At 51.5% G+C, this 141,586-nt stretch overlaps 1 protein-coding gene and 2 long non-coding RNA genes across 13 annotated transcripts; 2 read left to right on the top strand and 1 right to left on the bottom strand.

Moving 5' to 3' along the window:
- The first annotated feature begins 14,581 nt into the window (after window positions 1-14,581).
- On the top strand, window positions 14,582-32,404 carry LOC106997938 (uncharacterized). The gene is made up of 3 exons (XR_001444249.3): window positions 14,582-14,746; window positions 14,938-15,103; window positions 31,476-32,404. It is a non-coding gene; the product is annotated as an uncharacterized LOC106997938 (long non-coding RNA).
- A 3,603-nt stretch (window positions 32,405-36,007) lies between these two features.
- On the bottom strand, window positions 36,008-58,649 carry LOC106997941 (uncharacterized). Its single transcript, XR_003728980.2, has 3 exons — window positions 58,509-58,649; window positions 49,652-49,937; window positions 36,008-36,333 (listed from the first exon to the last, which is right to left on the bottom strand). It is a non-coding gene; the product is annotated as an uncharacterized LOC106997941 (long non-coding RNA).
- A 358-nt stretch (window positions 58,650-59,007) lies between these two features.
- Window positions 59,008-113,239, top strand: FOXP4 (forkhead box P4). 11 transcript variants are annotated; one of them, XM_077998340.1, is made up of 17 exons: window positions 59,008-59,280; window positions 78,218-78,437; window positions 90,373-90,468; window positions 97,091-97,213; window positions 97,760-97,840; window positions 99,338-99,485; window positions 99,628-99,841; window positions 100,126-100,230; window positions 100,973-101,060; window positions 102,104-102,187; window positions 102,332-102,503; window positions 102,603-102,679; window positions 103,569-103,670; window positions 107,446-107,567; window positions 109,779-109,845; window positions 110,371-110,540; window positions 111,384-113,239. In XM_077998340.1, the coding sequence occupies exons 2-17, from the start codon at window positions 78,234-78,236 to the stop codon at window positions 111,529-111,531; spliced, it is 2,001 nt and encodes a 666-aa protein (XP_077854466.1). In that variant the 5' UTR covers window positions 59,008-59,280; window positions 78,218-78,233; the 3' UTR covers window positions 111,532-113,239.
- The last annotated feature ends 28,347 nt before the right edge of the window (window positions 113,240-141,586 follow it).

The raw sequence follows: 141,586 nt of genomic DNA, 5'->3' as shown, positions 1-141,586 counted from the left end.
CCAAGGGGCCCCTCCACCATAAGGGCCAAGTCCCTCAGCAGCGGCTCCGCTGCCTGTGACAAGCTTATTACAGAACAGTCCGCTGCAAACAGGAACCTGATGGGAGGCTGGGACCCCGCTGGCCTTGGCTGGATTGGAGCAGAGGAGTTGGAAAGGAGGGCGGTCCAGGGGAAATATCTTGGTGACTAATGAGCGGGCAATTGAAAGCTGTAGTGTGTCAGTGGGGAGCAGATGGGGAAGGAGGGGAATTCCTGCAGCCTGGCCTCAGAGGTTGTGGCGGGGGCTGGGAGGGAGAAAGTGGGAGGAGGAGGGAGGGACGAAGGGAGTAGTGTGGGGTCAGCAGGTGGGGGAGGAGAGGGAGGGAGAGAGGCCTGGCCTGGCTGTCATCCACAGATGGACGCGGTTTCTGGGGCCCAGGTCCAGGGGACTCTGGCACAGCAGGAGCAGGGACCAGGTGGTGGGCTGAGGGCAAGGCCACTGGGGTTTTCTGGGTCACTCGGCTTGTTTTCTTCTCCTTTTCTGAGGTCTGTAGTTTTCTGCTGTTCCCCTTCTGCCACTTCCTTTCCCTTCTTGCCCTCTTGGTATCTCCTTGCTCATTCTTGCCTGCTTTCTTCCCTCTCTTCCTCCAGGTTCCCCTTCACCAACCCCCTTTCTCCTTTTTCCTCCAGCTTGCTGTGTCCTGGGACATCAGAAAGAGGCATTCTGCCCAGTCTTCAGTAGGTGTGGGTGACCCCAAAATAAACAAAATACTAAACAACACTAAATAAAAGACCCTGGCTGATTTGCTAAAAAACACACGTCTCCACTTATCCTAGACACACAAGTGTACACGCACAAAGGTGCACACATACCCTGGACATATGCACACACATTCACACTTGCCCACACTTCTATGTGCAAACACAGGCACGCTCACACACACACATATTTTCTTCATTACCTCCTCTAATACTGTCTTTTTTCCATCTTGAGTTCAATGTTGTTTTTTGTCTCTTTTCGACCCTCCCCCTCCACTTCCCGTCAATTTATTCCAGCTGTGAAAACCTTTTTCCCATCTCCTCTGTCACCCCAGCAGATAGGTGAGTGGCAGGCAGAGGAGTCCACTCCGCAGCCACCGTTGGTAATCGATCCCAGATGTTGCGCTGGCCCCCAGCCCAGCCCCAGGCAGGGCTCCTGCGCCCGCTCCTACATCTGAGTATGAAAGGTGAGCTGCAGCCAGGCCTGGGTCTCTGTGGGATCAGGACCCCGGGCTCAGGGGACACTGGTGGAGAGGGCTGGGTCCAGGTGCTGCAGGAGAGAGGAGGCTGGGGTGCAGAGGATAAGGATGTGGGAGTCCTTGGAGGGAGGCCTACAGGCATCCAACAGATTGTCTGGGTTATTAGACCAGACTGAAAGGGACCAGGGCAGCCCAGAGCTGAGATGCTGAGAGATAGGCCTTCCCTTAGCCCCTTGTCAGCCATTTTATAAAATTATTTTTATAGAGATGCGGTCTTCCTCTGTTGCCCGGACTGGTCTCAAACTCCTAAGTTCAAGTGATCCTCCCATTTCAGCCTCCCAAAGTGCTGGGACTGTAGGTATGAGCCACCATGACCAGCCTGCCATTTTATTTTCTTGGGAAAGAAAGGTTTCCTGCTGCTGTTTATAAATATATGTATTTGGTAAAACACAAAAAGCCAATTATACCACTCTAGAATTCTCCACATGTACCACTAATGGCAATGAAACCAGCTAACAGTTATTGAGTCTTTTAGGTACTTTCTGAGTCATTGTACGTCAATGCATTCTGTCAAGTAATTTTCACAACAATATTATGAGATGAGGACTAGAGTTGTCACCATTTTACAGATGCAACCACAGAGGTCTAGAGCATCTATTTGTCCCATCTAAAAATGGTGGTACTAGGATTTGAGCCCAGATAATCTGACTCCACTGATGACCACATTAGGCTCTCAGTTTCGGAAGACTTTTCTGGAAAAGGTCAGAGCTTGAAGGAACCTGGTTCAAACCTTTTCTTTTCTAAAGGAGGAATCGAAGACCAGAGGGAAGTAACTTGCCCAAGGACACGCAACAAGCTGGACCCACAGCAGGACTGAATCCTAGGGCTCTTGGTTCCTGTTCAGAGCCCTTCACAGCACCACACTCTGCCTCTGGTTCCCACAACCTTGACCAAGAGCTGGGCTTCCTGGGGGAGCTGTCTTTTGCAGGGCTTGGAACAAGATGAGAATCACAGACTAGCACACAGGCAGGAGGAAGTGCTTGTATTGTATTGTATTGTATTGTATTGTATTGTATTGTACTGTACTGTACTGTATTGTACTGTATTTTTTTGAGATGGAGTTTCACTCTTGCCCAGGCTGGAGTGCAGTGGCACCATCTCAGCTCACTGCAATCTCCACTTCCCAGGTTCAAGTCATTCTCCTGCCTCAGCCTCCTGAGTAGCTGGGATTACAGACGTGTGCCACCATGCCTGGCTAACTTTTGTATTTTTAGTAGAGAAAGCATTTCATCATGTTGGTCAGGCTGGTCTTGAACTTCTGACCTCATGATCCGCCCACCTTTGCCTCCCAAAGTGCTGGGATTACAGGTGTGAGCCACCGTGCCCGGCCACGAAGTGCTTTTAATGATGAGACTTCTATTCAAAGACCGGTGTGTGGGGAAGGCTACGCCACAGTGGGGCTAGCAGACAGCATGGACTGCATCTCTACTGAGTGCCCAGCCCTGGAATCCCAAAGGGGATAAACTCTGTCCTCAAGGAACAAACTAACAAAAAAGTGAAAAACAGCACAGGGGAATAGTGGGCGTCATGGGGGTGGGGGTGGGGTGGGCGTAGTATGAGCATCTGGGGTAAGAGTGTCAGCAGAGGGAATAGTGAGTGCAAAGGCCCTGAGACAGGAGTGTGCTTAGCCTGCTAATGTGTCCAGGGAACCTATGGCAGGGGAGAAAAACATAGGAGGCATGTTAGAGAAGGTAGGTGCAGATGATGTGGGACCCTACGGCTGTTGTAAGAGCCTGGCTCTTCCTCCCACTGCAATGGGGAAGCGGAGGTGGGGGTGCAGTTTAAGGAGAAGACTGGCACCATCCGAATTCTACAGCATCTTCCTGCCACTCAGTGGAAAGAGTACCCCATGGGGGAAGGGGATGCAGGAAGACCAGGAAGGAGGGCACCACAGTCCTCCCAGGGAGAGGGGGTGAAGACAGGAACCAGGGGCTCACCATAGAGGGGGTGAGAAGTGATCAGATTCTGGACGTATTTTGAAAGTAGAGCCAACAAGATGGTTTGAGAGTTGCGTGTGGGGTATGGGAGAAAGAGAACAGTCAAGTATGTCTCCGGTTTTAAGACTACAGAAGGCACAGGCTTGGGGACAGACCAGGTTCATCTGAACATCGAACCCGCTGAATTTGAGGGGGCAGTTATCAGTGCCTGATGAGTGATACTACAGGAACAATCCGGGAGACTGATCCGGTGTCTGTTTAAAATTATAGGGTTTTGCTCATCATTAATTTTTTGTTGCATTGTTTGATTTATTAAAATATTATATTCACATATGATTTATCTTGGTTACTGAAGTTTTGTTTCATCTCCCTTTAAATTTTGCACCCCAGTTGCAGTCCTGCCTGCTGCAGACAACCATGTGGAATGCGGGGGTTGGGCTGACCTCCCGATTCCTGGCCACTCCCTGTCCACCACGGGCCAGTGGTCTTCTGATCAGGATCCGTGACAGGGAGGGGAGCTGAAGAGTGGTCACAGCCAGGAGGTGCTGGACAAGAAGCAGGGTCTGTGTGGATGTGTGGCTGGCTGACCTAGAAGCAGCCAGAGGGGTGTGAGCCCATCAGCCCGCCTCGCCCCACCCGGCCCCGTGATGGATGGCATCTGTCTTCTGCTTTATTAAACTCACGCCGTGGTTCAGCCCTGGATTTGCAAACGGCTTAATAAGCATTTGGAAGGGATCGGGGGAGGGAGGCCGGGATTTCAGGGGGTTACCAAGACCCAGACAGGAAACAGCTTTCACCCTGAGTGGGCCTCAGGAGGGAGTCAGGTGTCCGGGTGGGCGAATAGGGGGAGTATTTGGTTTCACAGAAGGCACTTGGGGCCCCAAAGAAGAAGGGGGTACAGGTCTTTGGTGCCACGCCTCCCCCAGCACTGTTGTTACCACACACTGGGGGTTCACAGCACCTAGAGGGATGTTCTGGGCATTGCAGAGGGCAAGGGAGTGCAAAGACTGGCCAAGATCGGGGAGAAAGGATGGAGTCAGGGGAGAAGAGGCCACTCCTGTGTCTAGGAGTTCCCAACTGCAGAGGACACAGGGTTACACAAAACAGACACCAATCCCACCAGCCAGCCCCCAGCACTCTCTCCCACCTCTGAATTGCTACAGACTCCATGGCACGTGCCATTGGTCTGGAACCTTCTCTGCAGCCCCTGGCATCGGCACAAAATGCGGGTACCAGGTGCCCCTTCTATCTTGAATGAGGTTTGAAGCTCCCAGCAGTCAGGAAAGATGGGCACACTGAAGTCATCTCTCCACACAGGCAACTTGGGCCCTGCTTACTCAGGGCCGTGCGGGAGCCAGTTCACATGGGCTCACCAGAGCAGACTGCAGGCATCTTTTCCCAACTCCTGGCCCAGCGAATGCCACGTTAGTAGCTTGAAGTTGGCCATGATGGGAGTATTTACAGCATGGAAATTGGCAAATGCCTTTTTTTCCTCCTGAAGAGCCAGCTGTTGAACATTTACCAGCACACCACTGCCTCACCTGCTCTTCCACCCGTAAGAACTGCAAGCCCCTTCAGGTATATAAAAATCCACTTTTCCTCCCCAAAAGGCTGGGGAGCTCCTTCTGAATGGTGAAGACTGGGACTGTCTGTCTCTTATTAATAAGGGTAGTATCCAGTGTGAGAGGCAGTAGTGAGTAAGCTTCAACTATCCACATTCAAATCATAGCTCCACCATTTAACAGTTTGTGATTTACATTGTTCTTTAGTCTGTGATTGGAGGGATTGTTCTGAAATTTAAAAGAAATAATTCCTGAAAGATGCTTTGGAACAGGGTCTGCAAACGTAAGTAGCCAATAGATGTTCATCCTTACTGAGCCTCTGACAGTGCTAAATACTTTATTGTAATTTGAGTCTTACAGCCACCCATATGCAAGATACTTATGTTATTCCCATTTTATAGATAGGGAAAGTGGGATTAACATGTGTTAGGTCCCTTACCTGAAGTCACATAGTGGCAGAGCTGAGATTTGAACCCAGGAGTGTCTGGGTCTAACAGCCCAGCTCCCTCATGCCAGTGGTCCATGCCATTGGATCTCTCCACCAAGAGGATAGTGTTGGAAGTCATAATGATAGCGGAAGTGGCCTTTGGTATTCCTCCTCTCCATCTGGCCACCAGCAGAAGTGATGAAACTTCTTTCTATATTGCCCCCAAAAGAACCCTGTTCCCCAACACATCCCCTCCACACATGCCCATCAGACAGTCCCTTTAGAGGCTGGGACTGTCTTATCAGGGAAATCCACATTTCCCGTGGGCATTTTCTACTCACCTCTTGTCTAATACACTACCTTTGTCTCCAGGTCAGTCTCCCAGTCTGGAGACTGGGAGACTCCCAATCTCTTTCCTTCTCTCACCCCAAGCTCCATATAGCCACCCCTAGTCCTCCAAAGCTATGCAAATGCCCACTCTAGGGCGGCCTGATTCCTCAGGGTCCAAGGCCAGGATCAGCAGGGGCAGACTCAGGAAGGTCAAGGGCTCAGCAGCCTTCTTACAACTTTCCTCCTGGGTCTCCTTTTTTTCCCCTGCCTCTTGCCAATTTCACTTTCTCACTCCCTTCTTCTTCCGTTTCCTTTCTTCTCATCCTATTTGTCTCTTTGGTGTCTCCTTCTTTATGTCTTATGTCCCCTCAACTCTCTCTCTGCCTTTGTCTCTTTCTGGGTCAGTCTGTTTGGTGGCAAGAGTGCATGTATGTGTGTTTCTCTGTCCCTTTGTTCTTTGTGGATGTCTGTGTGTCTGTCTGTCTCTCCGCGTGTGTCTCTCCCTGCTTATTCCAACATCCTGAAGAGTGTGTGCATGTGTGCCTCTGTGTGTGTGTGTGTGTGTGTGTGTGTCCCCGTATCTAAGAATCTAACTCTACCTCGATGCCTCCCTGCTCTGTGTCTGTCTGTCTGTCTGCTGCTGACTCTGTGTGTCTGTCTTCGTGGCTGTCTCTCAGGGTCTCTCTCCGGCAGCATTCGTTCATCAGGGCTGCACTCCGGAGGCTCCCGGAGGAGACCCCCACTCACCCCTCCCAAAGTTCACTGCCTTGTCAAACGGAGCTAATCTCCTGCGGGAGGAAAAAGCCTCATTCAAACTGGGCGGGGGGAGGCAGAGGGGGAAGGGGAGGTCTCCTTGGCTGCAGCCTGAAAACACCCCGGCCCATAATACCCCTTTTGTTCTAGGCTGGTGGGAGGGGGTGGGCGGTGGAATGAAAGAAGGGGGATATTAAAGGAGCAGGTGAAAGACATGTGTCTTCAGCAGCCATAGATAAGCGCTTACCCCCTTCTCATCTGACTGAGGCCTATTATCTTCCCGCCACAGTCATTACTATTAATATTAAACACCCCCAATCCCGCTTGAAAACAACCTGAAGGGGCTGCTTCTGTCTCTAGCCAGTTCCAAGGGGAAGCTGCTGCCCTGACACCTCCCCCCACAGTACTTGACCACCAACCCAGTTTCCCCAGACCCAAAGTCTCCTTGAACTTCCCCGTGACCTTCAGCCCCGAAAGTCCCCCTCCACTTTCCCCCCAAGCCCCACCCTGAATCCTCTCTGATCACCAAGACTTTCTGCCTCTAGTGGATTCCCCATTTCAGCTTTATTCCTAAAGATTTCTCTATACCCCAGCTCTCTTCTCTCCACCCCTCCGTATAACCTGAAATAGAAGACAGAAGCACATAGATGTTTGGTTCCCTGGCTTTGACATCTAACAGAAGTGGACTCGCATTCCGATGCTGCCACATTCAGGCCGGGTGACCATGGTCAATTTCCTTAACCTTTTTGGGCCTCAGGTTCTCACCTCTAAAATGGGGGCAGGGCACTGCCAGGCACAATAGCTTACGCCTGTAATCCCAGCACTTTGGGAGGCCTAGGAGGGTGGATCATCTGAGGTCAGGAGTTCAAGACCAGCCTGGCCAACATGGTGAAACCTCGTCTCTACTAACTACCCAAAAATTAGTTGGGCGTAGTGGTGTATGCTTGTAATCCCAGCTACTCTGGAGGCAGAAGTAGGAGCATCGCTTGAACCTGGGAAGCAGAGGTTGCAGTGAGCCGAGATCGTGCCACTGCACTCCAGCCTGGGTGACGGAGAGAGACTCCATCTTAAATAAATAAATAAATAAATAAATAAATAAATAAATAAAATCGAGGCAAATTATAGTTCCTAAGACATAGGGTTGTTTTAAGGATTATTGTTTAAAAATGAAAGAGTTCCCAGGACATACCCGATATATTGTAATGGCTCAACAAACAGTGGTAGCAACTGTTGTTACCTGGACAAAAAGCATCCCAGGGCAGCAGGTGTGTCCACTCATTCCTTCTTTAGTCCATCACTGGGCCCCTACTCCATGCCAACTTCTATGTTGAGCACCAGAGAAACAGAGGTAGAGAAAACAATTCCTGCCTCCAAGAATTCACAAACTGGTGGCAGCAAGAGACTTATAAACAGGTAAACGCATCACCGTGGTGCTGGGTAATATATACCACAAAAGAAGTTATTATAGGAGCTCTGGGGAAATGGGACAATGAACTGCTCCTCGTTGGCTAATGTTACACCAGTAAAGCACTAATTGCCTATTCAGTATCTACAAGGTGGCAAGGCCAGCTATCACCATGCCCATATCTACAGTTATAGCTCTCAAGAGGAGTAACTCAAGTCTTCTTCCAAGACAGGTAGAGGTTTACCTGGGGCCATGTGAGGGGCCCCCTTCCCCGGCTTCTAGGGCTCTGGACTGCTAGGGCTGGCCTGCAGAACCCGCAGACACAGGAAGGAGGGAAATGAGAGCTCACATTTACAAAGTGTCTCCTTCAAGCCAGGCACCGGGCTGTGTGTTTCAGCAGTAGGTCACATACTCCTTCTCACCACTTCTCTACCAACCAAGCATCATCGTACTCATTTTACAGGGAAGCAAATAGGCTCAGAGAGAGGATGTGACTTTCCTAGGATCACACTGCTAGAAACTGGTGGAGCAAGATTCTAAGCTTCATCTCTCTGGCACCAAAATCCATGTTATTTCCATTTCTAGTGCATCTCCAACTTTCCAGCCCCAGCTCCATCGCTGCCCAAGTATCCTTAACATCAGGGGAGCTTGAACAAATACACAGGGAGGACGAGAGGCAGATTCTATAAGAAAAACAGCCTCCTACAAGTCCAAAACTTTTTTGACATCTTGTGTCTTATCTTAAAAGCCTATGAGCTTTGAATTTTACTCCATAGTATAACTATGTGTATTATAAATTAAAACAATGTTTTAAATGTCATTTTAAAATGTTTCCCCAAAATCTTCAGATAAAATGGAAGCTCCAAGAAGGTGTGTTAAGTTTATTTATTATACTGCTTTCTCTGTCCTCTGGGGTAGGAGGCAGGGAGGGAGTGAGAGGGTGTTGTCGTGGGCAGCCTTGTCTACTTTTGGTGACTACACCCTTTCTTCACTGAACCCCTGCTCCTCTCTTCCATGCAATTCTGTGGGGCTGCCAATTACAACTCCCCAGCTCCTCTGGCCTCAGGGTGGGTCCATGAGCCAGGTCTAGCCAATTGTCAAACATAACTTTCTTAGACACCTGACTTGTCCAAAAGGTGGGCACATGACCCAAGTTAGGCCAATAGGAGCTCTTCGCTAAAATGTTATAGCTGGAGGGTGCTGGGAATAGCAAATCCTCTCTTTCTTCTGAGATGTGAGCATGAAATTGCTGCCATGCTCTTCTACCCACCTCTCCCTGCCCTCCAACGGATGAGAGAAGTCTCGACCTCCCTCTCCCTCTTCACGCCCCCACTGCAGTTAGAGAGAAAGATCAATTGCAATAGGAAAAACTAAACAATACAGAAAGATGAGGCTGTCACACACCAAAAAACATAGCCACCATACGAATGAGATCAAGAAAGAATGCAAGAGGCGGGGCGCGGTGGCTCACGCCTATAATCCCAGCACTTTGGGAGGCTGAGGCGGGCAGATCACGAGGTCAGGAGATCGAGACCATCCTGGCTAACACAGTGAAACCCTGTCTCTACTAATAAAAAAATACAAAAAAAAAAAATTAACCGGGCGCGGTGGCGGGTGCCTGTAGTCCCAGCTACTTGGGAGGCTGAGGGAGGAGAATGGTGTGAACCCGGGAGGCGGAGGTTGCAGTGAGCCGAGATCGCATCACTGCACTGCAGCCTGGGCGACAGAGCAAGACTCCATCTCAAAAAAAAAAAAAAAAAAAAAAAAGAAAGAAAGAAAGAAAGAGAAAGAAAAGAAAGAATGCAAGAGAAAGAGAAAAAGCTGAAGATCTCTTTTGAGGCATGGCAGTCCCTAAACTTTGCCCCCTGCCCCAATGCATGTGCACGTATGCGTGCACACACACACACACACACACACACACTCCTATCCTTCCCGGTTATTTAAGCCAATAAATCCCTTCCTTTTGCTTGAACCAGTTGGAGGTGAATTTCCATCACTTGGTCCCTGAGCAATATCTCCTGGCACACTCAGTCCTACTTAATAACTCCCAGCTCCCAGCACACTACAGCCCAGAGAAGGAGCAAGGGCCCAATGGGGTTTGGAATTGGGGAACTCAAGTTGTATGTGGAGTAGGTGTCACATTCTCCTACCAGGAACCTCCCAAAGTTCTCCCTCACAGAGCGTTGGGCTGGAAGGGACCTCGAGCAGAGGGCTGGCAGGGAATCTATCCCAACTAGCTCTCTGTTGCCTTCAAAGAAGCTTGACTCAGCCTCCTGCCTTGGAAACCCATCCCAGGACCTCCTGTTTGAGACACTGCAAATCTGTCCAGCTTAGTCAAACCTGTTTCATCTTCTCCTGCTCTAGTGGAAGCTGGAAATAGCCAATCCCTCCTCTCCTTTTCCATTTCTTCGGAGGCTCAGCCCACTCTTTACTATTCTTTTGCCCTTGTTAGTGTAGGTTCATGCATGTCGTGTGTACTAGGTACTGGCTAAGAGCGCAGACTCTAGACAGATTGCCTGGGGTCAGTCCTGGTTCTGTTCCTTCCTAGCTGTGAGACTTTCGGCAAGTTGCTTACCTTCTCTGTGCTTTGGTTTCCTCATCTTCAAAATGAAAATGATTATATGAATTAATATAGAGAGAGTGATTAGAACCATTCCTGGCACATAGTAAGTGCTCAATAAATATTCATTATTATTATATGTTAATGCTGTGTGTATGGATGTTCAGCCCCTCTCCCATCTGATTACGAGTTCTCTGAGGACAAGAAACATACCTTATTCATCTTCAAAGGTCCAGGGCATCAAAGGGCTTGACATAAGAGAGGAAGCTCAAAAAAAAAAATGTATGTTGACTGAATGAATGGTGAATTGGCTGAACACTTAGAGAATTTAAGTCCTGATTCCTGTCCTTAAGTTTCTCAATAGTCCCACGTGGGTAGCCATCAATTCTGCCTACATCTGAACCCAGATGGGAGGTTTGTCAGGCAAAAAGGATCTTGCAGCAGAGTAACAACAGAAGCAAGACCAACCAGCTCTGCCCTGTGTACACCCCTTAACAACATCCAAGGCTGTGTCCCAATGCCACACATCACTGTGAAGTAGACAGAGCAAGGGTAATCCTTATCCCATCTTACAGATGAGTAAACTGAGGGTTAGAGCAGTGATGTGATTTTCCTAAAGACAGACACAGCTAGCTAGTGGCCCAGCTGAGGCCACAGCCCCATCACCAGACTTGATCAGATCTCTGTCAACCACATCCCAGCAGTCAAATGCTCCCTCCTTTTGCCCTCCTGCGGGGCCATGCAGCACCCACCACAACCCCTTGGCCCACTGTGGTCTAGGCAAGAGCAGAAGAGTCCAAAAGCAGATGACTATCACCTTCCATTTATCTTGGTATCTATGACCACATCTTCCATATGTCTCAATATTTGTATAGCCCAGTGGGAGGGTTGTAGAGAGTCCAGAAGTGAAGGCAACTCCAGAGCACACAATGGTCCATTGTGCCCCTGTATCCCCCTTCCTTTCACCACACCCAGCACACAGCGTCCTGTTTACCTGCCTCCAGGGCCTGGCTCCATCTCAGGTGCCACTCCAGCTGGGCCCACGCACAGGCATTGCCAAACCCTCTGCCCACAAGCCCTCGGCTTGGCAGTGATGCCTTTCTTGGGGATTCCCCCCAGCTTTTGTCCCACCCCCAGTCCCTTCTACCCCAACACAGACTCCTCCTCTTGGCTCATAGCACAGTACATGGCACACAGTAGGTTCTCTGGAAATGGTTCCCGACAATAAGTTGCTCCTTAATGACGATCATAATCTCAGGCCCATCTGTCAAGGGGTTCTCCCAGCTTCGGAGGTGGGCGATGGCATTGTGAAGGAGGTGGGTTCCAGCGCTGAGTGTCAGCTAGACTTAGAAAAAGCTTCCTGTCCCTTTCCCTGAGCCTGGGACTTTGGGGGGAGGGCAGCGTGGGAATACAGAGCCTGTCCATCTCTAGGGACAGAAGACCCATATTAGGCGCTGTCTTGGTCCAGCTGGGATGCCATTCTCCCATTCTCTCAGAAGTCAGAAGTCAAGGGTCAGGGCACCAGCAAGGTCTTCAGGGACAGAAGTCCAGGCAAGAGGACAGATGGAGAGGTCTGTTCCTTGGGCCCAGATTGTGTTTGGGGGTCAAGAAGCCGGGTAGAGGTGGGAGGGGAAAGCTGCCCGGGAGAAAGTTAAGCATCAGTTCATCCACATACTTTTCACACCCTGGGACAGAAGAAGAAGAGGAGTGAGAAAGAGAGGAAGATAGCTGAGGGGAGCAAGAAGGGAGAAAGATAGGGACACCACAGAGAAAAGCCAAGAGGCAAGGCCAGGGGCAGTGGCTCAAGCCTGTAATCCCAGCATTTTGGGAGGCCAAGGTGGGCAGACCACTGGAGGTCAGGAGTTCAACACCAGCCTGGCCAACATGGCAAAACCTTGTCTCTACTAAAAATACAAAAAATTAGCTGGGTGTGGAGGCATGTGCCTATAAACCCAGCTACTCGGGAGACTGAGGCAGGAGAATCACTTGAACTCAGGAAGCAGAGGTTGCAGGGAGCTGAGATCATGCAACTGTACTCCAGCCTGGGCGACAGAGTGAGACTCCATCTCAAAAAAAAAAAAAAAAAAAAAAAAAAAAACAAAGAAAAGCCAGGAGGCAGATTCTGGAAGAGCAGAAAATCACACCTCCTCATAAGCAGGCTCTAGGAAGGAAGATGAGGTTCCCCCAGCTGAAAGAAGAAGCAGACATCAACCACAAACACTGCAGAGGAGCTTGGAGAGCATGCAGTCCAACCTACTCATTTTATCTATAAGGAGTCCAAGGCCCAGAGAGGGACGTGTCTTGCCTGGGGACACACAGCAAGTCAAGATTCAACCCAAACCAGAGTCACAGAATGATGGCTCTGGGCTAGAAGACATTTATTGACTTTCTACTGAGCAGAGAAAATGAGGCTTCAGAGGGTCATACTCTGCTTGACTTTTGGAAATGTGGGAGCAAGAAGAACAGCTATCAAGGCCCACCCAGCCTATGGCCAGGTATCAGAAAAAAGAAATGGAACATTCAAGCCCACTGCCCACAGCCTTGTCTACCTAGTGGCACTTGAGCCAAGGTTTGATGGGTTTTCTGTTGCACCCATTGATTTATTCCACCACTTACTCTATGTGCCCAACACTGTGCCAGGCCCTCAAGTTGAGGAGGAGGAGGACAAGAAGAGGGTGGCAAGGAGGCTACAAGCTAGTCTATTCGAATGCTTTGAAAGAAAGATAATTAAGTGGACAGTCATTCAGAGATTGCTGTATGCCAGCTGCTTGCCCCATATTACTATGTCAGAGACTCACAAGGCAGTTCCTATTGTTAGTCTTACTTTTCCAGATGATGACACTGAGGCTCAGAGAGACTAAGAGGCCCTCGATCCTACAACTGATGTGGCAGAGCAAGAAGTTAAACCACACTGTTTGCTCTTAACCATTACGCTGTAGGGTCCCCCGGGATGGGCTTTAAGAGCTAGAGTGCGGCCGGGCGCGGTGGCTCAAGCCCGTAATCCCAGCACTTTGGGAGGCCGAGGCGGGCAGATCATGAGGTCAGGAAATCAAGACCATCCTGGCTAACACGGTGAAACCCCGTCTCTACTAAAAAATACAAAAAACTAGCCGGGCAAGGTGGCAGGCGCCTGTAGTCCCAGCTACTCGGGAGGCTGAGGCAGGAGAATGGTGTGAACCCGGGGGACGGAGCTTGCAGTGAGCCAAGATCTCGCCATTGCACTCCAGCCTGGGGCAAAGAGCAAGACTCCGTCTCAAAAAAAAAAAAAAAAAAAAAAAAAAAAAAAAAGAGCTAGACTGATGAGGTTACCCCCACCACCCTGTGATCCATCACATCCTATTTATTTATTTATTTATTTATTTATTTATTTATTTATTTATTTTTGAGACAGAGTCTCACTCTGTCATGCAGGCTGGAGTGCAGTGGCATGAGCTCGGTTCACTGCAACCTCCTCCTCCTGGGTTCAAGCAACTCTCTGCCTCAGCCTCCGGAGTGGCCCGGATTATAGGCACCCGCCACCACACTCGGCTAATTTTTGTATTTTTAGTAGAGATGGGGTTTCACCATCTTGGGCGGGCTGGTCTTGAACGCCTGACCTCGTGATCTGCCCACCTCGGCCTCCCAGAGTGTTGGGATTACAGGTGTGAGCCACTGTACCCAGCCCACACCCCTCCTTCTATCCCAGCCAAGGTGAGTCAGTCCCTCCTCTGAGGCTTTTATAAATGCCTTCCATGGCCCCTGATTTTTGGCCTTGTCTTGGAATTAATTGTTGGCATGTCTGTTTCCCTGGCAAGTTGGAGGGCAGAAATGACCTTTGCTCAGCCCTGAACCCCCAGTGCCTAGAACAGTATCTGGCATATGGTAGGTGCTCAATGACTGGTTATGGAAAGAATATAGCTGGGTAATATAGTATCCCCATATGAACAGAAAATAAAGCCCAGTAGAGGCTTAGGCCCACGGGAGGGGCAGGAAGAGAGTTTTATTAGTCTCCAAATGTCCTGAGTCTAGCACACTGCCTGGAATATACTAAGTACTCGTAAGTGCCCTTTGGAGTGAGTATGGAGAGTGCTCCAGATATGAGGCTTCCATGGGCCTGGGGGATGGACTCAGGAGGTTTGAGACTGCATTTGGATTGTGGCCAGAACTCAGGGCCCCTCCTCAAGAAGTTTGAGGCCCAGCCAGACCACCATGAGAGTCTGCAGAGGCCTGGGGTTCAGGGTACTGGGGGCCTCTTTTAGGAGTGCAGGCTGTTCCTGTGGACTCTGCCAGGGCTTGGAGCTGGGAACTGGGGGGTGGGCTGGATCAGAGTGAACAGGAGCAGGCAGGCTGGAGTTGGGACACATTCTCCAGCCTCTTCTGCTTGCAGGTGCCTGAGGACACCTTCAAACGTCCGCTCCCTAGTAAAACTTTTCCCAGCAAGAGGTAGAGGTAGGACAAAAGGCTGTGCCTTGGTCTCCAAAGTTTAGGAGAGGAGCCATGGAGATGGACAGAGAGAGGTGAGGAGAGAGAGACCCAGGAGGCCTCTGGGAAGGGAAGGGAAGGTTGCTGAGGAAGGAAGTCTGCACTTGGGGCCAGCTCTGCCTCTGGCACCAGCCCCACTGGGCCAGGGTCCCAGGGATTTATTGACTAATCCTCAAGTGATACACTTTCGGTGATTTATTCTCTCTCCCGCTTGCAATCTCACAAGATCCCATTGTCTCCGGACACTGCTGGCCAAGGGCCTCCACCTCGGGAGCTGCTGCCTCTCATCCACTTCCGGGGGGAATGGACGCTACCTACCACCAAGCACCACGACCCTCCCCTGCCCTCTCCAGGCCTAAGAGTCAAGCTGCCAGGCCACCAGGCAGTGCCAGGTACGAGGATGGCAGCACCTAGCCAACCCGCGGAGAAGGCGGTGAGCTGGGTGACCTCCTGAAGCTGCAGGAGTTTGTGCCGGCTGATGAGTTGCTCCACCGAGTCTTGGGGGGAGGCAGCTGGCGGGTGAGGGCGTGGCTACCAAGGAAGTGGGTGTCGGATACTGGGCGAGGGGACAGAGCTAGGTCACAGTGGAGGTTTTCACTGACCCGAGTGGGTGGGGGTAAAGGGAATTCGTAAAAAGTTTCTTTCTTCATTAATGGCCTTTTTTCCCTATCCGAGAGCCTGGGCGCGGGAGGGAGCAAAGACGGGCGGGGGCAGGGCAGGCCCTCCGCAAGTGACACTTAATTCCCGGTCTGGACTGGGCCGGCGCTTGAAAGCAACTAAATTAGCAAAACAGAAGTCAACTGTCGATTGCTTCATTGGAGGATTAAGTGTGATAAATGGGGGGTTTGTTCGCTCTCCGGTCCAGATGTTGTGTCTAAGTAAGGGTTTTTTCAAAAAAAAGTTTTTTTACATTCTTGGCCCAGGGCCCATATATATTTTGGATACTGCTGGGAGTATATAATATCATTGGAAAATGATGCGGTCTGCTAACCTTTTAAATAACATTTCCTCCCTCCTCTATTTTCTAATAGTTTGTTTTTCTTTCCATGTTTGCCTTTTATTGGGGGAAATTTTTTTTGGAAATTAATGAGGCTCAAGTTTGGAGACCAAAATAAAAAAGGGGTGGGGGAGTGTGAGAGGTGGATGGGGTGTGGAATGAAGCTGAGTGGGGGGAGGGCTACTCTGTGTCTTTTAAAGCGCTCCTGGTTTGATTTTCTTTTTTTTTTTTTTTTTTCTTTTAATTTTCTCTGCCGAGGTTGCCCGCGGCCCTCCGGCGGGGCTGCGTGGTGGCGCGCGCGGGCAGGGCGCCCGGGACTCTCCGCCGCGCCCGGCGCCCGCTCGCCCTGCCCGGGCCGTGGGGCTGCGCGCCGCTGGCCTCCGGGAAGAACCTGCCATTCCCCCCGCAGCCGGGCCCGACGTGAGAGGGGGTGGGGGTGGGGGCGCCTCCTTCCTGAGTGAAACCTACGGAATCCGGCAGGAATTCGGGCCTCCCAGATTTAAGAAAACAAACAAAGGAAAGATTGTCAGAGAGGGGCCGCCAAGAGCCGCCGGGCCGCCGCACTGCCCTCCGCGCTCACCCCCGGGGCGCCCGGGCCTCCCGGCGGGGGCGGAACGCGAGGCTGGGGGGCTCCCCCGGGTGGTCCCCGGTGGGCTTCCCTGCCCTGGGTCTTGACTAACCTCTGTTGAGTCATCCTCCTGTCTCTAGAGCTAAAGAGGCCCCAGGGCTCATGGGAAAGGAGGGTGCTGCCGAGGTGGCTGCCTGGGGACGGGCCCTACAGAGGTCATTCGGGGCATCCCCTGCCTCTAGGCAAATCCCCACGGAGTCCCATCCCGCACCCTCCCACAGCGTCCAAGGCGAACCCCTGTCTCCAAGCCCAGGCTTGGGAGTGAAATCTCGACTGCTCAGGTTCCTTCTCTACGCAGTCCCCCAGCCAGACTAGGAATGGATCACCGCGCGGGTGGGCTCAGTTCCCGGCTTCGCCCGGGTCTAGGAAGAATGATAAAAAGTGAGAATGTAAAGGGAGGAGATACTATAAAACAAAAGGGGTTAGACACCTATAAGGCAGCAGGGACCCGGTGGTAAACATGCGGGTCTCCTGTGCTCCCACCGCTTGCGTTCTTCCCGGTCGCGTCCATGTTCGTTTCCTTCTCGTTATCTTGGTCTCTCCTGATTCTGTTCCCGTGTCAGTCTGCCCTGCCTCTGTTTCTCCAACTCTCTGTGGTCTCTCTCCCTCTCTGCCTTCTCTGTCTCCTTAACCTGAATATGGCTCAGTGCTTCTGGCTTTCTCTTTGTCTCTGAAGCTATCCTCCTTCGTGTTTCTCTGTCTCAGAGCTGACGCTGTCTCGTGGCCTGTCTCACTGTGTCTTCTTCTCTCCTCCTCTTCCTCCTCTCCTCTCTTCTCTCTCTCCCCCTTTCGTCCCCCAACCCTCCTCCCCCAACCATTCCTCTCCATCTCTCCACCCTGCCCCCGCCTTAGGTAGCCCAGCGGGCGGGCGCCGGGCCAAGGCCGCCCTGGGCAGGGCCTTGCTGGCGCTGACAGAGCCTCGCGCCCGCGGCCCAATTAGCGCGCGGCGCGAGGGACGCTGCATCTGGAATTGCGCTGCGCTCACGGCCAAGGCCAATTGTTTAGTCTGCGCGGCGGGGCGGGCGGCCCGTGCGGTGGCCCCACATCTGGAGCCTCGGCCAGACGGCCCTGCTGGCGGCTGGCCGGGGTGCGTGTGCATTTTTAACTCTGGGATTTGCTGACAAGTTAAGAAGTCGGAAAGTCAGTGACGGCGGGAACTGGCGAGGCACTCAAGGAAGGGAGGGGCAGGCGGAGGCTCGGGCGCATCAGCCGCGGCGGAGACATGCTTGGGGGCGCGCACAGCAGCTCAGTGCTTTGCCCTCAGTCTACCCCCACCCGTAGCTGCCCAGAGCCGCAGCCACGCGTTGACTTTTCTTCCTTCCCGGTCTTTATCCTCTCCCACTTCTCCTTTCTCTTTATTTAGTCCCTGAACTATCCCGAAATCCCACACTTCCCAGCTGGCCAGAGCTCCTTGGAGGTCAGCCTCTAAGAGGGAAGCCCTGGAATCTCAGGGCTCCCACGCTCTGGAGGAAACACACAGAGGGCCAGAGAGGGCCAACAAATTGCCCGGAGGTGGCTCGGTAGTTAAGCGGCAGAGCTAGGACCAGAGGCCAACTCTCTTGACCCCTAATAGGGCTCTTGGCACAGCTCCAGGTCCCCCTTGGGGCTGATCCAATGTGAGCATTCTCACATTGTCAGAGTTCCTTCCCATCCTTTAAAAACGTGCTTTTGCACTTCCACTCATTCATTTCACAAATATCTGTAGCACACTGTGTGCCCGGCCTGGGAAACACAGAGGTAAACAAGACAGGCATGTCCTGGTGCTGCAGAGCTTACATTTTAGTGGAGAAGACAGAAATGTTAGACAGACAGAAACTACGCAGCAAACAAACTATCCAAAGTTATAAACTGTTGAGGAACAGGAACAAAATTGCTAATGTTTATTGAGTAACTATTGTGTGCCAGTCACCATTATAGATATTTTCATTGTAACCAACTGATCAAATCTTCATTATGTCCTCATGAGGTAGGCATGTGTCCCTGTTTTGCAGATGGACAATTCGAGGCTGAGAGAATTACATGATTTATCCAAAGTCACACACGTGCACAGGTGGTGGAGCTAAGGTGCAGATTCAGGTTTGACTTCAAAACCAGGGCTCTCGCTCCAACAGTGGGCTGCAAGGGCTTGAAGGACAATGGTACAGTTGTCCAGAATTGGGTAATTGACATCCAGGTGGTATACAATTTATTCTCAGCAGCAAAACAAGTATTTACCAGGCCACTGCTGTAAAGATCATTACTAGCATTTGTGTACTGCTTTCTTATTTATAAGCCATTTTCACTTGCATCATCTTCTTTAATCTTCACCACAACTTAGAGAGGTAAGTATGATTATCATTTCCATCTCTGCCTCTGGAAACTAAGACCTGCCACGTTGCCCAAGCTTCACTTGAGTTTTAAGAGCACTCCCTGCCCCAGCACTCTTTCTCAGTAACAGAGAGCTCCATTTCTTTCCACATTTGGCCTAGCTTTTCCTTGTTCTGTTTTCCGTGAACATAGAGCTCAGTGCTCACCCTCATCCCCAGAAAATAGTGACTATATCATGCCTTTGAGATGTTTCCCCCAGGAGCAAGTAGAGACTTTGTAATGTGCCATGGACTTTCAGCACAGCGTCCTGATGAACCAGCCTGCTTTTCTCGTTGTGCAGCCAGGCAGACCTACAAAGCCACACAGGGTTAGAAACCTTGGGTTCTATCCAGCCTCTACTGTGTGACCCAGCAGGTCGCTTACCCTCTCTGGACTTCAGTGTCCTCCCCTTTGAGATGGGAGATTTGGGATAGAGCAAATTTACTTTTCTTGGATCGCAAACTCCTTTGAGAATTTGCTGGAAGCTTCAGGTCACCAACTTAGAGTGGCTTATGTGTACACGTTTACTCAAGCACTCCATTTTTACATATATACACACACACACACACCACACACACACACACACACACACACACACACACACACACACACATATATATATTTTTTTTTTTTGAGATGGAGTCTTGCTCTGTCTCCCAGACTGGAGTGCAATGGCGCCATCTTGGCTCACTGCAACCTCCGCCTCCCGAGTTCAAGCGATTCTCGTGCCTTAGCCTCCCGAGTAGGTGGGATTACAGGTGCCCACCATCATACCAGGCTAATTTTTGTATTTTTAGTAGAAACAGGGTTTCACCATGTTGGCCAGGCTGGTCTCAAACTCCTGACTTCAGGTGATTGGCCCACCTCGGCCTCCCAAAATGCTGGGATTACAGGTGTGAGCCACCATGACTAGCCATTTCTTACTTATATTTTTAAGGGACTTAAGGAGTCTTAAGGGTTATCCGTGGGCTCCCTAGGGATTCCAAGACCCCCCACCCCCACCCCTCCCACCGCCAAGTTTGGAATTACTGTACAAAATGGTTTTTACACTCATCAGATATCCGTAAAACCCACTACTGACCTCGGTAAAAGGAACCACAGGCCATCCCTGGTAGGCAGAGAAATGTGGGATCCTTTTCACTGAGGAGTCAGCAGATCTTACCCCCATGGCCTTTTCTTTTTCCATGTTTTACCTTTGGGGTTGTCTTGGAATAGGAGGAGGCAGAAGTCATCCCGCTAGTGCCAGGGGAACACACCTTTGTGCTTTGACCACAGAGTGAATAACATAACTAGGTACTTCTTGGTTGGATCATGCCTAGATAGGGGAACCTTTCCCTCCCCTACACACATCATCATCATCATCATCATCACAGCCACTTCTTACCTGTTCTGAGCATTCCCCAAATGTCATTCCAGCTTGTTCCAGCCCGGCTATGGCATAAGCAGAGAAGGTAGAAAGGTCTCAATTTTATAGAATATGTGGTCCAGAGTTGTCCTATGTCTTGCTTAGCATCACACAATGAATTAAAAACTGAACAATAGGGAGAGTCCAGGTTTTCCTAGCTCTAATGTCAAGCCTCCTTTTGGTCCACAAATACTTACAGTGTGCCTACTGTGTGCAAAATGCCATGCTGGAGGCTGTCAGGGCTTGAAAAGTGATGATTCGGCAGAGGATGCTGTTCGTGCCTCACCCCATGTCCTCTAGCCCACTTCTCCACTCATCTGCCACTGTGATGGGAAGGTGTCAGCAAGCCCAGGAATTGTCCACCCTAAGCAGCCTTTCTGCTTCTCACCTGCAGGGTTTCTCCAGTGCAGGGGCCAAGGGAGCTTTACTCAGCCTGCAGGACAGCTGGGATTTAACACTGCAGGGGCAACCCTCAAGTTATTAATAAGATATAAGAATGAGTGGATGAGCAACCTGGCTGCCTTGGGACTCCGTGGGACAATTCCATGGTGTGTTCTCATGATTCCTCAGTGAGCCCCCATTGCCCCCAATGAAAGTCAATCATTAACCACTCTTCACTGGCTTTTCTCCTATGCCATCCCTATATCACTTCCCCGTTCCCTCCCTCCAGCCTCCAGTGATCACCTCCTCAGTAAACTACCTGCACACAAGTCTCAGGGTCTGATTTCAGGGGAAACCAAAGTAGGACATGCAGAGACACACGTGCAGACACACACACACACACACACACACACACATCTCTGTGAAAAGACGAGGCACAGAGAAGAATCATTCCCAGTCATGACTGGGTGGCATCAATAATAAAGGCTGACATGTCCAAAGCTCTAACACTATGCTCCTCACTTTGCTAAGCACATTCTACACTTGCTTCATTTATTTATTTTTGTTTATTTTTTATTTGGCAGGTGAGAAGTAGGCATCATAATTATACCTATTACAGAGAGTAAGAAACTGAGGCTGAGAGATTAACCTGCCAAGGTCCCTTAGCTAAAAAGCCTGGCTGTGTACCTAGACCTATCCACCTCCCAAGTAGGTGTCTTGTAAAGACTGCCTAGGCTGTCTGTGGCTGATGCTACAGGAATAGAGCCCAGAGAGGACTAGGGATGGGGAGACTTCCTAGAGGAGGTGGGGTTTGGCTTGGCCTTGAAGGACAAGATAGGCTTCCACTTCTACCCATCCAGGGCAGGCCGTATGGAAAACAGGGAAAGTTCTAGGCAAAAATGAAGAACTTTGAAAATAACAGTGAGGAATTGGGTCCAGCTAGCCAGGAATGTGTCTTGGAGCAGGTTGAGGCCAGGCTGTGGAGACCAGAATGTCAGCCAGCAAGGTGGCCCCTTCCCCACTCCAGCCCGAAGGCCTGTGTTAGAGAGGGCTCACCAGGAACAGAAATGGTGGAGGCTGGGGACTAGACAGCAGTCCTGCTCAGGCATGGAGGGCAGAGAGCTCACACCTGGTCTGCACCCCATTTCCTGGCCAGGCACCCCTGGTCTCAATCATCCCCCATTTCCAAGTAGTAAATAGATGTATAAAGCAACCGTTTCCATTTAAAGCTCTGCAGACCGTAGGGAGGAGGGCCTGCAGGCCATCTGGGCCCTTGTTTGGCAATGTTTGTGCTCACAACAAACCTGATAGACAGAGATTTATCGCCGTTTTCATTAGCTGGGGTTGGTTTGGTTTGCTGCTTTTCCACCCCCTCCCCCCTACACACACACTCCTGAGTTACAGATTTATGGTGGGTGGGAGGACCAGGGACTCAGAAAGAGGGGAGGAAGAAGGCCGAGCAAGGTATGGACTTGAAGCAAAGGGGATGGGGTGGGGATTCGGAGGATGAAGAGGTGGGGGTGGTGAGGAGTGCACCAGCTCTAGAGAAAAGACTGAGCGTGTGTGTGTGTGTGTATGTGCACACACTAGCATGCATGTTAGAAGGTGGCTGAAAGACACCTGCAGCCACATCCCCTCAACACACACATACACATACATCTCATAATCACCGTAACTGTTGAGCGTAGAAGCTGCTGAAATTCTAAGCTATCAGCACTAGCACTGGGCCCAAGGCCAGGAGGGATGCAGACCTTTGGCAAGCTCAGGGTCCACTCTGGTCTGACCGTATTTAACAAATGCCTATGTAGCATTCCTTCTGTCCTGAGACAGATCTTCACTAATTTATCTATCTAGTGAAATTAGTTATCTTCACTAATTTCACCCTTAAAGCAACCCTCCAAAGTGGACACTGTATCATTTCCCTAATGCTGGTTCTTTCCCTCCCCTCACAGCAGGGTATACACACCACCCATCTCTGTAGGAAGGAGCCTGGACTTGAGTTCCCAGTTGTAAATATCATTTTGCCCCTTGGTGCTCCTGTGAAGTTCCTGTGGGCATCCCCTGAGGACCCCTTCTTGGGTTCTTTGCGCTTCCTCTCCTCCAGCACTTCCCACCCCCAGCCAGGCTGGCTCCTTCCCTGTCTGCATCTTTTCTCACACAGTGTCTCCTGCCCAGTGTGCCCTCCCTACACCTTCACTCATCAAAGTCCTTCTAGCCTTGCAGCCCACGTGGACTGCCTCTGTGAGGCCATTCCTGAGCTGTTCCCTGAGGTTCATGCCTTCACTGAAAGACACTGAGAGCCGCCCTTGGGGATCATCCTGAAAGAAGAGGAAGAAACCAGAGAAGGTTGGCTCCCGCCTCTCACAAGCAGAGTGGCTCTACTTTTTATAGCAGAGTTCTGTGTCAGATTTCATTAGAGCTAATTTTAAGAGGAAAAACAAGGTTTAACCCAGTGATCAATTCTAACTGTCTCATTTCACAGGTGATAAACCAAGATCAGAGAGGGTGAGTGACTTGTCCAAGTCACACAGAGTTCTCGTCAGGGCCACAGGGCCAGGCTCTCCGACACTCTTTCCATGGGATAGTTTCCCCAGAGTGTGTGCCCATCCTGCTAGGAAACTGGAAGCTCTAGAGAGCAAGGACCAGAACGCGGCATCTCTGTCTCCACTCAACAAGCATGTGATGCCTGAGTGTTATTTCACAGGCATTTGATCCCCAAGGCTGGCAGCTTTCAGAGGGTCCATGTTATCAGCTTGCTTCCACAGCCCCCAGGTAGGGACAGGCTGTAGGGCTGAGACAGGGCTAGAGTGCGGAAGGGGGAGTTCCTTGTCCCTATAGAATCCCCTCCGTCTGGAACACTCACTGCCAAACAGAGCTCTCTGCCTCAGGATTTTCAACACACAAAGCACCTGTCTTTCCAGACCCACCCATAGTCATGTCCCTTGAAAAGAAAGGGTTGATGGTTGGTTGGTTGGTTGGTTGGTTGGTTGCCTGGAAGGCCCTTAGCTATAATCTGAAGGAAACCAAAAGAACTTCCTCTCCCCAACAAACCAGAACGTCAACCCACCGTCAGCCTGCCTCAGTGTCTACCGTCCCATCAAAGTGCCTCCTGTGGGACATGGCCTTGGCTCCAGAAAGTCCCACCTCTTTCCTAAGCAGGAGTGTCCCACTAGTTCTGACTAAGTCAGGACTCATCGAAGTCAAGAGTGGACTCTGGAGCCACACAGTCTTGGATTCTAGTCCAAGATCTGTGGCTGAGAAATACTGAAATACTTAACCTCTCTCTGCTCTGGTCTCCTCTGGGAAATAGGGATAAGAATATCTGGAACAGTGCTCAGAGGATTATTAAAAGAAGTGAACAATTTGTCTCAACTTCCCTGATGGAAAAAAAAAAAAAGGATTGAATGAGATAACCTGTTGGGGCACTCAGCACAGCACTGGGCCCACTGATATCTTCCTGTGAATGAGGTCCTCCGGGATTAGCAAGTGGGTTGCGTGGCAAAGTCCCCAGGGAACGAGAGGATGGAGCTGGTGGAGCTTAAAGACACAGAGGACAGAGGGAGTTACCCCAGGCCACAGATAGCCCTGGTGGAGGAGGGGGAATAGCTTGATCACTGAGCCCCCATCTGCTATGGGGGATCTTGAAAGTGGGAGGAGAAAAGTCTGGCACCAAAACCAATGTCTCCTTTTCTGATTTGCCAGGAGCTGCCCCTTAGCTGGGCTTAAAAGTTCCTTCCAAGGGGTCATTTCACATAACAAACTTTCATAGAACTCACTACATGCCAAGCACTACATCTTCCCCCAGTAAACTAGGCGGTTGAGGTCATTAGGGATTATTATTGTTATCCTGTCTTACAAGAAGGCGGCCGATGCACCAGGAGCTAGTAACCTGCTGGGGCCACACAGTCCTAAAGAGCAGAACCGGGCTTTGAACCCAGGCGGTCTGCCTGCTCTTAAACCCCTGGACACTGGGTCAGCTTCCTCGCCAGCCGTTGGCCACACCTCCAAAGCCCTCTGCAGTCAGTTGCCTGATCAACCTTTTCCCTCCTGGGGTCTCATCAAGTCTACATTTCTCACTGTCAGGCTGGGATCTGATTCTCTTTCCAGTTTGATGGAAATTACCAAGGTCCAGGGGCCCAAGGTTGGGGAGATGGGGGAGGGTGAACAAGACAAAGAAGACATAATCCGGGCCCTCGGGAGTTTTCCACTCACCCCTCTTAGACCAAGCGAAAGTACAAATGGAGGCCCACATTCCATATGTCTAAATATTTAAAAGTTAAAAATCAAGTTAACAAACTATTTAATAAAATATGTTCTATTCTCCTAGGCTGACACATACACCTTCTAAAGACCTGGAAGGCCAGATTTGAATTTAGAGTTCTCAGGCTTATTGGAGTTCTGCACAGGGACACCGCACAGGGAGAAACTCCCTCTGCTCTCCCCGAGCCCTGCCCTTAGCCTGCCTCTTCTCTTCCCATCCCACCTTCACCTTAAACTAGGGCTTCAAGAGCACGTGTGTGGATACTCCAATCTGCACACGAAACTGCTGACCACATGCCCCACACTCAACTCACAGCCAAGACACAGGCTACCCTCTGGAGGTTGGACCTGGGGAGGTGACCTGCAGAGGGCCTGGATGCAGGGTACAGGTCCTTAGGGCGGGGATTTCTAGGGCGCTGGGCATCTGGAGCATGGTTCAGGAGTCGGGGTGGCTCCCTCCTTCTGGACAGACTCCTACACTGTGAGGAGGGCCAAAGGAAGGCTCTAAGTATAGGGCCCCTTGTCTAAAGGCACTGGAGCTGAAGGTGGGTCACTCTTTATTCCTTCTGCTTTCTAATCCCTTTGTCTGATCAGCCAACTCTGAACATCTTGGCAACTTTCCTTTCTAAACAGTTCTCCAAGCCCCATCACAGCCCTTCTAGTCCAGGCCACTCTCATCTATCACCATGTTACCACAACAGCTTCCTAACTGGTCCTCTAGGCCCCAGTCCTTCGCCCACCCCTCCACAGCCAGTGATCTTTTCTGAACACAAACTGGATCACGATGCAGCCACGCTTAACACTCTTCTGTGGCTCCCTGCTGCATACAGAAGACCCAAATTCAACTTGGCCATTGACCTTGGTGTCCAGCCCCTCTCAAGCCCTCCAGCCTCAGCCTGCCCTACTCCCTGCCTCTAAATGATGCTCTGGCCTATCTACGCTGCCCCCAGGTCCCTGAAAGACATGAAGTACACACTGCAGTGTGTGCTGCTCCTCTGCCCCACTTTCTCACCTCCTGTCTCTACGAATTCCTTCTTCTTGAAGATTTGGCTTCATGGTCAAAACTGCAGCAATCCTTTGTTGTCAACAACCCACTCCTGCCTCCAGGTCTGGCAGGGAGTCCCCGGCTTGTGCTCTCATACTAGTATCTACACTCTATTATAACTATCACTAATTTAACCACTTCCCAATACCCCGACCATTGCCATCTCTTGCCTGGACTATTGCAGTGGCTCCCAAATTATTCTCCCTGCTTCCACTCTTGCCCCTTCCTCCAGGCTGTCCTCCACCAGCAGCCAAAGTGAGCCTTTTAAGACATGTGTTTGGCCGAGCGTGGTGGCTCACGCCTGTAATCCCAACACTTTAGGAGGCCGAGGCAGGTGGATCACCTGAGGTCGGGAGTTCAAGACCAGCCTAACCAACATGGAGAAACCCCATCTCTACTAAAAATACAAAGTTAGCCAGGGTGGTGGTGCATGCCTGTAATCGCAGCTACTCGGGAGGCTGAGGCAGGAGAATCGCTTGAACCCGGGAGGCAGAGGTTGCGGTGAGCCAAGATCGCACCATTGCACTCCAGCCGGGGCAACAAGAGCGAAACTCCATCTCAAGAAAAAAACACATGTGTTTGGGCTGGGCACGGTGGCTCACACTTGTAATCCCAGCACTTTGGGAGGCCGAGGCAGGCGGATCACCTGAGGTTAGGAGTTCGAGACGAGCCTGACCAACATGGTGAAAACCCATCTCTGCTAAAGATATAAAATTAGCCAGGCATGGTGGCACGTGCCTGTAATCCCAGCTACTAGGGAGGCTGAGGCAGGAGAATCACCTGAACCCGGGAGGCAGAAGTTGTAGTGAGCCAAGATCACGCCACTGCACTCCAGCCTGGGCAACAAAAGCAAAACTCTGTCTCAAAAAAAAAAAAAAAAAAAAAAAAAAGACATGTGTTTACTGACATCACCCCCTGCTCAATATCCCTAGTGGCTCTCATCTCACTATAGGATCCAAAGGCCTGCCGGGACTATAGCATCCTTCATGATTTGCCCCCTGCTCCCTCTACTCTTCTCCCTTCCTCCTTCCCTCCCTCACTCTTCTCCAATCACACTGGTCTCTTTCCTTGCTCCTTGTTAAACTCAAACGCATTCCTGCCTTAGGACCATTGCACAAGCAGTTCCTTCCCTTTATTCAGGTTTCTGCTCAAATATCCTCACCTCCAAGGTCCTCCTCTTCCCCCCTACTTTGTTTTCCTTCACACATTAATCTCCCCATGGCAGATTGTATATCTCTTTGCTTACGTGTTTCTGTCTGTTTCTCCTCAACCATCTAAGCTCCACAAGAGTGGGGACTTTATCTGTTTTGTCCACCTCAGTGTCCTCAGGTCTGACACATAGAGGTGCTCAAGAAGAATTTGGCAAAGGAATCTTCTGTTTATGTTTTCATGCCCCAGCTAGAATGTGTCCCCCTGAGAGCAGGGCCTGTGGCTCATTCATCTCAGTGTCCCCTCTGCTTGGCCTGTTGCTGGGCACATAAACATATGACTTCATTCAGATGGTGAAAGAATGGAGGCCAAGAGCATGACCTGTGAAAAGGCACCACAGTGGGCTTGAGCTGAGGGCACACAGGGTAAATGGACCTGGAAAGGTGAGGTGGGAGCAAACTACAGAGGGGCTGGAAGGCTGGGGGAACTTCTCTGTAGCTTAACATTGCAATGGCTCCTATCTAACATGGAGCCATTGCAAGATCTTAAGCCAGAGAGAAGAATTTTATGCAGCAACTATATTTAAAGCTGGGCATGGTGGCTCATGCCTATAATCCCAGCACTTTGGGAAGCCAACACAGGAGAATCACTTGAGGCTAGGAGTTTGAGACCAGTCTGGGCAATATAGTAAGACCCCCATCTCTATGAAAAATTTAAAAATTAGCTGGATGTGATGGCACACTCCTGTAGTCCCAGCTACTGGGGAGGCTCAGGCAGGAGGATCAGTTGAAATCTGGGAGGTCAAGGTTACAGTGTGCCATAATCATGCCACTGCTCTCCAGCCTGGATGACAGAGCGAGACCCTGTCTCAAACAAAATAAATAAATGTATATGTATGTGTGTGTGTGTGTGTGTGTGTGTGTGTGTGTGTGTGTGTATTTAAAAGAACTTGGGAGAAGAGTAATCAGGAAAGCATGGAGAAATGGAACTGACTTAGAGATTGCAAAATCCCCCATCTCAGAATATCCCAGAAGCAAACCATCATCTTGAGTTGGACACACCAAGGCTTGTCTCCTGATACTTCTGGGCCTCTTTACACTGGCTCAGTCCACTTTCTGACACTGAAAATTGGTTCTGGACATAAGTGCTCCAATCACCCCTAGGAATGCTGAAATTTGCATAAGAAGGTATCTTAGAGAAAGGTTAGATGTGAGCGGTTCCCTGGGGGCAAGGGCTGGGAAAGGGGCAGGAAGAGTATGGTGGCTCTGCCCCCCGGGGACAATTGAAGGCCCCTATTTGGCACCATCACTCACATGGGGCTTGGTTGTCCAGAAAGGCCTGGGAAACAGGGCGACAGAGTGTCTCGGGTCTCCCCTCCCCGCTGCCCACCCCCCAGGCTTTACTCTGGGTCAGTTGGAGCCTCAAGTGGCTTTTAAGCAATTAGACCGAGCACTGGGTACTTTCTAATCTAATTGTTTCAAAAGCCCTTGAAGGGTTTGAGTCTGAGCTCTTAAAATGCCAGAGAAGGGGGAAATCAGTGATGGTGGGAAGTATGCGGGGCCCAGCTCTCTTCCCCCACCCGTTTCTGCTCTCCATCTTCTTGAGGATGGAGCGAGTGGACAGCTTAGAGCAGAAGGATTCCTCCTCCCCAGGCTCTGAAGGTTCTGTACCCACTTCCCTGCCCTACCTCAGGTATCCAAGTAACTGTTTAATCAAAGTCAATGCCCTCCCCACCAAATTGATGAGAACTAGGGCCGTCCAGTAGGGTGACCCTGACCCCAGTGGGCAAAGCATCTCACCATCACCCAAGAAAACATGTCAGCAGCCTCACTGTGATCACATACCTACTCATGGGCTGGAGGCTTGGGATTTTTTGAAAAGCTCCTGACCTTGAGGAGACCAACAGCCTGACAACGGAGAAAGAGCTGCTTCAAATGAGCAGAAATGAGAGATTGAACTTAAGATGCAAAAGCAGTAAGCTCCGGGAACACCAAACTGGGTGGGAGTAGGGCCAGAACTGGAGGAGAGAATTGAGGAACACTCCATGGTGGAGGTGACATTTGAGCTGAGCCTGAAGAGTCTGTAGAATTGTGCAGGTCAAGTTAGAAAGAAGGATACATTATGAGTCCAGGGAATGAACATGAACCAGAAGCGATCGTGGGAGGGTGGAGGGCCCTAAGGACTCTCATCCATCCCATCATGCTCTGACTCAGTTTCTTTGTCTATAAAATGGATCACTAGACTGGCTTAGCAGATTCTATTCGTGTTCTCCTGAGCTTTCGAGGTCCACAGGAAAGCTTTGGACCACTTATGGGCCAAGTGGGAGAGCAGAGGAGGCAGGGTCTAGACCTTTGCCTTCAACTGGAGCTATAACTCTTAGCTGTTTTATATTTTGGATTTCGGTATACTTTTGAGTCATTCTGTCCTCTGCAAACTACTGGGTAGATGATTCCCTGGATATCTTCCAGCTCTGAGCTCAGGGTCTTCCTCATTATCAACCACTTCCCTGCCAAGAAGAACAGAGAGAGAAATCTACGCAGAGCCCTGAGGGCCAGCGGAGTGGAAATTCTACCCCAAGTTCTGATGTCCTGGATGGGCTTCTGCTCAGCTGCCCGGGGAGCTCAACCCATGACCAGACTGAGAGGGACTGATGGATTTGATGCCTGGAGATCTATCATTAAAGCACCTCCCTTTTCATTTAGGCAAAGTCTCCCAATCTTTTTTCATGAGGAGAAATTACCTTTCCTTCCATTGAAGGTGCAAAAAGGACAGCTTGGGTTGCTGCCAATATACCTACATGCTGTCAGAGGTGTGGGTGTCATTACCCACAAAGCTCAGAGTTTGGACAGCAGCCCACCAAACAGCTTAGAGGTGTCCCAGCTAAGGCTTCAAGATAGGATGGAGGGTCTCTAGGAATGCCAAAGGAAATTGTTCAGCAAATCAAAGAATGAATGAACAAATAAAGAGGCCACTGCCAAAATGCTCTTGAAAGGATCACTTTGGAAACTGTTATCAGTCATGTTTACCTTGGTGTGAATTAAGTATCTTAGGGCAAGAGTTGCTAGGAGGAAGGAAAGGTTTTGGAAACTGGATGTCACTATATAAGGAAAGAATAATACAAAAAGAAAGATGATGGGTGCAAGACAATCACCCACATAACTTCATCCTAGTCTCAACTACCCGCAGCTCCCCACCTTCCCTCAACCCATCCCCAGCCTCCTCCTCATACCCTCCCTCTCCCTTCTTTCCTCCCTGGAAATGCTCCCCAGCTCAGGGCCCAAGTGCTGAAAGGTGCTTTAAAGTGAGTGAAAAAGTATTTGGCCTGGAGCAGGGGGACCGGAAGGGGGTGTCAGTCTGTGCCATCTCGAGGGGTGTGGCCTGCTGCATGTAAACATGGAGGAAGGGAGTGGTTTCCGGCCTGAGCTATGGGCCCAGGGAAGGACTGGAAATTCCTACCCGGCCTTCTGCTGTCTCCCCACCTGCCACTGCAGTAACTTCGCTTCACAAACAAAACAGAGACGGAAGTCAGTGGAGTCTTTGCAATGACATCTGCCCCTGCTCAGGTCCTCCGTCCTTGGGAGGTCCCACCACAGGCCTTGGCTCCAACTTTCAGCACCCAAGACCCCAGGATGGCCCACACTCTCAGGGGCCCCTGCCCTGGCCCACTTTCCTGATCATGTTCTCTTAGGAGTGGCTTCTAGCTATAAAAGCCCAGGTAGGCTTAAAACAAGCAAACAACAACAACAACAACAAAACCCACTTTCCATGGTTCTCCCACAGTTACAGTTTGAGAAGTCAGATGTGTAACTTAGAGCAGGTCACTTAACCTTTCTGGATTTCAGTGTCTTCCTCAATGGACAAAACAGGTGGGAAGACAGTTTGAAACATATAAGGCGCTCTGTAAGGGTCAGGGATAAATACTAGGCCATTTAATTGTGGATTCAAATCCTGCCTCCACCTTCCACCAGCTGGGTGATCTTGGGCAGGTTATTGAGTTCTTGGTGCCTCAGTTTTCTCATCAGAGGTGCTCCTGTGACCTATCTTGAAGCTTTGGGAGGTGGATTAAATGAGATAATGGATGCAAATCATCCAGCCCAGGCCCCACAGTTGGTAGAGGTTAGTTGTCTATTGCTATATTTTGTTGAAGATGCACCATTATTTTATGTGTAAGATGCACCATTATTTTATGATCCACTAAGAAAGAAATACTGCTGTCAATGAATTGTGAGACACCTTGAAATGGATGAGATACTGTATTATTGGGAGAACAAGTGGGGAGTGGGTGGGAAATGGGAATGTCAATCTCTACAGCAATAGTTTCCCACTTAGGATGCATCCGGGAATCCAATGCCCAGCCTGCATCCCAGTTAAACCAAAACCTCTGGAGTATGGCCAGTAATCTTTCTGTGACTTGGTTTCCCCATATGCAAAACCGAGATAGTTAACTTCTGGGGCCGTTATATGAGTTGATTCATGTAAGTGATTTACAACAGTACCAGGCCCACAGAAATGCTGAAGTAAATGTTAACAACTATTCCTCTCTCCACCCCCAGGTCCTGGCACAGGCTAGGTGCCTTCTGAGTGTTGGTTGATGCAGGAATAGACATGATCATGTGACTGCTGCCCTCCCTCCACCCCCCATCCAGCAGGGAGAGGCCCACTCTGGCCTCTGGAAGCTGGAGAAGAGGCTCACCTGCCCAAGGGCCTTCTGTCCAAAGTTCAAGGGAGCCCCACCCCTCCCGGATGCTCAGCTCACCCCACCCCCCACAGGCAGGGCTACAGTGTGGTGGGCACTGCCACACCCGGACCTGCCACAGCCTCTTGGAGTCAGTGACAAGAACCAAATGTCCCCCAGCCTCCACCCCTCCCCTTTCCTGCTTTTATTATTTTCTTTTCCATAAAGATTAGTCTGTGTTGCTCCTCTATCAAGGCCTGGAGGATAAACATGTGGTCCGGAGGCAGAGAAACCCCAGGCCTGAAGGCCCCACTGCCCCCACCCCAGCAGCATAAACCCGGGGCTTTTAAGCAAGGAATGGTTTTCAGTAAATCTCTCCTATCAGCAGAAACCTTTGAAAGAGTTTGTTTAAAGGCCAGGGAGATAAACAGCAAGGAGAAGTGTTTGTTTAAGATGTATGTTCTGTGTGGCCACTCTGGGGCCCGGATTTACATCTCTGGGGAGAGGAGCCACTCGGAGGCCAGGGTGGGGGCCTTCCAGGGGCACCTTGGGCTCCCGGTGTGGACTTCAGCCCAGGCAGGGACCCATGTGCTCAGGGGTGGGAGGTGAGCTGGACTGCACTTGCAGGCCACTCCAGGCTTGGGGCAAGAAAGCAGGGACTGAAAGGAGCTGCAGGAAGGGAAGAAGCTCTGTAAAGGAGGGGAGGGTGCCCGGAAGGACCTGCTGGTTGGAATGCAGGCAGAAATCCCCTAGGAAGCCACCACACACACACACACACACACACACACACACACACACACACACACAGAGCGTTCAGAACAGGCTCAGGCTCAAGGCCCATCCCAAACAGCCTCATACTCAGCAGCCCAATACACAGCTGGGTATGGCCAGCTCTGTGACCTTGGACAAGCCACCTAACCCAGAACTACAGCCCTAGTTCCTCTCTGCTATGAAAACAACATACCTGCCTCAAAGGGTTTTGAGTTTTCCTCCTGTCGTTTGACAAATATGGCTTGTGCACTTACTGTATGTCAGGCACTGTTCTGGGTGCTTGGGATGCAACAGTATACAAAATACAGCCTCTGTCCTTTTGGAACTTAAAGAGGAGGAAGATAGGCAATGAGCATAATAATCAGTAAATTAAATACTCTTCAGAAGGTGACATGAGCTATAGAAAGAAATAGAGCGGGTACAAAAACCTGGGAAAGGATGGTTAGCTTGGACCTCCCAGGGAAGGTGGTCCTTGAAGGAGATGCAGGTATCTGAGGGGAGAGAAGCTCAGGCAGAACCCTCAGCCAGGGCAAATATCTGGAGGATTGAATCAAATACCTTAGGGTAGGTGCTGAAGCATGGTCCTGTGGTCAGTAAATAACGTCCAATGTTGTCATTTTACTGAAGCAGTTACTGAGGCCTGGGATGGGCAGGGAAGCCTTCAGGGAGGATGCAGGACTTAAGCTGGGTTTCCCCTGGAATTCCTTCTCCCTGCCAAGTGGAGAGAAAGGCTCTGCAGAACAGCGTCATGGAGGTGGAAAGACAGGAGAATGATGGCAGAGCTCATTCCCCAAACCCAGTGGTGCCCAAGGGGTATATGGACCAATGCAGCTGGATTCTCAAGGAAAGTCCTTGGCCTGGGTCAGGAGTCTGGACTCCCAATTCTGGCTCTGCCCTTTGCTGGCAGGTGATTTGGGGCAAGCGATTTTAAGCTTCTTGGGTCCTTCTTTTCTCTACGGTAAAATGAGAATAATATATCCTCCCTTCACTGAATTGGTGGAGAGGATGAAAAGAGATATGGGGCCAGGCGCAGTGGAGCAGGCCTGTAATCCCAGCACTTTGGGAGGCCGAGGCAGGCGGATTGCCTAAGCTCAGGAGTTTGAGACCAGCCTGGGCAACACAGTGAAATCCCATCTCTACTAAAATACAAAAAATTAGCCGGGCATGGTGGCATGTGCCTGTAGTCCCAGCTATTCGGGAGGCTGAGGCAGGATAATTGCTTGAACCCGGGAGGTGGAGGTTGCAGTGAGCTGAGATCATGCCACTACACTCCAGCCTGGGTGACAGAGCGAGACTCCGTCTCCAAAAACAGAAAAAAGAGAAAAGAGATATGGTGGGTGTTTCTGTCTGGAACATAGCAGATGCTCAATAAACATTGGGTTTGCATTTGGGGCCGTCCTGTGCCCTTTCAGACTCCTTTTGGGCACTTTCCCGAAAGGATGAGGCAGAGGTGATGAGTCTACTGGGTCCCAGACTTGGAGGAGAAGATGATAAATAGCTGAGCATGGTCCCCATGTAGCTGAAGGGCTGTCCCTCCCGAGAAAGCCTAGATTTGTTCCAAAGGGGCTCCAAAAGGAAGGAAGAAATTTCATGGACACAGATTTTCATTTGAAAATCTGGAATTTGGCAATGGTCCGTGCTATGTAACAGCAGGATGGACCTCTATAGGGACAGCTAGCTCCTGCTGTTAGGAACTGTGCAGGCAGAGGTGGCCGAGTTGTTTTTGTTTGTTTTGTTTTGTTTTGCTTTGCTTTGTTTTTTGAGACAGAATTTCACTCTTGTCACCCAGGCTGGAGTACAATGGCACTATCTCGGCTCACTGCAACCTCCGCCTCCCAGGTTCAAGTGATTCTCCTGCCTCAGCCTCTCGAGTAGCTGGGATTACAGGCACGTGCCACCATGCCTGGCTAATTTTTGCATTTTTAGTAAAGATGGAGTTTCGCCATGTTGGCCAGGCTGGTCTCGATCTCCTAACCTCAGGTGATCCTCCCACCTCGGCCTCCCAAAGTGCTGGAATTACAGGCGTGAGTCACCGCACCCAGCCCTGTGTTGTGGATAGAGGTAGAACAGAGAGGTGGTGACTCCTCTGCGAAGTTCAGACCCATTGGCTTCTGGGGTCCCTTCCAGCTTTGAGATTTGGGGATTTACCTCCATTCCTTCCCAGGTTTCACAGTCCATCAAGATCTACCCATACACCAGATTTTTTCCAATCCTTCACGGAAACTTGCCTGATCCCCGTGTCCTTTGGATTCAGTCATGTGATGGGCCAGCACATCTGAGAGATGCATCCATGCTAAATTCAGAGTGGTCACAGATTAGCACATTAGTCCTTCCAGATAACCCAGGTGCAGGTTTACAGGGTCTTGGATCTGTCAACTTACAGGTAAAAGGAACGGTGGAACTTCTAGCACCGGGGAGGGACCAAGGGACAGATATGTTTGGGAAAACATGCCTGAGAAGTTTATCAAATAGTGCCTAGTACCTTCCAAATCCTTCTTACAATAAGATTAACTTTAGCTAAGATCACAAACCAGAGCTCAAAGATCTGAAGGGCCGGAGTGCCTAATTTGGCCCCTTTTCATGAGCCAAGTGAAGTGCCAGGGGATCTCTGGACACCTTCTCCTTGCCCTGTAGATGCCTTGCCAAGGAGAACCCGCTCGCCTGGCAGCTGTAAGCCAGCACTTTTCTTTTCAAAGCCTCTGAGTCTCCTTTCCCTCCTCCTCCTTCCTTCCCGCCTCCCCCCTCAGCCCCCAAAAAAGGAGGATGCCCCTTCTGTTGAGTACACAGCCTGCAATTTTGCTGTCAAATCTCAGCCAGGAGGTCAGTGTTGTGACTGACTGTGTAAGGATCGCTCCCTTAAGGGTAATTACACTAAATTCCCCTCTGAAGGACAGCTCTCTCTGGATAGAATACAAGAAAACTCCGCATCCCCCATTCACGGAAATTCATGATTTCTGTGGCTGTCACTGGCACTCTGGCAGCGAGACACTTCGAGGTGCTCCAACCACTCAGAGGTGAGTATGAAGGCGGTGGCCGCGGCAGGACCCAGGCCATGGAGGTGGGAGGCCAAGCGGCAAGATTAGGGGTGTGGGGTCCAGAGGGACCCCTCTGAGGAGCTGGGGTCCTGGGTGGCCAAGCAGGAACTGGGCCACAGACAGGAACATCTTCACCTGAGCTAGCCACACCCTGAACAGGGAATGCAAGGTCTCGCTACTGACATTCACCCCATGGGGGATACCCCTACACATGCACTCATTCCTTTGTTTAACAGGTTGCCTTAGAGCACTCATCACCTGCCCTGCACTGTACTAGGCACTAAAGGGGGACCCGCGATGGGGCAGCAGCCCCCTCTGCAAGGGCTGGAGTGCTCATAGGTAAAACAAAGCGCTTACATGTGAAAGGTGAATAAATATCCAAGCCTCCTCCATCCCCCGAATCATCCCCAGGCCCCATCAGAGGGGCAACACCCTGACCCTTGTCCCCACCTGCCCTGAGGGAGGCTGGCAGCTAGACCCTTCAGGTCTAGCAGCCACACTTCCACTCTTGCCACTCCGGGGAGACCCTGGCAAGAGCTGGGGAGTCACTCACCCACAACAAACAGTTAAAAGGAAGAAAGCAGGTCTGGCGATATCAATGCACTTTGATAACAATAAACTCTGCTTTTAATTTATGCTAATGTGTAGGGCTGTGGTGACAGTAAGAACTAAATTACAGAGTGGCTTTCGAGCTGGTAATTATCCCTCCATTTTTCGCTGCTCTGGAAGATGGACACACAATTATGCTCTCTTGCTGTATATTAATACAGATTCTTGACATCTTCAGCAGACCTGGAGCTGTCATCGAGCTTTTTGTCTCCTTTAATTGAAAATTAATGGTTACTGGGTTGCCACGGAAACAGAGGCCACGGACGCCAATGGTGCTCACGTCTCACCGCGGGACTGGCGGCGTCAGGAGTCCGGAATGACCTTGAAAGTTAAAAGAAAAAAAAAAACTTAAAAAAGAAGGGGAGAGGAGGACAGGAGGGTGGGGGGGTGATGTTCGTGTCAGAGCTGAGAGAGAGACAGAGAAAGAAGAGAAGGAAAGGAGTGAAAGGGGAAGAGGGAGAGAAAAGAGAGGAAAAGAAGAGATTAAAAATCAAAAAGAAGAGGGGAAATTCCAGGAGGTTGGGAGTGTGGATGCTGGTGAGGGGAAATTAAGTTTGTAAGTTTTACCTCTCAGCTTTTGCCTCTTACCTCTCGTGCTCTTGCTCACTTTCTCTCTCTCTCTCTCTCCATCTCTCTCTCTTTCTCTCTTTTTTAAAGACCCACTGAAACACTGGGACCTGGGTCTCCACTTCAGATTCCATGATTGTACAAATCTGTTTCAGTCAGAATGTCAGCATCTGCTGAGAGTCCCCATGAGGAAAGACAAAGGCTCCTTTGGTGCCATGAGAGGTGGCAGGCAGAGCAGGGGCAGGGGTGAGGTGTGCCACGTGGGCACTTCTCAGGAGCCAAGTGGGCTGTGCTGTCAGAAGTGGGGGCCAGGGACGGGGCCACTGCATGGGGAGCTGGGAGCTGCCGCAACATTGCTCCGGCAGACATGGGCAGGTGAGAGGGCTCTGTCTGCTAGGCCTTTAGCTTGAAGACACAACAAAAGAACTCAAAAGAGTCAGAGATGGGGGGAGTATGAAGGGGGAGGGTCCGGGCAAGGTTCAGTTTGCCTGGGAAAATAAGAGATACAGGAGGGCCATTCAGTGAGCCTCTGGGATGGCCAGTGGCTCTGCTTGGGAAGGTGTTTTCCTAGGAGAAGTTAGCAGGCCCAGCATAGAGGCACTGGGGACCCCTGAGTGTTCTAGCAGGGAAGGTGGGCTCTTTCCTCATCAGCCCACCTTCCCAATTCCTCAGCCCAGGGCACGTGCTCTAGAAAAGCAACTCAATTCAACCATTATTGGATGCCTTCAGTGAACCAGCAGCCAAGCTAGACTTTGGGGTCACAAAGACAAATCAGACATAGATCCTGCCTAGAAAGGCTCAAAATCGAACCTGGGAGTAGACAGACATGAACAGACAATTGGAAAGTTAGCGACCCCCTCAAAGATTTCTCTGCAAGGATGTTCATCTCAGTGTTATTTACAACAGCAAAAATCTAGAAATGGATGGATGACCAATAGGTGATGACTAATAAAATGATATGCCTTATGCCCAAAGAGCACTATACAGTCATTTTAAATTATGTTGGAGAAGAATATGTAATAACCTGGGGGAAAAAGTCCTCAATATTTTATTTAACAAAAAAATTAGTTGACAAAATGGTGATGTATTTTATGATTCCACAATCTTGTTTCTAAACTTTTAAAGACGTGTACATTAAACATGTAATAAAGTTACATATATGTGTATGTAAATGTGTGATTGCATGTGAGTGTATATTTGTGAATATGTGCGTGAATGTGTGTGTCCATGTGAGTATGTGTAAATGTGTGTATAAGAGTCAGCTTAAAAAAAACTAGGAGATACACTAAAGTCGTACCATGGTTATCTCTGGGTGGGAAGATTATGGCTGATCTTTATTTCCTTTTTTATGCTTTTCTGCATTTTCCTTTTTTTTTTTTTTTTTTTGAGATGGAGTCTCATTCTGTCACCCAGGCTGGAGTGCAGTGGCCGGATCTCAGCTCACTGCAACCTCTCTGCGGCCCAGGTTCCAGCAATTCTCCTGCTCAGCCTCCCGAGTAGCTGGGATTACAGGCACCTGCCACCGCGCCTGGCTAATTTTTATAGCTTTAGCAGAGACGGGGTTTCACTATCTTGCCAGGCTAGTTTTGAACTCCTGACCTCATGATCCACCCGCCTCAGCCTCCCAAAGTGCCGGGATTACAGGCATGAGCCACCATGCCGGCCTGTATTTTCCATTTTTTTAAACAATAAATATACATAACTTTGATTAACAGAACAAAAAGAAAAGAAAAGGTGTCTTTAGAATTCCAGAACCAGGCCCCTAGAGATAAAATCCCCAATAAGGTGCTCCTCACACACTTCTGCAGGGACTGGGCCCCCTTGCCCAAGGCTTTCCCCCAGAAATCAGACCCAGCAGAGCTTTTCCCCAATTACCAGAACCCCAGAACCCTGTCCTAGGCTCTCATTCCCCTCCCCCCGCAACACTCTCCCCATCCCCAGCCTGCTGGCCATGGTGTCCAGAGATAGGGTGATAGGCTGAGGACACCCAAGCAGGGCTGCAGGGTGGGCCAGGGGAGCAGGCCCTGCAGCCTGGGACATGGATGCCAGGATCTCCTTCTCTTTGTTTCCCAGGTGGACCTTTAAGGTAGCACCACTGCCTTCAGCATCATATTTGGACTCACATGCAGGCCACCAGCTACTCGAGGGCTAGGAAAGGGTCCCTCATTCATTAGGGCCCCAGTTGCTGGCTGGACCTCAGCAACTCTTTGCTAAGTTGAATAACAACAGTGGATATTTATGGAGTAACTACTCATCATTACAACTCTTAAGGTACATATTACTATATCATTTCACAGACCTGGCAGCTAAGGTCGAGAGAGGCTAACTGACTGGCTCCAAGGCCCATAGATGATCAGTTGCAGAGCTGGAACCCAACCCCAGGGACCATCTGCCTCCAGGTTTGTACTCTCTGTGCCTGTTTCTTCCCTTGCCAGGTCCAGAAACCCCAGGTACAAGTGGAGTCGCCCTGAATGGCTAGGGTTTCTGGAATAAACCCCATTCTGGGAAGGTCACCATGAAAATCTGCATCTTTTCATGGTCTTGGCACCCCTGGCCTGCCCGTGGCAGGGCTGGAAGAGTTACCCCTAGTTAAAGCAGGAACTTTGGAGAAAGCCTGGCTGGGAGGGGGAAGGGGGTCTCGTAACAAATGCATCCTCTCTGCCTCTCACCAGACACATCCTTAACTCACTCACCTGGCAAACGGGAGCTCTGTTCCATACCCCCAATTCACTTCTCTACCCCTGCCCAGTCTCAGCCTCCAAAATCAGATTTCCACACCCCTTCCCCCAGGAAGCTTTCAGGCAAGTCACTTCAAATTGCCACACTTATTCCTGTACTCTGCCCCAATAACAAATAAAGCTACCCTATGGCATATGTCCTCTGTCCTCCATGGCAGGCCCTAAGCCAAGCACTTCGCATGTGTCCACTCCCTCTATCTTCCTGACAAGTTTATAAGGAGGTGCTATGGTTTTATCCCACTGAGGCATTGAAAGTTAGCCAGCTTGCCCAATGTGACATAGCAAATCAGTGGCAGAGCCAAAAGGTGACCCCATGCCATCTGAAACCAGAAGCCACGTTCTTCACTACCACACCAATGGCAATGCAAGGATTTGAGGTTTCACTGGAACTGTGGTGCACTGGATGACCTGGAAATCAGTAGCCCATTTGGCTAGACTCTTGTGACGTGTCAATGATAAGGCAGGTTGCGGCAATGGTCTTTCCCCAGAACAGAGGATCTTGCATGTGTAGACAGGTGGAAACAAGCTCACCTCCTCTCTGGAGGTAGACTGCATCTGCTTCATTGACCTGGGAGCCTCTCAGGGTAAGGTCAATTCTGTTCTCACTGGTCCTGCCATCCACACTCAGGACATGAGGGAGGGTTCCGGGGTAGGGGGTCGGGGGCGACTGGCTGCTCCACTGGCTGGTAGACCGGCTATAGGGACAGGTGTAGGGGAAGGGTCCCACGTAAGGGCCATCTGCGCCTCTACCCTGTCCCTGGCTGAGCCCAAGACCCAGAGGAGGCCTGACTTTCTCTTCCCTCCACCTCCCTCCACCCCTCTACCCGCCCTTCTCCACCTCTCCCCTGTCCTTCCCTCCACCTCTCCCCTGTCCTTCCCTCCACCTCCCTCCACCCCGCTACCTGCCCTTCTCCACCTCTCCCCTGTCCTTCCCTCCACCTCCCCACCTCACCCCTGCCCACTTCCCTCCCCGCCCACTTTCCCAGAGCCAGAACAAACAAGAAGACAAACCCAGCCGAGGCAGCAGCGGTGGCAGCGAGGGGAGCAGGGAACTTGCCTTCATTTCCCCGGCTTCCCTGATCCCGACCTTAATCCCCGCTCAGCATCCTGTCAGCCGGGTTGTTCTCAAGCTGACATTGCTGCAGGCGCCTTCTCGGCAGCCTTTCCTCAGATCTGCCTCCTCCGGGGACTTCTAAAGAGGAGCCTGAGGTTTCTCTGTTACAGCCGGCTTCACTCACTGCCCTCAAGCAAAGCCTGGGCTCTCAGGGGGCTGCAGGGAGTGGGGGCAGTGCCAGTCCTGATGTTTCAGAGGAAGAGAGGAGAATGGAGGTGGCTGGACCCCAGAGGCTTCCACAGTGGGGGTCAGGCCTGGAGCAGGAGCCCAGCCATTGCTGTGGGTCTGCTCAAAGAAGGGAAGGACTTGCTTAGGTGTGCAGGCCTGAGAAACTTAGGGGAAACTGAGACTGGAGCCCAGGGAATTCAGGCTGGTGATAGTTCTGGCTGTGGAGGAAGCTGAAGGGTTTGCAAGTTTCTGAGCCTGCAGGGAGATCACAGCTCAGAGTGGGTTTGGAGAGAGGGGCAGCTGGAGCCTGCACTGAGTGTGTGTGAAAGAAAACACAGACATACACATTCATCAGTGGACGTGCTGAACACCTGCTGGGTCCTGGGAGCCAGACGGGAAGAGCAGCCTGGTGAGAGGGATGCGGGTAAGCTCCACAACAGACGGACCCCCGTGCCCGATCTGCTGTGGGGTCGCTGTGTGGCCTCAGACGGGTCACTTGGCTTTTCTGAAGCCCATTTTTCTCATCTATAAGATGTGTGGTGGGAAGGGGGAGGTGATCAGGAAAAGCGTGCTTGCAGGATCAATGTGAAGTTTAGAGTCAGCGTGTGCAGAGCACCTGGGGTTGAGGATGATTTTTACCATTCATGTCACTGTCCGCAGGGAGCTTTGTCTGGGTTTTCATAAGCGGAACTTTGTGTGGAGGGGAGTCGCAGGAGGGCACGGGTGTGTGCAAGTGAGCAAGTGAATGTCCATGTGGGGGTCTGGGCAGGACCCCCATGAAGCTGCTGTGAGTCCCTACATCTGAAATCAGGCTCAGCCCGCAGCCTGAACAAACATCTGGGACGTAGGTCTGGTCAGTTCTGCCGTCCCGATACACCCCCACCCTCCAGTTGTGACACACCCATTCTGCCAAGGGGATAGGGATATAAGAGGCTCCTGGAAGCCCAGGAAAGGTGCTCCTTAAGCTCCCCTACCTCTTTCAGCTCCCTCTCTGGGGACTCCCTCAGAGTCATAAGTGCTCCAGGGACTGAATTGGAAGGGAGTGCCTGAGACCTCAGGGGCTCAGCTTCTTGGGAGAGAGCTCAGGGTGCAAGCTGGGTGGGCTTTGTGAGAGTTGGTAGGGTCCCAAAGGCAGAGGGGTTGAGTGAGTGGCAGAGAGGGTGCCTCTCCATGCACCTCTCCATTCCAGAGTGGGAGGGAGGGAGTCCTGGAGAGGGGGCTATAAAGCAGGATCTGGATTCAGTCCCTCTACCTCCCCAATCAGGCCTCTCCCTGGATCAGTAAAAAAACAGAAGCACCAGCTCTTCCTGTTGCCAGGGTTGAGGTAGCTGGGTGGCCTTAGGCAAGTCATTAAACCTCTCTGACCCTTGCTCTCCCCATCAGTAAAATGGGAATAGTATTGCCTGTCGGTGTTGCGGTGCAGTAAAAAACAAAGCAGTATGTGCAAAGCACTGAAAACAATGCCTGGCATGTGGTAAATGCTCCAAGGTGTGCACAACATCCCAGCTGACACAAAGTTTTGACTCGGGCTGTGGCGGGTATGTCTGTACGAGCATTACTTGGTAATAAGAAATAGAATGTTGACAGTGTTTTAGGTTCCAAAAATGGATATGAATGTCAAAAAGTCAAAGCAGCCAGGTAAAAATGTCATGTAACAGCCAGGCATGGTGGCATGCACCTGTAGTCCCAGCTACTCGGAAGGCTGAGGCAGGAGAATCACTTGAGCCCAGGAATTCGAGGCTGCAGTGTGCTATGAATTGATTGTGCCACTACACTCCAGCCTGGGCCACATAGCAAGACCCTGTCTCTAAAAAACAAAAACACAAAGCAAAACGAAAAGTGTCACGTAACAGCTTGGCACATATAGGTATTGGTAAATTATATTTTCCTTCTTCTCTTTCTCCCTCCCTTCCTTCGGACCAAATGAATTTTATCATTCTCTAACCAAATCATTCTCACTCTTTGGGGGAAGTCAAATTCCCTCCTGACCTAACCATGATGCTTGCATCTCATCTTTGTGTGTTGGGGCAGGGGGGTTGCCTCCAGGGCCCACATAGGGCACTGTTGTCTCCCAGTCTTTGGGAAACCACCAGTCTGAGAACTCTCAGGAACTTGCTAACCATGCTGATTCCTGGCCCCCCTGACCTGCTGAATCAACGCCGGGAAAGGAGCCTGGGGATCTGCATTTAATAATCTCCCTTGTGAATCTGTCACCCACTAAATTTGAAAACCGCCTCCTTAGCACTTTTTCTCTTTTGCCCTTTGCCCATATGCCCATATGTGCTCTTGTTGTCAGACCATGTTTAAAGTCCTCGTCTTGGGAAGGTGGCTGCTTCACCCCCCAGCCAGGAGATTCCTGTGGGATGCTCCCTGCAAGAACCCTTAGGTCACTGGGCAGGATTCTGCCCTGCACCTTAGTCCCATGGCACCTATATACATTCATCCCCTACAGTCTGCAGGAGTTGGGGGCTTCCAGGCCCATTTTCCATAGTGGATGCTATATTCCTCAAAGGTCGGAACGTTTGGGTCCCCCCAGCAGGTGACCTGGGGTACAACCAAGACTCCATGTCAAACAAAGACATTATCTCCCTGCCCTGGCATTCAAACAGACAGGCTCAGGTCGGGGCAGGTGTCCTTCCAACTTCCCAAGAGCCTCCCTGCACTGGCGGTTCGGGAGCAGGGCAGCCTTCTGCTGCTGCTTCCTTCCCTGGTTTGTCACCCAAAGGTGTCACACAAAGGCTCACCTTAGTGTTTAGGAAAGGGTGGGGAAGGGGACACTTCTCAGACCCCTGATGACTCACCTTTCCCCAAATTCCAACCCCCACACCCTTATAACTACTCCCATCCACCTTAGAATGAGTGAGGGTGACCAGAGCTTTACCAAGGGAGGCACCCTTGGGAGGAGGAGGCAGCGGGGTGTGTGAGGCTCTTCTGGACTCAGAGGCCTGAGTGTGAAGTTCTGGCTCCTCATCAGCCAGTTGCACAGACCATGGCAAGCCCTCCTCCAGTTCTCTCATCTGGGAAGCGGCCATTAAAAGTTGTGAGGCCTGAGAGAGAGACCACGGGGATGAAAGTGCTAAGTGAACACAAGGTATGGATCTTTTTTTTCTTCTTTTATAGAATTAATCATTTTGCATCCTCCCCCAACAACAGGTGCAGGCTACCTAGGAAGCCCCTGTCCAACTGCCTCCTCTCTGGGAGTCCCAGCCTCAAGCTCTCTGGCTCTTAAAACAAGTCCATCTGTTTGGGAGGTTTCAGAGGCAGCTGGGAGGGGCCCCCAACCACCCCAGCCCATTCCAAATAGGTAGAGTGGGAGAACCCCGTTCTGAGGCAGCCTCTAGCCATGATGTCCACCCCAGGGGCGTCAGGGGAGGTGAGGAGAGGAGGCACCAGGGGAAGAGGACTGTGGGAGCCAGATCCCGAAACTCCTATGGGCGTGAGACCAGAAACCCAAACCCTGCCCCCACCTCCCCACCCCTTAAGCCACCGTCCGGAAAAAATAAACTATTTCCTGCAACCAGCTCCGAAACAAAGTCTGTGAATGCACAGTGACACATGTTACATAAATAGAAGCCACAGAGGGGAAAAGCCTGTTTTCTCTTTCATTATTTATCACTCTCTAACCATCTCCAGCTGGGTGAGTAAACAGGCGCATTGGCCCATAATGAGGAACAGACTGCTGCTGTGGGGCTGCCGGAGGGGCGCGTGTGTGTGTGTGTGAGCGTGAGAGTGTGTGGATGTGTCTGTCTGTCTGCCCCTGAGAGGGAAGCGTGGGAGCCTGAAAAGGCAGAAGGCTTGTGGGACACCAGATTCCAGAGGACAAGGGGGGAGCCACCTGGTGCCCCCCTGGGGTGGGACAGAGCCAGTCTGCTGCCTCCTCACCATGAGGGTTGGTGGGGGAACTGGTGAGCTGGGCGGAGGAGTCAGAGGGGAGAGACTGTGTGGGTGGGAGAGGATGTGAGATGTATGAGCCAAGTGCGAGACTGCAAATGTGCCGGGTCTCTGAGCGTGACCTCCGCAGGGTGGCCTCTGGGAGTGAGGCGGGGGTAGGAGGGCGTGTGAAGGGGTGTGACTGTAGGGGGTGTGTAGGGCTGTAAGACTGGGAACCTAAAGGAGTGGGTGTGTGATGACCTCGCCATGCGTGTGTATGCATGTGTATGTGTGCGTGTGGGGGGACCATGGGAGTGTCTGATCCTGAAAGTGTATATGGGAGTGTGTGATTTGTGTGACTACGGGAATGTGTGTTTATATCTGTGTCACTATGGCAGTATGGCCTGTGCATGTGAGATTTTATGGCTGTAGGTGGTGTTTTGGGTTGAATTGTGCTTCTCTTCAAAAAAGATATATTGAAGTCCTAACCCCAGCACCTCTGAATATGATTTTATTTGGAACCAGTATCACTGCAGATGTAATCAGTTAGGATGAGTCCCTACTGGAATAGAGTGGCCCTCATGCAATATGACTAGTGTCCATATAAGATGTCCATGTGAAGACACAGAAACATGGAGGCAGAGGCTGAAGTGATGCACCTCCAAACCAAAGAATACCTGGGGCTACCAGAAGCCAGCAAAAGCAAGGAAAGGCCGTTCCCCACAAGTCTCAGAAAGAACCTTGCCTTTGGACTTCTAGTCTCCAAAACTGTGATACAATAAATTCCCATTGTTTTAAGCTACCCAGTGTGTGATACTTTGTTGTGGCAGTCCCAGGAAACTAATAGAGGTATGTATGAACGTGTTGTGCATATGAATATGTTGTGCGAGCTTGAGAGTGCATGAAAAAATGTGAGAAACCGGCTGGGCACGGTGGCTCACACCTGTAATCCTAGCACTTTGGGAGGCCAAGGTGGGCGGATCACCTGAGGTCAGGAATTCTAGACCAGCCTGGCCAACACAGTGAAACCCCGTCTCCACTAAAAATACAAAAATTAGCTGGGTATGGTGGTGCATGGTTTTAATCCCAGCTACTTGGGAGGCTGAGGCAGGAGAATCGCCAGAAGCAGGGAGGCAGAGGTTGCAGTGAGCTGAGATCATGCTGCTGTACTCCAGCCTGGGTGACAGAGCCAGACTCCATCTCAAAAAAAAAAAAAAGGTGAGAAACCATGAGAGTGTGCATTTATGTGAGTATGAGATGGTGGTAGTGAAGATGGAGGTGACTACGGGAGTGTGAAAACGTGTGAGACAGGGAATGTGTGAAGTGTCTGCATGTGTATTTGTATGTGCCAGAACACACATGCTCAGTACCTACAAATCATCATCCTGGAAAGGAACTCAGCATCTGTCCTTCACATCTGATTGCCTCTACCCACCCTCCCTGACCTTGGGCAGCCCTACCTGAGGCCAGGTAAGCCTGGAGGAGGGCTACCCACAGCCTGCCCACAGGACACAGGATGCAGGCTTGCTCCTCAGGGACCCAGAGGAGGCCAGGAATTGAAGGCTGCAGCCAGTGAGGTACAGGGTCAAAATCTTTGTTTGTGGAGCTGGGCATTATTGCCTGAAGTCTGATTTCTATTTTTTGTTTGTTTGTTTTTTGAGACAGAGTCTTGCTCTGTTGCCCAGGCTGAAATGATATGGTGAGATCTTGGTTCACGACAACCTTCCCCTCCTGAGCTCAAGCGATTTTCCTCCCTCAGCCTCCTGAGGGACTACAAGCACATGCCATCACGCCTGGCTAATTTTTGTATTTTTTGTAGAGAAGGGGTCTCATGGCCAGGCACGGTGGCTCATACCTGTAATCCCAGCACTTTGGGAAGCTGAAGCAGGAGGATCACCTGACGTCAGAAGTTCAAGACCAGCCTGACCAACATGAAACACCTATCTCTACAAAACACCTGTCTCTACAAAAATACGAAAATTAGCCAGGCATGATGGTGGGTGCCTGTAATCCCAGCTAGTTGGAAGGCTGAGACAGGAGAATCGCTTGAGCCCGGGAGGCGGAGGTTGCAGTGAGCCATCATCACGCCATTGCACTCCAGCCTGCGCGACAGAGTGACACTCCATCTAAAAAAGAGAGAGAGAGAAGGGGTCTCGTTATGTTGCCCAGGCTGGTCTCAACCCTCCTGCCTTGGCCTCCCAAAGTGCTGGGATTACAGATATGAGCCACCACGCCCAGCCCTGATTTCTTTCTAGCTGCTATGCTGGTATCCCCAGTCCTGCATAGGGAGACAGGCCTATGCTCAGAGAGTCTTGAAGCTACACTGGGTTCCTAGACACCATGCTGATCAGCCCCATTCCTGGAGACCACTGGATGTCACAGAACCAGCTGGAAACTTAGCCTCCCAGGCCATGATCAGACCAGCCGGTCCCTCTGCTGGCTTAGCCACTGTCTTCCAACCAGGAGACACCATAATTGTTCAATTACTCAACAAAGCACATGTTCCAAGGCCCACGTCTTAGCATACTCAAAGGTGTCCCAGAGAGGCTTTGCAATGAAACTTCAGACAAGCCACTTCTCTCTGAGCCTCAGTTTCCTCTCTGAAGAGTGTACAACCACCCTTGCCCTGCCTACCCTCATAGAATTCTTGTCAGGATTAAGGGGCTCAATGGACGTGAACTTGCCTTATAAAGAAACGCCTTATAAGATGCCTCCCACAGACCTATAGGGTCAGTATCATCTCCAGTATCAGCTTCCCACTGTCTCTTCCCTTAGCTCTGTAATGCTTTGATTTAATTCAGGAGTCTGCAAACTGTGGCTCACAGACCAAATTCTGCCTGGTTTTGTATGGTCTGTTAGCTAAGTGGTTTTCACAGATGAACGTTAGTGGTTGATTTGATAATAGGGAGCATTAACTTTGAACCCCAACCAAGCAAAATGTTATCTCCATTCCCCAAATTTCATTCTTCTTCTTATTAGACCTGTATTACAAAAAAAAAGTACTCAATTATTATTGTCTTTGTAATTTCATCAATAAAAATTTTGTGGAAATTTGTTTTCTCTCTTGTTACGCAAATCCCTGCATAATATTCTCAATTTTGCCTCATAGCCTGCAGAGCTTAAAATACAGCAAAAGTTTGCTGGTCTTTGCCTCCACTGCCCAACTCCGCCCCTGTCACATAAAAACAGCCACAGATGATACATAAGCAAATGAGTGTGGCTGTGCTCCAACACAAGTGTATTTCCAGAAACAAGTGGTAAGCAGGATTTGGCCATCATCTGTCAACTCCTGAAGTAGAACACTGTAAGCCCTTGGCCATTTTGATGGGTTTGGAGAAGGGCAAGTCAATCCTTAGTCAAGTCCAAATAAGCTAAGTGTTGGCTTGAACAATTGACTGGACTGAATTGGGCTGGATGTGAGTCTGAAGATGATGGGACTCCCTCCAAGGACTCTAAGAATAAAGCCCACCCAGAAAAAGGCAGAGTGAAGCAATGGGAAAACCCAAGGGCATCGTTTTAAGTCCCTGGATCACACATCATCTGCAGTGAGTCCTGCTCCCTTGACTTTCCGGTGCAAAAGCCAGTCAATTTTCATTGTTATTTAAGCCCATTTGAAGTGGATTTTCTGATGTTTGCACTGATACAAGAGCACAAAAGAAGAGTGCCTAATCCAGCCTGGGGCATTCAGGGGAGACTTCCAAGAAGAGGTGCCATCTGAGCTGGGTCTTAGCAGTGAAAACATATGGGAGAAAAGATATTCCAAGCAGAGGACACAGTCTGAGATGAAGCCCAGCTACATGGAAGAGCACAGAACATGCCACAAGTCCCGGGTGGCAGAGCTGGGAGTGGCCAGGGATAGAACCAGAGGTTCAAGAAAGGATACCTTCTACCCTGTGCACCCAGCCAAGGTGCATGAATTTTGAATGCGTCTTAAGCAGGGCATGACAAGTTCAGGCTGGAATTTTATTTATTTAATTTTTATTAAAGATGGGGTTCAAGCAATCCATCTGCCTCAGCCTCCCAATGTGCTGAGATTACAGGCATGAGCTACCACACCAGCCTGGGCTGGCATGTTAGATAGAACTTTTTCACCACTGTGGAGGATGCACTGAAGGGAGGCTCCAGAAGAGGACAAGGCTGGAAGTGGGGAGGCCAGCTAGGAAGCTATTGGAATACTCCAGATGGGAGATGATGAGGGTCCTGCCCTGACCAATAGTAGGGGGAGTGGAGGTAAAGAGGAGGGAATGACTCTGAGAAATGCCTTGGAAGCCACAGGACTTGGTGACTGGATATGAAGAGGAAGGGATAAGGAGAACCAAGGGATGATTCTAGTTTCTAGAGTGACTGGGTAGATTATGCTGCCACCAATGTGGAGAAAATGCAGAGGTGGAGCATGTTACGGATACAGAAGATGGCTTGGGCTGGGGACATGTTGACTGTGCCATCCCTGGAGGCCCACAGACATGGGCATGGGATCCAGGTTCCACACGGGATAGTGGTGGGAGCCACCATCTCACGGGTGGTAGATAAAACCATGAGAGTAGATGGGCTTGTCCAAGAGCACAGGTGATGAGGAGAGCAGTGGGGCAACGCCCAGTGCTTCAGACAGGACAGTGGGAGATGAGATGAGCCCACAGAGACTCATGAAAAGGAAAAGTTAAGCAGGAGAACAGTAGGGCAGAGTGTGGCAGGCACTGGCGCCCTGCCCATCTCTCTCAGTGTTCGCCTCTAAAGGTAAAAGCCTGCTTACTGCCAACACCTGCTCTTTGCCTGAGGGTTTTTTCCTGGCCGTGGAAACACCCTTGGCTCCAACCCAGAGCAGGCCGGAAGTGCTGGAGAGTGAATGCGCCTAGAAGGAGGCCACAGCCCATGATGAAGGGAGGTTGATGGATGAGTACCCTAGGGCCTGCGCCCGTGGGTTGGCTTGTGTCCGGTGTGCGTCACGCATGCGCAAGTCCCCAGTGGGACTGCACTTCTCCTGCTGACAGTGGGATAACACCCCCTTTATTGGCTGCCTTCCCTCATTCTCCCTGCCCTGCTCCCCCACTGGTATTTCTGGGACCACCTCCCAAATAAACCACTTATGCTTGAATCACTGTCAGAGTCTGCTTCAGGGAGAACCTAAACTAAGACAGAGGTGTCATGAAAACCAAACAAATAGAAAACATGAAGGTGTTCTCACCAGGTAACTTTTGTCACTGGAGGGATCAGGTCTGTCCTGCCCCAAGGGGCCCACCTCCACTCTCATAAAAGAGGCAGGCCGATTTCTTGTCTGGTCCGAAGGTTCTCAGCAGGGGACTTTCCACATTCCCTGGCTGAGCAAACTCCAACATCAAGAAATCCTTTTGTAGTCCCAGTTACTCAGAGGCTAAGGCAGGAGGATCTCTTGAGCCCAGGAATTCGAGGCTGCAGCAAGCTATGGTCACGTCACTGCACTCCAGCCTGGGTGTCAAAGTGAGATCCTGACTCTAAAATAAAACAGAAAAAATAACTCCTTTCCTATCTCTCACCTCATTCCTTCGGTTTTTGCAGGAGCTGCTGTGTACTGCAAATGCTCAGAAAGATTCCTCAGCCCCAAGCCCGCCCTCTCCTTGTACCCCTGATTCAGTCCTCTTCTTTTCCAGCACTCCAGGTGGCTTTCACTTCTTTCTATTCATCATATCTCCAGCCCTGTAAGTGTTCTCTGCTTCTTTCTGCCTGCAATCCAAAGACTGGCCATGACTGCTGACCAGTGTCCCACAGGGAAACGGGGGCTAGGTGGGCTGGAAATACTCCCAGTGTACTCCTGACCCACCCTGCTCCCCACCTCCTACCTCTCAAGGCAGGAGGCCAAGGGGAATTGCCTTGAACCAGACTTCTTGAGAGGTAAAGGGCCCTCAAGAAGCCATATACTAGAGCAATGAGGTGATCACTCTGGTGTGTAACAAGCCAGGGTATGAAGGCAGGTGCTGTACTTACATAATTGTGGAACCGTGTATGAATTTCAACCTTTCTGAGCTTTAGTCTTGTCATTTATAGAATGAAGATAATAATAGTATCAACCTGATTTAGGCTGGGTTCCCACAGAAGCAGCCCCTGAGACACTATTCCATTGCAAATGGTTGATTTAGGAGGTGAAGGAAATACCAGTAGAAAAGTGGGGAAGTAAGACAAGGAAAGGAGGCAACAAAGTATATGTTACCAGCTACAGGATGGGCTCGGTCCCACAGAAGAAACCCTGGAAGTATGCATAGCACACATGACTCGGAGTTATTCCACAAGTGAAGTGAGAGAGTAGGGGTATTTATATACCAATTCCCATCAGTTATGGGTAGAGGGCTCCTCCAGGAAGTGCTAGTTCCCTGGCACTTCTGGCCTCCCACAGAGTGGAAAAGTGGGCTCTAATGCCCAAAGGAAACCCTTAGGCTAGGAAAGGCAGGCATTAGTGATTGGAAGCCTTAGGGGTGAAAAGTCACAGTGCACCAGACAGGGCACCAACAAGTATCTGTTGCATCATCTTAGAGGACTGTTGGGAGGTGAAATGAGGTCATGTGTGGAACGCGCTTAGCACAGTGCCTGATGCATGGGTGGTTCTTCTTTAAGCAAGACCCAGCTTCAGTTTGCCTTCAGCTGCCTGGCTCCAGGGACTTCCTGCTGCCTAACAACATTGAGAGAGGTCCTGGGGGCTGGAGAGCCATGGGTTAAGAGGAGAGGGTACTGGAGGAGACCCTAGGGGACATGGTGAAGACCAGAAAGCAGAGGGGGTACAGGAGAACCAGGAAGGAGGTAGGGCCTGGGGCCCAGGCCTCGCATAGAATTACAAGGATCAGGAAGTGTGTGAGCCCCACTCCATGGACCCAGCCAGATGCCACACACAATAAGGGATGTATAAAGACTCTCTTACCTTCCCTTATTTCTACTCTACATTCATTGCCTTTGATATTTGGAGCACTGCTTTCTCTTAAAAAAAAAAATAGGACTGTTGTGGGAATCAGAGATACACGTTAAAATTGCCTGGTGAACAGTTGATGCTCAACAGACGGCAGCTATTTTCAATGTGAGCCTACCTGGGCTTTAACTCTCCTCCTTCATATCCCACCTCACCCTCCAGGGCCAGCAGCTGAGACCCCAAGCCCCAGGTCTTCCAGGTTCCATGGGGAAGGAATGCATCCTCTGCTAAGAACAGAGTTCTGAAGGCATCCTAAGTCAACAAGCAGAAAGGGAGCCAGAGGAGAGATAAGAAGAATGGGGAGCACAGCCCTCTGAGAAAAGGGGATGGCTCTGAGGAAGTGACAGTCTTCCTTGTCCCATTTTCTACCTAAGTTCCCCCCTTGACCCCAGCCAGCTCTTTCCTTGCAATCAATGAAGACACAGTTATTACATATGTCCTACAACATGCAGCTGATAACTGCAGGACACCAACTTGCCCTAAAGTGTTAGGCTATTTTTGTTTTTTAAACTTTGCTCTAAAGTATCAAATCATAATCAAATCAATATGCAAGTACTGTGCAGCTACCTTGCAAAAGAAATTAAGCTGGGTACAATGAGAAATCCCCAAATGACTGAAACTGTAGGTCCCTAAACTAAGGAGTTTATTATCTAGTTGGAGAAATGAGGCATAAAATGGCTAAACAGTTAACAAACAATAGGGTTTGTTAAAAGTTACTGGGAGCGTATTCAATAAGTTAGCTAACAACACATTGTAACATCAATGACACAGGAGTGCTAAAGAGCACCTGGAAAGAGGCAGAAGTGGGCTGGGGTAATCAAGAAAGAGTAACAGTAGCTATAGTCTATCCAACACCTAAACTGAGAAGAATCCTACATGAGCCATATGCGTCCTCACCACCTCTCTGCCAGACTGTCATCTTTCTTCCCATCTTGCCGTTGAATAAACTGAGGCCAAGCCCCTTGCTTCAGGATTTTGGGCTAGAAAAGTGACAGAATTGAGACTTAAATCCAAAAGTCTTCAAGTGGATGGAAGATGTGGGATAGCTCCTAAAAGATAAGGAAGAGCCGGACGAGGTGGCTTGCACCTGCAATCCCAGCACTTTGGGAGGCTGAGGCGGGAGAATTATTTGAGTCCAGGAGTTTGAGACAAACCTGCGCAACAGAGAGACCCCTTCTGTACCTGGGTGTGGTAGCTCACACCTGTGGTCACAGTTAATCGGAAGGCTGAGGTGGGAGGATCACTTGAGCCCAGGAGGTTGATCACAGTGAGCTGAGATTGCACCACTGCACTCCAGCCTGGGCAACAGAGTGGAGGCCCCATCTCCAAAAAAAAAAAAAAAAAGATGAAGAACTGAATGAAGGGAAAAGGAATTCTTTCCTCTGTGCCCACTCCTGGGGCTTCTGCTACCCTCATGCATCCTCCACCCCATCCCCACCCCCATGGGTGGGGTGCATGAGGGAGGGATAAGGCACTGGGTCTGCTCTCTTGGCCCCTCCCAGTATGTTCTGCTCTCTTCCTGCACAGAAATCCTTCCATGTAGGGATCTCATTTGACCTAAAGATGCTGTGTTCCAATTAGTGGAAAATTGCTCACTGTTTGTCAAGTTATCGTTTATTTCCTGATTTTTTTTTTTTTTTTTTTTTTTTTTTTGAGACGGAGTCTTGCTCTGTCGCCCAGGCTGGAGTGCAGTGGCCGGATCTCAGCTCACTGCAAGCTCCGCCTCCCGGGTTTATGCCATTCTCCTGCCTCAGCCTCCCGAGTAGCTGGGACTACAGGTGCCCACCACCGCGCCCGGCTAGTTTTTTGTAATTTTTAGTAAAGACGGGGTTTCACCATGTTAGCCAGGATGGTCTCGATCTCCTGACCTCGTGATCCGCCCGTCTCGGCCTCCCAAAGTGCTGGGATTACAGGCTTGAGCCACCGCGCCCTGCCTATTTCCTGATCTTTAATGACTGATTTTTGACAAATCAGCCCAAAGTCCCATGCCCACCACCCTTTGGACAAGGCCTGAGTCTCTGACTCCCTAAAAGTCCCAAAAGGAACTGCAAACATCTCCAAGGGCCCAGGCGCCTGGTCAGCCTGGCACCTAGAAGGACAAGCCAGCCTCACCCCAGTCCTGGGGGCCCTCTCCTCCACAGCCCCCGGCACAGCTACCCACACTACCATGGTCATCTACTTGGGGCAATATGGTAAACTGATAAGCCTCCCCCACAGGTAGGAGCCCCGCTTAAAACCGAGGAAGCCTAGAGAGTGCCTTGAAGGTTCCTGGCACAGTTCATTAAGATGTCAACCCCTAATGAAATATTTCTCTCTTTAAATCATCATTGATCTTGGGGAAGAGGAGCCTTTGTGGAAAAGGAAAAAGCTGTCCCTCTCCTCTTCCTCCCTCACCTCCAATCAGCAGAGATTCTAGGTCTTTCCCAGTCAGAAAGATTGGGAAGCAGGGAATGGACGAACAGTGGAGAGATGGGAAAGGCAAAAGATTCCGGAGTAGAGGAACCACAGCAGGGAAGGAGAGGCACAGTGGGAAGGGAGGTCACAGAAGGAAGCCTACCATAGCAATGAGACCATAATACCCAAACACCCACTACAATCGAACTGTCCCATCAGTGGGAGGCTGGGTAACAAAACAAGACGGGGCACACTGATATGGTAGAATCCTCTCCAGTGGCCTCTTAAGTAAGTGACCTAGAGACACACACAACACATGCAACAAACATGTAGACATTCATCTCAGCAGCATGAAGTTCAGCAAAACACAAGTAAAAACAAGGAGCAGGCTACCTTTCATTTAAAATTTTAATTGCTTGATATTTGACTATGCCACAAAAATGGATCAAAATAAATAACTAAAAGAAAAGAAAATTTTGAGATACCCAAGCAATACCAAAGCAGTAAGAGTAGAAAACTTACTTGGGAAGGCCAGCTTCAGGAAACCACAAGGGAAGGATGGAGAATGGGAAAGAGAAGAGTCATGGAAAAGGCCTATATTAGCAATGATTTTTACATGTTGCATTTTTAAGCATAAAATGTATAGCTCAATTAATGTTTACAAAGTGAACACATGTATGTAACCAACTCCCAAATTCAAAAAGACCCCCAGAAATCCCCTTGTGCCCCTCTGTCACACCTCCACCTAAAATAGCCATGCTCCTGAGTTTTAATGCCATAAATTCATTGGATTGGGTTTTGAATTTCATATCAATGGAATCAAACTGTGTTTTCTTTTGCATCTGGCTTTTATGCTCCACATTATATTTGTGAGATTCCTCCATGTTGTTGTATGTGGCAATGGTTTGCTCATTCTCATTGCCAAGTACTAGCCCACGGATGAGAAGACCATGGTTTAGTCACCTATTCCACTGTTGACGGCTATTGTGAATAGTGAGCACATGCGAATAGATGGCATAGCATTCTGGTGTATGCCTTTTGGTGAACATATGTACATATGCATTTTTATTGGCATATACTTAGGAGCGGAGTGGAGTGGAGTTACTGCATTATGCTGATAAAATGGGTTTTATTTTTGTTTTTTGTTTTGTCTTGTTTTCTTGAGATGGAGTTTCACTCTTGTTGCCCAAGCTGGAGTGCAATGGTGCCATCTCAGCTCACTGCAACTTCCGCCTCCCAGGTTCCAGTGATTCTCCTGCCTCAGCCTCCTGAGTAGCTGGGATTACAGGCATGTGCCACCATGCCCGGCTAATTCTGTATTTTTAGTAGAGATGGTTTCTCCATGTTAGTCAGGCTAGTCTCGAATTCCCAACCTCAGGTGATCCACCCACCTGCCTCAGCCTCCCAAAGTGCTGGGATTACAGGCGTAAGCCCCCGCTCCTAGCCTATGCTGATGAAGTTTTATTTCTCAATAACTAAAAAATAGTTTTTGGCCAGGTGTAGTGGCTCACACCTGTAATTCCAGTACTTTGGGAGGCCAAGGCAGGCAGATCACTTGAGGTCAGGAGTTCGAGATCAGCCTGGCTAATATGGCAAAACCTCATCTCTACTAAAAATACAAAAATTAGGGCATGGTGGCATGAGCTTGTTGTCCCAGCTACTCGGGAGGCTGAGGCAGGAGAATTGCTTCAACTCGGAAGGCGGAGGTTGCAGTGAGCTTAGATCACACCATTGCACTCCAGCCTGGGCGACAGAGTGAGACTCTGTCTCAATAATAATAATAAAATAAATATAAAATATCTGGGCTTAGGTTTGTTGGGACCCTGGGAATGAAGCAAATGTTTCTAGATGTACACACCACTACCACCCCAAACTACTCCTGAGTATCAGGCCTGCTGCTAGGAACAAACTCATCTATCAGCCCACTTCACCTCCACAATAGGATGGCAGCTGACCTTGGGAAACGGCATCTGCTTCAGAGCAGGAGACCTGGGAGCAAGTCCTTGCCACACCACTTCCTAGCTCTGTGACCTGAGCAAGTCATTTGACCTCTCTCAGCTTCACCTGGAGAAGAGTCACCATTACTGGGGTGATAAGCTGAATAGCACGTTATTCGACTGCCTGGCAAGCATTTAATAAGTGGCAACTCATGATTTGCAGCTTTGTGAGGTCAACATTCCTCATCCTGGAGCTCATCAAAGGGAAAATAAGTAATTATGGAAAGCATGTGAGGAACACATTACCAGGCTAGACGTTTTGCCCATCCTCCCTCCCAACCACCCAAGGAGGCCTCCTAACCTCCCAATTGATGAGTGAGGAAACTGAGATTCAAACATCATGTAACTTGTCTCGGTCACACACTGGTTAAGTGACAGAGGCTGAAGTTCAACCCAAGGCTGCCTGACTCTAGCCCCTGTGCTCTTAACTATGGCCCCCATGGAGGGGCCAAGCCATGAGCCTTGGTTCCTGCCACCGCCAAAGCACCTGCACCTGCCCTGAGTCCTGTGAAGGAACAAGGACAGAAAGGGGACCCTCCTGCCTGCTCCCAGTCACTCCCACTTTGGAGCCAAGGGCTACTCTTTTCAACCTTCTTAACGAAGCTCTTGCACCAGGAAGAAGGGCTTTGGACTGGCTTCTTTGATTGGGGGCATTTGTTCTGTATCTTTCTTTGGGGAGGCTTTATCTTCCTCCCTAAAATGCCTTTTAGGTGACGACAAGACAGAGTCTTTTGATGCCTTGAGCCCCCACAGTAGCTCACAGGGAGCTGGGAACTGAACTGGCCTGGAGATGAGGGGTAAACTGAACTGAAAGTGAAGGATTTCCCAGGGCAATCCCTCTGGGCAAGTGAGCCCATGTGTGAGGTAGAAGGGCTGCTGCAGGAAGGGGACGGGAAAAGCATTCAGTGAACCAGCCAGAAAAGGGCTGGAGAAGTCCCTCAGAGGTCACCTTATTCCATGGCCCCCTACAGAAATTCTCTCTTTTGTCTCCAAAGCCCCTAGTTCTCACCCCACCCTCAGCCTTTGCTGCAAGAAGGATGGGAAGGAGAACTGACGACATAGTCACTGGCCCAGCTGGTCTGACACAAGGACCTGCCACTCCAGGCTTGGCCTGGGGCTGTCCACACACCATGACTTCCACCAGAGCTGGCCCTCGACAGAAGGTAAATCAGATAGTACTACCAAGGGCTTTCTTTCTCCCAGAATATCCTTCCCCTCAGCTAACCCACAAGCAAGCAGTGCCACTTCAGAGACCACCATGAGCTTCTTTCTTGTTCTCATTGAAGTGGCTCTAGTTGGAATCTGGCTCATCACTGACCAGCAGCTGTGTAAGCCCAGGCAAGTGACTTGATCTCTTTGTGCCTCAGTTTCCTCTTCTATAAAATGGAGATAATAGAAATATCTCCCTCCTGGGGTTACTGTGAAGATTAAATGGCTGGTGAGTGGTACGACTCAGATGTTAGCTTTTATTTTATTCTTATGGCTATGGTTATCTCAGTTGCCACACTGGAAATGACACCGAGATATCCACATAAATGGCACTTAGAGTCTTCCCTGCACAATTTCACACCTAGAAATCTAAAATGCTCCAGCAAGACCTAAGTATGCCTGTCACACTTGCCCAACAGAGCAAATACATAAAATGTGGACCCGTGCAGGTGTCAATAACATTACAGAAAAGGGACAGAAGTGACGAAAAACAACCCAAGAGGGTGCCTCCTCTCTGACATCCCCTTTCCTTTCAAGGCCCACTGGAAGGGCCAAGAAATCCCCTCCCCCCAGGCAACTAAGCATCAATCCTTGCAGCTCCGCCCCCACCCCTCAGGCTTCCAGCTCCCACTCCACAGGGGCTCACATACTATGCCTGCCCCTTGTCCACCTGCCTGAGGATTTAGGACCAGGGGAGGCTTCAAGAGCCATTGTCTTCCTGCCCCGATCCCACAGCAGGATCCTCCCTTGGTCATGGGGACCTGGTATCACTGAGCTGGGTTGGGGTACTTCATGAGGACTCCTGAGGCCTCCTTCACTTCTCCCCACCCCCAACACACGCAGACAGATGGGAGATGTTGCCGGCGCGTGTGGGGCGGGGAGGTGGGACGGGTATTCAGATTTCCATGGGACTCTGAGTGGTGCGTCTGCTACCAACACAGCCCTGCCCCTTGGGCCGTGGGCATTTCCTTACCCAGACCTCCCCCTCCCAAGCCAAACACACCATCGCCACCACCACCACAACCCCTCCAGTCCCCCTGGGCAAAAGCGATGTTCAGAGACGCGGAGTTTTGTTTACAATCTAATTTGTCCTCAACTTTGCACTTCACTTTGCCCGCATGGCTCTGGCCTTGGGCCCCTTCTTCACTGGTTCGCAGAGCACTATACGGGAAATTCCCTTTCCGCAGAGGGAGGCAGTGCGCGCCTGGGGGTGACCGTTCACAAAGCCCTGAAAGGGCCTCCCACCCCCTACCCTCGGCTCAGAAAGCCCACCCTCAGCCCCCACGCAGTGGGGAGCAGGAGGGAGGCCAGGCAGGGCCCGAGCCTGACGCTGGCTCAGTCTCTGGGCCCCCGGCCACTCCCCGCGCCGAGCGCAGCCCGCCGGGAACCAGTGAACCGTGTGGGAGCAGGACTTGGCCGTACCTCCAGACTCCAGGGGATGGTCGGGGTTTGCAAGCGCGCCATAGGATGAGACCGAGGCCAGGGTGAATCCCTGGGGTCCCTCCACCTACCATCTTTTTCAGATCTGCCGCCCCACGTCTTCTCCCCACGTTCCCATTTTTCCTCCCCTAAAGTTTGGTGCACGTGGTCTTCTCCAGCTCTCAGCGGGCTGCCAGGCGGGGTGAAAGTTCCTGCACCTGCTTTAGGCGAATTATGGTAGCACTAGAAGTTGGTTTTCCCTCCCTCCGCCGCTTGCTCTCTCGCTCCCTCCTCCCTCGCGCTCCGCGCGCTCCCTCCTTCCCTCTCCACCCTCCTCCTCCCCCGCCCCATCCCGCCCCGCCCGCGCGCCGCCCGCTCGCAGCCACTCGCAGCCCAGGCTCAGTCGCAGCCCCTCGGAGTCCGGAGCCCACCGCCCCTGCGGACCGGACAGTGCGGCCGGCGGCCGGGACGGAGCCCCCAGCCCGCGAAGAGGGCGCGGCGCAGGCGGCGGCGGCGCGGCGGGGAGGAGCCCGGGCCGGAACCAGGGCCGGGCCGGGGGCGGGGACGCCGGGGTCCGGGAGCCCGGGAGCCGGAGCGAGCTGACGAGCGTCGCGGAAGGACTGGGAAGGAGGAGCGGAGCCGGAGCGAGCCAAGCAGCCCACAAAGTGCGATGCCCCGGCGGGGTTGAGGCGCGCAGCGGTCGGCGCGGCGCGCTGGGAGGACGCCCGGGAGCTGCGCGGCGCGGGGCGGCGCGGAGGGGCAGCCCCGGCGGGCGGCGGCGGGCCCGGGCTGCGACCGGAGCGAGCCCCATGCCCCGCGCGGGCTGACGGGCCGGAGCCCGCACGGAGCGGCCGGGCGGGACAGGTAGGTGTCGGGCCGGGCCCAGGGACGCGGGTGGGGGCTGGGCAGGCTACCAGACCAACTCCCTTGCTCGCGCACTCTCTCGCCCGCTCGCTGGCTCACTTTGTGTTTGCAAACTGCCCGCCCGAGACGCGCCGGGGGCCGGGAGGAGCCGGGCCCTGGCCGGCGCACTTTGTTCCAGCCAGGGCCGGCCGTGGCGCACTGACCCCACGCAGCCGCGACATTCTGCCCCTAGCCCGGGCCCCCGCGGGCCAGAGCTGCCTCAGGAACAGGTGGGGGCTGCGGCGCGACGGGAATGGGGGCAGCCGGAGGCCGGGGCGGGGAGGGGGGCGGCCGGAGAGGCCACCGAGGCCCGCCCTTCCCCAAGAATCTGGGCCCCGCCCCCTCCCTGCCGTGCCGCTGGGAATGGGGTGTACGGGGGCGCGACCCCCTCCCTGCCCCGAGTCAGACAAAGAATACTTCCCTGCCCAGACTTTCCTGAGCTGGGAAGGGACGTGGCTCCCCCCAACTCTAGTCGGTACTGGACTCCCCAGGACGCGCCGGAGGCAGATGAATGTGGGGGCAAGAGAGCGGGGGATCGCGGTCCTACCCGCCGCGTCGTCTGTGGTGAAGAGGGGACTTGTCTTGCTGAGGTCGCACCTCGGAAGTGCCAGGGCCGGTCAGCCCCTTTCCCATCGCTCAGTCAGCTCGGGGATAGAGCGGAAAACTTCTTGGGGACTTGAGAGCGTCTGGAAATGGCCCCTGTGATTTGTGCGCCGGAGGTGGAGGGTGGGGAAACGATCTGGCTGACACCTCTACTTACCCGCTGTGGAGAGAAAGAGCTCCCGCTTCACCACGTAGGGGGAGAAGAGGGTAGCCGCGGGGGGCCCGGAGGCCACCAGGGAAGGAGCCCGGAGTGACCGAATAGGACCTCCCCTCCCAACTGAGGAGTCAGGTATCTCCCCTGGACAACCTCAGCACCTCTCTGGCCGGCGGCGCTTCAGCCTCGGGTTCCCCATCCACGCCAAACAAACTTCCTTGGGCTGCATTAGAGCCGAGCCAGTGGCGCTAGAACCTGGGGTCCCTACTGACCGCGTAATTTCGCGGGATGCGGATTTTGAGGCAGAGGCCCAGACAGCGGCGGATTCCCTCTGTCCCCCAATTGGGGCAACCTCGTGAACACACCTGCGTCCCACCCCGATCCTAGGTTAAGGGGAAAGGATATGGGAACCCTGAGCCCAGAGCGCGCCCCGCTCTTCCCTTTGCTCCCCAGCTTCCCTGGCCAGCCCCCTCCCGGCTGGTTTCCTCGCTCACTCGGCGCCTGGCGTTTCGGGCGTCCGGAGATCACCGCGTGTCTAGCACCCCAACGCCTAGTCTCCCCGCAGGTTGACGGCGGCGCCTGGAGCCGGGGATAGCGGGTGGGGAGTCCGGAGAAGCAAACCCGAGTCTGAAGTTGCCATTCGGGTGGCTCCTGAGAAAGCCCGGGAGCATTTTGGCCAATGCGGGTTTTTACCTGAACTTCAGCATCTTCACCCCGGTTTTGCAGAGCAGCCTAGATTCGTCCCAGCACGCACTGTGTCGGGTCTGGGATTGAGGGTTAGGGCAGCACACACAACTTGAGGGGCAGTTGGTAGGACTGACCCGAGTGCCTGCAGAAAGAAAGAGCAGCGGGATTGTCGTATGGCCTGTAGCTGCGGAAAGGTCTGTGCCGGTCCCACCGCCGAACCCAGAAGCTCACTTTCCTCAGATAACCAGGGCTGAACGGCCCCTCTGGCCGCCATGCCCTGCGGGCACCGGGCATTTTGAGCTCCCCTCGGCCCCCCCCCGTGAACCAGCCGGTAGGTGCAGGGGCCGAAGGCCGGGCCCAGTGGACCCAGCCGCCTGAAGGGGAGCCACGGCCTCAGAAAACCTCTGCCCGCCCCCGCGGAAAACCGCTGTAGGGAAGTCTGAAGGCCTTTTTTTTTTTTTTTTTTTTTCAACTTGAGAAACTTTTGCCTCAGGGTTTTGGGGCTCTGTTACCTGGTGGCTGGAGGGAGGATACTGAGGCTCTGCTCTTGATACCTGGACAATTGTTGGCTCCCATGGTGCGCTTTCAATCTCAGACTCTCTGAAAACTGAGTTGGGGGAGTCACTCACACTCTAGTCAGTGGGGCAAAGTGGCAAGGGGAAGAGGTGGCTTTGTGGTTGCCTCCTCCCAGCCTCCACACCCAGGGCCAGGGTGAGTGCTGAATCTCTTCTGGGGGATCCTCAGGACCCACTTTATCCTGGCTCCAGCCTTGCTACTAAGTTTGGGAGACCGTGGTAACCTCTCCTGGCACTAAGGGCTGGGCGCCTGGGTGGCGTTTTCTGTGCTTCTCCCTGTCCTGGGCAGGTTTCCCAGGAGTTACAGAGTTGGGGAACCCTGAGCCCTGGGGAGAGAAAGACCTGACCCCCCCAGTGCTGGAGAACGCCAGGGCCAGAGCACTTGCAACGGGTACCACTTACAAAGGGACCTGCTCCTGTCCCTTTCCGTGTAGGGACCCTCCTCACACCTGGACACCCCCAGCCCCCTTCCTCTGCCTTTAGAGCCAAAACCTTCGTTTCTGGCTGTAGGCAGGTAGGTCGCTTCTTGCCAGGAATGTGCATATCCTGCCGGGCCCCTACCCCAAACATACCTCTTCCTTGGTGGGAGGGAAGTAGAGGGACTGGGAGAGGAAGTCTTGCTTTTGATTCAGTAATTCCCCCAAATGTTTGCTGAGCCCCTACTCTGCCTGGGCAGGTCCCAGGCTGAGTACTGGGGTACCCAAGCAGTGAAGGCTGGAGTCTGCTCTCTGGATCTCAGATTGTTGGGGTAGGAGAGACAGGTAAGATGTCACATGGGGAGAGAAGGATGGGAACAGGGTGTCTGTTTCAGAGGAGAGGTGTGAGGTGCAAGGGGAGGGAAGGGTCGTCTCCCCAGGAAGCCCTCCCTGCATCTTAACCCTTCCTACTCCACTGCCTTGGCGGTTTTGTGTCTCTCTAGCCACAGTGCAAGCCCCCCAGTCCCATCCTAAGCAGGCACAATGTCTTTACTTCTTGAATAGCCTACACTGTGTGAAATAATAATTTCTTCCATCCAAGAAACTCCTCACAGTTTCCCTTCTTGCAGATCTTACCACGATCCAGCTTCCCCAGACCAAGGCAGGGCAGGTACTATTTTTGACAGGACTCTGAGGCTCCGTTGGCTGGAATGGCCTCCTCAGATTTGGTTCTAGAACTCTGGAACCCAGAGCAAGGAACTGAGGCCTCCCCAGGGCAGAACATGTGTCAGAGTGGAAAAGGCTTTGGAACTTGGCAGTAGAGATGGGACTCTGGGGAACTTAATTAAGCTCTTCGAACCTCAATTTTCTTACATTGTAAAGTAGGTCAATAATACCCACCTTAGAGATTCCGTTTGGGAGTCGAATGAGAAAGCAGATGTCAAGTACCTAGCACAGTGCTGGGCACATGGTAGTACTGATCAAGGGATGACTTTTATTAATAATTTGCTAGCACTGCCAGGCCACACGTTGATTGAATATGGAAATACTGAAGTATTAATCTTCATTTTATGGGTTGGGAAAATGAAGTCCAGAGAGAAGTGGCAACTTGTCCAAGGTTACACGGCTACATGGTAGCAGAGCTGGAACTAAAATACGGGGTCCTCGACTCCCAGTACAACCAGTAGGGCTTGAGCCTATGCTGTAGTGAAGGGAGAAAGGAAGGGATGGGAGGAGCTGCCACTCCTCCCCCTCCTCCACAAGCTTGGCCTAGGCCGCCTGACTTCTAGTGTGAAGGCCACCTTTCTCTTTTCCCTTTAAGCGGGGAGGGGGACTATAGGTTCAGAATCTGGTGTTTCCACCTGCACACAACCTTGGAGCATTCCCCATTCCCCAGGCACTCCTGAGGTTCTTGTGAGAGACACATAAATGGGAGAGAGAATTCCCTAGAACGCGAAGAGGAAAAATGACTGATAACCCCTCTCTCCAGAAAGGGAGATTTTTAGGGTTTGGAAACCCTAGCCTACACGTCCTTATGGAAGATTTTGGCAGCAAGTCTCAGACCAATTTGGGAGCTATCACTGAATGGATCATCTCAAAGAAGCAAAAGGAAACTCCCCTTGAGCCTGATGTTATTGGCTCCCTTCAGCATTGCCTCCCAGGATTCTCTGTGGAAATACACACCTTCAGCCCACTGCCAGTTCCACCAAGCCAGGATCACAGCAGGAACCCTCTTTCCTCCAAATTCTGCCACTTCGGATGCTATGATCTTGTGAGATGTTGCTCCTGGGCCCTTGCAGAGCCTGGACGCAGGGCACACCTGCCTGAGCTAGAAAACAAGAGCTCCTGGCACAAAAGGTACACATCTGGACAGGGCTGCCGGTGTTGGGCCGTGGAGTCAGTGTTGCTGTGGTGTGTCGCCCGGGCTGGGCAGGCCTGGGCCTGGCGAATGCCCTCCTTGCCTTGATCCTGGTCCCAGGATCCCTCCTGAGACCAGGGTGTTTTCCCGACTGTCCCTCTGGCACAGCCCTGCACCTTCCTTTCCCGTCTGGACGGTAGCCATACAACCGCCTGTGCCCTGAATCCCAGCTGCTCTGCCCACCTCCCTGGGCCCCATCCTCTGGCCAACTGGAGCCTCCACAGCCAGGCCTGATGGTGGGTGGAGCCAGTTGATAGTGCAAGATAGAGGTAAATGGTGTTTCCTTTCCTGCTGCAGTTCTGATGGTCTGTGACCCAGGCTACCATGTAAATGGAAAGTGGGGCGACATGGTGGGTTTTTCTCAGACTAACAGTATGTAGAATAGAGACCATTAGGCATTTGTTAAGGTAGTCAGGACTGGTGGGAGTAGAAGTTAACTAGCAGGAAAGGGGTGGCAAAATGCTGGCAACTTGAAGGCGAGGTGGCTTAGGGAATGGAGCCAGGGACTCAGTAGTTGTATCCATCCTGTGAACACTGTGGAGAACACTGTGGAGCGCCTACTGTGTGCTGGAGGCCAGGGTGGTGAAGGGCACAGCACAAGGGACCCAGAGAAGGGGTGACTTGCGTGCAACTTGGAAAATCAGAAATGGAGCAAGGGGTGGAGCACAGATCTGTGGGCACTGGCCACCTGAGCCGGCATGGGTCCTGAAACCCCCAGCTGAGACAGGACATGTCTGCTGCCCAGAGGGCCCTTAGGAGGGCCTCCCTGTGTGAAATGAAACCGGGCGGTGGGGAGGCAGAGGGTGGGAGGTTGAGGTGGTTTCCGTTCTCATCTCCTCAGCGGAGCTTCCTTGGATTCCATTCCCGGCTGGCTTTACTTTTCTAGGAGAACATTTCTGTGGAGACTCAGGCCTAAAGAAGTTGCTCCAAAAGAGGGTGGCGGTGCACTTCCTCCTTTCCTTCGGGGTTCCCCTGCAGGTGCACATCCGCATCCTGGAAGGAAGGGGTGCACTGGGGCAAGTTTTGGGGAGATATGAAACGTCAGGATTTGTGGGAGACCCAGCGAGGGGCTGCAGCTGTGAGCACTCGGAGCAAAGCGCCAGGCTTTTTGAGGCTGCGTCTCTGGATGGGAGCTGGAGAAGCTGGACAGTCAGGCCATGCACAGGGTGTAGAGTTGGTGCACTGAGAGAATCCCTCCTTCAGGAAGCCTCTGAGCTTTCTTTCCCAGAGAGCCAGAGCTACCTGATCCCCCTCCCCAGCTGAGCACTCGCTTTGGATTGTTCCCCCAGTGAGCTTTTACCTTTTTAACTGAGCGCATCAGTTCCGGTTGCTGGAAGCTTCTGCATGTCTGAGACCTGAGCACAGTGATGTAACACAAGGGCTTTTCGGCACTCACCTGACACAGAGAAAATAACTGCAGCTGGGCCAGCTCGGGCCGGCAGCTGGGGATCCGGAAACACTGGAAGAGGGGACGGCTCAGGCAGCATGCCAGTTTTTAGCCACAGAGAGGGCTGCCCACCCATTGTGGTCAGAGATGATTTCGTGGGTCTGGGCCTAAATGGCCCGGACCCACACGGGTACATCGTGAGGGGCCCTGGTAAGCCAACTGCTGCCGACTTCCTAACTCACTCTTCGGCCTTAGGCATGACCCGTCTTCTCTCTGGGCCTCAGTTTTCCTAACTGTACAGTGGGTGAAGAGGGTGCCTGCAGCCCCACGTCCTCGGGCTCACCATCCTGAAGCTGTGGGTTGGGAGCCAGGCAAGAAGAGACCTGAAGGTCTCAATGCACACCCTCTTTGTTCCAAGGGCGTCGGGAGCCTACTGCTTCCATGGGTCCTTCCTGAAAGGGGAGCTGTGGAGCTCGGGGCAGGGGACACCACGACCCTTGCAAGTCTCCTCCTTCCCAATTAGGCAGTGGAGCCTGATTAAAAGGGGTGCTGCCTGCCTCCTCCCGCCCGATCCCCATCGACGAGATTTCCCTTCATCAGAATCTCACATCCTCCAGAAATTAATTTGATGCCTCCTGTTATCAATTAATTGAATCTCGTTGGGAGAGAGCTCCGCGAGGCGAGGCGGGCTTCAGCTTGGCCCTTGTGCGCCGCCGTCCCCCCTCCCCCTCACACCAGGGCAGCCTTCCCTTCCCCCATTCCTTTTCTTCCACCTTTCTTTTAATTGCACTTATTTTCTAAAATAAAACCACTGCTCTGCGCCTCTTTGCCCAGTTTGGCTTGGATGGATACCCATGGACTGGATACTGGCTGGGATTTGTCCTTTCTGGGGTGGGGGCAGGAGGACTTCCCCTCCCCTGGACCCTGTCTGATCTCTCCTTAAGTAAACAGAATCTCACCCTTGGGGAATTTGGCCGAGATCCTGTGGGCTCCGGGGGCTACTGGTGAGAAACTTAGAGAGCAGGACTAGGGGAAGGAGGAAGAGCTGGGAACAGACTCCACCCTAGTTGGGAATAGGGGAGGTATAGAAGGACCAAGCTAGGGACCTTTTAACCCTCAGGATTTTGCCATTCAGAAACTGTTGCCCCTTCCAGAGCTGATCAATTAAATGCAGGGCAGAGGGCACAGGTGTGTGGTACCTCCAAGCCTCCCAACAGTCAGGTCAGGTATCTGCAGGAACAAGCCCTCAGCATTTTCAAGGACACTTGGAAGCCCTTGGTCTGCCCCCTGCATGGAAGATGGGGGACGAAAGTTCTAACAGGACATCCCTATTAGGAAACCTGGGAGGGCGTTGTGGCAGGTAGAGCTAGGTAGTCACCAGGCCCTGACTGAGGAACTGTGTTTTGCAGTTTCACATACCTCTTTGTTCTTATCCCCACAACAACCCTGAAAGATTCTCCAAGCAGTGGTTATGATCACTCTCATTTGATAGGTGAAGGACCTGGGCCCAGAGAGGTTACCTGACTTGCCCTGAGTCACAGTTAACTGGAACTTGCATTTCTGAAATGCTGGCCGTAAGTGCTGAGGTCACAAATGGACTAACTTCATCCCTGCTGAGTTTTTTTGACCCATACACAGTTCATTACAATGGTAAATTTCACATAAATATCCCCACTTCAGCTCCTTTTGAAAAACCCAAGCCCTGTCAACACTGAACCTACATTTCTGTGTGGAAAGGATGGACTGGGATTGAGTGACACCTGCCTCCTTGTGCCCTCCTCACCTGGCCTCCTAAGTGACCAGCCTAGCCCCTGAGGGCATTTTGGTTAGCAGTTTTGACGTGGAGATTCACCTGTCCCCAGTATTCCTCAAGGAAAATCTAGTGGGGGACAGTGTCTGAAAGACTCTGCAGGGTCTGGCCAGGCACGGTGGCTCACGCCTGTAATCCCAGCATTTTTGGGAGGCCGAGGCAGGTGAATCACCTGAGATCAGTGGTTCAAGACCATCCTGGCCAACATGGTGAAACCCCGTCTCTACTAAAAATACAAAAGTTACCCGGGCGTGGTGGCAGGCACCTGTAGTCCCAGCTACTCAGGAGGCCGAGGCAGGAGAATTGCTTGAACCCGGGAGGTGGAGGTTGCAGTGAGCCGAGATTGTGCCACTGCACGTTAGCCTGGGCCACAGACTGAGACTCTGTCTCCAGAAAAAAAAAAAAAAAAAAAAAGACTCTGCAGGGTCTGTACAAGAAGTGTACAAGAAGAGCTCAGAGAGGACCTATAAGGACACCGTGACCCAAATCTTACTCCCACGCAGCTACTTAATAACTGATGGTGGGATGGGCGCAGTGGCTTATGCCTGTAATCCCAGCACTTGGGAGGCCAAAGTGGGAGGATCGCTTGAGCTCAGGAGTTTGAGACCAGCCTGGGCAATATGGTGAAATTCCCTTTCTACAAAAAAAATACAAAAATTAGGGTGTGGTGGCGTGTGACTGTAGTCCCAGCTACTCGGGAGGCTGAGACCAGAGGTTCACTTAAGCCAAAGAGGCAGAGGTTGCCGTGAGTGAGCCGAGATCGCGCCACTGCACTCCAGTCTGAGCCACACAGAGTGAGACCCTGTCTCAAAAAAAAAAAAAAAAAAAGTGATGGTGGTGGGTGTTTCTTTTTCCCTTCTTTCTACCATAGAGGTTAGGTCTTCTTACCATAAGCCCTTGTGTCTCTGGGGGCCTGTTTCAAGATGAAACCAGCCCATCCCTGACAGGGTGAGCCCCTCTATAATAAAGTTATCACTTGCCCCCTACATCTGGGGAAATGAAGGGAGGGGCCAAGGCATGTCTGGAGCAGGCTGGGCAGAACAGCCAGAGGCCCAGAAATGGCCGTACTCAGTGGTTTGTCCCAGGCCCACTAGAGCCCCTCCTGTGCCCACAGGAAACCCTGGTGCCAAAGGCACTACCAGAACCAGGCTCCAGATGGCCATTCAGGCCCTGGGCGAGTTGCCCCTACCCCTTAACCAGCAGGCCCCCCACGTAAGACGTCACTATTTAATTAGCCGTCTCTGATTAACCAAACTTGGCATTCGGCTCCTCTTGCCCTCATCTTTCCCAGCTCCGAATCAATGGCTTTGATATGCTAATTAGGGAGTAATTTAATTTCAAAAGGCCGCAATTAACAAGGGTGTTGTGGACATGCTGTAGTTAAGCGGAGTAATCTAATTTGCATTAGTAACAAGCAGGGACTAATTAGAAGCTTAATTAGACACTTAGATGGCTCTTATGTTTACTTTCTTAATGAGATGGAGTGGGATCTTTGGTTCTCTTTCTTTTTTTCCCCCTTTATTGTTAATTCTTTTTTTTTGGTCTGTGTAGTAGGAAGGGGTATTGAGGGAGGCCACCTTGCCAGGGCCTGTGGGAGCGTTTCAGGGCTGGAGCCAGTAAAAGGTGAGCTGGAGGGTGGTGGTAGGGGTGAGGGAAGGCTTGGATTCCAGAGCGACTCGGGGAGTTAGGACGCGGAGAAGAGCACTGGTTTAGGAGTCAGAAGAGCCACCTGGTTTCAGTTTGGCTCAGCCACTTAGCAGTCAGGTAACCTTGTCAAGTCTTTGGCATCTTTGAAGTGTGGTTCCATCCTCTGTCAAAATGAGCGCAAAATTGCATGGGGGGAGAGAGGAGGGAGAGGCTGTAGAAAAGCACTCTTGCAGACTCTGTGAATCGAAGGTTTTTTTTTTTTGAAATGGAGTCTCTCTCTGTTGCCCAGGATGGAGTGCAGTGTCGCCGTCTGCCACTGCCTAGGATGGAGTACAGTGGCACTCACTGCAAGCTCCGCCTCCTGGGTTCATGCCATTCTCCCATGGAGTGCAGTGTCGCCGTCTGCCACTGCCCAGGATGGAATGCAGTGGCACTCACTGCAAGCTCCGCCTCCTGGGTTCATGCCATTCTCCCACCCACCACCACGCCTGGCTAATTTTTTGTATTTTTAGGAGATGGGGTTTCACCGTGTTAGCCAGGATGGTCTCGATCTCCCGACCTTGTGATCTGCTCGCCTCAGCCTCCCAAAGTGCTGGGATTATAGGCGTGAGCCACCGCGCCTGGCAGTCGAATAGTTTTTAACAATAAAATATATTCACAAATTGTGTGCCAAGGCCTTGCTGCATCATGGCTCAGTTCAGAAGCCACCTCCTACAGAAAGCCTTTCCGGAGCACCCTCCAGGCTCCATGGTCCCCAGTATCTAACATGACATTTGTAAAGCTGTGTGTGTTGTGTAAGATGGAAGTTCTCAATCCTGGCTGCACTGGGAATTTAGAATGCTTGGAAAGCTTTTTTAAAAATCCACGACTGGGTCCAATTCCCTGAAGAGTGCGATTTAATTGACTTAGGGTGGGCCATAGGTATGGGTTGGTTGGTTTGTTTTTTTAAAGCTCCCCAGATGATTCTGATGTTTAGAAGGAAAGCTTACCTGCCCATTAGTCTCTCCTCTCTCCATTTCAAGCCCTGCAAAAGCAAGGGCTCCGTTTTACTCACCTCCATTTGCCCCAACCCCAGTGCCCATTGTGCTCAGTATCAGCTGCAGGTGAAGGCTCCCTGCCCCACTCTGACCTTAGGGAACTCACCCAGACTTGACAGGGCCTATAGTGTTGAGTTGCAAATGCCTTATTCAGGCTCTGAGAATCTCCTGGAGAAGGAGCTGAGGAGAATTGAGGGAAATCACTAAAGAGGTTAGGGCCCGAGAGTCTTATGAGATGTGGCTGCCTTGCTAAAGGAGAATTGGACAAAATTGGTATGAATTTTATGGGCATCAGTTTGGGAATGAATATATCAAGAACCTTAAAAATATGCAGTTCCACCTTCTAAACATGTATCCTAGGCAAATAGTCAAAAATGTAGAGTATCCTGTTCCCATAAAGGTGTTTACTGCAGAGTCATAGTAAAACATGGCTAACAGCCTCGATGTCCAATTCTAGGGGATTGGCTCAATACATTCTGGAACATGCGGCCCATTCAGGCAACTGTGTGACCATTAGAAACTTGCTTAAGATATTTGATGGCATGTGGAAATGCTTATGATAGTAAGTGGTGAGTGGAAAAAGAAGAAAATTCAAACCATGTACAGATTATGACCCCAATTTCACTTTTTTGATGTTTATATGCCAAAAGAGAGTGAGAGTGGATTGACTGGAAAGGCTGTATATCCCAAAGGGCTAGATCTCTATGGGGTAGGATTATGAGTACTCTATTTTTTTTTCCTTTTTTTCAAAATTTTCTACCAGGATGTCTCTTACTTTTAGGATTCAGAAACAAAGTTAGTTGGAACTTGGGAGAGGACCTGGAACAGACAGCACAGGATGGCAGCTTCACCTTCCAAATCGAAGGCTTTGTTGGAGGCTTTCAGATAGGAATGTCTTTGCCCTGCCACTTGTACTGAGCTCCTCTGAGCACCGAAGTGTGCTGAGAGGCCTTGAATGGTCCCTAGAGTTGAGGTAGGTGGCTTCTAGGATATCACAGTCATTTAGGGAGACTCCCAGGCCAGGAACTCAGACAGAGGTAGGGGTACAGAGGGAAGCCCAGGGTGCCTGCCTCTGACCCACACAATGAGGAGTGCCAAAGGAGGGCAGGGGCTTGGAGAGGGATTAAGCCTACTCTGGAACTCACAGAGTCCCATGTGCTTGGGGAGAGAAACTGCTGGCATGATCAGGGAGCCAAGCAGTGCATGACTCACATCACCCAGCTCTGGCTTCAGGACCTATTTTGGAGCTATAGCCACATTCTAACCCATGGGTCTTGCCTCACTTTCTTCAAGTGCTGACCCAAGGGCTGGGAGAGCAGGGTGGGATCAATTTTTAAACCATAGCCCACTCAGAGGTAGGTTGTAGCAGGACTTTCTGGACCCCCATAATTATAGTAACTACCCTTCTCTAAATGTCTTCCTCATGCAGTGTGTCTTATTTGATATCACTGCAACCCTGGAAGGAAAATGTATTGGCATTAACCTCACATTACAGATAAGGAAACCAAGGCTCAGACTGGTGACCTCAGTCCAGAATGTCACAAAGGTAATAAGAAGCCAGGAAGGGTTAGCAGGTCATCCTGGCAAATGAGTGGTTGGCTAAGTAAGCCAGAAGCCCCAAGTGGCCACTGCCCTGGAGCCCTCCCCTTACCTGGAGCCTGAAGCCAGAAGCCACTGGGCCTCTGGGGCCAGGGTTGAATGGGGGAGGCTAGTCCCTGGGACTTTGGATTGGGAAGCATCCTGCAGTTAAACTTCTAGGGCCAGGGCTCATTGCTCTGAAAAGCCCTCTGTTTTATATCTCTTGACACAGGTAAGATATAGCAGGATAGCTAGAAAGAAACAAATAGAGAAAGAAGGAACTAGAAGACATCCTTGTGCTCTGGTATCCACATGTGTGTCTTTTTATATAATCTAGAAATGTATGTATTTCAAAGACTTTTAGTTCTGGAAAACTCTGAAACTGATGACCCTTCTTTTGTAAAATAAAGGCCTTTGCATATGTTTGCCCTGCATTCATTGTATACTTTGCTTGGCCAATACCTACTCAGCCTTCATATCTAAGCATAAATGCCCTTTCCTGGGAAAAGGAGACTTTCCCTGCCCCTCTCCGCTTATGTTAGATCCCCATTTATTTCCTGTACCCACACTTGACAGAATGTATCTGACTTAGTAGGCTTCTCCATTTACTTATGTGTTTAGTTAACATTTGTACCCTCTTCATGGGAACATAAGCTCCACAAGAGCAAGGCCTGTGTCCTGCTCTGCTGAAGTCTGCATACACAGAACCTGGCACACTGTAGGTATTTAAATATTGGTCGTACCAATGAATGGATGAAGGGTCGTTGCTGGTGAAACATGCTCCTGGCCAACCACTGGAGGAGAGAGAAGCATGACTTTGTTCATGGCTAAAGCCCCACTGGTTTTTAGGAAACTTGTTTTGAGGAAAAACAAGTGCCAGCTTTATCTAGAAAAAAAGAGAAGGGGTTAGGACCTCCGGCATTACCAGTTGCCCTTGCTGAGTCCTTTACCTACAGCTCTCAGAGCATCTAAAGACACTGCTGCACTGCCTCGTTCAGTAGGGCCCACATTTCACTTTCCTTCAGGTAGATCCCCAGTGCTTCACTTAATGGGGCCCTAAATGCATGTTGAATGATTGAATGGCTTTTGCAGATATATCATCTAGTTTTGCCCATCAGGAAACTCAGAACTAAAGTTAGTGTTCATCATTGGAGCCCCATTGCCTGGGACAACCACCATCAGCATCACCTGGGAACTTCTTAGAAATACAGATTCCCAGGCCCACTCCAGACCTACTGGGTTAGAAACTTCTACTGGGGCCCAGTAACCTGTGTTTTAACAAGCTCTCCAAGGTGATTCTGATGCACTCAGGTCTGCAACCCCTGATTTAATGTTGTGGTCCACCATTCTCACCTTCTACTCCGTGCTATTGTATTTTAAGAAATCTTACCTCTTACTGCAGTCTGCTTCCTAATCTTTGTTGGAATTATAAATTATAAAATAGATGGTTACATCTAGTCCAGTTCTCCCCATTATACAGAGGAGAAAAGAGGAGAATCAACTTGCTCCAAGTCACTCAGTAGGCCAGGTGCGGCGGCTCAGGCCTGTAATCCCAGCACTTTGGGAGACTGAGGAGGGAGGATCACTTGAGCCCAGGAGTTGGAGACCAGCCTGGGCAACAAAGTGAGACTCCCCCTTCCCCCTTAAAAACACAAGTCACTCAGTAGTAAATTGGTGTTAGAGCTGGGGCTAGACACCAACTTCCAGGGTCAGGCTGTCGGCTGGTTCGCGTCCTGCTATCTCCCAGACTAGATTATAGGTTTCCGGAGAACTGGAAACAATACCTTATTTAAATTCCAACTGCCACCATTGCTCTGGGTACGGGCCACCGGTGGTCATTCCCCATCCGTGTATCCCTTAAGAACTGAGGCCGCATCTCCACTCCAGCTGCGCGTGCACGTGTGCTCCCGGCAGGACGCGCGCCCAGGAGCGCGCTGGGGGCTGCCCCGCCCCTCTCTCCCTCCCCCGCGGGTAAACTCCGGGCATCCATCAGTCTGTTAATTGCACTAATTAGAGATCGCAGAGGTGTTAATTGGAAAACCCTGGTATTGTGCCTGTTTGGGGAAGAAAACGTCAATAAAAATTAATTGATGAGTTGGCAGGGCGGGCGGCGCGGGTTCGCGGCGAGGCGCAGGGTGTCATGGCAAATGTTACGGCTCAGATTAAGCGATTGTTAATTAAAAAGCGACGGTAATTAATACTCGCTATGCCATATGGGCCCGCGAAAAGGCACAAAAGGTTTCTCCGCATGTGGGGCTCCCCGTCCCTTTTCTCCTTCCCCAAAAGCACCCCAGCCCATGGGTCCCCCCTTTGGCCCCAAGGTAGGTGGAACTCATCACTTCCGGCCAGGGAGGGGACGGGGCCGTCTCCGGCGAGTTCCAAGGGCGTCCCTTGTTGCGCACTCACCCGCCCAGGTTCTTTGATGAGCCAGGAGCCTCGGGGGAAGTGGGAGCCCCCAGCGGCCCGCAGACTCCCCCAGAGCGGAAGAGGCAGCGGCGGCTTTGACCTAGCTTCCTTCCGACGGCATCTGCAGGAGCCTCCAGGCCTGACATAGGCTCCGAGGTGCCCTGGCTCCCCCACGGGGAACGCTGCGAGTTGGGCGACTAGGTCCTGCCTAAGTGCAGGACCTGAGCCTCAGACAAATCCTGGACCTGCCAAGATAACTCGGCCTCCAGTGCTATCTCCATTTGCCCCCAACATGTGATAGGAGAGGGGTATGGGAAGTCTGGGGTGGGGGATAAGAGCCCAGTATTAGCGAACCTTAGACCCCTGGCCAACCCCTACCTTATTGTATGGAGGCAGAAAGAGCACCCCAGTGACTTGCCCAAGGTCACACAGCTGAGCCTAGAAACCAGATGGTCTAATTCTCAGAGTCTCTGCCTTTCTGTTCCGCAGGTGTTCAGCTGCTCCTTGCTGAGGACCTTGGTGGCTGGGGGAGGAGCATGGATTGGGAGGATAGGGGTGTGTGGAGAAGAAAGGAGGACCTCTTGGAGCTTGCTCCTTGGTACCAGAGGAAGCAGCTCAGGTCTACACTGGGTGGAGTCCACTGTGAAAGGGACCGGGCTGTGACTCCAGCAGACCGTCAGTGCCTCCAGTATTCACTGAAATACTATGTTTTCATGTCCATATGCCAGGCTGAGAGTGAGAAGAGACCTTCAAGACCACCTGTTCATACAGAGATGGGAAATAGAGGCTCAGAGAAAGGGGAAGGCAGAGGAATCTCCGTGGTGTGTGGCTGAGCCCAGGTCCCTGCCTGTTCCCCTAGCCAGGGCTCAGGCTCCTGTGGACACTGACTTCTTCTCCACACCCCACACCCTTGTAGTTACAGGGGACTGATAATCAAGGCCTCCCTCCATCACCTTACCCCATCCTGTCTCTAGCTGACTGGGTCCCAGGCACCCAGAGCCTGCTCGCCCACAGTGCAGGGAGCACCCTGGTGCTATCATGGCACCCTGTGGAGAGATGGGCAGGAGACATGCGGCTGCTGGTGTGCTCATCCTTGGAGGGCAGTTATCTCAGGGCAGAGGTGAGAATTCGGAAAGCACCTGGGTGTGCCTGTCTTGCAGGTTTCGGGGGTATGTTGGTAGGTGGGCGGGAGCATGGAAAGAGGCGTATGGGTGTGTGTCAGTGGGGTAAAGACCCTGGAGGGGACAGAGCCTGCCACATGGGAATTAATGCCATTCATACACCCTGCGGAAATGACTTTTCAAATGCATATAATCTCAAGCATGCAAATGAGAGGCTTGCTTCACCCTGTTTAATATGAATGATCAGCCCCTGAATAGCTATTATTATACACCACATTGCAGCAATTATGTTGTTCACTGGGTGTCGCTCTATACTCCCCCCCATAAGAAGAAAAGAAAGAAGTACCTCTGTCTGCAACCTCCTCCTTCCTTTTTTCTCTTTTTCCAAACTTACTGTCTGATCTGCAACTTTATGGTATTCCTTGAGCGTTGAAAGGGGGCCACTCTCCCTAACCCCAGGGAAGTAACTGCCAGATTCTCTTTCCTTTCTCCTTTGCATGCATACACACCCCTGAGGCTCTGGTCTTTGTCCCCTGGGGCCCAGGAGTTCTCAGATCTCAGAGAAGCTAGACTTGGAATCAGAGCGGGCAGCTGCTTTCCACCACCAGCAGAGCCAGGGTTGGGGGAGAGGCCCCCCTCCCTGCTGTCTCCCCATCCCCCTCATGTAACTGAGGCCCAGGCCCAAGTGGGGGAAGGTGCTGCTGGCTGGGTGATTTCAGGGGAGGATGATGGAGCCCTGTGCTGTGGCAAGTGGAGGATGGTGCCCACCCCATCCATCATTTCACCGCCACTAGCCCTCAGGCTGACATGGCCATTAAGGCCTGAGACCGAGTGCTCAATCTCTTCCGAACCATCACTCCCATCCTGCCCTTACTCCAGCCCAGCTCCTCTCAGAACTTAGGAGTGGAGCAGCAGCTGGGTTGGGGGAATAGCAAGCCCTTGGAAACATACAGAGAAATTCACAAATATAGGGCACCCGGGAGGCCACTCAGGCTCACTGGGACAGTGACACCCAGAGTCACGGATGAAGAGGGGCCACAGGAACAGGGATGTGGCTTCTGTGGACCCCTTGCAGTTCTCTGTCTCCTCCCCACTCTGCATCCAGCCAGGATGAAAGCTGAGCAAATGGCTTGGTAGCGTGAGGGAGAAGAGTTCTTCTGGAGTGAAAGGAGAGAATTTGGGAGTGGGAGGAAATGCTTTGGGGAGCTGCTGCCTTGGGGGAAGGAACTAGAGAAATCACAGTCCAGTCTCTTTCTGCAGTTTCTCATTGTTACCTACAAGGCCCTCATCTGTCAGTTGAGTCAGGGAGACCAGTGGTTATAGGGTCTGCCTAGGCCAAAAGAGATCAAATCAGGAGGAAAGAAACTGGCTGGCTTCCATGGGCCTTGCTAAATGCTCATGTGGCTTCTATCCCTTGATGATCTCTGTGCAATCTGGACCAAGTCCTTGACCTCTTTGGGTCTCAATGTCCTCACCTTTACAATTAGGGTGGGTGGAGAAGGCACTGATCAATATTGGGGGTGCTGTCAGGTGCTGTGTGCATGTTTTATTTGCCCCTCAAAAGACTTGGAGGTCGGGATGAAATATACTTGGCTCTCTTTATCCGCAGGTTCCACATCTGTGGATTCAATCCACCACAGATGGAAAATACTATGCAGTATTTGCAGTATGCAGGACCCACAGATAGGGAGGGCCAACTTTTGTATCCACAGGTCCTGCAGGACAAACTGGGAGGCTTGAGCATCTGGAGATTATGGTATCCACAGGGATCCTGGAACCAGTCTCCCATAGGTGCCAAGAAACATTGTCCTACCACAGACAAGGAAATCTGAGGGCTGGGGAGTTTAAGATGGATCAAAAATCAGTAGTAGATACCAACCATGGTCTGACCTGTTTGACTGAAATCCATGTTCTTCTCAAGGGACTGTGACTCGGAGGTAGTTGGGGAGCCCCCAGAATTTGAGAACAGCTTTTCATACTAAAGGTATTGGAACCTTGTCAGGTGCAGTGATTCATGCCTATAATCCCAGCACTTTCAGAGGCCGAGGCAGGTAGATCAGTTGAGGCCAGGAATTCGGGACCAGCCTGGCCAACATCTCTACTAAAATTAGTCAGGCATGGTGTTGCATGCCTACTATAGTCCCAGCCACTCAGGAGGCTGAGGCAGGACAATTGCTTGAACCCGGGAGGCGGAGGTTGCAGGGAGCCGAGATTGTGCCACTACACTCCAACCTGGGTGACAGAGCGAGACTGTGTCTCAAAAAGATAAAATAAAATGAATACATTAATTAATTAAATTAAATTTAAAAAGCTGTTGTAACCTCTGTGAGTTATAAAAAGCAGCTCAGGCCTCCTCCTCCTCCTCACTGCCCTGGCCATCCCAAACACCTACCATCTCTTTCTCGGAGGATGTTTCAGCCACTCCTTGAGAGGCATTTCTGGGGTCAGGGGATCCAGACTTTGACTCTTTGTCTTGGGTACGTAACCTAACTCTCTGGACCTTCAGTTTTTCCATCTGTAAAATTGGCATGATAACTCTCTCCCACAGTTCTCAGGAGGAGAAATCATGGTTCCTATGGAGAGTGAGTTAACCTTACTGAGTGTCTACTTTTGACCAGGTGCTAGGCTGAGGGCTTTAAAATGGAAGATGGAAAGTGGAACCAGGTCTTCCTTCATTGCACACCTCCATGCCCAAGACCAGTGTCTGGCTCCCAGTAGGTGCTGGGCAAGTGGCAGCCTTTTTTATAAAAGAATAATTGTTGCTTTGGACCTTCTGTGGCCTGGGATGGGAGCAAACCCAAAGTCCATTTCACGTGGGGGTAGGAAGGCAGTAATCTAGTGGGTTCCTAGTGAATAACTTTTGATTTTGCTTTGTTGGTGTAGGTTTAAGACCCAGACGGGGGCTGGGCGCTGTGGCTTATGCCTATAATCTCAGCATTTTGGGAGGCTGAGGCAGGCAGATCACCTGAGGTCAGGAGTTTGAGAACAGCCTAGCCAACATGGTGAAACCCCTTCTCTACTAAAAATACACACACAAAAATTTAGCTGGGCGTGGTGGCAGTCACCTGTAATCTCAGCTACTCAGGAGGCTGAGGTAGAAGAATCACTCAAACTCGAGAGGAGGAGGCTGCAGTGAGCCAAGATCGCACCACTATGCTCCAGCCTGGGCGACTGAGCAAGACTCCGTCTCAAAAAAAAAAAAAAAAAAAGAGCCCTTCTTCATGTCATTATTATAAACAGTGCAAAACCTCAACTGGGGCAAAAAATCCCCACCCAGAGGGGCAGTGCAAGGGCTTTATCTCCTCCCTTCCCCACCCCAGCACGAGGTCTCCTAGAAGTCAAGAACACATGGTGGGGGATATGGAGCCGCCCCTCACCTGGGGGGACTTCCAGAGGGGCCACACTCCATAAGGCATCCCAGGAGCAGCCTCTGGGAAGTTGAGAAGGAGTAGATGCCCAACTGCTCCTGTGGCGATGGTTTTGTTTTTGGGGGTCAGCAGTCACTGCCCTTTCAGCCTTCAGCCTCAGCCTCTCCCCTGGGTCTCTCTTCCTCCTCCAGGTACCACTAGAGCGACATGATGGTGGAATCTGCCTCGGAGACAATCAGGTCGGCTCCATCCGGTCAGAATGGTGTGGGCAGCCTCTCTGGGCAAACCGATGGCAGCAGTGGTGGGGCCACAGGGACAACTGCAAGTGGCACGGGCAGGGACATGACCACAGGTGCAGACAGCAATGGTGAGATGAGCCCCGCGGAGCTGCTGCACTTTCAGCAGCAACAGGTAGGAGCTGGTGCGCCTTGGGGTATCTGGGAGTGGGAGAGGGGGCACTAGGCCGCATTCCACTTCATCCTGGCTGCTGCCACTCCCTGCCAGGCAGCATCGTTTTACCGTTCTTAAGACAGTCCAGCTTCCAAGGACTCCCTGTCCACCCACCCATTCTGGTGGCCACCTTGAGCCTGGGCTACCACAGCGTTTTCAAGAGAGAGAAGTGGGACTCAGAGGTCTGAGATCATGAAGCTTGAGACTGTCCCAGAAATGCCAATAAGAAGAGACAGACACACACCTGGGCAGCAGGCTTGAGATTGGCATGTTGGATTGGTGGGCACTCCACTTTTCACCTGCACACTGGCTAGGAAACTAGCTAAATGAACAGGGTTAAGAGGTTGCTACGCACACGGGGATCTTCACATTATTTCTGTTGCAAAAGATTATCTGCCTGAGTCAGCCTGGGCCTCCATTTCAAGCAGTGAAGAGAGGCCCAGGCAGCTGGGTAAAGGCCAAGAGAGGTAGGCAAAGACAGGCCTCCATTTTTAGGGCTCAAACTGGGAACCTCTTTCTGTGTCTTCTATTTCCTCTTCCACCCCGAAGTGCAGAGTTCAGGAGTTTAAAACCAACCTCTCTGAGGATCTAGAGACACTAGAATGGGTCTAGATCTGGTTGGGTGATGACAGAGCAGGGGCCTCATGTCCTGGTCCCACCTGGGGAAAAAAGGAGAGTCATGCTCAACAAGTTGAGGAGAACCTGCCCAGCCAGCCCTGGCCTTGGGATTCTCTTTCTCTGATTTGACTCTGCTCCTGGAATCACTGCTGGTGGTGCTGGCCCTTGGGATGTGGGGGTCTGCTAGGAACAGGGAGAAGCAGGGCTCTGCATGTACCTCCCGCTCAGTACCCCACTACTGCCTCATGCATGCACACATGTATGTACCACAATGCCCTCATGTGCGCCTCCATGGCCCTGCCGTCTCTCCCAAGTTCACCCTGGGACTCTGTCCTCCTTTTCCCACAGCCCAACTTCATTGTCCCTAAGGGGCCTTTTCCCATCATATTCGTTGGAGCCAGAAGTCAGACTGGAGGCAACACCATCAGAAGCCTGACTCCCCTGCATGGAGCTGGTCAGCCAGCGCTAAAGCAGGAATTGAAGAAACTTGATTTAAGTCCCAGCCAGCCCCTTAACCAGTGGCATGACCTTGACCAAGTCATGAGCCTACCTGAGCCCTGGCCTCCTTGGCACCTAAAGTACAGAGTTGTTGGGATCAGATGCAATTTGGGTGTGCAGCACGTGCAGCTCACTTGTTGATGTGGATGTGAACAGAACAGAGGACTTCAAAAATCACTTTCTCTTGCCAGCAGTGGAGGCTAGAGCAGGGAAGGGCCTGACTCCCTTCCCCAGGGAGATAGTCTTCAGGCATTCGCTGGCATCTCCCAAGCCTTCCTAAGCAGGTTCCCTGGGGAAGAGACCCACAGAGTCTGTGCCGTCTGCTGGAGACAGAAGGTTAAAGGGCAAAATCCTACCCCTTACCAACATAATAGCAAAACACACCCCACCAGAAATCTCCAACACCACCCATTTTGTATGGCCAGCTCTTCCCTCTCTGTGACTGTGCAGACAGAGTTATGAAAAATTTTAAATGCGGTAGGGGTTGGGGAGTGCTGAAACTGGAAAGTTTCTTTTAAAAAATTACTGAAAGTGAAGAGCGAACACAGTTCTCTGGATAACTGGGGAAATGTTTGGGGTGGGGAAAGACAGAACTGTCTGTACTGATCAGGTTTCTTGGTTCTGCGTTGCACATGAGCCATGTTTTCCCATCTATATTCCACGTTCCAGTTATTCCTGTTTGTTTTGGGGAATATCCCACAGTCCTGGAAAATCCTATATCTGTTTCACAAATAAACTGGGGTGGGGAGTTGGAGGCAGGCAGAGGGCTGTTTTATCCATTTGGGCTCACTATGGGCAGAGCGCCCAGGGCCAGGGAACATATTTGAGACTTAAAAAAGGTTTTCTTGGCTCCAAACTATGAAAAGAACCTTACAAAATTAAAATTATAAGATTTTCAATTAAAATGAAATAGTCCATGGGCTATTCCTCTACCCTGAACGTGTGAACGAGGCTTTTGGGGGAGTTTCAAGGGTAACATTTTCTGGTCCCCAACAACAAATGTTCGTAATTGGAGAATAAACAAGTTTGGGAAAGACAGCTTGGCCCTTTGGGTTCCTGCTCCTTCTCAACCCACCCTGAAAGGACTTAGAGGACAAACCAATGCCTTTCGTCTCTTTGGTGCTTTGGGGCCTTCACGTATGCTGTGTCGTCTCACCATCCCTGCAAGGTGGATATTATTATTCCCATTGCACAGATGAGAGCCAGAGGTAGGCACTGACGTGTCAAGATGGCACAATAAAGGCTGCGTAGACCTCACTCTCCCAGTTCCTAGTTCAGGGCTCAGCACACCTGCCCCTTTGCTGGTTCTCCATCACACAGTCGCCGTGGGAAATGGAGGCAGCGAGGCCTTGAGCATAGTGGGTGCTAAGGAAATGTCTGTTGATGAGTAAATGAGAGCATTTCATTTCCAACCTGAAAGGGTTCTGTGATAGAGAAGCAATGCTGCCCACTGGTCCTAAGTAGCCACTCTAGCGCCATCTGCAAACTTGATAGGAAGTGGGGTGGGAGAGGGTCTGTGGGCCACACGCTGATCCCATTCTCCTCGTACCCTCCGTGGCTCTCCAAGCCCCTCTGTCTTTGTCTGTCTGTCTGTTGGTCCTTGTCCCTCTGCTCTCAGTAAACAAGCCCTGGAAATGCAATCCTGGCCTTTGGGAGTAATGAGTTGACAGAGAGGAGAGAGATAAACGGGGCGAGTCAGAAGTCAGGCCTATGACAGGACTTTAGGCTGAAACAAACAGTGCCGAAGAGGGTGGCCACGTCACTTTGGAACAAGAGCAGGCGCTTGTTTCCATGCAACGAGCAGGCTGGGAGCTTGTTTAAACAGAGGCTGGGGGGTGACCTGGCTTGGCTGTCAGGCCAGGTCTGACTAGAGGGAGAGGGTCCTTAGCTGGCTGCCCCATTTCAGCCCTTGAGGCCCCAGCTTCCACCTCCCTCATCTCAGCCCGGTCATTGGTGAGTGACAGAGCCATACCACCTCCACGCTGTCCTTGGAGCTTTCACCAAGTCTGCAGTCTTATGCCCTGTGAGGACTCTGTCTACCCTGAGGAGAAGATGCAGGAAGTACAGTAGGCTCTGGAGCAGTCAGTCAAGCTGCAAACACACCTTCAGCCTTATTTTGCACTGGGCACCATGCTGCTCTTAAAGAATACCCTAGACTGTGGACACACCCGCGGCCCATCCGTCCCTTCCCTCACCAAGGCAAACGCTTCTACCACAGTGCCCCTCCCTGCATTTTTACCCTATGGGGTGGCTCTTTTCTTTGAAAGTTGCCCTTGTGTTTTATCCTAATCTGATTTCATTTGTATGAAAATGTTCCCAGTGTGGGGGTTTTCTCAGGCACCCCACAAATACCCTTAGGACACTCTCTGATAGGGGCCATGGAGCCTAGGAGAAGTGTGTGCCAGATTTTGGGAGGGGAGGTCTTGGGGGCTGGTCTGGGTGCGCTGGCCAAGTTGGGGCCAGGAGGGCCAAGCTGGTGGGGTGGGGGCAGGCAGAGCCACTGGCGGCAGTGCTGAGGCCATGCCGAAAGGCGTCCTAGGCCTCTGGAGCGCGCACTCCCATTGTCCATGGGTTGTGGGGGTGACAGGTCAGCAAGGGTCACGGGAGGGTTGCCTAGAGTCTGGGAACTCCCACCGCAGTTGCCATGGCAACTGGGCCAAATCCCACCCCGTTCACATCCTGTGAGGAGATTCAAAAGGGTTGGGGGGTTCTGCACATTAATGGGCTTTTAACTCACCCCCCTTCAAAGAAAGGGGGGGATGTCAGGCAGTTGGGGGAAGGGAGAAGAAGAATGGGAGAGGCTTTTCTTTCCTTTTCCTCCCCCATCTGGCCCTCCTCTGCCCAAGCTACTTAGAGGGATGACAGCGGGGGAAGGGGAGGATTCAGAGGGTGAATTTACCCCCCACTCCCCCGACACACACACACACACACACACACACACACACACAGAGTCAACAGTTGTCTTTCGTCTGCAGGTCCGGGGCCCATTTCTCTTCAGGACTGCTGCCTGTGTGCCCCAGATTCTACTGTTTCCTGTCTGGTCCCAGACCTTCTGCATTCTCCTTTTTCTTCTGGAGAATGAGCCCCTCCCGTGGAGGAGCCATGGCATGGAAGGAGAGTTGGGGCCTGCACTCACCAGGGGGGAGGCTTAGGGACATCACACCAGTTCATACCAGCTGCTGGGGAACACTCAGAAACTGCCCTTTTCTCCTTGGCCTGGACACAGTGAGAGGAGGGCAGGTGGGAGGTGGGAGGAGCCGGGCCAGGAGAGGGCCTTAACCATCCCCCTTGTTGTACCCCTCCCAGGTCCTTGAGAGCCAAAGACCGCCCTGTTTCCTATGTTGGAAAATTCCCCTAGGAGGGAGTAGTGCTAGGGCAGAGGGCGGGACTGGATCCTGGAGGAGGGATCTGCAGACCCTTGCTTTCTTGGGACTAAAAGGAGCCAGCCCACTCTACCAGCAGGAGAGCCCCCAGCTTCCCTCCTAATATGGAATTCTGAAATCCCTCTTCTTCCCTCCCTCACCTCCCCTTCATGGCAGAATTCTTGTCCCTGCTGATTAGAACTGGGGATACAGAGGAGAATTTGGGGAAGGGAGGTAAATGTTCCTTCTGAGAAGGGATTTATCTTGAGGATTGAAGTGGAGAAGGCTGCATCCTAGGGTCACTTCATCAGGGCAGAACTTGGCCTGGAACCCTCAGTCGGAGAGCTGGCTTTTCCCCTGGGGTAGCACCTTTATTCTGAGAAGGCCCACTAGGAATCTCAGGATGAGAACTGCATCCCCCCTCACTATTGCCCCCATTCCAACCCTACATTGCAGAAGTGGCTAGAGTGAAGTGGCTCAGAACCCAGACCTCAGCACAGACCCATTTCCAGAGAACTCCACAGATACTGGTGGGAGGGATGTATGTCTGGTAGCCATCTCCAAATGCCACCAAGAATGGGGAAGGTGATCACGGGAACTTCTGCATCACCACTTGGCCACCCACCACCACCTTGGTGATTTCACCTCCTTGCTGGAGGTCAGAGGGTTCCTTCCAGGCACTGAGGACTCTGGCCGTCCTTCTCATGACACCCTGCAGAGCTGGTTTTGGCTACAGGAGCTGGATGAGCCCTGGGCTGCATCATCGCTAGAAGCAGGCAAAGGCCGGGCACTGCTGGTGCGAAGCCTGCCTGAGTTTGAGAGCAGTGGTGCAGGGAATGAAGAGAATGAAGGAGCCCTTTGAAGGATCGCAGTTCCTCATTCACGCTGTTGAGTTCAGCTGTAAATTCTCATCTCTCTGAGGCCAGAGACTAGTTCCCTGTAGAGAGGAGGCATTTTCAAGGCACTTGGTGGGGAAGGGGTCTTGAAACCAGGGCTGTATGCCCAGGATGTGAGTCGTCTCCCACCCATGTGAGCCTGTCTGTGTCTGTGCATTGCTGGTTTTCATTTTAATGGTTCTAATTTGAGAATGTGCCGATGTCATTTTTACGAGGTTGGTGTAAAAAAAATTTACAGCCTTTTCCAAAAAGCTTTTTTTTTTTCCCAAGGGAAAAAGGTGCGGAATAACTTCGGGGGTTTTATGGTCTCCTCTCCCCACCTTCCTTGTCCCCCTTCTCTGTGTAATTTCATTTTTATGTCTCTTTGCTGGAGGTTACAAAGCCTGGCTGGTCAAGAACTTTCCTCCCCCCAGGTCAGTTCCTTCAGTGGTCAGGGCCACTAATCTCTAACTCCTCCTCTTTGTACCCCTTTCTTCCATCCTCTGGTCCTTGAGGAGTTGCATTTTGAGGGGTAGATGAAGAGGTATCCCTTCTTTACTTTGAACCAGTGAGTACTTACTGGCATCCATTGTTTACCAGCAGTAAGTATCTACCCTGAAAGACAATATCACTTCGTACTCAAAATCCTTCAGCGATTTTTCAAGTATAGAATGAAATAAAAAATCATTGTCCCTGTGTAATCTGGCCCCTGCACACCTCTGGGACTTCTTCTCTTGGCCACACTGGCTTTTCAATTCATAATGCACTCAGCTTTTCCCACGGCAGGGCCCTTGCACCATCTGTTCCCTCCACCTCAGATACTCTCCCTTGGAAGAGTGCCTCCTCCTAATGCTGTGTCTCCTCAGAGAGGCCTTCCCTGGCCACACACCCTAGAGCCAGCCAGCCAGCCAGCCAGCCAGCCAGGGTTTGCAGGACACTCACCACCAGCTCAGAGTTTGCATGTCTGTCTGTGTAGTGTCTGTCTCGGCCCATTAGAATGTGAGCCCCGTTAAAGCAAAGACGCTGAGTCCCCAGTACTGAGGACACTGTGAGTGCCCTGCAGGGCTTGATAACCACTCATTAAATTGTTGCTAAATTAATAGTCATGCTGTGGCTCTGGAGGTAAAGGTAGTAGGCTTTCCTAGGGATGCTTTTCTGGCTTGGAATGGGGTGAGGTGGGCCAGCACCCTCAAATACCCTTCTAGTCCATTCTTTTCCTGAATCCAGCCAGTTTCCAGTGAAAATTAATTATGGAGACAATTTAGATAAGACTGAATCCCAGTTTTGCCAAAACCAGCCAGAGGCAGACAACGGAAGTTTGGAGTTTGTTTTGGCTGCCCCTCACCACAATCCAAATTAAACCAGAATTTGCTAGTACCTCTTCCGTCCTGCCCTGCCAGCGCTTGGTGTCTCTTCCCTGTGCAGAGCCCAGTTTCAGGTCTGGTACATTCAGGTTCTGCTTTTGCCACTGTGTCCCGTTGGACAAATCATTGCCCATCTCTGGATCTCTATTTCTCCATCTATCAGTGAACTAGAAAATACCTATTTTTGACCCACTAAATTGATATTATGACCCACTGCTGGGCCATGAGCAGCAATTTGAAAAATACTGGACTAGATACCCTCTAATACTTGCAGTTCTCCAGGGCTGTGGCCCATGCTCTTCAACTGCTCATTGTCAACAGTCCTTCAAGCTCGTCTCCCTGATTATCACTTCCCTGCCCTCCCGCACACACACAGAATAAGGCTGGCACCCCAACACAGATCTAGGATCCTCCAGCCTGCTGAAAGGACTGGTGAATAGCCCCACACCTGGCTTCCTGAGAGAGAATGACCCCTTTCCCACCCCTCCCACCAACCCCAAATTCCCAGAACCAGAAATGGGAGTGTGGTCCCAAGAGAGAGACCCCACAGCACCAAGACTTGTTTTTCTATTCATAGCAGCTCCCTGTTGCCCTCAAAGCTACAGCTTCATTCTCCACCATCCCAGCCGCCCTCCCTGGATGCCATCCGTTATAAGCCATTTGTTCCTAATTGCGGAGATCCTGCTAATGACTTCTGAATGGGGGATGGGGGGAGGAGAGTTCAGCTTCATTAGCGAGACTGAGTTCTTAAGCTTGAGGGGGGATGGGGGCTGGGCTAGAAGAGGGTTTGGTTAGCAAGGCCTTCCGGGTGGCACCAGGCAAATGACCAGGAGCTGCTGGTGAAAGATCAATCATAATAGTGTTCGTCCAGGACCTACTGGATGCCTGACAGTGTGCTGAGTACTCCATGTACACAGTCCCACGTGTTCTTCCCAGGAACCCCATGAAGAAAGTATGGGGTTGTTCCAGTTTTGCAGAAGAAGAAATGGAGGCCCAAAGAGATGGCGACTTGCCCAGGGTTACCCAGTATATGGTGGACCCAGAACTTAGATCCAGATCTCTCTTGAAGTCCATGCATGAATGGACAGTATGCCTCCCTTAGAGGGAAACTGGACATCATCCCCAAACCACAGAGCTGAGCATTTGGTTTTCAGTCCCAGGGGTAGAAGGAGGAAAAATATGAGGTTTGAGAGGCCAGATAGCTCCCAGTTTTCCACTCTGCCTAAGCCCCCTCTTCCTTCCTCCCCTAGGTTTTCCATAATGGCTTCTTCCTGGTGTGGGTATCTGAACACCTTTCTCACCCAGGGCTGTGTTTGGATATCTCTTGTCCGTAGGGAAGGGAAACTGAGCCCACTTTTCCCCTGGAGTTTCCTTTCTTGGTCTTCTTCCTCTACCTCCACCATCTTCACTTCCCCTTCTCACTGGAGGGCTAAACACATGCAGATTAGGGAGAAGGCAGATTTGAAGGCCTCACTGGACTGTGCATGGGATCATGGAGACCCCTCAGTGGGGTGAACCCTGAGCAGTCAGAGGTGTTTGGACTCTCCCACTTCCTAGCTGTGGAACCTCAGGCCTCAGTTTCCTTGTCGGTAAAATAGGGACATCAGTACCTGCTCCACCTAGCTCAGTGTTGTGAAGCTTCAGTTAAATGTTTGAAAAAGTGCTTTGGAAACTGCAAGGTAAATGCTAGCTGCTAAGCTTAGTGTCAGCCTGTGCCAGCCTCCCATATTCAGCCTAGACTAAAATGAATTTCGTGAGTGGGTATCGCATGTCTGCTCTGTGCTGGTGGTTGACGATGGGGGTTCACAGCTATATTTGACAACATCTGTGCTTTCAAGGAGGCCCCAGTCTGGTTGGCATATTCAAAGAAAGTGGGGCTGGGGATCTGCCAGAGTTAGAGTTAGGACCCATTATTTCCCACATCTCTCGGAGGTGGGCAGTCCAGTGGTCTCCAGGCCCCAGTGCCAGCAGGCAGTGTGAACACATCTGGTGCAGCAGCGTGGTAGATGTGACCCTCCTCGTTCGCCGTGTGAATTCGCCCTTCAGGTGGCGAGACTCCAGTTAGTGCTGCAGCCACCTCTGGGAAGCCTTCCCAGACTTCCCCAGGTAGAAGAAAGCCTTCTCTGAGCCCTGGCACCCACCCTCACTTCAGGCTAACTAGTTCCTAGTTCCTTATTCTTTTTTTTTTTTTTTTTTTTTTTGAGACGAAGTCTCGCTCTGTTGTCGCCCAGGCTGGAGTGCAGTGGTGCCATCTCGGCTCACTGCAAGCTCCACCTCCTGGTTCACGCCATTCTCCTGCCTCAGCCTCCTGAGTAGCTGGGACTACAGGCTCCCACCACCATGCCTACCTAATTTTTTGTATTTTTAGTAGGGATGGGGTTTCACCGTGTTAGCCAGGATTGTCTCAATCTCCTGACCTCATGATCTGTCCGCCTCAGCCTCCCAAAGTGCTGGGATTACAGGCATGAGCCACTGTGCCCGGCCTATCATTCTTTATATAAGAGGCTATCATCACAGAACCTGAGCTGTGAGCCCTGGGGGGCAGAGGCCATGTTCTCTTTCTCTGTATCCCCAGCCACTAGCCTGGTCCCTGGCACGAAGCAGGTACTTCATAGATGTGAGAGGAGTGGGTGAGTGAGGACCTACATATGAGAAGAAATGGTGGGAGGGAAGCCTTGACCAGACCTAAGGTCTTACCTGGCTCTCATCTGGCCTAAAGGGGAGAGCCCTGGCCTGGGCACGAAGAAGGAAAGGGGTTGTGGGTGGGGGTGTGGGGGGAGGAAGGGCCTGTCACAGGGAGGGAGAGGTCTCAGGAATGAGATTGCAAGGCCTTGCCATTTTTTTCCTGTAAATCGTGTAATTTCATGCTCCAGGGGACCACAAAGTAAGAGAGTCAGTGGGGAGTGAATTCAACTCCCCTGGCCACCCCCCATCCCACCCCAGGAGACTGAGCAGGGCTCTGCCCCCAACTTCCCCCAGAAGCCCCTCCCCTGCTGCTCCCTCCTGTTCCCCAGGGATATGGAGTGCTTCATCTCCCCACCCCAACCAGTGTCCCTTTTGGGTCTCCTGGGCTGGCCAGCCTCTCTGAGCCATCTTCTTCCCCTACCCTTGTCCCCTGGCCTCTGATCCCTGTACCCCCTCCACCCTACCCTACCTCCACCTTTGGAGGACGAAGAGCACTTGTCAGTAGACTGGAGGGGTTTGTAAAAGGTAGTAGAGGCAGGGGCTCCTTCCTGATGACCACCTGACTCCCTGCCCTTCCTCACCCACCCACCCCACCCTTCCTCCTCTTTCCACAGAGCCTTTTGACTTAGAAAGGTCAGATTTCTGCTTTCTGAAGTGAATCTAGAAGAGGAGAAACATCCTGTTTCCCTCTGGAAGCCCAGGGCACTTCTCTGGGTGTGACATCCGGGGAAGGAGGTGGCCTGTGAGGAGCACACCAATCTGAGCTCCAGGTTTGCTGCAGGACACCTTCCCGTCAATAGGCCAGTGCATATTTAGATGCCCTCCTAAGATAAACTAGATTTAAAGCCTCAGGAGGCTCGGCTGTTCGCACTGATGATAAACAGGCGGGAAGGTGGATGTGTGTATATGCTTGCTACACAGTGGTCACTCTCTTTGCTTATTGAGCGATGGGTAGTGCAGCCATATCCCACCTTAAAAGGTTTGCCTTGAAGGTGCTTGTGGTGGGGTAGGAGAATAGGGGTCCATATGGCAAAAACAAGTGAATGTGTGGACAGATGTGAAAGCGAGCCACAAGCGGGCGCATTTCGTCTAATAAGTGCGCAGGGCGCAAGGCTATGTTGGGGAGAGGTTGTAGGAGGTGAAGTGGAGAATTGTTGAGAGATTAATGAGAGTTGAAGGGAGTGAACACTTCCCGAATGCCGACTGGATGCCAAACATTGGTCCTTTAATCCCCCTAGTAATTTGGAGATGGGTAGTTTCCCAGTTTTGCAGATAAGGAGACTGAAGTGCAGAGAACTGGAATAACTTGCCCAAGGTCATAGCTGGCAGGCCGCACAGCTGGGATTCAAACCCAGGACTGCCTAAGTTTGAAGCCCTGTGTCAAGGGCTTGGATGCACCTGCACTGACTCCCAAAGGGGTCTTGAGCAATCTGGAAGCAGATAAGTTTTTGTGCTCCTGAAATGTGGATTCAGAACTTGCCTTCAAACCTCTCACTGAACCAGAGTGAGGACATAGAGGTCTTGATTGGCCTCATAGATAATTTCCTGGACCCTCCTGACCCCTCACTCCTACCAGATGTCTCACTTTACCTCCCAGACCACTACTACTCCTTGACTGTCACACTGACCCACTAGAGCAATTCCTCCAGCAATCTCCATATGTCTTTCACTCCCGTGACCCCTCTGGCTCAGTTCAGTCTAAGCCACTGTGGCCACCAAGCCCACAGCACCATGGTCCATGCATCTCTGCTGATAGTTCACCTTTCAGAACTTGATCTAATTCCTCCAGCACCATGCATGTTCAATCCTTGAACTCAGAAAGTCACATAGTACTCAGACCTTGTGCCACTGACCCCAGGGCTCTTCCCTCATCCCCCCAAATGTGTGCTCTGGCTCCACAGTGAATACTACTTTTTTAGCCCCCAGACTGACCACCCAGTAAGGCAGTTGGCCTTGGAGCCAGGCTTCCTGGGCTCAAATCCTGGCTCTGATGCTGCCTAGCTGTGTGATCTTGGGTAAGTTACTTAACCTCCTAGAGACTCAGTTTCCTCATCTGCAAAATGGGGCAATAATCCCTACCTCACAGCCTTACAGAGGAAGATTAAATAAGCTCTTGCCTGTACAGTGCCTGACCCATAGTAGATGCTCAACAAATAGTACTGATTTACTAATGCCCTGAGTTCACCACCTTTATTTTCCTCTAGAGTCCCTTTTTGACCATGGGCCCTTCCATTTGCTGCCCCCGTTGGGTCCTAACAAAACTTCACTGGGTCCCAGGCTGAGTCTGTAGAGGCTTTGATCCCTGAACCCCTGACAGCTCTTCTCAGTGACTCCTACTGCCCTTATCCCAAGCCCTTATGGACCCATGACCCTGTGACCCCCAAGACCTTCCACCTTAACCTAAGCTCCTTCTCCTTACTGCCCCAAACACTCCCTAATCTCTGGATCCCACCCAGCCTCCCAGGCCATTGCTGACTCAGCCTCTGTCTTGCAGGCTCTCCAGGTGGCCCGGCAGTTCCTGCTGCAGCAGGCCTCAGGCCTGAGCTCCCCAGGGAACAATGACAGCAAACAGTCTGCCTCTGCTGTGCAGGTGAGGAGGAGAGCACCCTGCTGGCTCTGGGTTGGGCTGGAGAGTGGGCCTGGCACAGAGGGAGGGCAAGGACCCATTGGAGAACTGCTCTTGCCAGTTCCAACACCAAAAAGTGGGCAGCTTTTCAAAGGAAATACAGTCACTGCAGGGGTGGGGCAAAAAGACTTCCACTTTCTCTTGTCTCCACCTGATCAGCCAGACCTTCTGCTAGCTTAGCCTCTTTATCCCTGTCACTCAAAGTTTGTCTGCAGCTCTCCCTGTCTCTTTGTACCTCTCTCACTCTTTCTTCTCCCCTGCCTCTTCCCTTTAGGGTCTCTCTCGGTCACTTCTCATGTTTCTGCATCCCTGTGGGTCACTCCCTCTGTCCCTTTCTGTTCCTGTGTCTGGGTCTCGGCTCCTCCCAGGCGATCTCTGTTGCTGCAGTCACGTCACGAAGTTCCCCCTTCTCTTATCCTCCCCCCTTATCCCTCATCTACCAACTATCTCGCAGTCTCTCCGTGCTTCCTGTCTCTTGATGTCTCTCTGTCTCTTTTGTTTTCCTTTGCACAATCTGCCCTTTTTTCCCCTTCTCCCTTCCCCCCAGCTTGCCAGCCCATCTGGCTGGCTGTGGGAGGGGAGATCTGTGGGGGTGGGTGGGGGGTGGGGGAGCCAGGCCTTCTGTTTACCTTTTGTGTCACAAAGAACTTGGGAGAATTGCAGTCTGAGTCCGGGTTGGGTCACTACTCGGGCAGCCGCTCCCCTCCCCCTCTGCCCAGCAGCCGGGCACCCATGCTCCCCCCACCCCTCCCCCAGCAGAGGGAGGCTCAGAATTGGGGAAAGGATTAAGCCAGGCTTTGAAAGGAAGTTTATCTAAGGGAAGAAGGGTGAGCATGGTTGGTCCTGAGCTGGAGGTGCTCTAAATTCTGGGGCTGGGTGCTGAGGGAAGTGAGGAGGAGGGTGGGGTGGGTGCAGGGTGCTCAGAGAAGGACCCAGGATCAGGCTTTGTCCTGGGTGGAGATTTCCAGTGCTCTGACAAAGTCTGGATTTTATGTAAAACAAGTTTATGTTTGGAAAAAGTTCATGGTGCCCAACAGATGTGCAGCCTTAGCAGTAACGCTCTTTTAAAATTCTTGACCCTAAGGAGACAAGCCTCAAAGGGGAGGAGCTGGGCAAAGATCAGGGCGTGGCCTGGGGTGGAGGAGGGGAAGACACTATCTGGAAAGTCAATAAAGAGAGGAAGAGAAAGATCTCATCAGGTTGAGATCTAAAAGGTTCTTATACCCATGCTGGTCAGGATTGGGTCTCTTTAAATTAATGACCCCCACATACACTCCTAGGTTTTGAAGTGTTTCTCCAGCTTCCACTCTGAATCCTCCCTGCCCTGGGCCCAGCTTAGAACAGGAAGGAGTAGGCTGGGCAACAGCAAACATTCCCCCAAACCAGAAAGGGGCAGCTGACCCAGGGGCAAGAGGGAAGGAGCTTGATGGTAGTGGGAGGGACTGGGGTCAGACGTCCAGAAGGACTGCTCAGCTAGGGATTAAGGGTCACAGATCTGAAATGATTGAGAGATGAAGGAAGACTATGGAATCTTCCTTAGGAAACTCCCTCCCTCCAAAAGAAGAGAGGCCTAGAGGTTTCAGGGTCAGAGAGACAGATAAAATGATCTTTTTCTCAGGCCTTCTCTCTCCTTGTCTCATTACTTCCAAAAATTGATTGATTGATTGATTCATTCATTCATTCATTCATTCAACAAATACTTACTGAGTACACCCCAAACTAACAACTGACATTTACAGAGTGTTTACCATGAAGTGTAGACACTAAGCACTTTACAGCTATCTCATTTATCCTCACAGTTCTATGGAAGAGGTGCTGTTCTAGCCCCATCTTGCAGATGAGGAAACTGAGGCCCAGAGAGGTTATGAAACTTGTCCAGAGTTATACAACGAATAAAGGACAGAGTGAGGCATTTGAACCCAATAGCTCCAGAACTCACTTTTTTTTTTTTGAGATGGAGTCTCACTCTTGTTGCCCAGGCTGGAGAGCAATGGCATGATTTCGGCTCACCACAACCTCTGCTTCCCGGGTTCAAGCAGTTCTCCTGTGTCAACCTCCCGAGTAGCTGGGATTACAGGCTTGCACCACCACGCCCACCTAATTTTGTATTTTTAGTAGAGTTGTATTTTTAGTAGGTTTTAGTAGCGTTGTATTTTTAGGGTTTCTCCATGTTGATCAGGCTGGTCTCAAACTCCCAACCTCAGGTGATCTGCCCACCTCTGCCTCCCAAAGTGCTGGGATTACAGGCATGAGCCATCGTGCCCGGCCAGTAGAACTCACACTTTTAATCTCTGCATTGTGCTTGGCATGGTAATAATGCCAGTATTTGCCAGGTGTAGAAGCCTAGGCCAGATAGTTCTCAGGGTCTCAGGGAGATGGGGGTTCTTGGGGCCATGGAGCCATGCTCCCCCAGGAGCCTGGATTCCCCGCCTATATTGATCCCTCTATTTCTCCTCCAACCCTGGACACCTTCCTTGCCTTCTGCCCCTATTCCTAAGTTTATTATCTCCAAGGAGGTCGGATCCTTGTCCTGAAGTAGGGCTCAGGGCCTTGAAATGCTCTTCTGTGAGCTCAAGACTGGTGAGAGCAAGGCCTGGGCTCCCCACCTGAGCAGAAGAGTGCATCTTGAGCCTGAGTGCAGTGGATAATGGAGGGAGATCAAGGGCAGCTCCTTTCCCAGGGCTCCCCACAGAATGCTGCTCTGCTCCCCAGCAGGATTTTCTGCCCGCGCACCTCCCAGCCACGTTCACCACCCTTCTCCTCCAGAGTCAGCTTTAGAAGAGTTTCCAAAACTGTATCAGGTCTCCAGCTCCAGCCTAGTGAGGGGCCCTCCTTCCAGGCCTGGACCCCACCAGGGAGAGGGCTGTCATAGAAGGTGGCACAGGTGGCCGAGAGTTGAGGACATGGCGGGGGCAAAGGTGGCTGGGGCCTTGGCTTCGTCCATCCCCATCTGGCATTTCCAGAAGTTCTTCTTTATATTGCGCTGCTATGTTTCCTTGCTGCAGCTACAGCCCAGAATTAGTTTGAGGCCTTCTGGTCATTTGCGGGAGAGTTTAAGCCAAACCAAACTCTGGCCTGATCTCCCCACATTGCCCCCCACTCACAGGACCCCATACTTAAGAGACAATTTGGGTCCTTGACCCTGGCACCAAATTGCATTCGTTCCCACTCTCAGCCCCCAAATAAGCTTCCTGTGTGTCAGGCACTGTCCCTGTTCCTTCCAGTCAGACCATCCAGCTGAGCACACTGTATTCATGGCTGGGTGCATAGTCCCTGAGGGAGGGGCTGGAGGCAGCTGCCGGTGTTTGGCCCGGGGCTCACACGCCAGGGCTTCAGTTAGCACTTAGCTGCCCAACTACTCTCCAGATGCTTGACTCATGGGCCCTGCTGAGCCTGCTAGCTGCAGAGCACCCATCCCGAGGCATCTGAGCCTGGCGAGCGGCCAGCAGGGACACCAGAGGAGCTCCAGCTCAGTTCTCAGACCCCCAAGGGGCACAGGGAGAGGTGGATAAGGTCAACCAGCTCAAGAGATCAGCATGCGGCAGCCACTTCCCAGACCCTTTGTGACCCCAGTGGGCCACCTCAAGATGAGTGCACACCATGTAATCCATCCAGATCTCTGTAGCAGCCTCCACAGGCAGCTGCTCAGCCAAGTGGCAGGAGCAGCAAGTGCCAAGGAGGCCTTCCAAGGTCATCTCTTCCATTCCCCTGCGTCCAAGTAGGAAAGGCCACATCCTTTTTTTGCATGCCCCTGTCAGTGACTCACAGTCCTGGTGCCTGGAAAGATCTTCTGAGTGTCTGGTCTCAGTCTTTCCTGTTGCGGGCCACGTTCATCTCTAGTTCAGCTCTCACAGCAGTGAGAATGAGTGTCCTAGTGCCTTGGTCCTCAGTAACCTTTGTCTGGCAGTAACCTAAGGCACACCAGGGGAGGAGACAGAAGAGGGGAAAGGGAAAATCCAGAATGTTTTAAAAAGTGATTTTCTTCATGTTTACATGGAATTTAATGGCGTACAAGTCACTTTCACCCCTGCTCCCACTGTCCCTTTGGGGTCAGGGTCAGGGCAGGTAATTTAACCTCTCTGGGCCTCAGTTTTCTCATCTCATCTGTGAGATGTTAATGATGATGACACCATCCTCACAGGGTTGCCCTGAAGATTCTATGAGATATACGTGTAAAGGGCTTAGCCAAGTGCCATGCCTGGCACGTAATAAGCAGTCAACAACATCCACTAATGATGCGGGGAGGGCAGGTGCCCCAAATCCCAGTTAGCCAACAGGGAAAGTGAGGCTTGGTGATTTCAAGACTAGTAAATATCAGGGACAAAAACCAAGGTCACCTGACCCAGAAATCTAGGGCTCTGAGCTCACCCCCACCAGGATGCCTCTCTTTGTTGGGCACCCCCTTGGGAGGAGGAAAGAAAGGACAGTGGTACTTGTTCCATGTCTTTGGATGGCAAAACCCACCTTCTTTTAGCAGCCTCCCCAGCTGCCTCTGGAACACCCAACAACAGACTTAGGGGCTGGCTCTGGTGTTGGATCTATGCCACTGTCTGCCTCCAACCCCAGGCCCCCACATCCACCCTTGCAGCCTGGCTTTCAGAGAGTCCTTCTGGGATATAACCATAGAGGAGGAAGTTAGCCTGTGGGATCTCAGCCATATCAGCCCCCTCAGCCTCCAAACGTCCCACCTCCACATTCTCTCCCTAACCCTTCCCAAGACCTGCCCTGGGGTGGGGCAGGCAGCATAGGACGTGAAAACCCTGAGAGCTATGGAGTATGCAGACCTGGGCTTAAATCCCAACACTGCCACTTAAGGCCACCAGACTTTCCTAGTCTCCTCATTGGTAAAAATGAGGTTAAAAAAAAAAAAAAGAACTAAAAACACTTCTAAGGGTGCATCCCCCACTGGCCTAGAGGTCCCTTGGAGACTTCATTCACGTGGTATGCCCATGACTAAAGAGCTAGGTGTTACCCCTCCCAGGGCCCTGTGGATAGAGATGGGCTGGGATAGAGGAGTAAAGCCCAGGGGCAGGGACAGCCGCTAGTGGTGGGATGAGCAAGAGGTGTTGGGAGCAGTGGGATTCCCCGATGTCCTTGGATTCACTGTACCTCCCCGGTTGCTTCTCTGCCTGGGGATTTCCTAATCCATGGCTTAAGGGGTGGTTCAAGGCTGAGTCCTGCCCCTGCCAGGCATTGAAAAGAGAACCAACTCCTCCTCCCCTACCCCACAGGTGAGACTGAGGCTTGGGGGAGGACCCTGAGGACCTAGCCTGTCATAGCCTAGGACAAGTCCCTGCACAGCATTCCTCCCTGACTGGGCTAGCCCTATACCCTTCCCTTCCTGCTCTGGGGCTGCCAGAGGGGCCTCTGAGGTGCCAGGGAAGGCATTTCAGCTCCGGGGGGCAAACAGTGAGTACCTACTGTGTGCCAGGCACTCTGCCAGAGCTTGGAAGTGAGAGAGGAAATTATAGAAGAGTCTTGTATGCATGAGGTCACAGAGTGGAGGGGGCAGCAGACAGCCCCATCAGAGCACCTGTCCTGCTAAAACGGGAACAAGACAGAATAGCAGCTGAGACCTGCCCGTCCATGACTGCACAAGCCTGGGGGGTTCAGGGGAGGTGGGGCTGGGAAGAGAATGATGTCATTGCTTTTCTCTGAATCTTTTCCCTATAGTTGGATTCTTTGGGCCTTCTTTAGAGGCCTGACCCAGGGCAGGGGGCAGAAAGCTGTTATACTTTGAGAATCCTGAATGTTCCAGCCTAGAAGGAATCATCTCTTACAGCCCAGTCTCCTATGTTTTATGTTTGAGGAGACCGAAACATGAGAGAGGGAAAGTGACTTGCTAGAGTCACACAGCCAGTTCAGTGCAGAGCTAGGAGCAGAAGCCTGCCCTGCTAACTCCCTGCCTGCTGTTCTTCCCACCCCACCCTAGACATAGCTACACACATGCATACACACCAGGACCAGGATGGCACCAAGAGCACTCCGTGGGCTTCAGCTCTGGCCACTGTGTGTGCCCTCCAGGCAGGTGTGCTGGGGTGTGTGAGAGGAGACAAAGTGCAGGTCCTCGTGCAAAGGTGGGCCACGTTTTGAATCCTTCCCATGCTGTAGACTGCCCTCCCAGCCAGGCCCACCTTGCAGGAAGTGGTCTCAAAATAGACTGTGTGAGACTATGGGTGGCCTAGTGTGCTGCCCCTCCCCATTACTGGGGGGAACCAGCCAAAGCATGGGTTCTGCTGACCAGTGTCACTTCCTGCTCTGAGGACAGCACGTCCTATGGTAATAGCCAACCCTTATATGCACTTGCTGTGTGCCAGGCCTTGTTTTAAGTATTCACTGATTAGTCCTCATGGTGACCTTAATAGGTAGGCATTATCACTGTTTTCATTTTAGAGATAAGGAAAACAGACAACAAGGAGGTAAGTCACCGTCCAAAGAGAGAGACAGCCAGCAGGTGGCAGAGCCAGAATTGGAACCCAGGCAGCCTCCCTGGGAGCCATTCTGCCACGCTTTGAGTGGGGCCCTGGGTGGTGCCTCCTCCTGGGGTGGGGTCGAGGGGACGGGGCTAACGGGCCGAATCCCGCAGGTGCCTGTGTCAGTGGCCATGATGTCGCCGCAGATGCTTACCCCGCAACAGATGCAGCAGATCCTGTCACCCCCGCAGCTGCAGGCCTTGCTCCAGCAGCAGCAAGCCCTCATGCTCCAGCAGGTGAGTCTGGCCCCAGGGCAGCTGGTCCCTCCTCCTCTGCCTGACCTGGCTCCTCCCACCCTGTTTACACCTCACCAAGGGCCCAAGCTGTCCCAGAAACCAGAGAGACTGCTCAGGCCAGACTGATCTGCATTCCTCTAGGGTAGTGGGGAGAGGTCAAAGGTCAGGCATCTCTCATGGCAGCCCTGCCCCCACAATACTCCCGCTCCTCCCTCCCTGCAATGCTGGCCCCAATTCTGTCTCCTGAACAGGGAAGGGCAAAGTACTGGAACATCCTGGCACCTTGTCCCCTATGACCTGTTCAGGAGATCCACCAAAAGCTGGGAGGGTTCAGAGCTGTGGGAATGAACCTACTCCATCCCTTGCCCCCTCCCTCTCCACCCAGACCTGCTCAGGGCCCCTCCAGGCTGACTGGGGAAAGCTAGGCCATGTTTTAGGGAAACTCCCTTCTCCTGCCCCCAGGAGCCCAGATGGGACAGGGCTGGGGTGGTTGTGGGGATAGCAGTCCCCTGCCAGTGGTAACCTTCCCCCACCCCCCAGCTGCAGGAGTACTACAAGAAGCAGCAGGAGCAGCTCCACCTGCAACTCCTCACCCAGCAGCAGGCTGGGAAGCCACAGCCCAAAGAGGTAAGGGGCCGTAGTAGGGTCCACCACCGCCTTCACCCCCTGCCCAGAGGCTGGGTGTCCAGAGCCAGTCAGGAGGGAGTTGCCTTGCAGGAATAGTAGAAAAATCAAGGTTGAGGAAGGGGATCAAGGAGCAGTGTGGGGGAAATGAGGATGGTGGGTCTTGCGCGTCTCCATCTCCCCTCATCTTCATTCATTCTTTCTCTCCTTGCCTCGTGGTGTTGTCTCTGTGCACATGGGTGTAGACAGGTGTGTACGTGTCACCCCCGTGTGTGGCGTCTGCCGGGCCACGCTCGTGTGCAAGCTGCCTTGTGGTCACACCATCTTCCTGTACCCTTGTCTCTTCGTGACCCAGCACCTCAGCCCTCCCCTCCTTGTCCTGCAAATCTCTGAGTCCCTCAGCAAACCACCTCCCCTTACCTCAGCCTGCCCCCAGCTTCTTCCCATTCTTGTCATGACTTGCCCAGCCGCCCCTCAGTCTCCTCTCAGAGCTCCCCAGACTACACCCCCTGCCCCATCGGAGCTTCTATACCAGACCCTGGAGGCCCTTCTCCCATGGGTCCCAGACCTGTACATCTCTCCTGCTGCCCAACCACAGTCCCAAGCTCTCAGTTTCCTCTTCCCAGAAGGCTGCCCTGACACCCAGGCATTCTCCAGTACCCCCAGCCTCCCCCTCCGCAGTCTTATAATTGCTCTGTTATTGGCAGGTAAATCTCTAGGCTAAGTTTATCCTGTGTCTGTGTATTGAATAGCTAGCCCCCACCCTACCCCATGCTTCCACCCCCAGCAGGCAGGCGGAGACATCTCTGCCTCTCAACCCACCCAGGACATGCTTGGCTTCTGGGGCTCAAAAGAGACTTGCTGACAGCTTGACTTGTCAGTGCCTGTGTGAAGAACTGAATGGGTGGGGGTAGGTAGAGTGGGTGAGCCAGCAAGCACAGGGCGCCTGGGCAGCGGTGATGTGACTCCTCTCCGAGCCTGGATCCCAGTGAGTCCCGTCAGACTCCTTGATTCTGTGTATCTAAAAAGCAAGAGAGGAAAAGAGCTGGGGGAGAGAAAACTCCCTCCCCAGAGCAGAAGGGGGGCACCCCGGGCATGTAGGAAGAGTGCCCTCCAGGCAGGAGTGGCCCCCAGAATCTGACAGGCTCATCGATCATTGTGATGAGGCCCCCCCCCCAGGCGTGCACAGCTGCGGTGCAGGGAGCTGAAGCAGCGGAAGGAGGGAGGCGGGAGGAGGGAGGGCGTCGTGCTGCGTGTCTGGGTCTGGCTGTGTGTGTTTGCGCGCGTGCGTGCGTGCGTGCATGCGTGTGTTTACTGCGAGGAGGCATGCAGCCTTATGGAAGCTGGGCCGGGAGCAGAGACACTGCAGCTGCAGACGCCACAACGACAGCTCCAGGGGCTGACAGGCCCTGGGAGGGGGTGGCCGCAGGGTGGGGGCCAGATGGCATGCCTGAAGCTGATGGCACCCCTCTCTGCCCGCCCCCTCGGGCCCCTCACCAGGCGCTGGGGAACAAGCAGCTGGCCTTCCAGCAGCAGCTCCTGCAAATGCAACAGTTGCAGCAGCAGCACCTGCTCAACCTGCAGAGGCAGGGGCTGGTCAGCCTGCAGCCCAATCAAGCCTCGGGGCCCCTCCAGACCCTTCCGCAAGGTGAGCGCCCATCACTCCTCCCCTCCCAGCCCCAACCCCACAGCCCTGCCTGTACCCAAGAGCTGGCAGCCCCTGCTCTTGGGGCCAGGTAGAAAGCCGAGCATTCGTGGGGCCCTGCCAGCCTCCCCTGTCTCTCCCACAGCAGCTGTTTGCCCAACAGACCTGCCCCAGCTGTGGAAGGGTGAGGGTGCCCCCGGGCAGCCTGCCGAGGACAGCGTCAAGCAGGAGGGGCTGGACCTCACTGGCACGGCCGCCACCGCTACCTCGTTCGCCGCTCCCCCCAAGGTCTCACCCCCCCTCTCCCACCATACCCTGCCCAACGGACAGCCCACTGTGCTCACATCTCGGAGAGACAGGTATGGGGCCCAGGCTGGGAGGGGCACCAAAGCCCTCCCTGGGGGTAGACCTGGCCCCCAACCCCCCGAGGGCTGACTCTGTGATGGGGACTGGGAGGGAGGGGGTGGAGCCCAGGGACCAGAGGTTCACTCCCTCTCCTGGGGTGTACAGATGGTGCTTGGCCACTAGGAAACCTGTATTAAGGACAGAAATGTCACCAGCAGGGGAGCTGGTGCTCAGCTGACTACAGGGCCGCTGGGGTCTTCAGGGTCCCTGATCGGCCACCTCCCTGCTGTCCTCCCAGCTCTTCCCACGAGGAGACCCCCGGCTCCCACCCCCTGTACGGACACGGAGAGTGCAAGTGGCCAGGCTGTGAGACCCTGTGCGAAGACCTGGGCCAGTTTATCAAGTAGGTGTCACCCCTAGCCCCTCCCCCAGCAGCCTTTCCCCACAGGGCCCCTCCCCCATCCCTGCCCACTAGCTTGCCCCTTCTTGGGGCCCTCCTCACTAGCTGTACTACTGTCCTCACTCCAGGGGGTTCTAGTTCTTTCTCTGCCCCCCACGGACTCCCTGATCTCCCACTCCCTATCCCGTCTATATTTCTGGGCCTGCATTTCTCCGACCCCATCCCCAGCAGAGCGTGCGGGTAGGAGAAGGAGAGGACAAACATAAGCATTTCTCCTCCCCCCACCCTCCCCAGCTCCTCTCCAGCCTCAGCCCCGGGGAGTGATGGCGAGTGACAGGCTGAGGGCCACAGACAGGCAGGGCGGGAGGTGGACAGGCGGCTGGCAGCAGGCGGCCAGCTGCCACAGCCGTGCCAGGCTCTGTCACTGACTGATTAACTCCACTGTCTCCCAGACCCTTGCAGCATCAGGGTCAAACAAATTGTTTTCACGCTTCGTCAGAGGTTTACTTAATTAGTTCATTTGCAATTAGATCTCTCTGTAGCTGGGATTTTAGCAAAGACATCAAAGGAGGCTGACGAGAAGGGAGAAGCCTTCCTCCATTGCCCCGTTTCCCACCTCTTTCTCTTCTTTGTATCTCTTGGTCTGTCTGCTTTTCAGGCCGTGGGTGGGATTAGAGGATAGGATGGGAGGATGGTGGCAGCAGGAAAACTGGAGGCAACTTTCTCTCCTCCCTTCCCCTTGAAGACACCTCAACACAGAGCATGCCCTGGATGACCGGAGCACAGCCCAGTGCCGGGTACAGATGCAGGTGGTGCAGCAGCTGGAGATCCAGGTGTGGCCCGGAAGATGCTGGGGAGGGACGTGGCGGACTCCAGCCCCTGCCCACCCACAGCACTGACTTGCTAGGTGGGCTCTGTTGGGAGGGTCTCATGGAAGGGTCCTATGGTCAAAGCCACCATCTTATGCTTTCTAGGTCCTAATGACCATGGTTGTGAGGTGAGGACAGCTGGATTCTGAGGGGTAAACCAAGGTTGGGGGCGTCTCTGCTGGGAGGTCCAGAAGAGACTCATGCTACATAGAAACATCAAAAATAATATTAACAGCTAACATATGGAGCACTTACTTTGTGCTGTACTAAATACTTTATATAACTCAAGGAATCCTCTCAACAACCTTATGTGGTGGGTACCATTATTGTCCCCATTTTCCAGACGGAGAAAACAGGCCCACAGAGCTCAAGTAACCTGCCTGTGAGCGGCAGAGCTGGGATTAGAACCCAGGAAGCCTGGCTCTCCCAAGGGAGCCTCCCAACTACTTGGGAGGGGACACTCGGCAGCACAGGGTTCCTAGGAAGCTACTCAGGGCAGCTCCTCTGTGCTTACCCCTCTCCCTCCAGCACCTGCCCGTCACCCTCAGCCCTGCCGTGAGAGGGTGGTCATGAAAGACCCATTGAGTTTATGAATGGGGTGTCTGAGCCATTCATCCATTCCTGCATCTGCATTCAGTATGTGAGGCCCTCACACACAAGTGCCACTGCACAAGGCACAGTGGCCACCCCCTGTGGGTGGGGAGGAAGAAGCCCCCCAACATGTAGAGGCAGGGATAAGCTCCAGCCAGGACGCACTGGGAAGGCTCAAATGGTTGCCATCCAGGGGAGAAAGGGAGAGGCTTCGTGGAGCTGGCAGCCCCTGAGGGGCAGAGCATTGCTGAGGCCTCCCTGGAGCGGGGGAGAGAGGGAGCTGGGATGCTGAGGCAAGGAGGCGAATGGGGGTGGGAACCCGTGACCTTCTGAAGGGCCTGGCGGTGGAGGGATGGGACAACACTACCTCCAGGGTTCAGCCTCCTGCTCACCTCCTGCCTTGCCACCCTCCACAGCTCGCCAAGGAGAGCGAGCGGCTGCAGGCCATGATGGCCCACCTGCACATGCGGCCCTCGGAACCCAAGCCCTTCAGCCAGCCAGTGAGTGCTGCTCCCCTCCCCGCCCCTCCCAGAGCCTTCCACGGACCCCGGAGCCTTGGGACCCCCACCCTCGGGCACTGGTCTCAGTACCCTCCCCGTTGCTCACAGCTGAACCCGGTCCCCGGCTCCTCCTCATTCTCCAAGGTGACCGTCTCTGCAGCAGACTCGTTCCCAGATGGTCTCGTGCATCCCCCGACCTCGGCCGCAGCCCCTGTCACCCCCTTACGGCCCCCTGGCCTGGGCTCTGCCTCCCTGCATGGTGGAGGCCCAGCCCGTCGGAGAAGCAGTGACAAGTTCTGCTCCCCCATCTCCTCAGGTGAGGGTGGGCTGGGGGCTGCAGGGTGATAGCAGAGTGAGGCTGTTTTTCCCAGCTGAGCCCATGTCTGGCTGCCTCATCCTCTGCCTGTCTCCCCAGAGCTGGCCCAGAATCATGAGTTCTACAAGAACGCCGACGTCCGGCCCCCCTTCACCTACGCCTCCCTCATCCGCCAGGTGAGCAGGGCAGGTAGGAGGAGGGTAGGGAATGGCACACAGGCTGCTTCCCCAGCCCCCAGCACACCCCTGCCTCCAGGAGGGTCCTGGGGCCAATGGAGCTGTCCCGTTCCCTCTCACATGGCCATCTTCCCTCTCTGCTATGCGGGGCTATCCTGCGGGCTGGGCCCCGTCAGCCTGCTGGGTAGGGTCATGTGTCTCTGGGGGTGTACACACTGCTCTTCCTGCTGACACCCACCTTGACATTTGTGTGCTGATTTCCATGTACATAGCACCCCATGATAGATTTAGAGTCGCTCTTCATCTGTCTTCTTCCTCTTTCCTCCCTCAAGCCCATGATCTTCATGTCACCAGTGTTCACATAGTATTCACACTCAAGCGTGAACATACATGGACACGTATGTTCTCCCTGATACACAGGCATGTACACCCTCACACACTCTCTCTCTCTCTCTCTCACACACACACACACACACACACACACACAGTGCTTAGTGTGCCTTTTGCCAAAATCAGGATAAATTCCAAACAGCCTCCACCTCGTGGATGTCTATCCCAAGAAAGACAGGACTGACTGCTTTCACCCTCAGTCCAGGGCTGGGTACTAAAGGCATTTCCTCTCCAGAAGCAGCTCCAGTCCTTTTTGCACAAATATATAGCCCTTGGAAGCTCCTGCCCTCTTTATCCTTGGCCGGGCTGTAACCAGCCTGTCTGTCTCAGGGGACCCACCAGCCACCACCCATCTTGTTATCCACACATTTCTGAGCAGGTCTTCTCACAAGGTGAGCTCGGGGCCAGGCAGAAGGGAGAGAAACTGGGGGAGGGATCCCAGAGGTGTGACCCTTCGAGGCCCAGGCTGACTGTCCCTTTGCTTGTTCCTTGCCCGCAGGCCATCCTGGAAACCCCTGACAGGCAGCTGACCCTGAATGAGATCTATAACTGGTTCACCAGGATGTTCGCCTATTTCCGCAGAAACACTGCCACCTGGAAGGTGAAGCAGGCCCCTTCCACCTTCTGGGCCCCAGTCACCCTTGGACTTACCATATCCCGTGGAGACCAAGGCTGCCTAAACAATTAGTTCCCTAAACAATTAGTCCTGCAGAAACAGCCACCCAAGAGCCCAGCCAGGGCTGTGTGCCCACGCCCACCTCAGCAGGAGCCGTGGATTGTTCCATAACCTCCTTTTAGGGATCCCTTTCTTCCAGCCTGGTGCTGCCTCCTTTCTGGGAAGCAATCCTTCTCTAGGGCACACCCCCAAGGGCCCCAAAGATGCCAGCCCCATGAAGTAGGGCCTCTAGGAATTGTTGATGCCCAAGTTGGCTTAAGGTACATGTTCTGAAGCCTGGGCTGGGGCTAGGAAGGTGCAGGTATAGACACATGGATGGACCAAGAGCCGTGGACCACACTCTGGGGCACTGACGGCACTCACAGCCCTCCCCAGCACTGCCATCCCTGGCAGGAAGATAATTGTCTCCATCCAATTAGTCATTTCAACACCTTCAGCCGTAAGTTTTCCTGGGAGAGCAGAAGCAGGCAAGAGGGGGACCCTAGAAAAATAGGACACAGAGATGCTAGGGCACTAGGCCATTTATTTTTCTATAGCCAAAAGGGGTGCGTGTGTGTGTGTCAAGGTGGGAAGGCGATATCTAAATTGGGAGAGTGGGCGGGGTCGGGGGGGCGGGGCGGGGGGAAGGAGGAGAGAGTGTTGGCCCCTGCAGGGAAGCTTAGACATGGGGAAGGACTCTTATCTCAGAACCTTAATTGGATCCCTGGCTCTTGAGTCCCCCTGCTGGCCACTGGAGAAACTGCAGTTAAACGGGCTACCTCCCCCAGTCCCACTAGGTTTCAACAAGTGTCACTGAGCCCCTCCTCCCCACCAGCGCCCAGGACTTGGTGGGGTCTGCACAGTGCCTGCCTACCTTTGCCCTGGGAGTATGCTAAATGCAGCTGAAGGGACTGCATCATGACTTTCATATCCCCATGCCCAATTCCCAAAGCTTAGGAGAGAAGCTGGGAGGCTGGGACAGCTGCTCTAATTGGCTGTGAGTGATGTCATTTTCTGCCAACCACATTCCTGCCCTCTTTCTGAGCCAGCAGGGCTTGCTTGGGACCACCTGGTCCAGTCTCCAACCTCCAAGTCAGTTCAGATACCAGATTTTTATAAATGATAGAGCCCTACAAACGTAAGGGATCGTTATAATTATTATCTAATGTTGAATAATGCATATTAATCCTTTGCCTTTAGGGGTAGCAATATAGAGCTTCCTTTCCATAAGACAGCCTCCTTTTTGGGGGCAAAGTACTGCGAAGCCACCTTCCTTCCTTCCTTCCTTCTGTCTTGCCTGTTATGCCCTGCTGCAATTAATTCTCTCTTGAGGTCAGATTAGGTGACTTCTTTAAACCACTCAGTGACCATCCTGAAGCCACCCCCCAATATTCTAACCCTGCCACCCTTGCCCAGCTCCGCCTTTGACATCTCTGTGGTGTGTTTCTCCTTCCTAGTTCTTCACCCCCATCTCCCCTCACCTAGTCTAGGGTCCAGTAAGAAGCATCTGGGCTGGGGAAAGTGGTGGTGACTTTCCCTGTTAGCAGTACTCTGCTGCTGCCTTTGTTGCCCAAGGAAACTGCCTGAGCCTTCCTCATGGCACAACAGAATCCATCCAACTTGAGGTCCACTTTGACCTTCTGGTTTTTTTCAACCAAATTCATTCATGTTACTTTGGAAATACGCCATCTACACCCAACTCTGCTTCCCTTCTACCTCTACTTTCCACTCATTTCTCAGCCCCTCAGGTCATCTCTCCTCCTCTCCCACATTATGTGTGCTTCCTTCTTTCCCTTCTTCACTTTTGCTGGCTCCCACCCTGAGATACTTTCCACCTCAGACCAGGGCAGAAGGGTTGGGAGCTGGCATGGTGTGGGCCCAGCCAGCTGCCGTTCATCCAGGGACAGAGCTGCCATCTGCCAAGCTGATGGTCCTTGCTGGCCCTCCCTGTGTCCATCCCCTCCCAAGGCCCGTGTTGTGGGCCCGTCCTTTTGTTTACGCAGCCCCCGCCAGACCCCTTAAATTGCCGTTAATGTTTCAGCGTAACGAATTAGTCTCTCATCACGAATCAGGCTTCGAAATGAGGGAAAAAAGCCCCGGTGAGGCCATCCTCGGAAATTGGGGTCATTCTCATTTGCAAAGCGGAGGATCGGAGCCCCATAATGCGGGCAAATTTATTCCGAGGCAGGAGCCCCGGCGTGATTAGGCCCTTTGTAATTATCGCTCCGAGAGATTCCACTCCAGCCGCCCGCCTCCCTCGTGGATTAGCAAGCGAGTCGGAAAAATACACAGGATTTAATTAGAGGCAAATTAAAATTGGTAATGAAATCGGGCCAGTTGCAAGTGGCAAGAGTTGGAAGGGAGAGAGGGAGAGGGGATCTCCAGGGGCACGGGCTGCCTGCCCTACCCACTTTCTTCCCCGTTTAGAAATGTAAAGAGGAGACAAGGATGGGGACGAGGCGGGGGAGGCTAAGGGAGGACAGGTAACAGGGACAGGGATGCAGGCAGGGATGGTGATAACTGGGAGCTGTCGATGGGGGCAGTGCTGATGAGAGAGGAGGGTGCAGGGACAGGACTGAGGGACATGATGAGGCAGGGCAGACTAGGGCCCTAGTCCGGGCTCCCATGGTGATGAAGGGGGGAATTGGGCCAAGCACCCCGCCCTCACCCAAGCGTCCTACAAACCAGATGACCTCAATTCTTGAAGTTATCCTTCCAGGAGGAGGTGGGACGGACAAGGTGACTTATCTTCTTTCTCTCCACTTTCTGCCTCTCAGCTGTCAACCCCACACTCTCCTCTCTCCCTATTTCACAAGTATGTATGAGGCCTCTACTGTATACCTTATGCTCTCAAAATATGAGCTGCCTGTTCTGAGCCACAGCTCAAAGCATGGCTCCCAGACTCCTGTGGCTCAGTGGAGGTGACAGTGAGGGTTTGTGAGTTCCTTCCTAAACTTTTTTTTTTTTTTTTTGAGACGGAGTCTTGCTCTGTCACCCAGGCTGGAGTGCAGTGGCCAGATCTCAGCTCACTGCAAGCTCCGCCTCCCGGGTTTACGCCATTCTCCTGCCTCAGCCTCCCGAGTAGCTGGGACTACAGGCGCCCGCCATCACGCTCGGCTAATTTTTTTGTATTTTTAGTAGAGACGGGGTTTCACCGTGTTAGCCGGGATCGTCTCTCGATCTCCTGACCTCGTGATCCGCCCGTCTCAGCCTCCCAAAGTGCTAGGATTACAGGCTTAAGCCACCGCGCCCGGCCTTCCTAAACTTTTAAAAGCTTAGTGGAAATTCTGCGTGCACCTGAGATAAAGCATACTGGGCTTGCAGAGATGCTGGGGCCCGAATGTGATCTGCTGTTGATCCAAAGCCCTGAGTAACAATTACATGTGTCTTTGATTAATAAAGATGATGAAACAGATTATTACTAACTAGATGGCATTTAGTTAGTAGACAGAACTTTCCAAGATGCGGCAGGGAGAGAGGAGGCAGCTAATAAAATGGGTCATCCATGGTGAAGAGGCTGGGAGGCCCTGGCTCTATGGAAAGGGTAGGGGCCCGCCTTCCGTTTGGTTGGCTCTCCTTCCAGCCCACGCCCATCCCCTGCTCATCCCTGAGCTGGGGAAGGTGGGTCACTGCTGCATGGGACGTGGGATGGGATGAGGACTGTCCTGTTTGTGCTTGGCCAAGCAAACCGCCTCTGAGCTCCTCTTCACTGCACCCACAGAATGCCGTGCGCCACAACCTCAGCCTGCACAAGTGCTTCGTCCGCGTGGAGAACGTCAAAGGTGCCGTGTGGACTGTGGACGAGCGGGAGTATCAGAAGCGGAGACCGCCAAAGATGACAGGGTACGTGCATCCAGAGCTGGGTGGGGTGTACCTGCCCAGGGGGTAGAAGCCAGCTCACCCCCACCCCCTGCCTCTCCAGGGTACCCATGTGCACCAGATCCTTCCTGGCTGGGGGAAGGGGTGTGGGGAGAAAGGAGCAGAGGAGACTAGTGCTTGGGGACAGGGGACTGGAATCTGGACGTGATGGATAATCAGAAGGCAGACATTTATGTCCTCTTCTGTCCTCGCTCTGACTGAGGGAAGGGGCCAAGAGGGAGGCCTGGTAGCAAAGAGAGACAGGGGCCCCAAGTAGCCCTGGCTAGAGCTGACACATAGGCAGATGCTGGCCAACGGGCCATGGGTGAGGGGCTGCCACCCCCAGGACACCCGCTTTCTCAGCTTATCAGGATGACTAGACCTCTGAGGTCCCGGGACCCCACCAATTCATCTTACGGCAGAGGAGGGCCAGTGAGGGCAAGGAGCTGGCAGGAGGCCCCAGAGCAGATTTGTGGCAGAGCTGGTTCCAGGACCAGGTCTCTGCCCTCCTAGTCTTTTGTGCTCGGCTTCACCACCTGGCAATTTATTTATTTATTTATTTATTTATTTATTATTTTTTAATTTTGTTATTTTACTTTATTTATTTATTTTTGAGAAGGAGTTTCACTCTTGTTGCCCAGGGTAGAGCGCAGTGGAGCGATCTCAGCTCACTGGAACCTCCACCTCCCGGGTTCAAGTGATTCTCCTGCCCCAGCCTTTCAAGTAGCTGGGATTACAGGTGTCCACCACCATGCCTGGCTAATTATTTTTGTGTTTAGTAGAAATGTGGTTTCACCACGTTGGTCAGGCTGGTCTTGAATTCCCAACCTCAGGTGATCCACCTGCCTTGGCCTCCTAAAGTGCTAGGATTACAGGTGTGCACCAGCGCACCTGGCCTAGTATTTTTTTGAGAGGGAGTCTTGCTCTGTTGCCCAGGGTGAAGTGCAGTGGCACGATTTCAGCTCACTGTAACCTCCACCTCCTGGGTTCAAGCGATTCTCCTGCTTCGGCCTCCCAAGAAGCTGGAATTAACAGGCATGCACCAGCACACCCAGCTAATTTTTGTATTTTTGGTAGAGACGGGGTTTCACCATGTTGACCAGGCTGATCTCGAACTCCTGACCTCAGGTGATCTGCCCGCAGCAGCCTCCCAAAATGCTGGGATTACAGGCATGAGCTATGGCACCTGGCCTCCACCTGGCAGTTTAAACGGAAACTGAGGAGCCTGGGACAGGGTCAGGACCTCCCTTTTGGCTTCCACATAGCAGCAGTGGCCTTCTCCCCACCCCAAACACCCCCACCCCAGCCACCTGCTTGCTGTGCCCCTTGGGCCAAAGCTGTTGGGTAAGGAGAGGAGAGCAAGTTAGATGGATGTCTCTGAGGTGTGGGGTGTCTGCTCCCCTCAAAGATGCCTGCTCTCCAGGCAGGAGCCTTTGCACCCCAGGCAGTGTGGGAGCGTGGAGAATGGAGGGAAGCCATGCCCTGGTGAATGCCCGGGGCCAGTCTCCAGGCTGGGTGTTGGCATGTCTCATCACTGACTGACATCAGAAGACCTGGCTGTGCTTGCACCTCTGCTTTCACCAGCGTGGTGACCTTTGGCCGCTTCCTTAGGCCCTGTGAGAGCTCTGTGATGGGATCCTCACTGGAAGAGGGACAGCCCTCAGCCACTGCTTCTCCTGTCCCAACTCCCAAGCACCTTCCTGTGCAGAGAAGCCTTCTGAATGGAGCATGTGGGGACAGGCTGAGCATATGTCTGACAGGTCCCAGAATCTAGGATGGCAAGACAGTGTGGGCAGACTAGGTGTGTAACTACTGAGGCTATAGATCGGACCTTGCCAAACACTGGAAAATCTAGACCGGAGAGAGAAAACGGGTGGGGGGGGCAGCATGCTGTGAAGGCAGACATTGCGGGGATGCCAGTTCCCACTTCCCAGCTCCGAGACCTGGACAGGTCCCTGAACCAAGCCCCCTGCACCCACCTGTGAAGGGGCTGCTCCTGCAGGGCCAGTTCAGTGTGAGGACCAAATCAGACCAAGCACACACACAGCTCCAAGACAGTGGCTGATCCGCAGTGGCCTCCAGGAATAGGGAATGGGACCCATTCCCAGCACAGGCCTTGACTTAGTAAGAGTAAAGAGATGCGCATGAAGAGCTAAGTGAATGAGTGAGCCAAAGATGTCCTTCTCTGTCCTCCAGGAGCCCCACCCTGGTGAAGAACATGATCTCGGGCCTCAGCTATGGAGCACTTAATGCCAGCTACCAGGTGACCGGCCCAGAGCCCACCCACTCACCTCTACCCCTTGCTTTCTTATACAAGAGACGCTCATCCTCCCCTGCAGAGGACTCGCCAGAGGAGGGAGAGGGTGAAGACCCAAACTCTCCAAGACCCCACCTCTCTGCCCCACCCCAACTTGGGGCCAGCCTCCACCTCTACTTTCAAGGCTGGGTTCAGACAAGGCGGGCAGCTGGGAGGATGGCATACCCATAGCATCCCCTTTCCTGGTTTGTCAGTCTGGGGATTCTCTGTCCCCTGGGAGAGGGGATAAGCCAGGCCCAGGTTCCAGGAAAGCTGGGAGATAGGACGTCGGGGGTCAGAGTTCCAGCCATGGGGGAGGGGTGCTACATTCAAAGGCTGAGTTGGGGCTTGGGGTCGCCCAGACCTGCCCGCCCAGGGGGCCAGTAGCAGACACGCAGGCGGCTCTCTAGCAGATGGGGAAGGCACAGCACCTAACTGAGTGTGCCCTGTCCTGTGGAGCCATTGACAAGGCCCAACCCTGTGCCCCTCCAGGCCGCCCTGGCCGAGAGCAGCTTCCCCCTCCTCAACAGCCCTGGCATGCTGAACCCTGGCTCCGCCAGCAGCCTCCTGCCCCTCAGCCACGATGACGTGGGTGCCCCCGTGGAGCCGCTGCCCAGCAACGGCAGCAGCAGCCCTCCTCGCCTCTCCCCACCCCAGTACAGGTGAGCACACAGCACGGACGCCCACCCACCCCAGTGCCCCTCAAGCACCAGGGAGGAGGCGTCATCCCCCACTCTGGGTGAGGTTCCCCATCCCACCCCCAGCACGCCTCTCCCCAGAACAAGTGGCTTCTCTCTTCCTTCCCTCATCAGCCCTCTCAGCCCTTCCATGTCCCACTTGCGTGTTCTTCTTACCCCCTCTCCCCACCTCCCCACGTTCTCTTCCCCCTCTTTTCTCCCTTTCTTATTTTTCCTCCTCCTCTCTTCTCTCTCTCTCTCTCTTTTTTTTTAAGATGGAGTCTCGCTCTGTCACCCAGGCTGTAGTGCAATGGCAAGATCTTGGCTCACTGCAATCTCTGCCTCCTGGGTTCAGGTGATTCTCCTGCCTCAGCCTCCCAAGTAGCTGGGATTACAGGCATGCACCATCACGCCCGACTGATTTTTTCGTATTTAGTAGAGATGGGGTTTCACCATGCTGGCCATGCTGGTCTCGAACTCCTGATTTCAGGTGATCCACCAGCCTCGCCCTCCCAAAATGCTGGGATTACATGTGTGAGCCACCTCACCTGGCATCTCTTCTCTCTCTCTTCTCCTTCCTCCGTTCACTCATCTCCCCTCTGCTCCCCTCTTCTCTCCTCCCCAACCCAGAGCAATCTCTGCCCCAGCACCGGCTTTTCTTTGAAGAGAGCCCTAGGGGAGATGGCCAGCCCTCAGGGCTGATGCGATTCTAGGGAGGGGGCTGTCAGCACCCCACTGTGCTCCAGAGTTGTGGGTGCATTTGGGGGGCAGGGGGCAGAGAGGCTCAGAGGACAGCCACCGGGTGCCCATGCCATACTTTTGCCTCAGCCACCAGGTGCAGGTGAAGGAGGAGCCAGCAGAGGCGGAGGAAGACAGGCAGCCCGGGCCTCCCCTGGGTACCCCTAACCCCAGCGCCTCGGGGCCTCCAGAAGACAGAGACCTGGAGGAGGAGCTGCCGGGAGAAGAACTGTCCTAAGGGCCTGTAGGGACCGACAGGGCTGGGGTGAGACCCCTCCCTTCCAGAATCCAGGCCCCATCTCCCCTCACTCCACAGCCCCTCCCGAGCCTCAAGGCAAGTCCAGGACTCAGATGGGGGAGGCCCGGGCCAGCAGCTCCCAGTGTGACCTGACAAAAACACGTGGGGGCAGGGACGGTCCCCACCCCCAGGGACACAGCCCCTGGTCTGGGACCAGCAGAGGACACGGAGGGTTCAGACCCCTCCTCAGACCCTCCCCACATCTGAAACCGCCTCCCCCCAACCACCAGCAGCAGCAGGGCCCTCCTCCCCCACCAGCTCTCCCCACAGGGCCCCTCAGCACCATGGAGACCCGCAGGCGGGGCTTAGCCACCCCTGTCAAACCCAGGGCCCCCTGGCACCTGGCTCTGGCCGTGTTTTCTGGCCAGAGGCCCCCACTCTCCTAACTCGTGCTCCCTTCCGCCGCCTTTTCCGTACTGTGAAGAAAGAACTCTCCACCCCCAGCTCCCACCCTGCCGTGGCCTGGGTGGAGGAACTGAAGTTCCAGACCATCCCCAGAAGAAGCAGCCCCCTCTGCTGCTGGGGTGGGACTGTGTGAGCCCTGTGGGGGTCCGTGCGAGCAGGCCCACCTGGCTCCAGCCCCGCCCCCAACCTGAGACAGAACCAGGCTGAGCCAGGCCTCCACCCCCACCCCCACCCCTGTTTGCTGGGGGCTCCTCCAGCCGCCCCCATAGGAAGAGGCCTGGTACCGCCTCACCCACAGAGGTCTGTGCCAGGTGTGCTTCTGCAGGTGGAGCCAAGCTCCCCCTGAGGCCAGAGGCGGGGCCTGGGCCGGGAGCCCAGGAGAAGGCCAGGCTGGACCCCGGCTCCACACCCACATCCAGCCTGCGGGCCTCTCTGCAGTCCTCTCACCCTCCCTCAGCTCCCCTTCCTCTGCAGTCGCCCTCAGCTCCCCTGCCCTGCCCGCCTCCCACCCCCGCCCCTCCACCTGCCCCAGTTAAACGGATGACCAAAGACCTTTCTTATGCCGGAAGCAAAAACCAAAACTTTTTGTTGGCTTTTTCCTTTGTCGCCTCCCCAGCACCTGCCCTCCCAGTCTCCCACCTCGGCCCCAGGCTGGAAGCCCTCCCTCCACTTAAGTTATTGTTTTAAACCAAAGTTTACAGTGTCTGTTGGTGGCCAAGACCCTCTCTCTCCACCCCTCCTCCATCCACCCCGAGGACCCTGGGGCTCAGTGGAGGCAGGCCCCTGCTCCCCTCCCCTCTGCTCCTGCCCAGCCCGGGGGAAGGAGAAAGGAGGGGAGGAAGCGGGTTCTCACCCTCTCGGGAGTGGGCACGGGAGCCCTCCTCCCCGACCCTGGGCTGCTTCCTGGGGGCTCTCCAGACCCCTCTCTAGGACCAAGTCACTCGTTGTGCTGGGAGTGTGGATTCCAGCAAAAGAGCTGGAAAAAAGTGAGACTCTCCACAGACCCCCTATGGGGGACCCCAACTCAAGGCCAAGGACTGGGCGTATCGGATGCTCATAACACCCCTGGCCTGGCCCCTTTACTGAGAAGACTCCTTGGATATTTCCCAAGAATCCCCCACATACACCCCTCACAAGCCACCCCTCCTGAGAGGCAGGGGGCCCTCTGCCCCCTCCCCATGTATTCCCCACCTGTGTTCCGTTTGACCAGCACAGAAATATTAAACATCCTCTATTCACCGGGCCCTGTGTGTGTCGCCAAGATGCGGGAGGGGAGGAACATTAAAGCTGAAAGATCGCTCTGCTGGGGGAGCCTGGGCAGAGCAGCAGCAACGCGAGGGTCGCTGTGGTGATGGTTTCTGTGAGTGAACGGAATGAGTAGCCATACGGGGGAGTCCCAATCCTTTGCCCTAGTTCTTTCACTAGTTTGAAATCCAAGTTCTTGCCAGAGTGTTGAAGCAAGGCAGCTGAATTGCTGCAGGGATGGAGAGGACCACGGCCGCAGGATTCCTTTACCTGTGTCACCAGCTCTGGAGTCGTCCACCCCCATGCCCAGGTGTCCTTCCAGGCCCATTGTCCACATCTTTGAGGGGGCTGCCTGGATAGGTGTGTGTGTGTAGTCGTGCCCAGGTGTGGCAGTGGCACCCTGAAGCAGGACCATTAGTGTGCATGCACACACACGTGGTACACTGCGGTGACCACAGTCGTCATAGTCATAGAGGGCTCATGGCGGAAACGGGATCATGCAACCTATACAAAGGGGACCCTGGATAGACCACAAGGAAAGAGGCCAAGGGCCAAGCTGTTAAGCCAAAGATGGGCCCTGACACCTCCCCCAGCCCCAGCACACCAGCCTGCGCCTCTCATCCCATGTTAAGTTCTGGTTCCCCACCTGCTACCCCTCCTTAACACAGAACCCCTCCCGCCACCTCAGACCACTCTGCACATCCGCAGGGCCTCGGCCGTCTCATTGGTCTTTTTTATTTTTATTTTTTTTTAAGATGGAGTTTCGCTCTTGTTGCCCAGGCTGGAGTGCAATGATGCGATCTCGGCTCACTGCAACCTTTGCTGCCTCAGTTCAGGTGATTCTCCTGCCTCAGCCTCCCAAGTAGCTGGGATTACAGGCATGCACCACCACGCCGGGCTAATTTTTTTGTATTTTTAGTAGAGATGGGGTTTCTCCATGTTGGTCAGGCTGATCTTGAACTCCCAACCTCAGGTGATCCGCCAGTGTTGGCCTCCCAAACTGCTGGGATTACAGGCGTGAGCCGCCGCGCCCAGCCCTCACTGGTCTAATGCCACCTTCTGGACACTCCCTCCTTGAGGGCAGAAAGGAGCCCCAGGCCTGTCCCTAGGGACAAGGCCCAAGAAAGAGTGTATTTGGGGATCAGGGAGGGGAGGGTGTTGAGAAAGCTGAACTGGAGTCAATCACCCTTCCTACAAATCAAACTGCTGGAACTCTCCAGCCAAATGTCGGGAGGAGGACCTGCACGGTGAGTGTTTGCTGACCTCTGTCTACTCTCAGGCCTGTCTTTTGCTGTGGCCGCTTCCCTCTTCCCCTTCCCCTCCCAGCTGGGACCTACCAGAATGCCCCAGAGAATCCTTAGGTGTTGGCTGCCAGTCTCCCAGCCCCCTTACTCTACCCCCTTGAAGAAGAGGGTCAGTTCTGTGGACAGCCCTGGGGGCATTCTTCCTATGCCAGACTCTGGAGGGACAAGACTGCACCTAGCTTTATTCTCAGGACCGTCCTTCCTGCAGTCTAACTTTAGTTTCTCCTGCTTCAACTGGAGTCCTCTTTTTATTCCTCTCACAGGGATATAGTGAATGGTTAGTGCATTTGCAGGTGGGGTGATGATCTATTTTGGACACTGGTACAGGAGAGGATCTTGCAATATAAGAAACGAGCTGTTATGAACCACCACTTTCTGAGTGCATTGGGCTTATAGACCCAATAATTTGTTTTCTTCCTGATCTGACATTCTACATGGGGCAGTCCCCCCACCATTATTACCTCATTCGAAGTAAGAACCAACACGTCCACCCCCCACCCCCATCACGCTTTGCCATCAGGAAGCTCTGCGTGCTGGGTGTGTAGTTTCTCTCCTTCCTACTGTTAACTCACAGCCAGGGAGCAGGCTGTGGTTAGCTGCGGCTGGCAGCTTGTCCTGGTCTTAGCACTGCTGAGCCCTGTTGGGGAAGCTATCTCTCGAACCCATTTTCAGGCTGGGAAAAAAAAAGAGAAATACTCCAAGCCGGACATTTTGGGAGTGGGATAAGTCCCCCTTCCCCTTGGCACTCAGCACCTGGCTCCTGCACCGTGAACTCGCCACCTTGCCCAAGGCCTTCTTGCCGATGGTCAGCAGAGGGCGCTTTAAACAAAGCAGACCAGCTCCTCTGGACAAACTTGCTTGTCTCCCACCGCACAACTTCCTGAGAACGCCAGCCGCCCGCACAGCAGAGGGCTCAGTACCTGTTTTTAATAGTAATAATTATTAACATTTAATGAGCCCTCATTATGTGCCAGGCACTATCCTATAAGTTTTATATTTCATTTCATCCCCACAATGACTCTGAGTTAGATACTATTATCCCCATTTTACAGATGAAGAAACTGAGGCAGAGTCAAAGAGATGAGCAGATAAAGCATTAAGAATAAAGAATCTTTGCAGATGAACAATCCGGGTTAAAAAAAAAAAAAAAGGAACCTGTGGCTGACGGTGGGGAAAGAGAAGAGGGAGACCTTGTGGTTTGCCCCAGCTTTCTAGTGACACGATTTACTTTGGTGTTTGCTGCCTCCCTGCTTCTCTGGAGGCTCTGAGTGGGGAAATGAGGCTCCAAGCGCCTCGGAGCCGGGAATTAGGCCCTGGCTTCTGAGTTCCCCAGCTGCCATTCTTCTCTAAGCAGAATTAGGTAAATTGATCTTGGAACAGTCGCTGGAGGACAGAGTGAAGCAGAGAAAGAAGTCTGAAATACCCTATAAAAATAATCAGACAGGGGCCCTTCTGATGGGATGGCGAGGCAGAGCAGTGCAGACAAAGATCCCCTTGTCTGTGACGCACAGCACACACCTTCACACAAACATGCACATGCTACTACCCGATATGCTGACACCAGAGGTCCCCTCCATCTGCAGTCATCTCTAGGTGACCAGCCATGGACCCCCAGGGCGGGACATCTCACCACACAGAACCCCCGACAGCTCACTGCAGTCTGCATCCGCCTCAGGATCAAAAGTTTAGAAAAACAGCCCCTCCCGAGAAGGTGATCATGGCGGCAGCCCAGGCTGAAAGGCCCTCTGTCCTAGCCAGGAGGGGCCAGGGACAGGGCGTGGGGCTGGCAACCTTCAGAAGACTGGCTGAATTAACAGGGACAGTGCAGCAGCGGGCTGGGTAACCAAGCCGGCACTCTGGGCTTCGGGCCCTGGCCCTCCCACCAGGCCCTCTCCTGCTCTGGGACCTGGAATGCAGGCCTGTCTATACAAGGCCACCATGCTTGGGCTCCAGGAGTGGGCCAGGTGCGGGGGGTAGAGGTGGGCGGTTACCAGAGAAGCACAGGACGGGTCTCTGTCCTCTGAGAGCTGCTTCTCTGGCCGAGAAACAGAAGGAGATCATCCGAGTGTCATGTGCTGTGAGGGAGTAAACACAAGGGTTCAAATCCTGCCTCTGCTGCTCGCCAGCTCTGTGGCCTTGGGAAAGCCACTGGACCTCTCTGGGCCTCAGAGTTCTCATTTGTAGAATAGGGTGGGATAATAATCTACATCACTGGCTTGTTGAGAAGGTTAATGATATATAAAAAGATGTCTGGTGCATAATATGCCGTCAATGCATAATGGCTGTTAATGAAATGGAGTCCTGGGTGCCAGTCACCATAGGGGCTCAGGGGGACCCAGGTGCTCACTGGGAACCAGTGTATCCTGGAAGACTCCCTGGAAGAGTTCTGGAGCTGAGGAGGGGAAATGTGGGTAGAAAGAGGGGAGAAGAGAGAACATTCTAGGCCTGCAGGGGAACTGAGATGGAGCTTAGGGAAGGTTAATGTGGCAGTAAACAAAAAATTAAACGGAGGCAGCAGAGACAGAGGCCGAGGCAGGGAGGCCAACAGGGTCTTAGAAACCCGGCCCCATCCCTGCCATTACCAACTGATTGACCCTGGGCTTCGGGCAGGTGAATTGGGGTGTGATTTCCTTATAAAGTGGCCCTAAGACTCCCTGACCACTCAGAAGGTTAAGGGGAGAATTACCCGTCTTGGTGGCATAAGCATGCCGACACCTGCTGACGCCAGTAAGCGGTGATGCTGCCACTGCTGTTGATGCCACTGGGGAGTTTCCATCCACAGAGGGACTGTCTTGGACTTACATGGGTACTTCACAGGCGTGGCAGGGGCCAGTGAGTGGTGCCCACACTACGTGCTGTGAACTTCAGAGGTGCGCAGAGCAGAGCTGTACAGATTCGACTTAGCAGGAAAGCTTTGCAAGGCAGGGGATAGCTGAAAACACACAGGTGGACTGGGCAGGACACCTGGGGACAGCCAGGAAGGCCGGACAGGGAGACTGGGTTACTGGGAGGTGATACTGAAAAGACAGGCACCAGACAGGGGAGGGCCCCGCAGGTCAAACTGGGGACCAAGCTGGGGCTTGGGGGAGCTGTGCCCACAGGGGCATTTAGAGCAGAGGAGTAACGGGATTGACCTGAGATTTGGGGAACAGGCCAAGTGGAACCATATAGGGTGACAGGAGCCAATTAGGTGACTCTTGGGATTGTCCAGGTGACAGATGATGAAGGCCTAAGTAGGGTGGGGGTTGCTTTGGAAAATAGTGTCGGGAGGCTTTCTGCGTAACCACAGAGTAAAAGAGGGGCTATTGGCTACCTGAGAGAAGGAGGTCAGGAACCAGCTCAACAGGGTCTTCCTAAATGTCTATTCACAGGAGAGAGGGAAATCAAGTGTGGCACATTTGACAATGGAATATTATACTGCAGAGAGAGTAAATAAAGAGCTCCCATCAGCAGGGCAAATTTGAGCAAAAAGAAAAGTAAGTTGAAGAAAGACACATAGAGACCATTTTCATTTGTATAATGTTTGAAAATGTGTAATAATTCTATATATCATGTATGGGCACACATACATGTGCCAAACATTTAAATAATTTGTAGGAATGATAAATAAATTCAAGACGGTGGCTGTCACTCTGGGGAGGGGGATGCAATGGGGAGCAGTATTCAAGGGGCTTCAAGTCTGTTGGTAATGGTTAGTATTGGAGCGAGGTGGTGGGAACACAGAGGTTAAATCTGTTCTCTGTACCTTTTTGTGGCTGGAATATTTCACTTAAAAAAAGAATGCAGTGGCTCTTGCCTGTAATCCCAGCACTTTGGGAGGCCAAGGCAGGCAGATCACCTGAGGTCGGGAGTTCGAGATCGCCCTGGCTAACATGGTGAAACCCCGTCTCTACCAAAAATGCAAAAATTAGCCGGGTGTAGTGGTGCGCCCCTGTAATCCCAGCTACACGGGAGGTTGAGGTGGGAGAATTGCTTGAACCCAGGAGGTAGAGGCTCCAGTGAGCTGAGATCGTGCCACTGCACACTCCAGCCTGGGCAACAGAGTAAGACCCCGCCTCCAAATAAATAAATAATTAAAGGGGGAAGAAGGAAGGAAAGGAAGGAAAGGAAGAAAAGGAAGGAAGGAAGGAAGGAAGGAAGGAAGGAAGGAAGGAAGGAAGGAAGGAAGGAAGGAAGGAAGGAAGGAAGGAAGGAGAAAAGAAAGAAAAGAAAGAAAAGAAAGGCTCCAAGGCTTGGGGTCCATGCCACAGGAAGAATTCTTATCCTTTCAGCCTCTGTGGGCTCAAGACAAGCAAGGGAAAAGATAAAATGTTAGAGGGGTTTGCAGGGGTGGCAGGACATCAGGTGGCTCCCATGCCCAGGGCTGGACAGATGGAAATTGGCAAAGCACATCTGGGCTCACATCTGTTCGTGGGGCGGGAGATGTGGCCACAAAGGAAGGTGCTTACAGCTTACGGAGTCGAGCATGTTCTTTTGCGTGGGACCTTATCTTGATTTATTTTACTTCTTTACCTATCAGTGTTATTTTTCCTTCCTTCCTTCCTTCCTTCCTTCCTTCCTTCCTTCCCTCCTTCCTTCCTTCCTTCCCTCCTTCCTTCCTTCCTTCCCTCCCTCCCTCCCTCCCTCCCTCCTTCCCTCCCTCTCTCTCTCTTTCTTTCTTTTTTGACAAGTCTTGCTCTGTCGGCCAGGTGACTCTCCTGCCTCAGCCTCCCCAGTAGCTGGGATTACAGGTGCCCACCACCACATCTGACTAATTAAAATATATATATATATTTTAGTAGAGATGAGGTTTGGCCATGTTGGCCAGACAGTTTTCAACTGCTGACCTCAAGTGATCCGCCCGCCTCGACCTCCCAAAGTGCTAGGATTACATGTGTGAGCCACCGCACCCAGCCAACATATCAGTGTTCTTTTTCCAGCTGCTCTGTTAGCCCCTCAGGATAGGGCCTGTGCCTAGTCATTGCTTTCCATATTCCCTGTAACACCCAGCCCCAGGCTGGGTGTAGAATAGATGCTCAATAAAGGTTTGTGGATTGACTAGGTGTGTTCTGGGGTAGGGAAAGATACACAGGTCAGTTTGGGGTGATTCTCCAATGCGGAAGCAAAGTCAGGAAGCTGGGGGTGGGTCGTGGCAAAGGTGTGACAGCCGAGGACCAGAGTAGGTTGTGGGAGAGAGCATCCGGGGACAGCCAATGGGAGCTGAGAATTCTTTGCAAAGCAGGAAGCAAGAGAAGTATGAAGAAGGAATTCCACAGAAGAAGTAGGAGAGAAACTTGTGTGAATGGCGTAGTTGGGTGGGGGTGGAGAGTGCAACAGGGGAGGATTGCAGGGAGGTGAGAAGGCTCCCGGGGTGAAGGCCTTAGCAGGTCTAACAGGCAGGCCAGCCCTGTCTTCCCTGCCACCTCCCTTGCCTCCTGTTCACACAGGTGCTCCACACTGTGGCCCATCTGCCAGAGCCACCTTTCTTTCTCTCTCTCTCTCTTTTTTTTTTTTTTTTTTTTTTGAGACAGAGTCTTGCTCTGTCGCCCAGGTTGGAGTGCAGGGATCTCAGCTCACTGCAAGCTCCGCCTCCTGGGTTCACGCCATTCTCCCGCCTCAGTCTCCTGAGTAGCTGGGACTATACGTGCCCGCCACCATGCTCGGCTAATTTTGTTGCTGTATTTTTAGTAGAGACAGAGTTTCACCATGTTAATCAGGATGGTCTCGATCTGACCTCGGCCTCCCAAAGTGCTGGGATTACAGGTGTGAGCCACCGTGCCCAGCCCAGAGCCGCCTTTGTCTTAACTATTGAGGAGTCCCTGAACCGCCCCACCATCCCCCTGCAGTGTCATCAGGCCCAGACCTAGGACTCTGCTTGGAGATGGGATTCCCATCTGCTTTTGACTTCCCACTGCCAGCTGTGAGTCCCATGACTGTTTCTAGACTGCCCTTCCCAGAAGGGGTCCCCACCCCTGTTCCTGAGTCCTCAGGGAGATAACAAGGAAGAAGACATGAGAACCAGGGGTAACTGCTGAGTCTGATGGAGAAGGGCCGGCTCATATATGCACTCATAAGGAGGTATACAATCTGAGCCCATCCTGCCTTTTCCCTTGCTCCTTTTTTTTTTTTTTTTTTTAATTGAGACAGAGTCTTGCTCTGTCTACAACCTACGCTGCCTGGGTTAGGGTTCAAGTTATTCTCATGCAGACAAAAAGCAACACAGAGGATATTACTAGGCAGATAGAGGAAAACTTAAAAATCATTTATTCTCAAGGAGATGTGATATTGCATTCATGAAATAAGATTAAGATGTTATAAAAATGAACATTCCAAGAACAAAATGAGGTCTTAGAAATTAAAATATGATAGCAGAAATGAAAACTACAGCAGGAGGGTTGGAAGTCAAAGAGATTTTCCACAGAATACAGCAAATAAAACAGCAGCAAAGGGAAACGGAAGAGAAAAAATAAAATTAGAGGACCAGTTCAGGAGATCCAACATCTAAATAATAGGAGGCCTAGAAAGAGAGAATCAGGGAAGAGAAAACTCCTAAGTAACTTAAAAGCATGCCCCAGAATTAATAGACATGAGTTTCTATCATGGCTACCTGGATGGGTCATAGTGTGTGTAAAAATATACCTTCACCAAAGCTCATCATCATGGAATTTCAGAACATGGCAGACGAGGGAAGATCCTACAAACACCTGGAGCACATTAAAAACAGTATTGGATTGTACAACAACACTGTCATAGAAAATAATGGAACATTGCCTTTGAAGCTCCAAGAGAAAATTGTTTCCAACCTAAAATGCCATGCTCTGCCAAACTATTAATTAAGCGCAGGATAAAAGCATGTCGAGACATGCAAATTCCCGAAATGCAGCTCCACTCACCACTTCTCACAATGGGAGGGTGAATGATGTGCTCCACCAAAAACAAGAAAAGGGAAGCAGAGGGTGGGCATAAGGAAGAGGTTAGAGAACCCCATCCCGGTAGGAAAGAGCTACCAGGACAGACTGAAGAAGGCAGAGGCTCTGAAAGGGAGTTCCCGCAGAAGATGAAACTCACAGAATGCCTGACATGTGAACACACTGGTGAGATCTAGTGTACTGTGGGGGACGATTTGGGGTTGAATCCCTAATATGATAATAAAGAAAACTAAGCAAGATGTTGAAAGAAAAGTAATAATAACATACTACATGGTTTAGCTGTACATGACAGTTAGTCCTAATAATGAAAACACGGAATCCTAATCTAACCAAAAGGATGGTGTAACCATATTGGGAGAAGGGGAGACAGGCAGGGATTGCTGGGGGAAGGTTACAAGGCGGTGAGCGGGTGAAAGGGATTGAATCCATGTCTCTCATAGAGTGTGGGCTTAATGAGTGCCTGAAACTGAAAAATCAAAAAGTAGCAATGCAAATCTCTTTTCAACCCATACGATGCTGAAAGTCAAAAGAATCCCCTAGAAGAATTGAAAGTGGCTGTGTCTAGGGAACAGGCAGGAGAGGCAAGGGCAGCCAGGAGACTCCTGCCTTTCTTAGCAAGCCCAGTGGAACCAACTGATGCTCTCAACCCCGGTCCGGAGCCCTCTGTGTTGTCACTCCGTGCTAACTTGTCTGCCTGTCCTCCAGAAGGTGAGAGCCACTAGGACAAGGACCAGACCCCTTCATCCTGTGGCCCACCACCTAGCCCAGAACCTGGCAGACTGCAATTACAAGCATGTCACTAAGCCACAATGGGTCAAAGTGTATGTAAAAATGTGAGGACACCCTGCTTGACATGCTTGACATGCCTGGGGACATATTAGCATGCTGAACAGTCAAACTTACCCCTCCCCTCTCGCCCACCAGGGAGAGCGTCCAGCTAATCCAGAGGGAAGTGGGATTTCAGGGTTAGCTTGGTGACCCAAGAAGAAGGTTGGGCAGGATGCCTGAGTCTGAGACAGATAAGGCTGCAGAGCGGTGAGTTCAAGAGAAAGGAAGCAGATGATGCTCTCCCCAAAGGGGAATCCTTCAGCTCATGGAATCCAGTGGTTACCCTTCTGAGCCTTTGTTTTCTCATCTGTAAAATGGAGCTGGAGATAACACTCTCATAACACAAAGAAATGATAAATGACTGAGGTGATGGATATGCTAATTATTCTGATTTGATCACTACACATCATATGCATGTATCAAAATATCACTCTGTATCCCGTAAATATGTACAATTATTACATGTCAACTAAAATTTAAAAACTACAAAAAAGAAATGTTTATTTGTGCAGTTTCTATGCCAAAACTCCTAAACTTCAAACAAGAACATGACCAATTTTATATAATCATATCAAACAGTATCGCTTATTTTTGGAGCAGAATGAGGCAATGGATTTCATTTGGCAAATGGCCGGGATGGGGGATGCTTAAAATAATTTTTATTATAAAATTTTCGTATTAAAAAAAGATAACACTCTCATAGGAATGTTGTGGGGAACATTGTGTTGTAAAACAATAACACATGGAAAGCTCTACACAGTGCAAAAATCACTTTCAAATGTGGTGACTTAAAACAGCAGCTAGGCTGGGCGTGGTGGCTCACACTTGTAATCCCAGCACTTTGGGAGGACAAGTTGAAAGGATCACCTGAGGCCAAGAGTTCGAGACCAGCCTGGCCAACATGGTGAAACTAATAAAACACAAAATAAAAATACAATCAAAATACAAAATATAAATAAAATTTGTATTTCTCTAATAAAAATACAAAAATTAGCCAGGCGTGGTGGTGGGTGCCTGTAATCCCAGCTACTCAGTAGGCTGAAGCAAGAGAATCCCTTGAACCCAGGAGGCGGAGGCTGCAGTGAGCCAAGATAGCGCCACCACACTCCAGCCTGGATGACAGAGCGAGACTCCATCTAAAAAAAAAAAAAAAAAAAAAGCAGCTACCCATTATGTTCTGGCTGGCATTGCTCATTTGTTTGCATTCAGCTGGCCATTCAGCTGGGGTGGTTGGAAGGGGTGGAGGCTGGCTGACCTTCTTTCTCCAGCAGAGTGGACTGACTTCTTGTATGGTGGCCCAAGGCTCCCAGGGAATGCAGGCAGAAGCAGCCAGGCCTCTTAAAGCCTAGGCTGGAACTGACACGGCAGCACTTCTGGTGCATTCTGTTGGTCAAAGCCAGTTCCAAGACCAGCCAGAATCAAGGGAAGGGGAAGTAGCCTCTACTCCTGGTAGGAGGAGTGACATGACCTAGGGTCAGGAGAAACTGTGGCTGTCTTTGAAAACAGTGTACCCCGCACGAAAGTTTGGACAAGTGGTGGAAGTGTGGCTTGCCCAATTGAACTAGCACCCTCTCCCAGACTTTCCCAGACCACGGTGACTGTGTCCCTGGGGTCCTGAAGATGATTTGGTGGACTCTGGGAAGCAAAAAATTTGCATTTTGAATTCCCTTTCAATTCTGACACCATCAAAGAGAATTATCTCAGCTTAGTGCCGCCTGACTACAACGGTTCTCAAACACAAGTGAATGAGTGCATCGCTGGTTCAGAATTTAGCAGCATCTGGCAGCAACAGTATTAAAATGTAGCACCTTGCTTTGTTTTTTTAAGATTGCCAAGTGACACTGGCTTTCCATTCCTGAGGGCAATAGGGAGTTAGCTAAATAAAGAGAGCCATTTCAACACAGGCATCAGAGCCCAAGGGCTGCTCAGCTCCAGGCCATAAGCTCTCTTCTGATAACACCTCTTGGTCCCCAGAGAAATACTCAATACCCGCAGACCTCACACCCTTAATCTGTCCTCTTTACCACCCTCACCCGTCAAACATTTCCTCCTCAATATTAAATTCCAGCCCCACAGAGCTTTTGTGGCATATTTACAGAACCTCTTCCAGAAACTTCTCCATGCTGTACTCTTCCCAAACACTCTCCCCACTCTCTCTTCCCATGGAGGATGGTGCAGTGGGTCCTGGGGCCAGACCACCTGGGTAAAGTCCTGGGTCTATCACCTGCCAGACACACCCCACCCCTCACATTTGCAGCCCAGGGCAAGAGTGCAAAGGAGGCCCCCAAATCTATTTCTTGATAGTTAAGAGTTATAAATACAGCTGTCAACCCATTACATAAACTATGTCCCAGCTTCCTAGCTGGCAAGCATATCTTCCTAGTAACCAGAAAAATACGTGTGTGTGTGCATGTGCACCTGCAGAGCTGGGTTTTTATATGATAAAAGATAGCGGCCGGGCGCGGTGGCTCAAGCCTGTAATCCCAGCACTTTGGGAGGCCGAGGCGGGCGGATCACAAGGTCAGGAGATCGAGACCACAGTGAAACCCCGTCTCTACTAAAAATACAAAAAATTAGCCGGGCACGGTGGCGGGCGCCTGTAGTCCCAGCTACTCAGGAGGCTGAGGCAGGAGAATGGCGGGAACCCGGGAGGCGGAGCTTGCAGTGAGCCGAGATCGCGCCACTGCACTCCAGCCTGGGCAACAGCGTGAGACTCCGTCTCAAAAAAAAAAAAAAAAAAAAGATAGCAAGAAATAACAGTAATTGAATTTATTTATTTGTTTATTGAGACAGGGTCTCACTCTGTTGTGCCAGGCTGGAGTACAGTGGTGTGATAGCTCACTGCAACCTCCACCTCCCTGGTTCAAGCAATTCTCATGCCTCAGCCTCCCGAGAAGCTGGGACCACAGGCATGTGCCCCCACACCTGGCTAATTTTTGTATTTTTAACAGAGATGGGATTTTATCATGTTGACTAAGTTGGTCTCAAACTCCTGGCCTCAAGTGATCTTCCTGCCTTGGTCTCCCAAAGTGCTGGGATTACAGGTGTAAACCACCGCTCCCAGCCTAAAATCACTGGATTTCATTAATATCGTCATGTCTGTGGGTCCTCTTGATGGGCTGGCAATTGGATGAAAAAATCAATAAAACATCTATAATTCATGGGGTATAATATTGTATTCTGTAACATTTCTTGTTCATGCTCTCATTTCAGTAAAATCAGGTATGTTTTTATAATCAAGATTTTTTAATAGTAATAATATAAAGATTAAAAATAAAATAATTGTGTTCAAAATATACATTTAAATGTATTATTATGAATGCCCTTTAAGGTAAATGTAATAAAATTAAAAATTAAAATCATTTACTTTAAAATTTAAATTTTTTAATTTCAAATATTCAGCATTATCTATTACAATTAAAAAGGAAAAAACACAAATTATAATTGGTGAATACCAGTTAATTATTTGTCTGTACATGAATACCACACTGTAATTTTATAAATCTTGAAATCAGTTAGTGTTAGTCCTCCTATATATATATTTAATAGAAACAGGGCCTCACTACGTTGCCTCATCTCAAACTCCTGGGTTCAAGTGATCCTCCCACCTCCACCTTCCAAAGTGCTGGGATTAGCATCAGCCACCATGCCCAGCCCATTTTTGAAAGGTATTTTCACTGAGTATAGAAATCTAGGTTGACAATTAATTTTTTTCTTTTAGTACTTTAAAGATATCTTCCCATTGTCCTATGGCTTGCATAGTTTCTCGTGTGAAATATATTGTCATTCATTTTCTTTGTTTCTCTGTGTGAGCTGCTTCTTTTCTCTTTGGCTCCTTATAAAAGTTGAAATACACTGGTTTTCCAAATACAATTCAATACCAAATACACTGGTTTTCAGAATTATTTTTTCTTTGTAGAGATTGGGTTTTGCTCTGTAGCCCAGGCTGCCCTAGAACTCCTGAGCTCAAGCGATCCGCCCACCTTGGCCTCCCAAAGTGCTGGAATTATAGGCCACTGTGCGTGGCTTTCTTCATGTTTCTTCTGCCTGGGTTCATGAGCCTCTTGAATCTGCTGTTTTTAGTTTCCATCAAATTTGGATTTTTGTGGGGAGGACATGGTCTCACTCTGTCACCCAGGCTAGAGTGCAGTGGCAAAGTCTCAGCTCACTGCAACCTCCACCTCTCAGGTTCAAGCAATCCTCCTGCCTCAGCCTCCTAAATAGCTGGGAATACAGGCACATGCCACCATACCCAGCTAATTTTTGCATTTTTAGTGGAGACAGGGTTTTGCCATGTTGGCCAGCCTGGCCTCGAACTCCTGGCCTCAAGAGATCTGCCCACCTCTACCTTCCAAAGCGCTGGGATTATGGGCATGAGCCACTGTGCCTGGCAAATTTAGAAAAATTTTAACCATTCAAATAAAAGTTTTTATCTCCTCACCCTATCTGGGTCTCCAATTACACATGTATTAGATTGTCTGATATTACCTCAAGTGTTATCGATGCTCTATTTATTCTGCCCCTCCCCCATTTTCTCTCGGTATTTTATTTAGATTTTCTATTGCTATATCTTCAAAATAATTTATTGTATAGTATCTAACCTGCTTTTTACCTACTCTGGTGTATTTTTTATTTAATATACTGTGTTTTTTTATTTATTTGAGATGCTGTATTTTTGTTCCTGGAAATCACATTTTCATTATTATATTCATTATTTTCTCTACCTTCTTGAATATATGAGTCATATTTATGTAATCTCTTTCAATGTCCTTTTCTGCCAATTTCTTCATCTCTTCATTTCAGGGTCTGTTTCTACTGATTGATTTTTCTGTTGGTTGTGGGTCACGCTTTCTATTTCTTTGCCTTTTGTTGTGTTTGTTTCTTTGTTTTAGATGCTCTTTATCAGATTGAGGAACTTTCTTTCTATTCCTGGTTTTCTGAGAGTGTTTATCAGGAATAAATACTGGATTTACCAAATGCTTTTTCTGCGTATATTGAAATGATCACCTGGTTTTCACTTTTTAGTTTGTTAATACAGTGAATTAAATTTGATTGATTTTCAAACATTAAACCAACTTTGTGTTCCTGAGATAAACCCCACTTAGCCATGGTGTGTTATACTTTTTATATGTTGTTGGACTTGATTTGCTAAAATTTTGTTTAGAATTTTTGCATGTATGCTTATGAGGTAATTGATCTGTAGTTTGACAGACGCTGAACATTGTGAACTTTACATTGTTTGGGGCTGCATTTTGTTGCATTCCTTTAAGTACTGTCAGACTTGGTTCTGGCCACACACTTAACACATTTGGAATCAGATTTTTACTTTTGATGCTTACTTTTGAGATTTGTTAGGACAGATACAGAGGAGCTGTTAGTCTAAGGTTAATTTAGACCTCTACTTAGGCAATACCCGTTTGAGAATTGCACCTGATATCCCATGTCTTACAAGGTCTTTTCGTTCTGCCTTTTGGGAACAGAAACTAATCCCAACCCTGTGTGAGCTCCAGGCACTGCTCTGCCTTCTGTGGTTCTTTCCCAGGCCTTTCCTTTCATGCATGTGCAAATCAGCACTCAGCCAAAGATTTAAGACATCTCTGCAGATCTTTGGATATATGCTCAGCTCCTTCCTCTCTGGTATTCTGCCCTGCAAATTCTAGCACGCTGGCCTCTTGAACTCTGTCTTCTCAATCAGCAAGACTCCAAACTGTTTGGATTCCCTGTCCCTGTACTGAAGCCTGCAAACTGCCTCAGGCCGTGAGCTGGAGGTAAGTGTAGGGCTCGCCCTTTTTGTTTCCCTTTTCTCGGAGATCATGGTCCTGAGCTGCCTTTGTTCAAAATCTGAAAAATCATTGTTTCATCTACTTTATCTGGAGTCCTAGTTTTTTAAGGCAGGGCAGTAAATCTGGTCTCTGTGACTTCACTATGGCCAGTAGCTGAAGTCTTGCTTTGTTAATAAGTTTGTTTTCTGGGTGGCTATGATGTGCAGAGCCTTCAAACATTCAGACCTCAGGTCAGAGGCCTCTCTGCCTATGCTAAGAGCATTGCTAACTCAATGCATTACTTTGGGCCAGTTACCAGTCCTCTCTGTGCCTGAGTTTTCCCTACTGTCAAATGAAAGGAACAATGATTGTATTGACCTTGAGGGTGGTTGTGAGAAATGAGCAAGATATAACATGTTTAACACCTAAAACAGTGCCTGGCACATAGTGAGTGAATGTTCAATACAGGTAATTATTTCAGGGAAAATCAAGATCCCCCGGCTAGGGCTCCCTCAATCTACCCCCTACCTTCCCTCAGAGAAAGAGAGGTCCTGCTTTTTTCATAAGGCTGTCAAATCCCCTGCCTGATGAGGTAAAAAGATCCTTTTGGGGGGGCTGGGTGGGGTGGCTCACACCTGTAATCCCAGCACTTTGGGAGGCTGAGGTGGGCGGATCACCTGAGGTCAGGAGTTCGAGACTAGCCTGACCAACATGGTGAATCCCCGTCTCTACTAAAAATACAAAATTAGCCGGTCATGGTGCCACATGCCTGTAATCCCAGCTACTTGGGAGGCTGAGGCAGAATTGCTTGAACCCGGGAAGCGGAGGTTGCAGTGAGCGGACAGCTTGCCATTACACTCCAGCCTAGGCAACAAGAGCAAAACTCCATCTCACACACACACACAAAAAAAGATCCTTTTTGGTCATACTTCGTTTTCATTCCCTTCCCTGTACCCTCCGATTTTTCAGTCCCTCTCTCTCTCTCCACACTCCTTTTCCCTCAGACGAAAACATACTCCTGTCTACTGCCCTCTAAATGCAAACAAACAAAAACATTCCCTCTGTCCTCCCTCCCTCTCCAACTCTTTTCCTCTTGCTTTATTTCCTTTCACTGCCAAATTTCTTGAAAGAGTGCTCTGTGCCTTCTACCTTCCATTCCCCACCTAATGCCCTGCAACATCTCCACAAGCCCCGTGTACAGACACTGCTCTCTCACCAAGCCCCGGGCACCTTCTGGCTGCAGTGGCCTCTTCTTTTTTTTTTTTCCTTTTTTTTTTTTTTTTTTTGAGATGGAGTTTAGTTCTTGTTGCCCAGACTGGAGTGCCATGACATGCTGTCGGCTCACCACAACCTCCACCTCCTGGGTTCAAGCGATTCTCCTGCCTTAGCCTCCCTAGTAGCTGGGATTACAGGCGTGTGCCACCATGCCAGGCTAATTTTCTATTTTTAGTAGAGACTGGGTTTCACCATGTTGGTCAGGCTGTAATCCCAGCACTTTGGGAGGCCAAGGCGGGCGGATCACCTGAGGTCAGGAGTTCCTGACCACCTGAGGGAGGACAGGTTTCGAACTCCTGACCTCAGGTGATCCGCCCGCCTTGGCCTCCCAAAGTGCTGGGATTACAGGCGTGAGCCACCGCACCTGGCCAGTGGCCTCTTCTTAATCCTTGCTCCACTCAGACTCCCTGAAGAAGAGGGAGAAAGGTTGAAACCTGTTCTTAGGGCTTCCATGATTCTATCCAAAATGGTCTTTAGACCTGGACAACCAGGGTCCCTGATACAGCAGGGAGCTCATGGGGCCACAGAAACACAACTCCCTGGAACGTGTAACTTGTCACTGGGCCATGGGCCAGGTAACCAATATTTGGACATTATTTGCCCCAACAGCCCTAGGCTCTCTTCTAGAGCCTGCAAGGGCTTCCTCCCTCAGTTTGTCGTCGTCTTCTTCTTCTTCTTCTTTTTTTTTTTTGAGATGGAGTCTTGCTCTGTCACCCAGGCTGGAGTGCAGTGGTATGATCTTGGCTCACTGCTGCGACCTCCACCTCCTGGGCTCAAGTGATTCTCCTGCCTCAGCCTCCTGAGTCGCTGGGACCACAGGCATGTGCCACCACACCCAGCTAATTTTTTGTATTTTTAGTAGAGATGGGATTTCGTCATGTTGGCCAGGCTGGTCTTGAACTCCTGATCTCAAGTGATCCGCCCACCTCAGCCTCCCAAAGTGTGGGATTACAGGTGTGAGCTACTGCACCTGGCCTGCCCTATTATTCTTTGTGTTTTTTTTGTTTTGTTTTGTTTTGTTTTGTTTTTTGTTTTTTGAGACAGAGTCTCACTCTGTCGCCAGGCTGGAGTGCGGTGGTGCGATATCGGCTTACTACAACCTCTTCCTCCCAGGTTCAAGCGATTCCCTTACTTCAGCCTCCAGAGTAGCTGGGATTACAAGCACGCACCACTATGCCCAGCTAATTTTTGTATTTTTAGTAGAGTCGGGATTTCACCATGTTGGCTAGGCTGGTCTCAATCTCTTGACCTCATAATCTGCCCACTTCAGCCTCCCAAAGTGCTGGGATTATAGGCATGAGCCACCGCGCCTGGCCTATTATTATTTTTATTTTCTAAATAATTATTTCAATTCCTCGAAGCTTATTGAAGCTTCCATGTGCCCCAGCATATAGCTATTTTTTGTAACAGCTTTATTGAGATGTAATTCATGTACCATACAATTCACCCATTTAAATACTATTCAACAGTTTTTCATTTATTCAAAGTTGTGGACCCACCCCCACAGTCAAGTTTAGATCTTTCATCTCCCCAAAAAGAAATCCTGCATCCATTAGCATCATATCCCCTTCCTCCCGTCCCCCAGCCCCATCATCTATTTTCTTTTTATATGTTTGTTTTGTTTTTTCTTCCTCCTCTTTCTCCTCCTTTTTCTTCTTTGTTGTTGATACACAAAAAGCTGCACCCATCTCCTATATACAAGTTGATGCATCGAGACATATGCATATACCTGTGAAAACATCACCACAATCAAGGTAGTAAACACAGCCATCACCTCCAAAAACGTCTTCATGCCCCTTTGGTTTTGGTTTTGCTTTATTTTCCTCGCTTTGTCCATATGAGGCTGAAGTGTGACTCTGGTATATGTCCCCTGGCCTGAGGGGTAACCAGGGGCAGCTGTTTATAGGTGAAGCTGTTTATAGGCCAGAGCTTGAAGGCATTGCTGGCATTCACATGAGGCTCCTCACTCTGCAAGACAAGCCAGGAGTGTGAACAGAAAGAGGCTGGCTGTGAGCCTGGCGGTTCGGTAGGTGGGGTTTCCAGGGTCCTGCAGATATTGGGGTGGGCGTGGTCCTGCCCTCTTGCCTTGCCTTCTGGCTCTTGAACTGCTTTTCCCTGACTCCGCTGACTTGGCTCCCTCGCTTGTCTTCCTGAAAAAGGATTCCTCTGGAGCCAGCTTTTCAAATCCACAATTTCCTTCCTCTGTCCCCCTCTCTTGGGGCACTCACTGAGTAGTGAAGCAGGTCTCTATCCACACATCTGCTTCCTCCTCCAGATGGGAGCTCCTGGTTGGGGGGGAGGGGGCACTGCTAAGTCCCCTAGCACAGAGCTAGCACCCAATGGGTATGTGATCAATATTTATTGAATGGCAAAGGGAATGGTTAAATGCGTTTCACTTATTTGCACCCATGATCTGAATTCACCCTGCTAAACTTGCATTTCCCCAGCAGATGTGAAGAAAAGATTAAGAATGGGAGTTCTGTAGTCAGACCACAGCTGCAAACCCAGCTCACCATTTATAAGCTGAGTGTTCTCTAGGGCAGGTCATTCAACTGCTCTGTGCCTCAGTTTATTCTTCCACAAAATGGGGATAATACTGGTACCTACTCAATAAAGATGCCATGAGACATAGAAGATCCATGGGCCTCTGCTCCCCTGCCTCTGTGCCTTTGCTTGTCCTACCTGGAATGCCTCTGGCACTGTCTCTGCTTAGTGAAGCCTACCTGTTGTTAAAGGCCCAAGTTAAATGCACCACATCCTTCAGGAATCATGGTATGCTTCCTGAAGGCGGCTGCAACCCACCCTGCTCCAGGCCATGGTTATGTCTATCCATGCCTCACTGTCCCCAGAGTCTGAGCTTCTTGAGGGCGGGGGTCCAAGAGTTGGTGCTCAACAGATGCGTATTGAATGAATGAATGGTTCCAGGATATTCCAGATACTCTGGTGATGTTCTGTCAAACCTACGAGACTGCCTTTTAGATACTCTTGAACTGAGACCTCTAAGGTAGTAAACACACTTCTCCAACTAATTCTTTGGATTTAAAGGGACTTTGGCTTACTGAAGAGCTTACTTTGACTTGTTGAGAGTTAATTCTCAGTAAGGAGCTAACCTGGGAGAGAAGAAGGAAGGACAAGAGTTCTCTCCCTCTGCCTACGTTATTAACATAGAAAGAGTATTACATGCTGTGAAGATCAAATGACACAATATTTTAACAGGCCTAGCGGAGCACTTAGCCTGAAGTTGTCCCTCAAGAAATGGTAGACTCATTGATTTTTTTTTTTTTTTTTTTTAGTGGTTGTTATTGTTAGGAAGAACTAAGCTTGCAGGGATGGAGGACTGATTCATTCAAAGTCAGTAAGTAGTCATTTTTGTTTTAGGACTATGGTTCCACTTCCAGCCTTGTGCTTGTCAGTACATGAATTTGTTTCCTATTGCTGCCGTCATTCCATCAGCGGCTTTAAACAATGTGGGTTTCCTGTCTTACTGCACTTCGGCAGGTCAGAGGCCCATCATGCATCTCATGGGGCTATGCTAAAGTGTTGGCAGGGGGCTTGCCTTTCTAGGGCCTGGCTCCCTCTCTCCACCCTCTAAGGTGGCCAAGAGGGGTAGAGTCCCCCACTTGCTGCCTGCCTCTGCCCTCTGCTAGACTGTCATACCCTCTGATCTCTGCCAGAAAAGGCTCTCCACTTTTAAAGATTTATATGATTAGATTGGCCTGCCTGGATAATCCAGGCTAATCTGCCCATTTCAAGGTTCCGCGCCCTTCATCACATCTACAAAGTCCCTCTTGCCCTCTATGGTAACATACCCATAAACTCCTGGGGCATCTTTGAGGGGACGCTTGTTCAGCCTAAAGCAGTAACTATCTATCAAGTTGTCCTAAGTACGTTTTCTATGTGGACACTGATCTCCCCTCCAGACTGTCTCGGCATCATCACACTAACAGTAAATCATTATATGCGGCTTGCCACATGCCAGGCACTGCCCTAAGGACTTTACGTTTCTAACTTTATTCAACGTACCCCAAAACCCTCTGAGCTCCCTACTCCTTAAGCATGGGCTGCACATAGTGACCCTTCCAAAGAGTAGTTTGGAGGGGAAAGCGGTAACTTGACTGTGGAGAAACCTGATAAACACAATCTCAGTCAAGTGTCCAAGGTCAACATCAGTGGTTATAAGTCATGTTCGTAGGATGTGCTATTGATATGATTTGATGACTATTGTTTTGGTTGTTGTTGTCGTTTTTGAGATGGAGTCTCACTCTGTCACCCAGGCTGGAGTGCAGTGGCGCGATCTCAGCTCACTGCAACCTCTGCCTCCCGGGTTCAAGTGATTCTCCTGCCTCAGCCTCCCGAGTAGCTGGGACTACAGGTGCATGCTACCACACCCGGCTATGTTGTCCAGGCTGGTCTCGAACTCCTGACCTCGTGATCCGCCTGCCTTGGCCTCCCAAAGTGCTGGCATTATAGGTGTGAGTCACCGTGCCTGGCCCATGACTATTGTACTTTACCTCTGTGGGTCTTTCTCTCGGAAACCCATAAGACCAGTCTAATCATGAGAAACGCATCAGGCAAATTGCAACAGAACCTGCCCAGTGCTACTCAAAGCTCTTAAGGTCATCAAAAGTAAGAAAAGTGTAAGAAACTGTCACAGCCAACAGCAGCGTAAGGAGACATGACAACTAAATGTGATGTGATGTCCTGAATGGGAGCCTGACACAGAGAAAGAACATCAAGTAAAAACTGAGGAAACATGAATTAACTACAGGCTTTAAAACAATACTAATAATGTATGAATATTGGTTCATTAATTGTAACAAATGTCAATCATTGGGGAAACTGGTGGTGACATATATGGGAACTCTCTGTACTTCTTAATTTTTCTGTAAATCTAAAAGTGTCCTAAAAAATAAAGTTTGTTACAAAAAGTTTTAAATGTAATAAAATTCTAAAAACAGATGCTATCGGCTGGGCACAGTGGCTCATGCCTGTAATCCCAGCACTTTGGGAGGACAAGGTGGATGGATCATGAGGTCAGGAGTTCAAGACCAGCCTGACCAACATGGTGAAACCCCATCTCTACTAAAAATACGAAAATTAGCCAGGCGTGGTGGCACACACCTGTAATCCCATCTACCCAGGAGGCCGAGGCAGGAGAATCACTTGAGCCCAGGAGGCGGAGGTTGCAGTGAGCCGAGGTCACGCCATTGCACTCCAGCCTGGGCAACAGAGCAAGACTCCATCTCAAAAAACAAAAAAAGATGCTATCACTATGCCCATTTTACAGATAAGGAAACTGAGGCACAAAGAGGTAATTTATGCTATGAATGGCAGAGCCAGGATTTGAATTCAGGCATTCTGACACCAAAGTCCGTGCTCTTGACCACTGTGTTTTTCTACCTGTCTAGGAACTACTGTCCAATCTCCCCCATTAGCCCAGGAGTTCCCCAAGGGCAGGACTCTACCTTTACCCTTAGACTAGGGACAGAACTGTGCCTCTCTCCCTGGAGGGACAAGGGCCATATTTCTCTATCAGACTGGGCACCATCTCCAGGCCCCTAGACAGTCCAGAATAGAATACATGCTGTGTTTCAAAAACAGACCAGTACTTCTCAATCAGGAGTGCTTTTGAGCCCATGCCTTCCCCCAAGGCCGGGGGACATTTGGCAATGTCTAGTGGAGGCATTTTTGGTTTCATGACTGGGGGTTGGGAGTGTTACTGGCATCTGGTGTGTAGCAGCCATGAATGCTGCTAAATATCCTACAATGAGCAGGACAGCCCTCAACAAAGAATCATCCAGGCCGAAAATGTCAATAGTGCTGAGGCTGAAAAACCCTAGGATAGACCCTATGTCTAATTCTCTCTCCCATTTCCCTCACAGGGACAGTCATATGTGTCCAGCCACATGTATGAATTTTTGGTTTGAAAAATATGGTCGCCGTAAGTATAAGTATAGCAGTGACTCTGCCACTGAGCGCTCCACCCTGGGGAACTGAGGAGGGAGGGGCCAGCATGGGCCTCGTGCCTGTCTCTCAGTCCCTGCCTCAGTTGCTATGCCCTGACTTCCGTCGTGGCCCTTTTGGCAGAGCCACCGGGATGCCCTATTTCTTGGGGCAGAAGGAAGTTACCGGCCCGTAGGAGGTCACAGCTGAGTCACCCCTTCTTGCCCTCAGCTCCAAGAGCACATGGAAACATGAAAGAAGCATCCACGTCATGGCTTATAGCTTGCTTGGGGCAGCCAGACCCCAGAGGTATGGCAGGGAGCAGGCCGCTGCCAAGTCAGCCCTGTCCTCACCCAAGACCTTTCTGAGGCTGGCCAGCAGGACATGTCATGGCAGCTGGGTGCCTTTGGGCAAGTCAGAGCTTTCTAGACCTTGGTTTCTTTGTATATTAAAAGTAGAGAGTGGGATGGGCTCATGCCTGTAATGCCAGCACTTTGGGAGACTGAGCTTGAGCTCAGGAGTCAAAAACCAGCCTGGGCAACATGGCAAAACTCCATCTCTACCAAAAAAAAAAAAAGAAAGAAAGAAAAATTAGCTGGGCATGGTAGCATGCACCTGAAGTCCCAGCTACTTGGGAGGCTGAGGTGGGAGGATCACTTGAGCTTCGGAGGTTGAGGCTGCAGTGAGCTGTGATCGTGCCACTGCACTCCAGCCTGGGTGACAGGGTGAGACCCTATCTTCTCTCGACTTGAGAGAGGACAAAAGTAGTCAGGGAGAACATTTCTTTGAGCACTGGCTCAGGCATCTGTTCTAAGTATTGGAGAAAGTGTAGTAGACAAGATAGAATCCTGTCCTCAAGGCGATCATATTCTAGTGAGGGGAGACACAAAACACTTGGAAATGATGCACTTATTTCCAGTGTAAAGGCTGTGAAGGAGTTCGGTTGAAAGACAGTAATCTGGGGGAGGGAGGAGAGAAAGAGGCTGGGGTCTGCTTTAGCTACTACGGTGTGCTGGTTCTTTGCCTGTTGGCTCTGAGATTCATTGTTTCCCCTCTGTCTTTTGCAGGGGCTGGGAGCCTGCAAATCACACTCCTGAACTCCAGTTATGTTCAGCCAATGGGATAAAGTGGTGAGAGATGGGAAGGCATAAGGAAGGGAATAGCAGCTTTCTCTGCTTCTGGAGGTGACTTCCGCAGTGGCAGCAGCCGTGGTGGCCCTAGGGTAGGCGTTCCAGCAGCATCCCTGGGAGTGCAGGCTCCATGGTTGTGGCTCAGTGGCAGCATCCTGTCTCGGCAGTGGCAGTGGCAGCAGTGGCAGCGTCCTGTCTCAGCAGTGGCAGTGGCAGCATCCTGTCTCAGCAGTGGCAGTGGCAGCAGTGGCAGCAGTGGCAGCATCCTGTCTCAGCAGTGGCAGTGGCAGCAGTGGCAGCATCCTGTCTCAGCAGTGGCAGTGGCAGCAGTGGCAGCATCCTGTCTCAGCAGTGGCAGTGGCAGCAGTGGCAGCATCCTGTCTCAGCAGTGGCAGTGGCAGCAGTGGCAGCATCCTGTCTCAGCAGTGGCAGTGGCAGCAGTGGCAGCAGTGGCAGCATCCTGTCTTGGCACTGGCAGTGGCAGCAGTGGCAGCAGTGGTAGCATCCTGTCTCGGCAGTGGCAGTGCTTCCAGCTGCTCACCAGCAAGTGTGTGCTTCTGGTTCCAGCCCACGGGCAGTAGCAGCTCCCTCAACTCAGAGCATCACCTTCTCCCTTTGCTCATTCATTCTTCCAAGACATTTATAACCAATTCCCTAAATTAAACAGTCTTCTCCTTGAGGTGCCTAGACTGCCTTCTGTTTTCCTGATTGGGCTCTAATTGATATAGAAGGCAATAAATGGGATAATTAATGTGAAACTTATTTGCTGCTTCTTATTGCAAGGGCCAGAGCAGAAAGGAAACTTCAAACGCAAACTCTCAGTGATTTCCCCCTTAGTGGAAATCTGACATCATCCCACCCATCAGCTTGACTGCTTTAGGCCAGGCCACCTGTCACCCCAACCAGAGTTCATGGGCATCTTCAGAGACCAGGATACCCAAAAAACCCCACCCAACGCTCTCCCCAACTCTCCACCTCCCTCCTCACCCACAGCCCTGTCTTATTCTCTTGGCTACTAGGAAGTGCTTTCTGATCATCCGACTCAATTCACTTTCTATACTTCCCATTGATTTTGCCTTATTTATTGTCTTCAATAACATTAGATTACCCTTAAAAAAACCTACAGACTTGAGATTGGGCGCGGCTGCTCACGCCTGTAACCCCAGCACTTTGGGAGGCCGAGGTGGGCAGATCGCGAAGTCAGCAGATCAAGACCATCCTGGCTAACACGGTGAAACCCCATCTCCACTAAAACTACAAAAAAATTAGCCGGGCATGGTGGAAGGCGCCTGTAGTCCCAGCTGCTCGGGAGGCTGAGGCTGGAGAACAGCGTGAACCTGGGAGGCGGAGCTTGCAGTGAAGTGAGATCACCACTACACTCCAGCCTAGGTGACAGAGCGAGACTCCATCTCAAAAAAAAAGTACAAAAATTAGCTGGGCATGGTGGCAGGTGCCTGTAATCCCAGCAATTGGGGAGGCTGGGGAGGCTGGGGAGGCTGAGGCAGGAGAATCGTTTGAACCCGGGAGGCAGAGGTTGCAGTGAGCCGAGATTGAGCCATTGCACTCCAGCCTGGGTGACAGGATGAGAATTCTTCTTAAAAAAAATAAAATAAAATAAAAAATAAAAAACACCTACAGACTGGAAACAGGACCACAGAGGTGGATACAATTCTCTCTTCCCATCCCCAGCACCACTCCACAGATGCCTGAGTTTCCACCCCTGGAGCAGTCCTTCCAATTAAGGCAAATAATCTTCAATGGGGCTTTCTGGGGGGTCCAGGAATCTCCCCAGCTTGTATTGGAAATGCTACATTTACTTAAGGGGGAGGTTTCTGGAGAGGGTGCTTACAGCTTTCATCAGATTGTCAAAGAAATGTGGGCTCCAGAAAAAGCTTAACCAGTAGGGTAAGGCAAGCCTGTTTGTCTAATGCATATATTCCCTCAGGAAGAGTAGCACATCATTGTCTCCATAGTGGGGTTTAGGAAGAAACATATTTACATTTACATTTATTTACATTAGATTCATTTATGCTTGCTTTTTATCTCACTTCTTTACTTTTCCACTTTGATCCAGCTTTTTCTGGGGAGTGTTATGGATTGAATTGTGTACCCCCAAAAGATATGCTGAAGTCCTGCCTCCCAGTACTTCAGAACGTGACCTTATTTGGAAATAGAGTCCTTGCAGATTTAACCAGGTTAATATGATCCCTAATTCAATATGACTGGTGTCCTTATAAAAATGTGGACACACCAGGCACGGTGACTCACGCCTGTAATCCCAGCACTTTGGGAGGCCGAGGCGGGTAGATCTCCTGAGCTCAGGAGTTCAAGACCAGCCTGGGCAACATGGCGAAACCCCGTATCTACTAAAAATGCAAAAGTTAGCCAGGCGTGGTGGTGCATGCTTGCAATCCCAACCGCTCAGGAGGCTGAGGTGGGAGGATCGCTTGAGCCTGGGAGGCAGAGAGGTTGCAGTGATTGGAAATCACGCCACTGCACTCCAACCTGGGCAACAGAGACCGCATCTCAAAAAAAAAAAAAAATGCGGACTCAGATACAGACATGTATAGAGGGACACTGATGTGAGCACACACAGGGAGAGAAGCCGTGTGACTGGATCAATGCATCCACAAACCAAGGAGCTTCAAGGAGTGCTGGCAAGCCCCAGAAGCTAGGAGAGACAAGGAAGTCTTCTCCCCCAGAGCTGTCAAGGAGAGCACAGCCCTGCCCACAGCTTCATTTTGAACTTCTAGCCTCCAACTCTATCAGACAATAATAAATTGCTGTTAGTTTATGCCACCCAGTTTTTGGTACTTTGTCATGAGAGACCTAAGAAATTAATAGAAGGAGTTATTGCTTAGTAGTTACAGCTTCTGTTTGAGGTGGTGAAAAGCTTTGGAAGTAGACGGTAGTGCTGTTTGCACAACATTATGATATAATTATTGCCACTGAATTGTACACTTAAAAGTTGTTGAAATGGCCTGTAATCCATGCATTTTGGGAAGTTAAGGCAGGAGGATTGTTTGAGGCCAGGAGTTTGAGACCAGCCTGGACAACTAAGTGAGACTCTATCTCTACAAAAATAAAGTAAAATAAAATAAAATTAGCCAGACATGGTGGCATGCCCCTGTAGTCCCAGCTACAGCTCATTGAGACAAGGCCTCAAAATAAATAAATAAAATAAAATAAAATAAAATGTATTGGTTAATGCATATAAAAAGCTGTGAACTGTGCCTGTTGCACCGTAAGTATGATGTAAGGGTTTGTAAATAAAACTCAGGACAACAGAAATGTTGCCCTCTGAAGCTTCCCTCCCTCGCCACAGGGTGAGTACTGGGGAGGGACGTGGCGGGCAAGAGTTTCCATTTGCTGACAGCCAACGACTTGGCCACATTTAAACAGGAGAACTAAAGGCTTGGAGAGTTCAAGTGATTTGCCCAACATCACACAGGGCGGTAGAAGTGACTGAGCCAGGATGCAAATTTGGTCTCCATGACACAAATCCAAGCCCCATTCTTCCCACATACCCTGCCAAGTTCCTGGTACCCCAACACAATGAGACAGAGGAGGGATGCAGAGGGCCATGTCGCTATCTTCAGCAAGCAGCTTGGGGAGGGGGGCAGCACATGGAAGAAAACATCACAGTCCTTTCTACACGCTGAAGGCCGTGACTGGGATTGGGATGAGTGCTGCGTTTGGCTTCAGAAAACATGGTCCAAGTCCCAGCTCCACCCATTACTAGTGGGCAAGTCTCTTCACATCACCTCTCTGTACCTCAGTTGCTCATCTGTAAAATGGGGATAATAACGATGCTGACTGTTGTAGGCATTAAAGGAAATAACAGGCCGGGCACAGTGGCTCAAGCCTGTAATCCCAGCACTTTGGGAGGCTGAGACGGGCGGATCACGAGGTCAGGAGATCGAGACTATCCTGGCTAATACGGTGAAACCCCGTCTCTACTAAAAAAAATACAAACAAACTGGCCGGGCGAGGTGGCGGGCGCCTGTAGTCCCAGCTACTCAGGAGGCTGAGGCAGGAGAATGGTGTAAACCCGGGAGGCGGAGCTTGCAGTGAGCTGAGATCCGGCCACTGCACTCCAGCCTGGGCGACAGAGCGAGACTCCGTCTCAAAAAAAAAAAAAAAAAAAAAAAAAAAAAGGGAAATAACAAATCTCAAAGTATCTGGCAAAGGCTCGTCATACAGAACATGCTCAACACACGACCACTGAAATTGACACACCACCATCATCCTCCATCACCAGAGGTAGCAGGGAGGGCTAGAATCAGGCATGGGGCCCAGGGCACCCTTCATCCTATTGCACACTCTTTTCTTCAGGAAGGGGGAAGGTTAGAGCCCCATTCTCTGCTCAGTGCCCATCGGGATGGGGGTAGAAAGAAAGAGCTGGGGACTCCTAATCCCTACCCAGCAGCTTCTCCTTGCCCCACACAAACACACGCCAATTTATGCATCCCTCTTCTGGGAGGGTCCCATTCTCCCAGTGTCCTGACCCCATTCTCCAGGCGCTGAGACCACAGCTGTGGTCCAGCTGCAGAAGCCAGCCCAGCAGACTGGCGCTCTGCCAGGGACCGGAAGTTGGGGAAGAGCTGTGCGTTCTGCTGGCCACTGAGGAGGGGTGGGCGCCAGAGGCTGGAGCTGGGCCAGACCTTGTGATCATGTGGAATGGACTGCAAGGGAGGAGTTGTGCACTGGCCTGCTCTACTTTGAAGGGTATTGTGAGGGGCAGAGCCCATGCAAGGCAGTTCTGTCCCCTTTGTTGCCTGGAAGGCTCTGGGGTGGAAAGTGGGGAACAAGCCCTGGAGGGCAGGAAAGAATACTGAGGTGGGAGTCTGGAAAGCTGGGATTCGGTAAGGTTTTGTCACTAACTCGCTACGTGACTTGCATTAGCTCCTTCCCCTCTCTGGCCTCTGTTTTCCAACCTGCGAAATTGGAAAATGTATTGCACTCTCTGTGGCAGACACATCTCTAGGGAATACACTAGCAGACAAGCCAGTCCCTGCTCTCAGGGGCCTTTCACTCCACCAACAGATGAGCAAATACAGAATAGGCCAAGTGGTGAAAAAGTCTGGGTAGAGTAATAAAATGGTGTTGGGGGCAGAGAGTGAGAAATCTGGGATGGCCTCTCTTAGAAGCTGACATAAGCAGAGGAAATGAGGAAAGGGCCCATGTGGGTATCT

The sequence above is a fragment of the Macaca mulatta genome, chromosome 4, assembly GCF_049350105.2.
Source record: "Macaca mulatta isolate MMU2019108-1 chromosome 4, T2T-MMU8v2.0, whole genome shotgun sequence".
Classification (NCBI taxonomy): Eukaryota; Metazoa; Chordata; class Mammalia; order Primates; family Cercopithecidae; genus Macaca; species Macaca mulatta.
Note: the sequence above shows the minus strand (reverse complement) of the source record. Positions and strands in the feature narration are given on the sequence as shown.

Bases quoted from the DNA above. Each gene is read 5' to 3' on its own strand.
- FOXP4 (XM_077998337.1), top strand. From the start codon at position 78,234: ATGATGGTGGAATCTGCCTCGGAGACAATCAGGTCGGCTCCATCCGGT. The intron at 99,842-100,125 runs GTATGGGGCCCA...CTGTCCTCCCAG, and splicing joins CTCACATCTCGGAGAGACAG to CTCTTCCCACGAGGAGACCC. The intron at 101,061-102,103 runs GTGTGGCCCGGA...CACCCTCCACAG, and splicing joins TGCAGCAGCTGGAGATCCAG to CTCGCCAAGGAGAGCGAGCG.